The 140925-nt window shown below is 45.4% G+C and overlaps 4 protein-coding genes across 5 annotated transcripts; 3 read left to right on the plus strand and 1 right to left on the minus strand.

Annotated features, from left to right (window-relative positions):
• The first annotated feature begins 424 nt into the window (after positions 1-424).
• Positions 425-10304, plus strand: KMO (kynurenine 3-monooxygenase). Its single transcript, XM_033064690.1, has 15 exons — positions 425-1004; positions 2056-2125; positions 3551-3648; positions 4964-5053; positions 5247-5295; positions 5888-5975; positions 6771-6936; positions 7421-7492; positions 8182-8303; positions 8746-8893; positions 9306-9363; positions 9475-9557; positions 9727-9828; positions 9913-9972; positions 10137-10304. The coding sequence occupies exons 1-15, from the start codon at positions 951-953 to the stop codon at positions 10302-10304; spliced, it is 1428 nt and encodes a 475-aa protein (XP_032920581.1). The 5' UTR covers positions 425-950.
• Positions 10305-11145: 841 nt separating this feature from the next.
• Positions 11146-22873, minus strand: ITGB2 (integrin subunit beta 2). The gene is made up of 16 exons (XM_033065414.1): positions 22735-22873; positions 18605-18671; positions 18221-18309; positions 17724-17907; positions 17351-17521; positions 16902-17143; positions 16463-16618; positions 15549-15644; positions 15320-15409; positions 15002-15142; positions 14580-14764; positions 13648-13892; positions 13120-13342; positions 12756-12970; positions 12494-12660; positions 11146-12223 (listed from the first exon to the last, which is right to left on the minus strand). The coding sequence occupies exons 2-16, from the start codon at positions 18666-18668 to the stop codon at positions 12161-12163; spliced, it is 2331 nt and encodes a 776-aa protein (XP_032921305.1). The 5' UTR covers positions 18669-18671; positions 22735-22873; the 3' UTR covers positions 11146-12160.
• Positions 22874-27118: 4245 nt separating this feature from the next.
• SLX9 (SLX9 ribosome biogenesis factor) lies at positions 27119-66154 on the plus strand. The gene is made up of 6 exons (XM_033065330.1): positions 27119-27250; positions 29146-29254; positions 59229-59297; positions 61493-61646; positions 64095-64163; positions 65532-66154. Exons 1-6 carry the CDS (start codon positions 27119-27121, stop codon positions 65656-65658), a joined length of 660 nt encoding a protein of 219 aa, XP_032921221.1. The 3' UTR covers positions 65659-66154.
• A 9401-nt stretch (positions 66155-75555) lies between these two features.
• On the plus strand, positions 75556-133058 carry ADARB1 (adenosine deaminase RNA specific B1). 2 transcript variants are annotated; one of them, XM_033064490.2, is made up of 12 exons: positions 75556-75599; positions 93880-93916; positions 99482-99556; positions 103920-104024; positions 105225-106203; positions 113979-114093; positions 115882-116050; positions 116562-116710; positions 117325-117493; positions 125766-125947; positions 131120-131298; positions 131990-133058. In XM_033064490.2, exons 4-12 carry the CDS (start codon positions 104014-104016, stop codon positions 132164-132166), a joined length of 2130 nt encoding a protein of 709 aa, XP_032920381.1. In that variant the 5' UTR covers positions 75556-75599; positions 93880-93916; positions 99482-99556; positions 103920-104013; the 3' UTR covers positions 132167-133058. The 2 variants fall into 2 exon arrangements, with proteins under 2 accessions (XP_032920381.1, XP_032920382.1); XM_033064491.2 differs by lacking the exon at positions 103920-104024 and having other exon boundaries at positions 105272-106203.
• The last annotated feature ends 7867 nt before the right edge of the window (positions 133059-140925 follow it).

The raw sequence follows: 140925 nt of genomic DNA on the forward strand, positions 1-140925 counted from the left end.
GTTTTTGAGATTCTTATTGCTCTCACAACTTCTCACTTTTTACAACCACCTGAAAGAGGAAATGGCCTCAAGTTGTGCCACAGGAGTTTAGATTGAATTTTAGGAAGAAACTCTTAACTGAAAAAATTGTCAGACATTGGAAGAAGCTGCCTAGGGAAGCATTTGAGTCCTGGCCCATCCCTGCAGGTCTTTGATAGCCATACAGATGTGGAATTTGGGGTGACAGCTTAGGGGTGTGCTTGGCACTGCTGGGTTAAAGCTGGGACTGTTTTTAGAGGGCTTTTCCTACTTAACAAGTCTCTGAGCCAAATCTGCTGTGCCTGGCAGGTTTAGCAATAGATTCTACTCAGTGATATGAATGTCTGCAGTTTCACTGTGAAATAATGCCTTGTCCAAGTCCTGGAAAGCTTCTGCAAAGCAGGCATGGAGCATCTCCTAAGCATCACACCCCAAAATGCCTGAGCCACACACAGCTTCCTTGGATGAAAGATGTCCTTAAGGATGGGATGAGGCTCCTGGGCAAGTAGTGTGGCTCACATCCCACCCTCAGGAGAGGCTGTGAGGCTCCAGAAGTCACTCCCCATTGTCCCACCAATGCCTCTGCAGCTGCATCCCAGCGAAGCACCAGGAAAAGCCTGGCTGATGAAGTTCTCCTCCTGCTCTGTGTGTATTCCTTGGAGTCTACAGGATTGCTCTGCAATTTCCGAAAGAGGCCTTTGGATAGAGCCTGGCTGAATAACACCCTGCTGCCATCTCAACACCTCAGGCTCAGCCAGGCTGACTCCCTGACAGCCTCTGGGCTGGGAGTTAAACTTTAATATGGATTGGGGGAGAAGAGCCCAGGCGTGACTCAGCCACCCACATTCACTGCTGGCAAGGGCAGTGGGACTGGGGAGAAGCAGAGGGACCAGAGACACAGCAGGGATCAGAGACCCAGGGGCTGAGCTGGCATGGAGCCCTGTGACCCACGAGGGAAAAGAGTTGCTGTTGTTGGTGGTGGTCTGGTAGGAAATGCTGGGTAGGGTTTACTGGGGGGCTGGGGCTGTATAAACACTGCTTGAGTGTGGGGGTGAATGTTTTCCTTAACATCATTCCTTTGGCAGATGATGGGGTGCTGCTGAAGGGGTTGATTGAATTCCTGCTGTGGGAGGCTCCTGTCTTTTTCTGGGATGAAGGGGTTTGGTGGTGGGTGGAGCAGTGGGGCCCACTAAATAAACACTAAATAACAGTCCTTGTTTGGGCTGCCGGGTTCCCCTGTCCCTTGGCTGATTTTGGCTGTAACCAAATCTCTAAGGTGAAATCCTTTGCAAGAACTGAGAGTGGTAAATACCAGGCTGAGAGGAAATGCCTTCCTCTGCCCACTTTTGTTTGGGAATGGTTTTCATGCACTGCTGCTTGCAGAGAGGTGTGACACTAAAGGCCAGGCTGGATGGGGTAATCTGGTCTAGTGGAAGGTGTCCCTGCCCATGGCAGGGGCTCTTTAGCATCCTTTCCAACCCAAACCATTCTGTGAGTCTGATTCTATGACAGCTTGGGGCATTGCAGAACCTGCATCTCTCTCTTGACTTTTTGGACATTAACTTCTTGGAATAGAGTGATGAGAGAAGAGGCTGCAGTTCTGACAACAATTCCTAATGGAAATTAAGTTTAAAAGATTACTTAAATCACAATTTATATTGTTCTCCCTCACTATGTTCCTAAGGGAATGCTGCTGCACCCTGAATTCTAGTGAGGAAGGTAAACACAGTCCAGAGAGGAGCTGGGAGCTTGCCTACAGCAGCTCCTGCTGTCTCTGGCTGAAGAGGTGAGCTCACTTGCTGTGTGTAAAAGCCTGAGCTTGTTTATAAAGCTATGACTTTACAAAAATAGTTTTGCTGGGTGGCTTTTGTCTTAGAGGCTCTGCAAACACACAGGGCTGCCAGAGGTCTGCTCTTCAGTAAAAAATCCTTTCAGGTTCTTGCTAAAAGGACCTCCCTGTTTATGCTGAGCTGCATCCCCTGATCACTTCTTTCCTTTGATGCATCTCATGCACCATTCCTGGTCCTTGTCTTGTAGGTGGGTGCATTAAATGCCTGTTTCTTTGCTAGACGAGGTTTCCATGTTGACGTTTATGAAGCCAGAGAAGGTAAGGTCAGCCTAGTCACTACTGTGTGAACTCACTGAAACTGCAAGGAAATAATGAAATTTGAGAGTGGCAGTTTGGGGATATTCTTTTCTCTCTCCCCTTTAGCCCCTGTGGTGGGGAGGAGCTTTTATTTAAAGTTCATCTTGTGTGGAGGGAACCCACTCTTTAGCTACTAAAATGATGCCCTTTTTATATTCTTGGCTTAAACACTGATTCAAATCCTCACCTTTGAAGCCTGGTCTCTGCAGGAAGCATTACAGTACAGTGCTGGGTCAGAAGGAGAGATGGAGCCTCCAGATCCACAAGGCACCACAAAAGAGAAATTAGGATTTAGAGCCGAGCCACTGGCTCAAAGGCAGAGAAATTGTTCATCTTCAGTTTCTGTCAGCTGGCAGACAAAAGAAAACCTGGGCAGAGGTGGGAAGCCAGGTGGCAGGTGGGAATGATACTATGGAAAGTGAAATTACTCAGGTGTGCAGTGAGGGGAAGGAGGAGCTGTGCCTGACACTGCAGTAACTCTTCCTGCCCTGACAGACATCAGAGCAGGCAGTTCTGCTGCACAGCTTTCAGCTGCCAGAATTCCACAGCCTCAAAAAGCCTCTGATTGCCCTTTCCTGCCTTCTGAGTTGGATGGACCCTACTGCCCCACTCCAGCTTTTGGCCCATTGCTTACACTGGTGTAATGGGATGAGGAGGCTCTGCCCCATGCCCTGGCCAGACAACCCAGGGAGACTAAACGAGGCCGATGCCCAGACATTTCCATCTGACCTGCCATGAAAGAGGTGACCTGCCTGTGTCCCAAAAAGCATCAGTCTCAGCAGAACCTGGCAGGCATTCACTGCTCAGCCTTCTCTGTTTAGAGGGGAAATGGCTTTTAATGTTAATGGACCCTCTGGCACATGGGGTGCTGTCAGGATCCAGCGTTCCCTTTGCAGCACTTGGCTGCAGCTGCTCCTTCCAGGCTGGCTGGACTTGCCCCTACCCCACTGCTGTTGCTGCAGAGGGCTTGGGAAATGTTCCCCTCACCAGGCTCAAATAGACATTAAGTACATTATTCTTTCTTTACCTAATACTTTACATGTTTGGCAGGTTAGTACAGAGGACACACAGCAATTCCAAGAGCTTGCTAGTGGGATATTAGCAGACAAATTTGTGCCAAAGGCTCTCCAACCAAGTCATGTTGAACATACCTGTAATTTTAATATTTTATATGTTTTTTAAATTCAGATTTAAAGCATTATTTAAGGGTTTTGTGTTAACCCCTAACAACCCACTATCACCTTTTCCAATTTATTGCCAGGCAGGAACAAACGCAGAGCAGATTTTCTGCAAGCGCTTTATCCACCACGGCATAGATGGATTTCTGAAAGCCACGCTGTGACTGAGCCATCCCTGCCCCCATAACCAGCTGCTCTTCCTCTGCAGATATCCGAGTGTCCAGCTTTGCCCGTGGCAGGAGCATCAACCTGGCCCTGTCCCACCGGGGCTGCCAAGCCCTGCGCGCCGTGGGCATGGAGGAGCAGGTACCTGGCACAGCCTGGTGGGGAGAGTGCTTTGGGGTGGTTGTATTTTTAATTTATTTTTTTTAGTGTTGAATATTGAGTTTTGCAACTTTAAAACTGGTTTTAGGAATTAAGGAGAAGAGTTTGTTTATTATTATTATTATTATTATTATTATTATTATTATTATTATTATTATTATTTATTATTAGAGACTGTACTTGTACTTGCTCTTTTGCATTTTTTTACACAGACTGTGTTGTCTGTAGTAGCTGGAAAGAGCTTTCCTTTACTTTTAGTTCGTTTTTGTAACTAACTGAAGCAAAAAAAGTTTCCTGAACCATGTTTTTTCAAAACAGTTTACTATTGTTAATTTTTGTACAGGGAATTGCTTTGCCTGTAAAATAAACAGGTTTTTTTCCACTTCTCTCTGAAGAAACATTTTCCCCGAACCAGTTAAGAAATAAACTATTTAAATCTGCTTCCTAAAGAAACCCCATTCAAAGGTTTCCTCCCAAATTTACCCTAAACTAAGCCAGGGAGGTGTGTCTCTGTGCCCTCTTCTTTCCTGCCCTGTCCCAGCCAGACCTCTTCCACTGCATGCCTGCCTCTGGCTCTCCCCTGCTTTATCTGCCCCAGCTGGGCTCTGCTCCTGCCAGGGGGCACTTCCCTGGGACACCAAGCACCTTCCAGTGTTTACCTGCCTGCTGTGCTCCCCTCCCTCCTGGAGAAGAGGGCAAACAGGGCACGAGTTCCCAACAGAGCTGATGCAATAAAGCAGGATGCAATAAAGGCAGCTGGTTTCCCCACTGATGTGCCCAGATTTGTATTTTCCCAGAAAATCTTGATCTTTGGGCTGACCTCTGCAATCCATCCACAAAGCTTTCTGCCCAGCAGGCTTGGCTGGAGCCCAGCATTCTTCTGCAGGGTACTGACCACCATTTAACATCCAGCTGTTGGCAGTGGTGGGATCTCCTGCTCCCTGGATCTCTGCAGAGGAGCCCAGGCTTTGGCAACACACATCCCAGTCCCAGGATGTGATTTGGCTTTCATCCCCTGCCCTGTCCAGCACTCTGGGATTTTTCATGTCCTTTCTATCAAAAAACAATTTCCCTCTGATTTTTATGAGAATGAGCTTGTAAGTAATCTCAGTAAACTGTAGTAAATTAACATGACAGCCCTGCTAAAGTTTTCCCATGTGATTTGGAAATGTGTGAGGAAAGAGCTCCTCGTTCTTCCTCGAGTGCAGTGCTGGGGTGAGGGGATGATGCTTGGTAACTTGTACTAAAAACCCACAGTTTTGTCCAGAACTGTGGGTTATATTCCCTTCTGTTTCAGATTGTGGCCAAGGGCATTCCCATGCGGGCAAGGAGGATACACACACCTTCAGGGAAAAAGTACTCCATCCCTTATGGGAAGAAGAACCAGGTACTGGAGCTGCTTTGCAGAGCATGTTGTTAGCATTTGTGTCTCTGTGTCATGGACAGCGTGGGGCTCCTGGATGTGGGAGAGGCTGGAGAGAATGGGGGAAGGGGATTGCTGGGAAGGGAGGGTGTCCTGTCTGGCCATGCAGAGTGTCCTTCAGCAGAGCTTTCTGAACCCCTGTTTGTTTGCCTTGCAGTACATCCTCTCTGTGGACAGAGCAAACTTAAACAAAGAGCTGCTGACAGGTAGGCTGTCACTTCTGTTTGCAAATCCTTCAATTCTTCTAACACACTTTGTGCTGGGGATTTAGGGTTTGCCCCATGACTAGAAGACTTTGAGCCCCAAGCTCCCTTACCCAGATCTCAGAAAGTGCAAAGCTGAACTAGCAGAGGAAAACCTGTGCTGTCTCCCAGCTGAAGTAGGAGACACCTCCTCAGCCTTGTTGTGGCATTTTCACTGCTTGTACAGAGACAAATAGAAACTGGAGCTCTATGGCCAAATATGTAATAAGAGTGGACCAAATTTATGAAAATTCCCCTGCAGGTGACTGCAGGCACCTCATCCCATCCTGAACTTCAGTGGAGTGATGGTGGAAGGCAGTCAATGGCTCATGTCATTGTGGGAATTAAAAAAATCCTTGCAGGATTCCTTGCATTTTTCAAATAGTTTATGCCATAGCTGACCAGTCTCAGTGTGCCCTGCCTGCTGGCCCCCACACAACACAGCAAATTCTTTGCTGTAATAGCAAAAATCCCCATAATTTAGGGATTTCTTGGAAATATTTTTTTTGTGGTCACAGTAAAACCCTCTACATTTAGTTGTTTTTTCCTTTCACAGCTGCTGAGAAGTACTCCAACACTAAACTGTTCTTTGGACACAAGCTCCTCGGGTGCAATGCAGAGCTGGGGACATTATCCATAAAAAGGTAATTCCTGGGCAAGCGTGGGATCAAGCACTGTGGTCAGTTAGTTTCTGCTTAATCATTCATAAAACCTCAAACAGTTGAGCAATCTCAGTTTTGAAACTCCTGTGCAGGCACAGCCTTGTGCCAGCTTTGGAGGAGAGGCATCAAGGCAGCATTCCTGGGGAGACTGAGAAAGGTTTTAGCAACTCACTAACCCCCCCAGCCTGGCAGCAGGCACACACTTCTGATCTGTGCAGGGGATAAATGTACCAGTGTCCATAGCACTGGGCTCAGGGACAGACTGCTCATCAGGGAGGGTGGAGAACTGGTGATGCCCCATCCCTGGAAGTGTTCCAGGCCAGGCTGGATGAAGCTCTGAGAACCCTGCCCATAGAACAGGCTGAGCTTTAAGGTCCCTTCAAACCCAAAGCATTCTGTGGTTCCATGACCTTGTTTCCACTCTTTCACAGAAGTCCTGGCCCTACCCTCCATCCCTCCTGGCAGGTGCTGCAGATTCTGCAAAACAGCAGCATTATCCCAAAGGTGCCGACTGCATTGCTGAGTAGACCTGGCAGAGTTATGCCTGATAACCTACAGGATAATTCTTTATCCTAATGCTGTGCTTCCCAGGCAGTGAGAGCTGGTCTTCCCTCACCTAGAAGATTATTAACACATTTTGCAGAAGGCAGATCCTCTGGGCACAGTGGTGCTGAGCTGCCTGGAGTTGCAGGAGGGTTCACCACAGAATCATGGAATGGTTAAGCTGGGAAGGAATCTTAAAGATCAGATTGATCCAAGGTACTGCCTTGCTTTCAGATCTGACCAGCAGACCTTGGAAGTGACCTACGATCTCATAGTGGGGTGTGATGGAGCCTTCTCAACAGTGAGGAAACAGTTCATGAGGCAAACACGCTTCAACTACAGCCATGAGTACATTCCCCACGGCTACATGGAGCTGACCATCCCTCCCAAGGATGGAGATGTGAGTGTGCCTGGCCCAGGGGTTCCTACAACCTTCACAGCTTGGATATCCCACCCCCTTCTCACTGCTGCTCTGCTATACCAGCTTTGGAAGAACTAATTCCTCACCTGGGGTTCAGGCAAGGGGTTAAACCTTTCCAAAGAGAAGGCATGCATCTCTTCCTCTTCCAAAAGCAGGGCCAATGTTGGTACCTGCATGCAAAAATCCTAGAGAGCCTGTCCCAGAGTGGTGGGATTAACTCTCGCTCTGAGAGGTGGGAGCATGTCTATGGGGACATCAGCAATTGCAAAGCATCAGATTTTTGCCCTTATTTCTTACGCTTTCCTCTTTCCCTTGCCCTGTGTCTCCCTGAAGCAGAAAGGGGCCCTGTAGTTGTGTCTTCCCATGGGAACTGTTGTGCTGGTGTGGAGGGGAGCCAGAGCCTGGGCTGGGGGACCCGAGCAGGGCAGGTCCAGAATTCAAGGCAATTTTCTTTCTCTTTCAGTTTGCCATGGAACCCAACTACCTCCATATCTGGCCGAGAAACACCTTCATGATGATTGCACTGCCCAACATGGTGCTAACCCAGGGCCATGCTCTCTTGGGGCACAGGATGGGGCTGGTGGGGATGAACTGCTGTGGTGGCAGGGATTGGGAGGGCCAGGAGGCACAGAATTACCCAATCAATTAGATTGGAAAAGATCTCTGGATCACAGAGCCCAACCTATGAGCCAATACCATTGTAAACCACTGAGTGCCACATCCAGTCTTTCCTTAAAAGCCTGTTGGGACAGTGACTCCACCATCTCCCTGGGCAGCTTGTTCCAATGTCTAATCACCTTTTCTGTGAAGAAATTCTTCCTAATGTCCAGTCTTAACCTCCCATCCTGCAGCTTTAAGACTGTGTCCTCTCTTGTTTTGTCCCTTGTTAGGTGGGAGCAGAGCCTGATCCCCACCTGGGACATCCCCCTGTCAGAGTGTTGTAGAGAGTGATAAGGTCTCCAGAACCCCACAAACCATCACTCTGCAGCTGGATGTTATCAACTGCATACCAGGAGCGCCAGGACAGTGAGCCAGGCCCATGCTGCCCAGTCACACACTGTTTCTGCCTCCCCTGTGCCTGGCCACCATCAGGAAGGGGGTGGCCAGACATTCTCTTGCTGTGCCAGGGGGTCACTGTGATTGCCAGGTGGCAGGCTGGGCACTGAGCTGCTGCTTCAGGTGTTCTCTCTGCTCCTCTTACTGACCTTCTTTGCTGGCTGGCAGGACAAGTCCTTCACCTGCACACTCTTCATGCCCTTTGAGGAATTTGAGAAGCTGACAACAGGCGAGCAAGTGCTGGGTTTTTTCCAGACCTACTTCCCAGATGCCATTCCCCTCATTGGAGAGTAAGTGTTCCTGTCTCCCCTTTTCACTCATCAACACAATTATCTATTATGGGATGGGCTTTTTCTTGGATGGTATCAACAGTCTCAAGCATGTTAGGCAATTTCCCTTCCTCTTAAAATTAATTATCCCAGGACTTCATATTAACAGAGACACTCAGATATTCTCTGGTATGTTCTTCCTATATTGACCAACATCTGCTCACAGTAAGAGAATCTGATCAAGCTGTGTGCAGAACTTAAAACCTGCAGACAAAATATCTCATCCACAGGGAGGGAAGTTGGCTTCCACATTTTTCCCAGCACAAACAGCCCAGTGCACAGGCTCAGGGTTTGCATACCAAAGCTGGCAGTGTCTGTGGCCTGGCTTCCTGAGCTCGGATGTGGCACAGCTTGCTCTTCTCTCTTGTGTCCCACACAACAAACTCTGTTGTTTTACCTGAAGGCAAGAGCTGAAGCACGATTACTTTTTGCTGCCAGCCCAGGCCATGATCTCTGTGAAGTGCTCCTCCTACCACCTCTCCTCCCGGTGCCTGCTGATGGGAGATGCTGCACATGCTGTTGTGCCCTTCTATGGACAGGGCATGAATGCTGTAAGTAATTCATGGCTGGCCTGTCCCTGCTGGTGGGGATCCCATTCCTTTCACCTACAAACACCTGGTTTTAGTGTTTAACTCCATGGGCTGGCCTGTCCCACAGCCTGATGTCCTCTGCGTTGGCAGGGGTTGAGCTCCCATCAGGATGTCCTCCTGGGAAGGATAAGGGACAGGGTGATGGTGCCACCTTCCCATGGAGCAGAGGACTATGTGGGAGAGGGATCCAGGCAGCTGGGAAAGGCAATCCCCTCAATTTCTCTTAAGATCCTGTCAGAGGGGCCTGGAATAAAACTGCTCTGAAGCTGTGGTCAATGGGACTGAACAGCTACACTAGCTAGGCATCTATGAGAGCACTTCTGCTGAATGTATGGGTCCTTTATGCCTATTAACCCCCTAACATTCCTCCCAGGGCTTTGAAGATTGTCTGGTCTTTGATGAATTAATGGACCAGTTCCACAATGACCTAGGTAAGTGAGGTGGCTGGGGACGTGTGAGAGCAGAGGAACATCCCTCTGCACCTGAGGGCAGCTGGATACCCTGCAGGGAGCTGCCTGGGAACTGTTGCTTTCTTCTCCCAGGTGCCTGCCTCCCTGAGTTCTCCAGGCTGAGGGTGCCAGATGACCACGCAATTTCGGATTTAGCCATGTACAACTACATAGAGGTAGGTGAGCCCCGCACAGACCTGCGGTTCCATGGGCCACGCACACAGTGCAGCAGGGGCTGAGGAGGCACTGACCCCTGCATCACCAGGACAGTGGGACAGGTAGCAAAGCACAGGAGAGCTCTGACAAAACCCGTTGCAAAGGGGGGTGAGTGTTGCTCTGTTGCAGATGCGTGAGCACGTGAATTCCACGTGGTTCATCTTCCGGAAGCGTGTAGACAACTTTCTCCACGCCCTCATGCCTTCCACCATTGTCCCACTGTACACCATGGTAAGCCAGAGGGTCATTCCCCACTTCTGTGAGCTCCTCCTGCCAGGCTTTGGGGTGGTGACACTCTCCTGCCACCCCTCCCAGGTGACCTTCACCAGAATTCGCTACCACGAGGCCCTTCAACGCTGGAAATGGCAGACAAAGGTTGGCCAAGGGTGCTGCCCATCCTCCCCATGCCATGAGCCTTGGGAGCATCCTGCACCCCAGCACTGCTCAGCTCTGGGGGGCAGCTCTGGGGCTGGGATATTGCCAGCTGTGATGACTTTGATGACCTCTGATTATGCTGGGGTTTCTCTTTGTACTTGCAGGTGATTAATCGAGGGCTGTTCGTGGTGGGGGCAGCAGGACTGGGTGGCACCTACCTGCTGATAAAGCATCTGGCACGGAACTTGAACTTCTGCTTGGGAGACTTGTGGGGCTGGTCCCATTACCTGAAGAATATTGGAAATCTTCCCTTTGGCACACGAGTGGTTTGAATGTATGGGGAGATCCTTGTTGTAATAAAAATGAAGGCACGGACTGTTGGCCCAGCTGGGTGATTTTATTTCTCTTGGGATGTGGTTTGGAAGCTCCTGCAGCCCCTTGGAAGCAGTTTGGCCTCTCTCCCTTTCCCAGGTGAGGGAAGCCTGTCCTGCACAGTGTCCAGAAAGCCTTTGCCAGGTGTGTAACCTTGGCAGCCTGGTTTCAAGGGATGTGGTGTGTAGCTGTGGCACTTAGAGGTTATGGTTTAGTGTTGGACCTGACAGTGCTGGGTTAATGGTTGGATGGTCAATGATCTTAGAGTTTTCTCCCAACCTTAATCATCCTGTGATTGTGTGTCCCAGCCTGCAGACTGCTGCTCTTGGCAAAAACAAGCCAACATTTTGAGGGTCCTGAAGCCATAAATAGCTGCAGCCTGGGATAGTACTAGGAGGATTATCAGACACACTTTCCTTCTTCTTACATTGCCCTAGCCCCTCACAGTCACTGCTTAAGAACAATAAAATGACCCAAATTAACCCCTGATCTGATGTGGCACAGCCAATCTCATTTGAGGTGGTCCACATACAGCTGCCAGCACATGGGTAGGGACCAGAACTGCTCTGCACTATTCAGTGAGTCAGTTTTGGCTCCCAAGGGAGCACCATTCAGGGCACAGATAGCAAATTATGTAGAAAACAGTTTTTTCTCTAGCTGGGATGTTTCCCAGGCACTGTACCTATGGAAGATGATGGCAGCAATGACAAGGTGTGACTGTAGTTTCTCCACTGCTGCTGCCCTTGCACCTAATTCTTAGCAGGACAGATGTATTTACGTTATATATTAATCTTTATTCACATTAAACTTCTTCAGAGAGAAAATAAAGATGCAACACAATACAACTGTATGCAAATTAATCCCAAACTTAAAGCAAATAAGGAATTGCACCACTATTTCACAGGAATGACCCACAACATAAGAGCAACTGGCTGCTGTGTGTAGTTGGGATAAGTGCTGAGCTGGAGATGCTCTGGGTACTGCCAGGTGTTTTGCACAGCAGGCTCCTGGTGTGTCTGACACGCTTGCAAAGCAGGGAGATCATGCCCCAGGGGGTGGAAGAAGCTATGGCTGAACTCCAAGCTGCATTTTCCAGGTGCCCAGAGATCGTAGATCAAGTTTCATACATCCAACAGCAGTTCCTTACTTTGCAGAGGAGGTAAGCTAAGCATGCAGAAGCCCAGGCAGAACCTTGTCTGAGGTAGGTCTGAGCAGGGAGCGATGCCAGGAAGCAGTTGGTGATTTGGGAAAGAGATCCAGTGCATCTTCTCCAGCTACTCTTCATCACAAGGTACAGTGCTCACTATCCCTTAGGGGCTATCATATCACTGCAGCTTCTAGAGCAGTTGGACTCTTTATGTCCAACTCAGCAGTGAGGTCTCTGGAAAACATGGCATAGTGGTGGAGACCAGTGCAGCAGGGGAAGGCATGGAGCAGCCTGGAGGCAGATCCTGGTGGAGCAGAAGAGAGACGGCAGTGTTGAAATCCCAGCTCAAAATCAAAGCTGGAAGCACTCTGTGCTCTCAGCTGGCTTTGGGGCTCGGTGTCCAAGACTGCTGCCAGAAAGCAAAGGTAGCATCAGGAGATGGGACAGGAGCCACTGCATATTCCTGTGGTGTTCCCCTCTACAGCTCCACTAACACAACCATGGGCAGTGGGCCAGGAGACCGGCATGGGTGCAGTGCCTCAGCCAACACCTGACGTCATGGGGGCCTCTTGGAAGAAGGGATGAAACCATGAGGATAAAGAAGAGGGGGAAGGAGCCTTAGTTTAAGATTTCCCTAGTTTGAGCGTCCCAGTGCTGCCAGGTATTGCTTCATTCATTGAACCTGGGGTTGACGACAGTGGTGGTGGCACTCTTGAAGAGGGGATTATCAGCCTGGAGGGAGAGAAGTGAGAGGCTTCTGTTGGGCTGTGTTGGATTTCCAGCAGAGCATTACCCATCCCACCCATCCCAATGCCAGCAGCACAGACAGCACTGGAAGAAGAGTCCATAGGATATTTAAATGGCAAAGTCCAGCTGGGCTGTAAAACGAGCAGTGGGGAGGGCTCATGGCTGCCTCTGGAAAGGATGTCCCCTCCTACTGTCCCCTCCCCAGTGTGTCTGAGCACCCCAGAACACCCCACTGGCACAGAGGGGCTCTCTTACATCATTCCACTTGGCTTTGGTCTTCTCCTTCTCGAACCGGCGATATTCCCGACGGTCCAGCAGCTCCACCAAGAGCCGCCAGATGACCAGGACCAGAACACCAATGAGGAACACACCAGCGATGGTGCCACCCACAATCAGGGGGACGTTGGGGGGCTCTGGGCACTCTGTGGGACAGACAGACAGTGTTGGGCTGCAGCTCCTGGTGAAGCAGCGAGGCTGGCAGCCTGCCTGTGGCAGGGCAGGAGCAGGGAGGGGATACCTCTGTCAGGATTAACGATGACGGTGTATATATCCTTGCCATCCTCCTGGATCATACGGAAGGACATCCAGCAATTCTGGGAATCCTTTTCCCTGCATTTCCTCTCATTTGTTCTCACCTCTGTTGAGTTTGGGGACACCTTGATGTTGGGACAGGCCTGGGAGCAGTTCTTCTCAAAGGGGCCTGTGTTGAAGAACTTGCACTCCACACAGGAACTGCAAAACAAGCAGCCTCAGCCCACATCTGCAGGGGCAGAAACCCTCTCACCTGGCCTTGGCTACAGCTGGGCTCTGCCCAAGCACAGGCAGGGCCAGATCCCAGGGATCCCCGCTGCCCCCGTGCCCTCTCCAAGCACATCACTCACATGTGTTCACCGCAGGGTGAGGGGCAGGCTGGGCACTCCTGGCAGAAGGGGGGCTGGTACTTTCCCCAGCACTGGCAGCGGTTGCAGTGGCAAGTCCCACGGAGGCTGCACACAGGTCCCTGGCTGTGCAGGCGGCAGCCCTCTGTCGATTGCTGGCACTGGCAGGCGCTGCCCTCGTATCCAGGACGGCACTTGCACATCCCGCAGTCACACTGCCCGCGCGCTGCAGAGGAAAATCCTTCAGATCCTGCAGCCAGACAGGTGACCCTCCCTCTGCCCCTGCTTGGAGAGCATCACCCACCCTGTGCCCACCACACCACCCTCCCTGGGATGCTCAAGGAGGTGCTAGGAGAGCATCATCCACTCTGCTCCCACCACACCACCCTCCGTCGGATGCTCAAGATCCTACAGGCTGGTGCAGTGGGACCCAGCAGCCCCAAACCCTCCCACGGGGTTATGGCACAAAAAGTCTGTGTCTCCCAGGGCATTTAGTTCTTCTAAGCAGAGGAGCTGTCCTGGGTGCATCACCTGGGCCGCCGCAGGGGAAGCCGTTGAAGAACTCGCAGTTCACATTGTCACACTCGCAGTAGGTGCCATAGATGTACTTGCCAGGCGTGTCACTGGCGTGGCAGGCACAGCGCCCACACACGCAGTCCCCCTGGCCCGAGCACATCATCGAGCTGTTGTCCCTCCTGCAGCTGTGCTCCAGCTCCTTGCTGCTCTTCCCTTTGGTGTCGCACTCGCAGTTCTTCCCTGTGTATCTCGAATTGCAGCTGCCGCCGGGGAGAGGAGCAGGCTCGGGTCAGTGGCCATGGGGCATGGCCAGAGCCTGGACCTCTGCAGAAGTGGAGCAAATCTGGGACAGCCCCACCAAAGCCCAGTGACAGCATGCTGGTGCTAACTCATGCTGGAGCAGGTGGCTGACTAGGAGCAAACCTCAGAAATGCTGCTTTTCCACCAGTCAGGTTCACACCACCAAATAAATACTCAGAAATTATAGTTTTATTTATAATTTCCAAGCCTTTGCCAAGGAGATATATTTCTTGAGGAAATGCAGTCTTTTCCTCTCCTTGTCACTGAGAGGCCATGAAGCAACAATTATACTTAAAGACCTGTGTGAGCTGCAGCCAAGAAATGGGATTTTTAGAGATTTCTACAGAAATCTGTGTCAGCTCAGTAGGTAGATTAGTAGATGATTTGATACTGGGATGGATGGATGGATAGTTGGATGGATAGAAAAACAGCATAACCTCCACCAACAGAAGAGCCACCTCATTGTGTCCCCTGCCTCTGTGAACACAGGGGACATTTCCAAGGGGAATGCATGAATCCACCTCTCTGAACACAAAAATCTGTGCAAAGCTACAGAGCCCAGCTCTGGCTTGGCCCAACATCCCTCTCCCAGTAATTCCCCAGCTCTGGCAGCATTTGAAATTGTGTTTTGCATGCACAGCACGTACCTGCAGATCCCACACTCAGTGAAGCCTTGCCCATTGCAAGCAGCTGGGTTGGGCTGGTCATTGCAGTGGCAGTCACAGTTGCTGGCCACATGGACAGTGAGGGTGTCTGTGAAGCCTAGTGGCCGGATGGTGAAGGAATAGTTGGAAATGCACGCCTTGGCTGTGACCTTCACTTTGAAGGTGACCTAGAAAGTGCAAAGCAGGACAGAGAAGGGCCAGATACCCAGCTGTCAGAGTGTGGTATTGGCTCTAGGCTGAGGACATGCACATCCAGCACAATGGAGGATCTCCCACATCCCACAGCACTTTGGACACTCTGGGCATTAAGTTGATATAAACAGCAGCCAGGGCTCCTGCCATTAAACAGGATGGGTAACAGAAACTGTGCAGGTGTGGGGTGTTCCTGGTACAGCAGAGCATACCTCATCGTTGATCTTCACATTGTCACACTTGCCTCTTGCTTCATCCACTGAGTCCTTGTCATTTTTGCATTTGGAGTCATATTTGACATCCAGAGTGTCCAGCAAGGTGGAATGGTCCAAGATGATCCGTGAGGAGAGGTTCTTTGGAGAAATGATGGAGAAAGTGCCATCAGTCCAAGAGGAGACCAAACCAAGAGGGTATGGGGTTGCAGGTCAGGAAAAAGAGCCAGAGAGCACCACAGTCAGGATCTCAGGTGCCTGGGGTGGCTCTGGGAATGCAGGTGATGTCATTGGAGAGGTGGGAACTCCAGTACTTACATTGTAGGCCACTTGGATGAGTTCAATGATGTTGCTGGAGTCCTCGTTCAGCTCCCCCACTGCTGACTTTGGGATCATCTCACTGAGTTTCTGCCAGTGGAGAGCAAAGAGGTGAGCACTTCCTACCACATGGCAGCAGAGCAGGAGACAGCAGCAGGAGACAGACAGAGCTGTGTCTGTCCCCCTGGAGAGGGGATGGAGGCACCTGGACCATCTGACATAGTCTCACCTTGTAAACATCCACCACCCTACTGGTGACAGCAAAAATGGGCTGAATGTTGTTTTCGGCAAGTTTCTGGACCAGCTGGCCAACAGATGGGTAGTCCTGAATGGGGAGAGGGATATCACACTCAGCACAAGCTCCCCCACCAGCATGAGAGTAGATACCTTGGGTGTGGCAGCACAATTTATGGTGATTAAGGTGATGTTTTGGACAACAGGCTATTTTACATGACATTGTCATTTCTGCTTTGGGGAGTGTTGGAAGCCTGAACCCTGGGAGTTTTGAACTTTCTGTGTTTTCTGACACTAACCCTTCAAAGAGCACTGCTTTTGACTTAAGGCCTTAGAAAAGGTTTCCAAATTTGAGTAATAGAATTAGAATCATTAGTGTTTAATTAGAAGTGTGTGTATTTTCACATGGTGAAGGGGTTTGAATTTGGGGTTTTAGAATACAGTAATAGGTATGGAAACAAAAAGGACATTCTTAAGCATTGTCTCTTTCTTCCTTCTTGTTCCTTCTTCTTCATGATTTCAGGTAGTAGCTTTTGGATTGGATATTTAGTACCATAGTTTGGGTCACAGATGTTTGGTTATTAAGTTAAAAGTATAAATAATATAGATGTTAGCTCTTAATTGAATAGTTAGCCTGTAAAAGACCTTGTAACTAGCTAAATATACCTCCATTTTCTCACTTTTGGCTTGATAGCTAAAAGTGTTGCAAAACTCTCTACACTATAGATAAAATTTACTTAATAAACAGCCAGGTCCAAATGAGAAGTCCATCTCCTTCATGTTTTAATCCTGACTCTAAATGAAGGTAAAAAACCCGCAAACAAACCACTAATTAAGTAGTGCAACTAACCCATTACAGGGGAGTGAGGTGGGGGTGTTGGAGATGCTGAACAGCCCCCAAGTACTTACAAACTCATTGCTCCTTTTGTACATGTTGTCCTCCAAGTGGCACTGGCCATCGTTGGGGGTCAGGATGCCCCCAAGCTTGCCATCCCCAGCAAAGTGGAAGCCATCATCGGTGGCAAACACCAGCAAGCGGGTCACATTGCGCCAGCCTATCAGGTCCTGCAAGTGGCACAGAGAGTGGCCCCGGTCCCTCAGCAGGGCTGGCAGGACAGGGCCACTGGGTATGGCCCTTTCCAAAGTCTTGTGTCAGCCACAGCGTGGGGCAGGGGGCACGAGGAATAAGGGAGATCAGGGTTAGGAGCTCTGGGGTAAGATGATCTCTTGTACTCTCCGGAGTGACCTGCCCTGCTGCCAGATCAGAACTTAGGCAGGACGGGCTCCCAGAGCCCACCTGGAGAGGGGCAGAGCCATCTATGTGTGTGAGCACAGCCCCTGGACTCACCCCACACACTGCTGCCTGCATCATGGCATCCAGCCCCCCCTCTGGGGCATCCAGGTTCCCAGAGATTGACTGCTTCCCCACTTCGTTCTCAAACTGCTTGGCGTTGTCAGTCAGGGACAGGATGTGCTTGAAGGCAAAGGGAGGCTGGCACTTCTTGTCCTTGTTGGGGCAGGGGTTCTGCAGCTTCTCAGGGTGTGTGTTCACGAATGGCAGCACTGTCTTGTCCACAAAGGAGCCAAACCCTAGGGTAGCCAGACTACAATTTCAGGGGCAGGGCACAGGGCACAGGGCACAAGGCAAGGACAATCTGTGTACATTTACTGTGTCCCTTGCCCTGCCACACTCTTCAGCCTGGCAGAGGACACCTGCTGTCCCCTTCCTGCATCCCCCTCCAGCCCTCCAGCTCTTCCCAGCAGCAAACAGAAGTGCCAGGCCAAAGACAGGCTCACCAATGCGCCGAGAAGGGGTGGTGCTCTCCAGCGCCCTGAGCAGCTCCCCTCCCAGCTTCTTCACATTCTCCAGGTCATCCAGCATGGAGTAGGAGAGGTCCATGAGGTAGTAGAGATCGATGGGATACCCCGTGGCACGGCGGAACTTCACCTCAAACACAGCAGGCTGGCCTGAGGGACAGGGATGGCAGGATCAGCTGCCACGTTGTGCCAGCTTGTGCCATCACCCCACCCCTCCTCTCTCTTGGAGAAAAGGGATGGAAATGCAGGCTGCAACGTCTTGCTGTGTCTCAGGTGAGTCTGGGGATGAGTGGAAGGGCATTGCTGGCAGGCCACAAGAAGAAGGGTTTTGGGAATGCCAGGCAGAGCATACCTGTCCTCAGCTTCAGGTGCACCTCTTGTGGAGTCAGTTGTATGTCTTGGTTTAAGGAGCGGTCCTGTGTTCTTTTGATCTCATTGTCTGGAAACACAATCTCACTGTCTGGGCACCCCCTCTGCTTCAGCTGCTCAATGGTGTCACAGCGGACGGTGTCTGGCTCGCCAGCTTTGGTGAAATTCTGTGTGTGACAACATCAGCAGGAAAAAAAAATCAGAGGAGCAGGAGGTAAACAGGCACCTAACAGGATGACCTGGCCCCCAAACCAGGTCTCCAGAGCACTGATGAAGATAAGAAAATCTTTGATGGGCATTGATGGAGAAAATAAAACTTTGATGGTTATTGATGGAGAAAGATCATGGGTGTTGGATCCCTCCCAGCCCCATCCTCCACTCAGGACATGAAACACTCCCACAATGAAGCCAGGCAGGCAGGGTGACTGTCTTGATGCCTGTTAGCTGTCTGCTGGGGGCTGACAGCTACATGGAACCTACCAGCTTCTTGCACCAGGCGCAGCCAGGACCAGACTGAATGCAGTCCTTGCACGTCCCCACCTTGATCTTGGGGCACTCCATGGCAAAGGCTGGAAAGGCAAAAAGACAGAGTTGGTGTGGGGGGCAGTTGGGATGTTCAGACACTCAACATCAGGCACCCCTGCTGGCCTAAGCCTGCCCTGCCTCTCAAACCAATCCTGGGGGCCCTGGAAGGGTTTTCAGCTGCCTTGCAGCCTGCAGCTGGGTTGGCTCGTGTTAACTCCAGACCCCAGGAAGTGCAAGGACATGGCCTTTGCACACCTCTCAGTGCTGTGTTCCCACTGCTGTTGGGAAGCATTTTGGATCCCCCAGTGTCACTGCCCCAGGAAGGCAGGTCAGGCTCACCTGTTGTCACCAGCAGCAGCACCAAGGTCACTGCTGGCAGCTGGAAGCAGCAGTCACGAGGCATTTTCTGCAGAACAAAAAACATTCTTGTGACCACCTAGGATGTGCCCCAGGGACGGGGCAGCCACAGGTTCTCTGGGCAGCCTGTGATGAGATCACATTTGTTAACACTGTTGTGTGTCACACCTTTCCCCAGCAAGGCCCTGGAGGAAACCCTGACAGTCTAAAGGCCTTGCAACACGGATGAACATGGGGAAGTCCAAAAAGAGGAATTTGTTAAAAGAAGAAAAAGGAATAAGAAATTACAAAGGAACAACATTTCTCTTTTAAGCAATACTAGACACAGCGTAAACCAGGGGAATCAGGTCATCCGTTTCAAAATAACTCTGATAGCTGCCTTGAGTAAGAAAAGAACCACTCCTTGGCTTCTGACATCACCCATTCCTGTGAACTTGCCAAAACAACAGCTCAGAGTGATGTGGAAATGAGAAAAAATGGAAAATCATCAAAAGACACTGAGGCGGGTTATTACGTTAGGGCTGCTCAGATCCCCTTCTGAGGAATCAGGGTGTGCTGTCTCAGCTTGTCAGCCTCTGCAAGACACCACACCAGCTGAGGGTGATACTGGGCAGCCTTGAAAGGATGTCTGGTCTCCTCCCAAGGGCGGAGAGAAGGACTAGGCAGGACAGTTTTGCACAATGAGGTTTGGTGCCCAGCTGTGGTATAGATTTTGAGATGTGGCAGGACTTTAAGGGTAGTGGCCATCACTGAGTATGGCTGGGGCAATGTGGAAGCCCACCCTGCCCGGGTTCCAGTCCCCCTGGCAGAGCTCCACAAGCCAGCAAGAGGCACTGCTGTGGTCACCCAGCCAAACCCTGGGGGTGATGGCCTGGGAGTTAACTCTGCCACATCTGCACAAGACCATCCTTCTGCACAAAGAGCTCTGCAAGTTCCTCTCCACTACTATTGTTTCCAAGCATATAGCTCCTGCTGTCATGCTAAAGTGTGCAGTGGTGATGGAATACAGCTCTGTGAGCTCCTTGCTCTTGCTGGAGGTTGGAGCTCCCTGCTTACAGGCTCATCTCGTAAAATAGAGCAAGCCTAAAACTGGATTAAAAAAAGCTCCCAAACTCCAGAAATACAAAAAACTCTCAACACACCCCCAGTTCTAGCTGCTATCAAATATTGTAAAGTAGGCTTCATGTTGTGAGCTGCATTTGGATGCCTTTTTCACCCCCAGAATGGCTTCTTGCCCTTATCACAAGCAGGAAGTTCAACACTTCTCTTCAGCCATGGAGGGAAATTACATTGCGGTGTGTGGGCGGGTGAGTACACAGCTTTCAAAGAGAACTAATGGGGCTTCTGCCTTTGTTTGCCTCCCTACAGCCTTCAGGGGAGGGAAAAGCAGGTTTTCATCCTGGCTCTGCATGAGCAGGGCACTGACATAGGCCTCAGCAGCATTCCCTCCAACCCCCTTGACCCCTTCAGCTCATCCCAGACTTGAAGTCACCACCAGTCCTGGGTCTTGTCTCCGGCTTGTGCTCTCCCTGTGAAGTTGTTTTTCCCCCTTTTTCTGATAAATTGATGCAAGCAGAGGGGTGCACACAGTCCATGCTCCCGCCCTGGTGTGAAGGAGCAGAACTGCAGAGCTTTACAACCATCTTCATCCCGTGGTGGGGAGAGGGGTGCCAAGAGGGAGCAACCCAGCTAAGGGCAGGACAATTGCCACCAGGCTCTGCTTCCAGGCCAGGGCTGCATGGTGGCATCAGGAGGAGAAAGCTGCACCTCAGGACCAGGGTCCTGCTTGGTCCTGTGCTCTGATCATCTCACCACATGCCTTGGGTGGCTCGGGATCAAGCCTCTTCTTCAGCAAGAGCCTTTTGCAGAAGCCACCAGGATATTCCACCAATGAAGCATCTGCCTAAGGGTAAGATGCCCCACAAGGGTCTGTGAGCCAGAAGATGTGAAGGTGACCTCAGGGAAGTTAAATGCTGGGTGCTGTCCTTGCTGTTCTGCCTGTGGGCAGGGTGCAGAGCTGGGGCACTCTGGCACTCAGGATGTGCTGGGGGCCGCTGCTGGGATGGAGCTGGCTGCTGTGCCACGTGGAGGAACGAGCTGGGAGTTATAAATAAGGCTGAAGGGGAAGTGTTGATGCCAACAGTGATCTTGTTGCTATAAATAAAACAAGTGTTCAACAGCAGAGATGAGTCCTGAAGTCTGTTAGCCACAAGTTCCCATCAGGGCTTTGCTAAACTTCTGTTTTCCCACAAAAATGGAAGGTACACACTCATGCCCAGTGTCCTCAGGGGGCTCAGGTGGTGTTTGCACCATCCACCTGTAGTGGTGAGGTTCCACTGGTGCCAGTGCCCACGGCTGCTTCCTCCATGCTGCCAAGCATCCCTGGTGCTGGGTCATCATCATGCTGTGACAGAGATGCCAGGCATTGCACCCAGCAGAGCTGCTCCTCCCCACCCCTGCAACCTGGGCAGCTCCAGACCTCAAGGACAGAAGGGAAATGAGCAGAGTGAGGATGGGAGAGTGGATGTCACTTGACTTGGGGCTAATTCTTTTGTCACTCAGCTGTGTGATGCAGATAGATCCCACCCAGGTGGTCATACACAGGTATTTTCCAGCTCATGCAGAATATCACTCTCAGTGTGTGTGTATATATATATTTTTGTATATACTTTGTATATATAAATCACAGGAAAAATACAAAAAAGTAAATATATAAAAATGTATTTTTAATATAAAAATAATAAATATAATTAAAAAACCAAAAAGTATATATATACGTATGTACATACACATATATATATTTTCCCATGTCATGTTATAGGAAATATTAATATATTTTATATATATTTCCCTCCAGCAGCCTCCAGTGCCTGGGGGGTGAGTTCTCTCCCATGTGCACCAAGTCCCTGCCTAGTCTGTGGCATCCCTTAACTATAAACACCAAAATCCCTAAATACCTGTGGGACCCTTGGTCTGCCCTGGGAGGTAGGGAAGGAGGGGATTTGTTCTGCTGGGTCTGTCAGGGTCCGAGTCCTGCCCTGGGTAGTCTGGGGACATCCCACCCTCCAGCCTGACTGAGATAACTCAGAGCAGTGCTAAAAAAGTGCAAAACCACTGTGAAGCAGGATGTGACAGCTTTGACAGCTAGGACAGCAAAATGCACCATGTAGAGACTGCTCAGAACACGCAGTAGCCCTGTTCCAGTGCATGTGCTGGCCACCGGACACGATGTCACCGCGTGTGCTCACATCTTTGCTTCTCACCTGCCAGGAGGCTGTGAGCTTCGCTGTGACATTGGAAGAAGCATCAAAACCTGCTGCTTTCCCTGACACCTGGGGTGTGCCCACATTTCGTCTGCATCCAAGAGCCACTGAGATGTTGGGAAGAACCTGCTGTCCCTGGGGTCACATGCCTGCAGAGTATTTGATGTGTGCAGCACACAGAGAGATGGAGGAGAAGAGCAAGGCTCACAGGGGTGCAGGGACAGCCAGGAAGGTCTGTGCACAGGCACTCCAGATGGTGACACTGCTGATCCCTCTGGGCAGCCATCCCTGCCATCCTCATGCCATGCTGCCATGCCACTTCTCTCTTCCCTGCTGCAATCTGTGGCTGGCAGTGGCAGAGATCCCCTTAGGAAGAGAGAGGGTCATGGGAGGAGAACGTGGCAGCCACAGCCCTGGTGATGCAGGTGAGCACAGCCCTGCCCAGTGCCACCCTGCCCAGTGCCAAGTGTGAGGGCGTGGGAAGAACATGCTGCACCCTCCCTGCTCTGCTTTCTGAACCCTCGAGGTGGGGAGGAAAGGGAGTTTTGGAGGTCTGGCATCCTGCCCACAAAAACCACCCGCATTTCCAGGCTCAATGCTACCTCCAAAGGCAAAACTGTTAAAGACCAGGCAAGCTGCCTTTACGAAGGCTGCACAGGCTGCCTGCCTGTAGGAGGGACACCACGCCAAGCTCTCTGAAGCTCCCTGAACTCAAGTGGCCAGAGGTTAGATCAAGAATAATAAAAATATGCCATTGAAACACCAGAGCTACAAACTCGCTTTGCTGCCCGCCTACCTGCCCCCAAGAAAGGAGGAACAGAAGCATAAATATTGAGATGCTGTACTTGCCTGGCCTCCAGCCCTCGTCTCTGTCCTGTACTTGGGCTGGGATGAGGATGGTCTCAGCTTCTCAAGTTGGCTGGGAGAAACAGCTGGGAATCAGGAGCTCCGTGATGTACCCCAATCTTTCCTTCCTATTTCTGTCTCGCAGTTGCACGGGAAGAGGAAGTCAAAAGTGGTGCCTGAGGGAGGGCGTGTTTCCCCAAAACCCCAGCCAGCCCCACTCAACCTGGCCAAACTCACAGCACCCTTTCTTGTGGGACTGTGACTGGTCTCCTTGGGACACCCAGGGACTTGGGGCCCTCCCACTGCACCTAGGAAAGGGACCCACCCAAAACCTCGTGCTTTATGAGAACTTTTCACCTTTCACATCTCTGCTGGGGATCAGCACTGAGCTCAGTGCGCTAGTTCACATTGGCAGCCCTTGGGTGTGGAGAAGACGGGGAGCTGGTTCCTCTCAGACTGTGGGTAGGGCTCTGAAATGTTTGTGTCAGGGTAGCCAGGCCTCCTCACACGACAGAGGATGCAGGCGCTGTCCTCCGGCAAAGCTCAGGGCTGCGGGGGGAATTTTTTTTAAGCAGCCTTCTAGCGTTTTTGTGCTGGTTTCAATAACTCCTCCCAGCAGAAGCATTTCCCTGAGCAGAGGGGAACCAGCTCCTGGCAATTTCCTCTTAACCTCTTCAGGGCACTACAGTAAAAAAAAACCAAGTCATTTAGAAAACATACAGGAATGTAGGGTCTTTTTTAAAACTAATTAATGTGCATATTTATTATTTGCTTTGTAGGTTCTATTTCCAAGCAAGCAAGTCACTATTTTGCATTAACATGTAATCCCAAAAGAGTTTGTGTTGGAAAGGACATTACAGACCATCTTGTTCCAATTCTCTGCCATGGTCAGGGCAGCCTGAGGTATCATAAGACCCTGATTTTGTTTACTGTCTGCTGTGTTATAGTTATGGTTTTATTTTTGCAGCAAGAAAAGAGATTGCAGTATCAGCAGAAAATTTCCAAGCCTGGATGGATGCTCTGAGGATCGGTGCTTTTATTAAAGAAGACATCACAGTCCTGGCTTGGTTCCATCCCAGCCAGGTGCAGCAGGAAAGTATCACAGTAGTCCTGGCAGTGGGACAGGAGCATTGGAGCACCTGCTGCAGGATATGGTGGGGATGGCCCCTGAGAGAGAGCCAGCTGGAGCTGGGATGCTCACCCAGCCTGGCTGCTGCAGAGCACGGCCCCTGGAGTGGGAGAGCTGTGGTACATGAAGCTGGGAAGGTTGGTGGAGCTTCCTGCCAGTGGTGGGGGCTGCGGGTCTGGGGGAAGGAAGTGTGGTTGGATGAGACGAGCCACTGTAATTTGCCTTTTGTATGCATGAGGTCCTTCATGTGCCGGTCTTTTCTCCTCACTTATTTCACTTTGCTTCAACTGACTCAAGGCTGCAGGAATGGTGGGAGAGCTGTGAGCCCCCAGAATGGGAACAGTGGGAGCAGAGAGGGTGTGTTGGAACCTGAAGCCTGGGAGTTTTGACCTTTCTGTGCTTTCTGGCACTGCTTTTTACCTGAGACCTTGGAGAAGGCTTCCAAATTTGAGTGATGGAGTTAGAATCACTGGCGTAGTTTGAATAGAATTGTGTAATATCACATGGTGAAGGGTTTGGAATTTGGTGTTTTAGAATATAGTAATAGGTATGGGGAAAGATAGATGTTCTTGGGCATTGTCTTTTTCTTCCTTTTTGTTTCCTCTTCTTCTTGGTTTTAGGCAGTAGTTTTTGGTTGGATGTAAAGTACAGCAGTGCAAGTCACAGGTTTGGTCATCGGGTCAAAAGTATAAATAACAGAGATGTTAGCTTTTAATTGGATAGTTAGGCCTTAAAAGACCTTGCAACCAGCAAGATCCACCAACATTTTTTTGCTTTTAGCTTGTTAACTACAAGTGGTGTAGCACTCACTGTACTATAGATAAGAGTTAATAAACAACTGAGTCCAAACACAAAAATCCCTCTCTCATACATTCAATCCTGACTCTGACTGAAGGCAGAGGAAAAAAATAATAGCCACTAATAAGGATGTACCATGGGTCATTGCAACCAAAGCTGAATCTTGCCAGCATATCCCAGTCCCTTCCAGCCATTCCTCAGGCTCTGCTGCAGCTTTGGCCTTCAGTGCTGCAGGTGAAGGGGGTGAGGAACCTTTGGGGTATGCTTGGTCACAGCACATATGCTCCTCAGCCTGTTTTGTAAGCATTTTAAGCTGCTAAACATTCCTGTTTTAACTGCCTTTATTTTTATTGGTTCATTTTTTTATTTTTTACTAGCGTGGATTGTATTTCCCCCCCACCACTAACTGCAGGACTGCTGTGGTTTATGCAGGATGCACTTGAGCAGCTGGGGTAGGGAGCTGGGCATCCACCTGGGCACTGTGAAGAGTGTTTTTTTTCCCCAAGTCATTGATTTTGATCATCAGAGTTGTCATTTTGGGTCTTTGCTCCGAAATGATGCTCACCCAGCCTACAGCAGGGTAAGGGAAGTTCTCCTTGTTGTTATTTTCTATTCCTGATGAACATTAAATCTTGTGGATGCCCCATTTCTGGAAGTGTTCCACGTCAGGCTGGACTAGGCTTGGAGCACCCTGATCTAGAGGCAGGAGAATGATGATCTTTAAGGTTCCTTTCAACTCAAACAATGATGTGATTCTATGTCTTCAACATCCTTTCAAGGAGAAGACTGATGTCTTCACTCTTGTGACCAGTGACTTGAAATGACAGGGACATGCATCAGAGGAGATTTAGGTTGGATCTTCCAAGGTTCCTCCCCCAGAGGATGGTTGGGCACTGCTAGGCTGCCCAGGGAATGGTCACAGTCCCAGGGCTGCAAAAGCTCCAGGAGAGTTTAGACGCCACTCTGAGTCACAGGGTGAGATTGTTGGGGTGTTCTGTGCAGGACAGGAGTTGGACTCAACGATCCACATGGGTTCCTTCCAGCTCAGCATATTCCATGATTCTGTGATCTTTCCAAGTACCTTCCCAGAGGCCTCTCCCTGAATTTCCTCAGTATCCACAAGGACTGCACTTACAGCTGTGCACTTCTATGGTCCAATAATCATACCCTGGGAAACACAGCCTGGGGGGGAAAATTAAGAGGGCAGAGGATGTGGAAAACAAAGATGCATTAACCAGGGAGCACCTGTCAGGGCTTGTTAAGATCAAACATACTGTGGCTCCAGGTTTGAAGCTTTTTATTCATCTCGAAGCGAGGAGAAGCAGCTTTGCATTTCACGCCCTCCTGTGTGCGGAAAGGTGCAGCTGAGGCTTGGGTTGCTTTGTTGTGGTGTGCACCTGGGCCCATGGCTGCAGTGTGGGCCTCCCTAGGGGCTTGCTAGGTGTTTTCTACTATTTTAACCATAGAAGTAACTCTGGCAGGAAGTTTTAGAGTTGTTTTTTGCCCTACTGTGGTAGCCTGGTCTCTGGCTGGTGTTACTGTTACCAAGAAACCTCTGAAATCTTGAGATAAATAAGACTCCCTCTAAAACTCTTTTTGGTGTTAAGTGAGTAAGGCTTTATTCCTGGCCAGGAGGGGGTGTGTGTGCGGCTAAAAATGTTCCAGCCTCCACACTGACCGCAGTACAAAACTTTTTTCAATTATTTATACATTACATACATATATATAGAGATAGAGATAATACATTCTAGGAATTGATGTAATCATCTTCATTAATTAGTATTCCATCCTGCATTGCTTATTGATTTCTTGCCCTTCATGCTAATTTGATCCACGTTCTTTAGTCCTCTTATCATCTGTTTCTGGGACAGGGAATCCCCAACTTTCCAGGCCTTAATCTCCTCTGGTGTCTTCTGGTTACTCCAATGCCCTTGAAAGGCCTTAAATTTAAGATCCTAGATGTCCAATCTTCAACTCACTTTGGCTCTGCTCGGTGAAGCTTGTCAGGGTTAACCAACTGAAGGTTTGGGTGGTTTAATGATGGGAGCAACATTGTGAGTCTGCGGAGGAACTTACAAAGTGGGCGGTGCTTACATGCAATCGATCAACTAATTAAAATGAACTCAGGAAAGCTGTATCATTTCCAACGCTGCCAAGAGCTCTCAGCTCTTACAGAGAACACTTGACTTCAAACTGTGTTGCAGCGTTTGTGTTTAACCAAAGCACGCTGAACGCCCTCAGGCCTTTCGCAGGAACCAACGTGGGCGGGCTGCGATTGACGTGAGGGCAATTACACCCAAGGCTGCCATTGCACCTACCACCAACACACTCTAGAGTGCTCGGGCGAGGAGAAGGGCAAACCTCCGTGCCGGGGCGGCGGGCGCGGTGTGGCCGCAGCCGGAAGGCCCCGCCCGGGCCGGCCCTTTCCGCCCCGCCCGGCCCTTTCCGCGCCGCTCCGCCATGGTGGGCAAGGCCCGGCGCCCGCGGCTGCACCGCGCCGCCCCCCGCGCCGCCCCGGAGCCGCCGCCTCTGCCCGGGCCCGGGCCCGGGCCCGGCCCCGCCGCCGGCGGATGGAGCGCGGCGGCCGGGAAGGTACCGGGGCGGGGACACGCGGGGCGGCGGGCGGGGGCTGCGGCGGCAGTGAGCTCTCCGCCTTCCCCTGCGCAAAGGGCCGGTCCCGCACGCCCCCAGCGCCAGCGAGGCTGCTGTGGGCCTGTGCTGCTGCAGGGCCTGTGCTGGCTGTGCTGCTGCAGGGCCTGGGGGGTGCCAGCCGGATCCCTCTTGGCTGTGAAAGCCCTGTGGAACCCCTGCTGCTCCAGTGGCAGCACTGCTAGTCCGGGGCATGGGAGCGCCGTGGTGTCCCCAGCCCACCTGTGGTGGTGGCGCAGTGGCACACGTGTCGCAGCACTGCTCCTGCGGTCATGTGGGGTTAAATCTTTCCTGCTCTGGGTGCTAGCTTCGTCGGGTTATTTTTTTAAATGAGCAAGCAGTTAATGGTTGTTATAAAGCTGTTTATTACAAAGGCACGTTAGTTTCAAAAGCAAAGTCACGTTAAAAGTCCATGCCAAGTTTTGGTATAGTCTCAAATGGAAGTGGAAGCTGCTCTTGTTAAGGTTTCGGGAAGCTGATGTTGTTGCGGCAGTTCTTATCTTTTTCTTGGATGTTGATGATGGTGGTGAGCAAAGCAAAAGTAAATGGCAAATGCACCAGCTTTCCTCAATGTATGTTCTTATACAGAATTTTTCTAGCAAGCTAAGACAAATTCGGACTACTACTTTTTAGCTTATTAGAATTCTAGTTTCTAGTTCCAAGTTATGTATAAGCTAGCATAATGGTCTATCTTGTTCTATTTGAAAAATGTAAGCAATATTCTACTGTAGTTTTATTATGTTTAAAAGTGTGTTCTTGGAGCCTCCATGGAAAACACTACTATCTGAGACTATGTTTTCCAACTTTCGCTGGAACTCGTAGTTCTACTCTGGCATTTGAGACCTTTTACTTACTAAAAACACTTAAGCTCATTCTAAAACTTACTGACTTACTTATCCTAAAAGTTAAACTTACATCTCTGTGTGTGAGTGGCTTAACATACTTCAATCCATCCAAAGGCTTTAATCAATCCCTGCACTGTGATTTCTCTCTGAAGAATTCAGAGAGACCCCCAGCTCACTAACTCCAACAGGGTCACAGTGCCTGGGCTGCGTGTCCGTGGGCTAACCTGAGTGCAGCAAGGAAGGCAGTCTTGCAGTGCCTCTCTCCAATTTTTAGGACAGGTGGAGATGAGTTGTTTATACAGAATTATTTAGGATATTCTGTTTTTCCCAGCTGTGTTTTGGGTTCGTGGTTCAGGTGTCCCCCTAACACAAGCAAGGACACAACACCAGTAAATGTTTTTTTCCTTTTGAGGAATTGCCTGTGCCAAATACAGCAGGGATTTAAAGCACTGTGAAGTTGTGTTGGTGATGGCAGATACTGCTGGCTAAAGTAATAAATTCTAATCCAGCCAGAGTAGCTACTGCAGATCATGGGGAGGCATTGCATGCTTAAAGCATGATGCTGAAGATTTGGTGAGTTGTTAGTAGTTACTGAATCTGCTTAATGTCCATTGATTTAGGCTTTAATCCCCTAATCTCCTCATTTGTTGCTTATCTGTATTGTTCTGTACCTGTAATAAATCTGTCTGTTCCTAAGGATGCTGTTCACAGCTCTCCTGGGAGTGAATGCACTTGGGTGAGGCGAGGTTGAGTTGAGGCTGGAAACTTTTAGGAGCAGAACAGTCCAAAATGAGACTTTGTGAAACTTCCTTCTATGTGGAAGAGCTGGAGGATAGGTGAGGGGAGTAGGACAGTACCTTGTTCAAGAGAGATACCTGCTCACTACCACTGTTCCTATCTGAATGGTGCTGGATTTGATTTTGTAATTTTTTTAAACAAGTGTTGCCTGGTGGTGTATGTACTGATTCCTGCTTTATGTTTCTTTTCCTTAAGGACTGGGACTTCTCATCTCCTGGTGTATTTTCTGGGCTGAAAATTGACCCTGATACCCTAGTAAAGAAGCTTGACTTAGACTCCAGAAGCATCATTTCCTCCAGAACAGGTTTGTTGTATTTTGAATGAGTGCTGTGTTAGGTTGTAAGCAAAGACTCTGGGGACTGTATTTGGAGTGGTTTTTAGTGGCTGTCCCAGGAAGTTCAGGGAGCTACAATGCAAACATTGCTTTCTGTGTTGGCTTTTAGAAGAGGTTTGTTTTTGTTTGGGCTTCTGCATGGATATGCTTAGTGATCCCTAGGTGGGGGACAGGCTTCAGGCTCTCTGTGGGATATCCTTGTGTAGCCAAAGGCTGCCAGGGCTGAGAGCACTGATCTCTGGGATTGCTTTGTGGTTGCTTTTGCCTCACCAGTAGCCACCATTGGTAAAATATTGATAACCCAATACTTTGTCAGCAGGTTCTCATTTTGTACCAACAGTGCTTCACTCATAGCAGCCTGACTGCAGCAAGTTTTCTCCTGTCCTTTGCTGTTGTGGGGTCCATGGCTTGAGGATTTCTGGGCAGGAGAATCTTAACTCATAGGGAGTATGGAAAGTGAGAGGAGGAAGAGAGAGGATGTGATGGAGCCCACAGCCAGGAAATTCTATCTTTTCCCCCTGTGAGACAGAGCTGTGTATTTGAGACCAGTTTGCCCTTCTGAATGTCTGCAAGGTCTCAAAAAATCTCTCTTAAACCTGAATCCCAACCCTCCACAAATTGTATGTAAATGTTTCAAAAATACCCAAGGGAACAAACTGCCAGACAGAGCCTGGTAGCACAGCAGGCTGTCCTGATGCAGAAGATGCATGCGAATCCCAAATATCTTCTTTGCAAACTAAATTAACTTCTTTTCTTCATGTAGATAAATACTACAGTGACTTTGTTTTCCTGTGCTGGGCTATAAACAAATCAATCACGCAAGGGCAAGTGGTTGTCTGAGCAGTGGTGAGCTGCCCATCAGTGAAATTTGGGCACGGAGTGAGGAGGTGGGGAGGTTGTGTGAGGACGCCTTTGCCTGCTCTCTGCACGGAAACCTTGGTGAAACGTTGTTTTTGAAACACTGGGATCATTGTTGGAAGCTCTGCTGGGAAAAGGACACTTATGTGTGCATGTGCACGTTGCCATCTCTTTAATTAAAGCAGACAGCATGTTGTTGGGGGCTGGCAGCCTGCAGTGCCAGCCTTTCATTGCAGGCTCCAGCTGTCCATGTCTGGGTTATAAATAGAGCCGTGCTGCTGGTCCCTGTGCAGTGCTGATGATGCAGATGTGCAGTGCCTGGCTGTTTCTCTCCAGGCTGTGTGCTGGCTTCCTGCAGACAACCACGCTGACCCCGCCACTCTGTGCGCTTTCCAGATGATCTGCTGGAAATAACTGTTCATTTGGGGGCTCAAAACTGCAATTCAACAAGGCTAAATGTGATTTGATTATTGTTTTACATCTTCCCAAGCTGTTGTGTCCTTTCTTGTTGTCGCACTCTGTAGCCAGAGAGGCTTTTTCATTATGGAAATTTGTTCATTTTTTTGTGTTAATTCAGTGAACTGTAACTAGACTGGGCTTATAATGGCAGACACTGTAGGGTTAGAAAAGAGATTCTAGGCAAACATGCTTTGTCTCCTGGCATGTCTGGTCAGCTCAGAGTGTTCCCCAGGATGTTCAACTTGACTCTAACCCTCCCTCCCACCTCTTCTTCCCTTTCCCCCTCAGCTTAGTGCACAGGGCAGGAGGGTAGGATTCTCCTACACATTGCTATTTTAAGATTTAATAACGAGACAAAAGCATGCTTCCCTCCCACTTGCTTTTCAAGCTCTGAGAAGGTCAAATTGGCAGACTGTAGGTGGGCTCAGTATCTCCTGTGCTTTTCACAGCTAGAGAAGACTTTTTTTTTTCCTGCTAAGGCTGCTGTGTGGCAGTTGGGAAAACAGGTATTTGTCCTGTGTCTGTGTGTGTATCTCACATGATCCAAGATTTATTCACATTTTCAAGATTGCTGGTATCTGTGTTTTGTGTTTAGATCTGGCCTTATGCTGTGACTCTCTTCCAAATAAAAACTAGCCTGAGGAAGATCTTGGAATTGGGTTGGATTTTAGAAGATGTCAGCTTGGAGCTCAATAGTAGTCAAAATGCCAGTTGGATATTGGGAAGTGGAAGGAAAAGAGAACGTGGAGAGCATTGTTATGCTCTGTAAATAAACTCATTTTATAGGCAGCTTTTTGATGCTGTGTGTACCATCACAGGGGCTAACTAACCAACAGCAGAGCATGGTTACTTCCATGGGATAAAAGGCATTACCTGGAAGAGCTGTTTTGATGTATTAGAGCCAAAGGGCTGCAGTCCTGTAGGAAACCAATCTACCACTGTGCTGGGGCTTGAGAGCTGTTGCCTGTGGTTACCAAAAAGAGAGGACATCTCCTGCACAGTTTTTTCCTCATAGTTTTCCTCAATTTGTAAGTGACCAGCTTTTGCTGCTCTTTTGGCTGTGATGGTTTTGAGGGAACAGGGTGTGTAATGTTTACATGATGCGTAAATGGCAAAGTCCAGAGTATCTAGTGGAGTTATTCCACTTAACTGGAGTGCTTGTGAGGAGTGAGGCCCCTTTCTGTGGGAGGATAAACTGATGGTGTTGGTTCTTGTTAGCTGAAGGTCTGGTTTTTCTGTGAATTTCTGAGGATTGTTGGTGCATCTGGCTGAGGCAGGGTGCCCTGTGGAAGTATCTGCTGCTTGTGGTGGTGGTCTGTTGCTTCCTTTAGATACGAGGCTGATTCAGTGCGCTTGTGATTAGTGTGAGGTACCAGCACAGGCTGTTCTGGCATCAGTAATCCTTGTGGCATGAGAAGGAGAGGGTGGAACTGCAATGAAAAGTGTCACCAAAATGGAATTCATTGTAGGTGAGTCTTGCGTTGTGTGATATAAAAAGCCAGTGGTCTAAAAAGGAAAGTATTTTAATATGGTAGCTCTAAGCTGTGTCGTGCTGTGAAGCAGACCTGCTGCAACTGCTTTCCCCTGCTCTGCTTTTTGTCTTGAATCATTAGCTCAGCTTAGCACTGGATTCCAGATGATTTCCACACGTGTGTAGGTACAAAAGCCAGTGCCATCCCTGGGACTGCTGGAGTTCAGTCCGTGAGTTACTTTGTGCTCAGTGATTGCTTCCTGTCAGTATAGTTTACTTAGCCACTGACGTAATGTAAACCAAAGGCTTTGCCATAATCTAATCCACACCAGGACCTCTGTGACTCCAGTGAGTGGATAAATCTCATTTGGGTGAGCCTCTGTAGCGTGGGAATTAAATGTTTCCTACCAAGTCAGAAATAATGGCCTGTCATATCGGGGTTGCTGCTGCTCGTTTTTTGTTGTTTTCTTTAGCTTTCCTTTCACTGTTTGCTCCTTGAAGCAAGGGATCATTCAAGCTTGGCTCTGGCCATGCAGTTGCTTATGAATGTCTCTTTTTTTGGAGTGGATGATGAACCAGTTGTGGAATGATATAAGCAACTGGATTTGTAGTTTCCTGCTTTATTTTCAGCTACTCCCAGAAGGGAATGGTGACAGACTGTGTTGTTGAGAAAACAAAAGTGCAACAACAGCAAGTGTTCATAATTGTTTGCAAAACCTGGTGCAAAATCATCCTGATTTCTTAGGTAGGATTTGACATAAAGAAAGACTTCACATTTTACAGTGAGGGTGATGAGGCCCTGGCACAGGATGCCCATAGAAGCTGTGTCTGGCTCATTCCTGGAAATGTTCAAGGTCAGGTTGAATGGGGCTTGGAGCAACCTGGGATAAGGACAGATGAAAGAGGGGGTTTGAACAGATGCTCTCTGCAGTTTTTTCTAACCCAGGCCACTCTGTGGGTGTATGGTTCTATGCCAGAGTGTGAAGCATAGGGTGAGTAGGCCATGAGCCTGAGCAGAGGGTGTGCTCTGAAGATCAGGACTGTCTTGCAGCACAGGAGCCACTGTCAGTGGCACATGGACGTAGAGGAGGGAAATGACCAATCATCTGACAAAGAAGGAATTTCCTTTTCCTCCTGAAGAAATGCAGAGATAGGAGATGATAAAATCTCACTAAGCAGGCATTCACTGACAGCAGTGAATTTGTGGGGTCTGTAGGCTGTGTGCAGCCTTGCTTTCCTCCTCCTGAGGTTTTCTGTGAGTTTCTTTTGTTACCAAGCTTCCATTTGCAGAGTGACTGATAGATCCCTTCTGGTTTGCACCTCAGCCTCTGCTCTGCAGTTGCACATGTGCTGGGTCTGTCACCTTACCTGCTTCTGCTTGGGCTGTCTCTGCACCCACTTGTCCAATTCTGTTCTCCTTTTGTAGCCTCCAAGAAGAGCAGAAAAGCTGTGGTTGGCTGGTGTTGTTGTCCTGAATTAGCTTCATGCAATGTGATTTGCTGTCCAGTTTTGGGGTTTTTTTAATGGATGTTGTACCGGAATGTTAGAGTCCCTCTCCTCTGATAGCACTGCTGTTCCTGCTGTGTCTAGACTCATGGTTGCCCCTGCACTGGATCCATACCAGGGTGGAAAAAGTGCAGCCATGACCAGGTCTCCATTAATTCAGGAGCTCTTGTCAGGATGCCAATATTTGTTTCCTGTTGTTTATTCCTATGTGCTGGTTGGATTTCTGCATGTTTATTGCTTTTAAATATTAAGGTTCCTCCTCTTTTGTCCTCATCCCTCATCACCTTTCCTCTGTTTTGATTTTATGTTTTGGGTTTTTTCCACTCTTCTGGCATACTGGGGTGTTTAACAATTGAAGGATTAAAAAAATAAAAAATTAATTCTGTTTGCTTTAATGCATGTATCGGTTCTAAACCTCTGCTGCTTTTTCTTAATGCATGCTTGAGGATTTTGAAATCTGCTTGTGTTGGTCATTGACATCTCTGGTGTGGAAAGCTGCTGGATGCTCACAATTCTGCTGCTGTTGCTTTTCTTCAGCTTTTCATTCTGTGCTGGCAGTTGTCAGGCCTGTCTTGTGTTTGTTTTGTGCAGAACGCCTTCCTCAAGCTGTTCCCCACAGTAGCACTGCTCAGATGGGAAGCTGTTCCCCACGTTCCCAGTAACACTGCTCAGATGGGAAGGGCTGTAAACGGTGCTCCACACACTGAGGATGGCAGGGAGAGGCTGCAGCACCTCCAACGTGTTCGTGAAATTCCCCTGGGAAATGCCTGCGTGCTGTGCTAGACCCAAGTGGTGAGGTGTTCCTCCTCCATCTGTCTTTGTTATTAGCTGCCCAAGCTTTGGGCTGTGTGAATTTGGGGAGGGGTTAAATGCTCTCCCTCAGGCTGTCAGTGATGCCCTTGGTGGTGTAGCACTGAAACCACTTTAATGCCTTTGAAAATATCTGATGGGTGTGTGGGTGCTTCCTTGGAAGGAACAGCACCACCTTTGGAGTGGTGTTTGAGCTGAAAATTCTTGTTTAGCTCCCTCCCTCCACCCCATTTCTGCAATATGTCTGTGTCCTTTGTGTCCCCTGCACAGGTCCAGGATGTGTCCTGGGACTGAATGTGTAGTTCTCAGCTCAGAGGGGAAACATCCCTACATAAGCTGGTGTTGCTTCTGACATTGTGTGTGAAAGTGTTTGAAACCTCCAGTAACAAAATCTGCAAGAAAGGAAAAGTTCCCAGGGAAGGGAAAATGCTCTGTAGGGATTAAACTCTTTACCTCTCCCCCAGGCCCAAGACTGGTCACCCTCCTAGCTTGATAAAGTGACAGATGGCAGTTTACCTTATCTGGGTAAATTGCTTTAGGTAGCAAATTACCGAACATTCCTTCTTCCTTGGTGTTCGGTTGAAATTTATTTGGTTTTGTGACTGCATCATTAGGACATGCTTTTATCTTGACAATGCCAGATCACCTTTTAAGGGCAGGTTTGGTGTCTAAGAGTTTTGTAACAGGCTGCTAGAAAACTGCACTGTGTTGGAGAGGAGCTGAGATAGTGGTTTGTCAGCTGGGAAGCCTCTCCAGTGAGGTCAGATGACCTCAGCCTACAGGACACCTCAAACAGATTCTGTAGTTCCCAACAACTTGCCTCAAAGCTAGAGTTTTTCTGTTCCCTTGGTCCTAAGGATTAAAGTCCGTGGGATCTTACTTCAGGAGTCAGATTGACCAAGTTCTGTAACAGTGGTGAACAGCTGTAGGGATGGGTTGAAATGGAGAACAGAGACCTTCTGTGGTCTCTGGGGAACTGTGGAGTGGGGATCCTGCTGAATGCTAAAGACATGGGTGCCTAAAATAATAATTTTTAAAAAAAGGTTAAAAATCCATGCTGCTTAATGTTGCTTTAACAATTTGTCTGTGCAGTTTGGTGCTGGCTGTGAGAATAGCTGTGGGAAGCTCCACTTTAATTAAAGTAAATGCAATTAATTGAGAAGCAGTAAATGAGCGTCTGAAACTTGCACTGTTTTCAGTGCTTTTACTTCCCTTCTGCAAATAGAGCATTTCCATGTTGTGAGTGCCTTCTGCCAGATCACAGGAATCAGTTGTGTTAATATTTATGGAACTAATTAACTTTTTTGTTTTCTTTCCCTCCCTCTAGCTCTGGCTAAGTCTCTGTTCTTAAAATTAACATTAAAAACCCAAAAGACTCCAATTAGCTCGTGGTTGAGCACTACACAAACACAAACATTTTCCTGAGAGCCCAAACCTTCCAAAATGTTTTGCAGTCTGCTCCAAGGGAGGAGGCTGTCAGTGGGAAGAGCTTGAAATCAGTCCTAGGAGTTTGAAGGATGTGTCAGAACGCTCTAGTTTCTTATTATGGTTGGTTCCTTGGCTGTGCCTGCTGTGTAATGCTCACCAGTAGCACTGGTGGAAGGTAGGTGTCTGCCCTGGAGCAGCCTTTCCATGCTGCTGGGTGGATGGAGAGCAGGACATAGCTCAGAGAGGGATTGGAGACTTCTTTGGAGAAACTCCTGAGGTGCTGTGCTTTTGCAAAGCCTTCTTCCAGACTTTGTAAAAGTTGGGTGCTCAGACATGAGCTTTTTGGGTCAAACACATCAGTGCCTTGTGCCACTGAAGGGTTTGCTGAGTTTGAGGCCAGGGTGACCCCTTGCCTTCCTGGTCAGGAGTGGTGGGGCAGGGTAGTTGCATATCATGACCATGTCTTGCTCTGTGTGATCACAATTCCTGCAGCTTTAAAAAGACACTGATGTAGCCTGGTATTCTCCTGTGAAATGAATTTAAAATGGTTGGACGTCCTTACACAAAAATAGATCAGCGCTGCTTAGGAGAGTATTGAAACTGTGGTGTTACAAAAGAGGGTTATGTACTGAAATCCTTGTCTTTGCTGTACTAATGTTAAAACTTTAACATAATTAAGGTATAAAATTATAAATTCTGCAAAAAGAGAGGTGGAATGGCTCTGGACTGGTGCCAGAGGGGCCTCCCAGCACAAGTTCCAGTAATGCAAACCTCTCGTGGGGTGTGAGAGGGATGGCTCAACACTGCAGGAATTGAGAAACCAGATCTGAAGAGAGTTGAGGAAGCTCTTGTGGGAAAGGCAATTGTTAGCTCTGGAAGTCAGAGCCACTTCCTTGTCGCCAGCAGTGGTATGGTGTTGTGTCAAATTGTGCAATATCTCTGAAATACATGTCCTGGGAGTTTAATAGACACTCTATTTAAGAAATCAGTGGAGGCTGGTGAAGGGTGGAGGCAGGAGAGGTTCCCTCTTCTCAGTTGCCCCTTCTGACTTGTCTTGATATGTTTCTGAGATGCAGGAATAAGTGGTCCTTCTCCTTCTGCTAACCCCTCTGGGAAATGCCTATGTGAAAAACATTATTTTTTGCCTTTTTTTTTTCTTTCCTTGTTTTTGTTTTTCACAAACTTCTATGCTATATAAATCACATTTCTGATTTAACAAGAAATAAATCTCTGCCCTGCCAATGTGGGTCTTACTGAGTTACAGGCTGTGCTACAGGGAGATATCAGAAGTTCATGTCTGTCATTCAAACCTCGTGGGATCTATAGTGTTATTCTACTCTATGCAAGTTTTCCTTTATTCTGGTCTTTGTGAGCAATTTATGGACCAAGGTTGTCTTTATGCTTGGGTGGAAATGCATGTGTCAGCTGAAGATCTGTTTATCCCCTTCAGCATTTCAGAGTGGCACTACTGATGCTTATATGTGGCATAACTGGTAATAACATCTAATTTGGGCTTAGCTTTTTAGTCAAGTGGCTTGTTGAAAGGGATTTTTGCTATTTTTTTTTAACACCATAAATCTCAATGTACATTGTCTGAGCTAAATGTGGGAAACACAGCTATGCAAGGATTAAATGCAGAATATTCTGGGTTGTTCGAAATGATAATTTGGACAGATTTAGATTGAACTAGCAGTGCTGAAAATGTTCCATAAGGCAAACCACAGAAAATTCTGGAGAAAATCCTGCTGCAGAAGAATAGGCTATCCAAGCAGTTCTTCAAACAAGAAGGGACTGTGAGCTGGAAGGTATCTAGTGATAGTGATAACCAACTCCAACGAAATGTGGTATTTTACAGAGTCCCAAGCAGGAAATTTGAGGGAAAATGGGGCATACAAACTTGTTTCCTGACCCACCAGTATTGTGTTCTTGATTGCTTGGAGAACACACAGCGAATCAATAGATCTACTTATATAGAATTTTGACTTCTGTAAATGTGCACGTTCGTGCCTGGTGTGGCTGTGCACGTGCATACTCTGGGCTGATTTCTGTTGCATTTCCTAGCTCCATGGCTTTTAAACTTTGTTTTTGCTTGTGTCTATTTTCCTCTCCAAGGTTATTTGTAAATTCAGGTCACTGAGTGTTCTTATGTAACGGGAATGGGCTTCTTTAGCATGGAGAGGACATTTCCAGCTGCCGTGGGTACAGGCTGTGTCTATACATGCAGCAGTTATTTCACAATGTGCTTTGAGTTGAAATCACCAGGTGTGCCTGTGGACAGGGAGACATGGGAAGGCTTTTCCAGACTGCAGGAATTCTGTTGTCAGAAATCACAGTTTTAAATTGCTTTTTTCAGTGACACTTCCGTATTTTGCTCAGCAGAGCCTCTGGATATTGTTTTTGATTCATGCCTGTGATTTGTGACTGCAGGGCTGGGCTTGGGTAGGACTGGGCTTAGGTGTGCTCCTCTGCAGCTGCAGGGGTGGTTGTAGTTATAGTGCCTGTACCTGAGTGGGCTTTTATTTATGGAAGTAGCATGCAGATGTCTAGGTAGTGTTTATGTGGGATTATAACAACTTCTTCACGTATTTTCTTCCTCCCAAATAGAGGGCATTGGCCTGTTTACCTGTATTGGGTATAAGTGGCAGGGTTTCGGTAGCAGGACAGAAGGCAGAGCTGTCACACTCTGGGCACTGCCAGGTCCAAGGAGCTGAAGTGCACCCAGTGCAGCCACAGCTGGGGCTGTCAGGCACAGTGGTGCTGTATCTGGGAGAACATATGATTAAGAAGCAGTAGAGGAGAAGTGAGAAGGGACAGGAAAGGAGGTGCTACAGTCACCAGGACCCCAGTGGGTAAATGTGAGGAGGAAGGAGCAGCAGAGAGTGACTGTAATGCAATTAATTCCCTGGCCCCATGCACTGCTCAAGGGAGCTGGGAATGAAAAAGCCAGAATGGAGTGGAGCTGAGAAAGAGGTGGGTGGGGGGAAGGTGTAGTGTTTGCTTTTAATCATCTGATTCTGTTTTAATTGGCAGTGCATTACATTAATTTTCCCTGAGTCAAATCTGTTTTGCCTGTGATGATAATTGCCGAGTGATCTCCCTGTTGTTTGCCTCAGCCCACAAACTTTTCATCTTCTTTTTCTCCTCTGTTCTTTTGAGGAGGGAAGGAGCAGCTGGGTGGGCATCTGGCATCTGGCCAGGTCAGCACACAACATCACAGTAGCTCAGTAAAAACTCAGATCAAACTCAGTACCAGGTAGAACTTTCTCTGTGGTGGTTCCTCTGCCTTCCTCACTGTGTTTTTCAGCTGAATGTCTGCTGAGCATTGTGCAGATGCAGAGCTGCATGAGAGCTGAGTTCCTTTGCTTTTCATTGAGACTCACAGGTGTTGAAGCAAGTCATTCTTCCACATGTCTGTGGTACCTGTAACAACATTGTGGCCCTTGTGTGCTGAAGGTCAGAATTAGGAGCTGCTCCCCTCCCTCTGTTCAGGCAAAGAAAGGGAACAGAACAGGACAGAGCCATATACTCCAGTCTGAAATCAGGGAAGTACAGAACAGATCCTGGGGCCATCTGGGTGTTTCTTCTGCTTGTCTTTGCTGTGTGGGATGTGCTGCTCCAGCTGTGTCTGCATTGCTGACAGCTTTGTAGCACAAGAGGACGTACCTGTGCCAGAGCAGAACAGATTCCTTTTGAGCGTGTTCTTTTTCAGATGTTAGATGTGCTCATTAGAGGGCAGCAGAATAACTCTTCCTTTTTCTAGGTCAGGTCTATATTTTTGAATATTTTTCATCTCTGCAGGGCATAGAACAAAATTTTCCAGTTCCTCCTTCAGTTTTTTCCTGGTGCATTAAGTGTACAAAACAGCAATGCTCATATGAAAACCTTAGCCCGTATAAAGAAATATGGGGTATTTATAGTAAAACTTGCTTCTTTGAAGCTTAGGGGGGTTGCAGGCTCATATGAGAGAGAGCTTCTCTAAGATTAAACCACAAATGGTCAGCACAGTATGTGGAAAAACAGCCAAAAGAATATTTCACAGCTAACTTTTTTTTTTTCTCAACCTAATTCTTATTTGACCTATATGTCCATATGCATCTATGGATTTGTTTGCTGCACTCCAGCTGCTGCTGCCACCTTTTTCTGCTTGAAGAAAATATTAAAGAACCAGTCTTGCTTCATCCAAAAGTAATCTTTAAATGAGATCTGACAGTACACCCCCCACCATCCTCTGGAATGTAAATACTATAAATAGTTATGGCACTGTCTTTAAAGGCTAAGTGAGGCTGGGATTTGGAGTCCAGCATCACAATATTTAAAATGCATTATTTATTATGTAACATTCATAGAAGGTGGCTGTAGTACTGATTTTGTAACCAGTGTGTTTCTCAAAGAGCTGGGTACAGGTCCTGGCTAGCAGTGAACATCTCCCATGCACATCTTACTGGCAGTGTTTTGCATGCTGTTGACTATTGGAGGAGGTAAGCTGGTTCAAGACAGCCTTAATAGCAGGAAATTTTTTGGGTTTTTTTAGGTTTAGCAGTGTCAGCCGTTGGTTTCCAACAGCTGACTGATTTTGGAAGGTCCTCAGTGGGGACAAAGCTTCATTAATTAATCTTTGCTCCTTGGCCTGACATGGTGGACCAGGTGGGAGGACTGGCAGGGGGAGACATGACACCTTTCTCTCTTACCCACAGTGTGTTGTGTGTTTTGACATCCTGCAGGCTTCTTTATCTCCCTATTCTCTACCCAAAGGTGCAGGTCCCTCAGGGATTTGTGAGTGCCTTGTGTTCTTCACATACATGGGGGTTCTACCAAAGCAACATGCACTTGGCTGCTGCTTTCTGCCCTGAATTATTTTTAGGGCGGCAATATCCAAACCCACCAACTGCTGAAATGGAACAACCTTCTTGATACTGTCAAATGTTGTTCCTGGCACAGTGGCTTGGATCAGTCCTGCCTCCTGCAGAAGTCCAGATTGTGCTTTGCACTCCTGACTTGGGATCCACCGTGTAGCTGGCATTTCTTCACATCATGCTGTGACACCTCAGCAAAGTCAGGGCTAATGGGAAGCTCCTCATTGGGAAGGAAAGCTGAACAATGCCATAAAAATGTGAACAATGGCTCGTAGCTCTTGGCAGCTCTTGGGCCATTAGGTAAAATTAATATCCTGTCAGCGGGATAAAAAGATTAAACTCAGTCTTACACCAAGTGAGAAACATGACGAGGCTGTGGGCGTGTGGATTTAAATCCATTGGACTGTGATCCATATTAGGAAATCAGCAGGCATGGTGCTCATGCCATAGCCTTCTTCATGCAGAGAAACAGTCTTCCTGCCAGCATCTTCTGTGCAATGTGGGAAGGTTGCTGGCTTCCCTTATATAAGGAGAGTCTCTTCTGGGAACTAGCATGGTGTTTTGTTGGGGATACAGGTGTCTCCTCAGTAGGCTGGGTTTTTTGGGTGTGGTGAGCTTAAGTATTGCAGATAGTGCTTGGTAAGGGGTGTGTAGCTTTTTTTTTCCACAGAAAGGATGCCCATCCTTGCTGCTCTGTAAGCCTGGGGATACTGAAGGAGAGGTGAGGGGATGGATGGGCAATCTCAAGGCTGGCTGCTGCTGTCCCAGACCTGAGAAGATCAAGGCAGTGCCAAACGTCTGGCAGCTCTGGAAGCTGACAAGGAGTGTCAGGGAAGCACCTACTCCCGGTAGTTTGTTCCTTTGCCATCCCCTGTTATTTCTTTTAACATCATGGGTGTTCTCACCACAGCTCTGTGCTGGCAACTGCAGATCTCATGTCTGCATGGGCTGGATGGGGCTGGGCCCGTTTATGCTAGTGCAGACAGTGTAAATGAGACTTTATTGTTTGCCTGCTCTGCTGGCAGGGGAGAGCATCAAGTACAAAGTGGCAGAGCCCTCTTTTTTTTTTTTTTTTTTTTTTAATTTGGCTTGCTTTAAAATAGATTCTACCAGGAAAATGTCATTCCAAGATGGGTAATACTGAGCTGCAGGGTTAAAATAAAGTAAGGGTGAAGAGGTGATAGGCTGGAGAAAAAAAAACAAAAACAAACCAACAACAAAACAGCTTCTACCTCTTCTAGAGGGGCCCAGACCTTGATTTTCCTTTTTTAAAAGATTTCTGCATTTAAGTGAGTCAAATGGGTATATTGGAGTAGAGAGGCTTGCTCTAAGACCTTTTGAAAAACAAGTCTTGTGTGAGAGTTGTTGTGGGTCAGACAAAGAACTAGGGCAAGCCTAGCTTTGTCAGGAGATGGAGAATGCTGTAGGAGGTCTGCAGTGTGGGGATGGTCACAGGGGTCTCTCGAGGGGCTTAGTAATGGGATGGTCCCTGGAGCCAGAGGAGCAGCAGGAGGGGCTGTGGGTCTGTCCAGGGGGAGGATGCTGTGTGAGTGTCTGTGTTGTGTAAGATGACAGAGCTGCTGATCCTGTTGGTGCCTCAGGGCTTTTGGGAGCTCTGAATTGTCAGCTGAAGCAGAAGAGCAGTTGAGACAGCACGAAAGCAGCAGCCACCAGAAGTGGCAGTGGTAGCTGGAAGAGATGGTGAAGCAGTGTTTGGACCAGTTCTACTTCCAGGGCAGTCTGTGCTCCTAGGAGGAGGGAAGCAGACTTGACATGCTTGGGCACCACTTGAAATGAGTGTTGAATTGTTTAATCAACATCACCACCATGAAAAAAAACCCATCAAAACTGGTAATTCACTGTGTCATGTTTGAATGCTAAGACTAGTAAGACCCTTTCAAGGTTGAAGTGCCATTGTGATCACACAGAAGCTTCATGAAGACTTAGGATCACCTTGGTCTGTCCTTTAGGGGCTTCTGTTCTGCAGCTTCAGTCTGGACCTTGTGGTGAAACAGTTATTGGTGCTACTCAGCTGTACAGTGCTGTGGTAAAAAAGCCGTCTTGTTTCTGGTCTAGACATAAGCCCTTTGAGCAGGGAAGGCTGTGTGCTCATGTGGGGCAGGAGGAGGGGCCTGGCTTCAGCAGGTGCTAAACTGCCAGAGATGGTGAGACTGAGCTTGAGTTCCATCTCCAGCCCAATCACAGACCAGAAGAGCAAGGATTTTATGCCTTGTACTTTTCCAGGCGTTTATTTTTCCAGCTTTATTCTTCAAATACTTCACAATTTTGAGATCTCTCTATGTGCCTCTAAAAAAAGGGAAGAATGGAAAGTTTCTGCATTGCCAATCCTATGTGTCAGTTGTTGCCCAACTGAGTTGGAGGCTGGAGATCAAAAATTCACCTATCACAAGCTATTTGAGAAGCTTTCTTGGGTATTCTCACCCACCTTACTCTATGTTAGTGTTTTAGTCCTCTCTGTGTGCAGCAGTTTATAAAGCCACTTATGATGCAAGTGGTGTTTGAACTGACTGATCAGAATGTGACCAGATTGAGCTAATAATTCTTTATGTAAATAATGGAAGTCTGCTGGTGTTATACAGGCCGAGTTGTGGTGTTCTTTTCTATATCTAAATCTAAAATTACTTTGTATATATTGCTTTAACAGACTATCAGGTAAAAGAAATGAGTATGATTACATTTAATATGTGGTTGCTCGGTGGTAGGAGATGTGGCTGGACTTAATGTTTCCTCATTGCTCCCAAACTGCAGGTGTGTGGGTTTCCTGGAGTGTAGGAGCTCTGACAGCTGCAGATGGTGGGATTAACTCCTTGACGTATGGTTGTGCAATAGATAGGGCAGCACGGGGAGGGGGACCACACTACTCTAATCTGCCACACAGACAACAATCAAGGGCAAGCTCTGACAAGTGATTACTTTTTTCATTTCACTGTTGATGCATGGAGTGTTGTGAGTGGGGAAACTAACTCGTGCCAAAGGGAGCCTGAGACCAGGCACGTTAAAGAATCCAAGGAGGAGTGCCAGGAGAGGAAAATTAATCAACAGTTAAAATAACACAGTGGAAATTTTGCCGTGGTCCTAAAGCTCTGAGTAAGGTACAGAGTAATTACTTCATGAAACAAATTGACTGGAGCAGTCAGGAAGTGTCTCTAGAAACTCTCCTTTTGCTTTTCTTTCTGCTGGCATTGCCCAGGTCCTTGTGACTGTGAACGTGATGCCACGTTCAATGAGTTTCCTTAGCACAGGGGCAGGAAAAGCACGCATGCCTCACCTCAAAGGAGGTATAGCAGCTCACAGCAATGTCTGCAGTCACTGCTGTCCTTCTGAGCTTTCACATTTATCTGCAGATCAGGTTTTTGGCATAGATGGCCAAAAGTGTGGGATAAAGCAGTGACTCAATTGATCACAGCTCTTTTGCTTGGAAAAGATGACTGTGAGAAAAGAGGAGCTAATGAAGTTTAATTAAATAGGCTTCCTCCCGAAACTAAACTTGTTCCCAGTGTCTTTCAGTAAGATAAGTGGGGCAAAATCAAACCAGAAGATACTGGGCTCTAGGTCAGCAAAGATCCTTCAGTAAAATGGCAGTTAAGTTGCAGGACCCCCTTGCACGTAGTTGTTCTGAATTTCTGGTACCCACATGGATTCAAATCAGATCCTCCAAAATGAAAATTCATTGGAGTTACTGCATGCAGGCACTCTGCTTGGGCATTACACCAAGCTGTGGTCAGGCCTGGTATGTTCTTAGCTCAGTGGTGCTGTTTGCTGGTGGTAAAGCTGGACACCAGGGCTCCAGTTCGAGTCCTCAAATGCTTTCTGTTAATGCTTTGTGAGATGTTGGTGTGGAGCTTCTGCCTGTGGTTGGCCAGACAAGGTGAAAGACCAGGGGGCTGCCATGGGTGCTTCCAGTGGGTGTTCCCTCCAGACCAGTTTCAGTGGCTTTTTTTTCCTCTCCTGAAGCTGCAACTGGAGATGGGGCAGAGGGGCTGCCAATGGTACAACTATGCGGTGCCAAAGTGGAATTTTTTGTTCCTGCCCTGATCCCAGTCCCAAATAAGTTCATGCAGTCATTCTGTCCCTTGGCTATTTTATCATGAAGTTGACAGTACAGTATTTCTGTATTTAAAAACTGGAATGAAAGTGTTAAGAATCTGACCTTGTACATGCCTTTAATACAGTTCTGTGGCAGACCTGCTGGAATTGGCTGATTAAAATACTTACGGGGTCCAAGTTAAGCTTTGGGCTTTTTTTTGTCTATTCTGCCTGTAACGTTTTCGTAACTGCCAGAAAATTGGTATATCTTCCCTTTCTGTTTTACAGTCATTAGTCTGTACTTACTTTCTTGTTTCCTGTGCTTCCTGCTGTCCTTCAGATCCATCATGGAATTAATTTGTGGGGAAAAAGAGCTTTGTCTACTGTGAATGGCCAGAATTTGCACGCAATGCTATTTCAGGTGAAGTCCAGAATTGCAGGATGCCTTTTTGTAGGATATCAGGCATTTGCTCTGTTTCTTGCTTCAAAATAGGATTTGCAGGTTTTGTCTGGAAAATAAGGCCTATGGCCAAGACTTAAGAAATATTGGCTACTTAACATTAGGGAGGAGAGGAGAGATTACAGTTCAATAACCAAACAGGGCAGGAAGATGGTGAGCAATAGACATGCTGACTCTGCTGCCCTTAGAAAAGGGTAACTTGAGCCCAAGTGGTTGGGAAGGCACTGTTTGGAGGCCAGGAAAGAGCTACTGTTTGGAAAGCAGAGGCAGGGATCTGTTAGAAAGGTCAGGGACTGATTGGATTAACTAGGGCAGCACTGAAAGCTCATCAAAAAGAAAATAAGGTGGGGCAAGGCTTTTTTTGACTTCTCATTGGTCTTGCCTGGAATCAGGCACTGGGAGCTCCTTAGGAGAGGCTGGAACTTTGTCTCTGCCCCTTTGTCCCAGCAAAGGGTGTGTCTATGCTCCCAGCACTGTCCTTCCTGGAGCCTGGTCTGTGCACACTGCAGAGTCTTGGGTTGTGTGGCCTTCTCCCAAGCGTTCCTTCTCACCTCTTGCCCATTCATAAAGCAGGCAAGAGCATCCTAGATTTCTCTTCTAATTCTGTTTTCTTCTGTTTGTTTGCTTATGCTACAATTTAAGCTGTTCATTACTTGTAAAATTCCCACGTGTGCATCTGAAGGGAAGTTTCATGTTTTTGTCTTTAATTTAGAGGCACAAACACAGGGCAGAGGAGTGGCTGAGGGAGTAGCACTGGTTTTATGTGTATCCTGTGCTTTGGCATGTGCCTGGGACCAGTTAGGAATCTGCTGTTTGCAAACACAAAACATGTAACTTGTGGGACCATGGCAGTCAGGATACAGAGATGAGTGTCTCCAAATGTTATGCATATCTGCTATGTTATTTTATCTTTCCTGTGAGGGAAAGTCTAATGTCCAGACATCTCTGCCTGATTTTTTCAAGTCAGCAGCTCTCCAGGAGCCAGTTCAGGCACTTTCTTACTGGCTGTATATGTCTGAAAGCTGCTGCATCCTTGGTGGGCTTGCACAGCCTCTTGCCACCAGCTTCCAGTCTTGAGCTGACAGTTTTTTATCTTTTACCAAGATCTCCCTTCTGGGTTTTGAGCCAGAGGTGTTGACATCCCAGTACCCCTGAAGAGTGAGTAGGAAAGAAAGAGATGACTGTAGACATGGTGGAAGGCTTTATTCCTGGAACAGTTATGGGACCTCAGGAGGAGAGGGGAGGCACTTGTGCCACAACAGGCTAAACTATACAGCTGTAACTCAGTTGAAGAGAAGGAAAAGATGCTGTAGCAGAGTTCATTGTAACTGTTGAACAGACAGATGTGGGAGACACAGAATTCACCCCAAAAGCTTTTATTTCAGAGTGTGCATCCAGGCTTCTCTGTAGGAGTCCTCTGCCAGCTGGTCCCCTCCTTTACCTTCTGTCTAACAACAGGGGCTCTTCTGGAGTCCTGTGTCTGAGTGTGGCTGAGAAATCAGAAAAATCAAAGTTGTGGTGTTGTGCCAAGTCCTGCCTCTAGTCATCTCCCTTCTCCCATGGCACATGTTGCCTTTTTTCCCTAGTGGAGCTGTGGCCTCTGCACTTTGGCTGGTTGTTCTTCTAATTAGGTCCTTGGGAAGAGGCAGAACCCAGCTAAGAAATCTGTAACTAGGAGTACTAAAGGGAAAGGTGAAATAGGGGAGGAAGGAAGATTTTTCAGGCTGTTGATGAGCTGGTGTTAGAGCAGGTCAAAACCTGCTGTTTGATGTGGACTCCTGAGCTGTTTCTGGAGATCCTTCTATTTTTTGCTGACAGGCTGAAATCAGGGTGGGAATTGGTGCTGCAATGTTTGATCAGGGAATTTGTTTCTTCCTTCTGATGGTTACACATGTATTTCTCTGTGGTGGGAGAGCTGTGTTTGCAAGGTGAGGGTTGGGGTGGGTCAAACCAATGATTTTCATGTTTCTCTGGTTTCTCATGGCTTGGTTGGTACCCTCACTGCTGAATCTCTTAACTGTGACAAGATCATCCCCATCCGCCCACAAAGCTTGGCAAAGGAGCTGATGTGCTGTGTCAGAACAAAAAAGAGTATGCAAACTGGGCACTCCTATCTTCTGGCAGCAGCCAGCAGGGAAAACCTTGGGAGTGTGGCAGCATTTTCCTCAAAATGCTTAGCTGGGTACTTAAAACATCCAGTGCCTAATAACTGTTACAAAAAAAAAAAAAAGCCCAAACAAGTGAACTGCACCAGTAGAAAGCTGTAGGTACCACCAGTGCCAAATCAAGTGGGTGCCACTGTTCCTCCAGCCATGAGAGGTTCTGCAGTCATTCCCTCTGTCCTTGCTTTTGAACCTGTCCTGAGGCCTTGGGAGTGCTTGTGTACTCATTCGTGTCAGGCTGGAATAGGGCCTGCGTTTGGCCTGGAGATATGTTGCTCCTGATGAATTTTAACTTCTGTCTGAAATAGATTATGGGTACTTTAGACCTTGGGGCTGAAGTGTGAAAGATCAGTCCAGCTGTCTCACAGAGCTCCCTGTGCTTCTGACCACGCATCTCACTTGGTTTGGCTAAGTAAAGAAGCAGGAAGCTGACCTGGGTGCAGGGCAGTTGGGTTTGTGTGCAGGACCTGGGGGAAGCAGGGTGGAAGAACCGACAACAAATGCTTGGATAAGCTGAGCCAAGGCTGAGCTCTCATTTACCAGCACCCTGAGTCTGCTGGCTGCTGTCTCTGTGCCAAGTTTCCAAATGTCATGTGTTGATACTGCCCCTGGTATTGATACTGCTTCACATTCCATGTCGATCTTTCCAGGGGAAACAGCCCTGCCTCTGTGTCATTAACACAGAAGTCGATTACAGTTGATTATTTTTTTTTTCTTTAGTTCCATTAGAGCCAAGCAATCCAATACTGTGTTCAGTATTCCCTGGAGCAAGTCAGCACTTTGTAGACCTCTTCCCTGCTCCCCAAAGCACCCCCAAGCATCCTGCCAGCATCACTGCAGAATCGGAGAGTTTGTCTGCAGTCCCTTTAGCAGTAGGTGGGGCGTTGGCATACAGAGACCTTGGAGTGGTGTTCTGGAGATGCTGCCTGTACAGGCATGTGGTGGAACAGGCTGCCAGTTTGCCAGGAAAGCTGATTTACTGAACAAAGAGTTTATTAAATAGAATCGGGGCTCCTTCCCTGATGTTGCCCAGCCAAGGGTGAGGGCTGCCTCCCTTAGGTGTGGCTGAATACACTCAGGTTTTTTGACTGTTGCCTGACATGTTTTTGTGGAATGTGTTTTGGTGAAATCCCAGCTTGACTGTAAATGCTAAAGCACTATTTCTGGTTAATGGAACTTTTTTGAGGAGGTGGGGGGGAAGCAGAGGTGTGACATTTCAGCTTCCTTGTCCTTGAGCTATGCAGCCCTCTGAACAATGGTGTCAGGGTGGTCTTTCCTATTGATGCAGTATTCTCTCTGCTGAAAAGGCAGCCTGAGATAGCTACCTGCCAGTGTTAGAAGGATGCATTCAGGGCCATCCAGCAAATCCCTTTCCTCAGGCTTGAATTGCAGTACATCCTTTAGATGCTAATTTAGCAAATATCCCAAGAAGAATCAGGGAAACTGTTAGCTGGGGAAAATACTTCTGTGGATCTTCAAAGGTTTTTCTAGGATTTCTCATGATTTTGCACATGTGCTTTCATTGTATCCTTGTATTTCTGGACACATGTAAGGAAGGGAGGGCTTCAGGAATAAATTTTAGGCAGTCTTTTCCTACTTTGAGCAAGTCCAAGTCCCTCTTGCTGTTGGAATAGTTGTTGCCACAGGAGATGGAGGGGTGCAGTTATTTACTTTTGGATCAGCTGTCATGTTTGTAAAGTCAGATTGGGTTCAGATTTTTTGGAAAGCACTAATTGGCATAAGCACAATTGCTGCTCAAATGGAAGTTGCTGGAGTGAGGTACTTGATGCCCTTCTAGCAAACTAGACACTGAGGAAGTAATGTTAGGGGGGAATTCTCTACTTTCCCAGCTCTTCTCTGCCTTCTGCTGTGCTCCTGAATGCTTCTTCCTTCTCAACTGCGGGAAGGAGAAAATCTGTCCAGTCTGTGCCTTATGTGCCCTGTGGAGAAGAGGGCTTAGTGAGTAAGTGCTTCAGGTCACCAGGCTAGGAACAGAAATTATCTTCCCTGTCTGCCCAGATGGGCTTTCTGTGGCCTTTGGTTTTGCTGTGGCAGCTCCACACCTTTCTATTGTAGGACAAACCTCACTGAACATTTAATTGTGTCCAGCTTCCTTTAATATCCTTGTTTCTGTCCCTTCCCTTGCTGTTCCCATTTCTCCCCTTTTGTTCTCTGCAAGAGCTTCTTCCTTCTGCACCTGTCATTTGAAACTATGATTTCAGCCAGTTTTGACAGTCTTCCCTTGACCTTCATGGCTCAATTCTTCCTCCTTCACTGTGTAGACATTTGTGATGTGATCTTTTTTCTCCTCTCTGTGCTGCTGAAGCTCCTGTATGTAACTCCCACTTATTGCTGATCTTGTGATGGGTTTGTTTTTACCCTGGAGTTACATATCTGCAGAGTCTATTCAATGCAGTTTCTGTCTGGCATTGTTTCCTGGAAATATAATTAAGTATTGATCACTGGGCATTCAGCAGTCAAACAAGTTAATATATTAATTATGTGTAAGAGTATTTCATTCCAGTAATGTTTGTTACCTACTGGCAGACATAGTGTGTGTGTGTTGAGAGGAAGTGTGTAGATGGACCTTGGAGTGGTGTTTGTTTTCTTTTTTGCTTTTTAATGCTTGTGAGCCCCTTGCCCAGTGGTGGTCTGCACATTGCTATTCTGCTGGTGCTGTTGTTTCTTGCCTGTTCCTGCTTGTTGTTCTCTGCTGATCATAAATTTTCAGAAGCCTTACACTCCCTCAGTGGTTACTTCTGTTGGAAGCCAGGCTGGAGTAATCCCAGTCAACATTTTGCTTCCTGGGAAATAACAGTGCCTGCCTTACTCGCTGTCTGTCAGTGCTTGACCTGATTCAGGAGCTGAGTAGCTACTGGCTGGAAGATGTGTCTCTCTGCAAAGCCTTCACATCACAGAGAGTGCAAAAAAATCTACCTTGTCCCTCCTTTCTCCCTGGTGGTCTTCACTGCTCTGACTCCCATCCCTCCCTTGGACCTACAGAGGGGATCCATTGTGGATATGTGGCTTAATATGGAAAAAAATGCTTCTCTGCTCTGAAGTCTTGCTACCAGTTCACATTGGATTCTGTCCATTGAAATTCTTTGAAAACCTCTGGCCAAAGGCATCTTTTAATAGGACCTGTGTGATTAACCTGAAACAGTCCCTGCCAGCTTCCTCTGCCAAAACATTGCATAGCTTGACCTCAGTGTGGTGGGAGATTCTTCATGTGTACAGAGAAGGGTGGTGGATCTGGTGAAGAGTCTGGAGCAAAAGCCTGATGAGAAGAAGCTTGGGGGGGGCTCAGCCTGGAGAAAAGGAGGCTCAGGGGGGACCTTCTCACTCTCTACAACCCCCTGACAGCAGGGTACAGCCAGGTGGGGCTTGGGCTCTGCTCCCAGGGAACAAGGGACCAGAGGAAATGGCCTCATGCTGCAGCATGGGAGGTTTAGATTGGATACTGGGGAAAAGTTCTTCACTGAAAGGGTGGTTGGCATTGGAAGGTGCTACCCAGGACCGTGGTAGAGTCACATCCCTGGGAGTGTTCAGAAGGTGTCTGTGGTGCTTAGGGACATGGCCTAATGGTAAAAGATGTAGTGGTGGGTTAGTGATTGGATTTGATGATCTTTGAGGTCTTTTCCTGATATCCAGCCTAAACTTGCCCTAGCTCAGCTACTCTGCCCTTTCCTCGAGTCCCGTCACTGGTCATGAGAATGAAGAGATCAGTGTGTGCCCCTCTGCTTGCCCTTGGGAGCATGTTGAAGACCACAGTGAAGTCTCCCTTCAGTCTTGCCAGGCTGAACAAAGTGACCTAAGCCACTCCTCATAAGGCAGACCCTCCAGACCCTTTCCCATCCTTGTGGTCCCTCTTGGGAAACTCTCTATCATCTTGGTATCTTTTTTTTTCTTTTAAATTGTGGTTCCCAAAACTGCACACAGGACTTGAGGCGAGGCCGCAACAGTGCAAAGCAGAGTGGCACAATCCCTTGCTTTGAGCAGCAGGCAATGCTGTTTTATTTTATTTGTTTTATTAGTTTCTCTGCTTTCCCCAACACTTGCTGTCAAGTGACGTGTGTGCACTGTCTTTGCTTAGCAGGATGGAAGGGCTGAGCCCTAGGATTCCTCCTGCCTCTTGTTTTCCATCTCAGTCTGAGGAGAGGTCCAGCTGTAGCCCTTGCTACTGGCTGCATCCCTGCCTTGTCAGATGATTAAGGGAGTGGTTCCTGTGGGCACTTGATTCACCAAGCTGTGCAGTGAACACGGTCTGGTTGCCTGTCCTTCCTCATTTCAGTTAAAGAAATGATTCCAGATGATGCAATCTGTCTGAATCCCTCCTTGTCCTGTTTTTCCCAGGAAGATGGCTTTGAATGCTAAACCTGCCTCAAAAAAAAAAAGGGGGGGAGGAAAACTCAGTACTTCTACAAACAAACAAATAAATCCATGAAATGTATTGTGTGTAGGAGTGGGGGGAAGGTGGGGCTCTGCACATAACAGATTCTGGTATTTGCTGCAGTCCCTGAGAAACAGCAAACAGCTCCACAACTCGTTCTAGGTGATGGCTCATACCTCCTCCTGTGTGCAGCTGGTCTGCTGCCAGTGCTGCAGTGGCACCTGACAGTGACATATTTGTCTGTCTGCCTTGGAAGTCTGTCCCTCTGTCCTCTGAGCATCTTTAAATTCATGTTTTGTTTCCCTCTCCCTTCCTGTCTGCTCTCTCATCTTTCCGCAGCACCCCATCAGGCCACTGGTTTGGCTTTGAGGGGAAATGCAGCATAAAATGCTGCCTGAGGCAGGCATGGTTGGAACTAAATGATCTTTAAAGGCCCTTCCAACCCAAGCCATTCTGTGATTCTGTGGTAAAATGCAGTGTCTCCACCGAATCCATCCATTGGGAGTGTAATAACAAGTACAGCTGGGCAGAGCTGCTTCCCCTAAGGTGCTGAAAGAGCACATATAAAGGCATAGGTAAAAGAAATACCAGGTGCCAAAAACAGTATGAGAGGGGTTATAGGAACTAGTGGCTGGAGATAGAAAACTTCCCCAGGGAATGCAAATTTAATTGTCAACTAGCTAATATGCAGTTAAACCAAGGAAATTAAAGGTAGACTGTTCTTGCTTTTTGCATAAATTAGAAGCACCAGATAAAATCCAATAGTGTAACTATTTCAGATCTACATCTTTCACTGTGTAATACTGCAGAGATACTGAACTACTGATTTTTAAAGCTTCTCAAAGGACAGGATAGTCAAAGGTAATCTTATTAGCAGGAAAGGATATTTTGGGGGAAATCTCTCTTTTCAAATGCAGGCCTGCAAGGCATTGTCAAGAAGCATAGCAATATTTCAGTATTCTGCCTCCCTTAGTAAGCCCTAAGGAGAGAATTTACCCATTGGTAAACATGAATTACTCCTGGTCTCAGAATAAATCTTATTCCAGAGTTTTGTTGCTGTTCAAGCTTTTGTAGAAATGATGTTCTGTTCTTCTCACTGCCGTTTATTGAAACTGCAACATCCACACTAATAACTATGGTGCATGTATCTCTGTTGCTAAAATATAAATTTTTATCCTTTGTGAAAGGACTCTTGCCAGCTGTCCAAATTGTGCTGCAGAACTCACTGGAGTCTACTTTGGTAACTCAGATAAAGCAACCTGTTTAGGACTGTGTCTAGTCAAGTTTTGAGTATTTCCATGGATGGAGACCTGAGGGCTCCATAACCTCCTGACAGTTTAAACAATCATAAAAATTAACTCAAAAACAAGTGGTTCAATGTGTACTCCTTGTCTCTTGTTACTGGGCACCATTGGGAATAGTCTGTCTCCCTCCTCTTCTTCCTTTCCATCAGGTGTGATGCACATGTATAGGATTTCCAGCCACCTCAGCCTCTCCTCAAGTAAAACATATTCCAGTTTCTTAATAATTTTAGTGGCGATTATTAACTCCCCCAAGTGTGTATCTTCCTTGTCCTGGGGAGCCCAGAAGGGGACCCATCACTGCAGATGTGACCTCACCAGTGCTGAGCCCTGAGGAAGGATCTCCTTCCTTGACCTGCTGGCAGCACTCCCAAAGCATCCCAGGGCACCACTGGCTGCTGTTGGTGCAAGGGCACGTAGCTGGCACATGTTCAGCTTGGTTGCCCTGGGCTTTTTCTGCAAAGATGCTCTGCAGCTGGTGGAGGAGTGCTTCATAGCCCAAGCTGATGTGCTGCTTCCCAGAAATAGCATGAGTGCTGGCTGGAAGAGGACAAGTGACTCACTTGTGGTCTCCTCAGACAAAGCAGGGGATCAGCAGTGGGACAGAGGCACCACAGGTCCTGTCAGCCCAGCAGGAGCAAGGAGCATGTCTAGTGGGTGTCATCCCAAGGAGGGTCATGTGTTGCTTATCTGCTGGATGCTGCACCTTTGGGGAAGTGAGGATTGCCTGTGCTCCCAGGGAAGCTCTCCTTGAGAGTCTGATCTTGAGGAATATATATCCTTATATATATATTTGTGTATATATATATGTATTCCTGTATCTTTGCCTGTGCCTGAATTGCAGCAGGGGAAGCTGCTTTAACTGGATGGCAATGCTTAATGCTGCTGTACAAGCTCACCAACTTTTGTTCTTCAGGAATATCCTGAGCCAGCCAGTGTTGTTTGCTCTGAGTGAGGGAGAGGTCCATGCTTCCCTGGTGCTGCCTGAAGCAGCATTGGCCTCAGCTCCACTGTCTGCAGTTCTTGGAGATGTGACTCTTGGGCTTATATATGTGGTGGTGGAAGCAAAGAAAGCATGGTTGGTTCTCCTCTCTGAAGGTGCCCTCAGAAGCCTCTGGTGGGGTTTCTCTGCTCACAGTGTTAAGGCAGGATGTTGGAATGGTCTCGGGTTTCTTGGCTGAGTGTGGAAAATCCGAGGCTGCTGCAGACCTACAGCTCCTTGGAACAGCTTGGTTGCAAGAAGGCTTTGCCATTCATACAGTCATAGGGTCATTAAAGTCAGAAAAGCTCTGTGAGTCCCACCATTCCCCCTGCACTGCCAGGTGTACCCCATAGCCATGTCCCCAAGTGCCACAGCCACACACCTTTTGAATATTTCCAGGGATGGTGCACTGATGCTGTAGCCTCTGTTGCTCTTGTAGCTGAGGGACTGTTTGTAAGGCTGGAAGCTGCAGCAGATCTTGCTGAGAGTGCTGGGCATAAAATGAAATTCACTGTGATCACGGGTATTTAAATTGTTTATGGGCCTGCACAGAGAACAAATACATGCCAGAGACAGCAAGGAAAAAGTCAACTTTTTTGCCATGCCATTCCTTGACAAATAAGAATATTTACACTGTGTAATTTAGGATACTTCTGGAGAACTCTTTCATAGGAAGAAATGTACACCCCCTTGTTGCATGTACATGGAGAGGGATGGGGAGGAGGGTTAAATGGCTTTTCTTGTAAGCAGACTCATTCTCCCAAGGCTGGAAAACCCTGTTTCTGAAGATCACCCCTGGTCTTGGAAGGTCCCTGACATGGCATGTGTTTCCCAGTGCACCTGTCTGTGAGTGAGCCTTTCTGCATTTGTTTTGTGGGCTTTGGAGTTTTCCATCAAGGAGTACTGAGACTTGTCTTTTTTCTTTCTTCTTCTTTCTTTTTCTTTCTTCTTCTTCCTTTCTTCTTCTTCTTTCTTTCTTTTTCTTTCTTCACATCAGGGGTTTGTATTGAGTTAGTCTTTAAGGTCTCTAGTAGCCCAAACCATTCTATGATTTCTTTGATTCTCTGAGCCTGAAATAGCAATATCAAGCTCCTGTCTTAGACAAGGCATTCTGCAGTCCTTGTGGCATGCTTGGCTCAGAAATCTGGGTTCCCTGTGGCATTTCAGCCTTATAAAAATAACCTTCAGCTGCACAAGTGGCTTTAGGAACAGTGACACATGGGACCACCTTGAGCATCCTCTGTGTGCCTGTGGCTGGCTGCTGAGAACAAGTAAGAATAAGGACCTAAAATGGGAAAGGCCTTGGGCAGAGGAGATGCTTTTACCTTGTGGCAGGGGCTGTGTGTGCCAGCAGTGCTTCAGACACCGTGTGGAAGGACAGATTTTGTGTCTGAAGTCACCTTTCACAGCCTGCTGTGCAGATTGTGACTTCCCAGTGACCTCCTGAGGGGATGTGCCTCAAATGGAACATCACTTGTGTGATTCTGTGAGCTGAGTCTGAGCTCTGCTGCACTGGGAGCCCTTGCTGGGGCTGCTTGGAGCCTGGGGATGTTTACCAGGCTGACAGAGCCATGACCTTGGTGTGAGGACACGAGCTGCACTGCTGCTCTGGGTTTCGTGGCAAGCCAGACTTTGCTTCAAATAACCAGGGGACTTGAGGGGGCAGAGAATGCAGAGCCCACTTTTTGTAGGATGCCTTCCACATTGCCACAAGAGGAGCACTTGCATGCTGGTGTAATTATTAAGTGTGAACAAAAATAATGTAGATCATGTTTTAGATTATGAAAAGCAAATGCTATATATCCATGGAGAAACCTGCCCTGGCCCAGCAGGAGCTGGCACCTTTTCCTCCAGCACTGGTTCCCAAGTGTGCTCAGGGCGTGGCAGGGCTTGGACTGAGCAAAACCCAGCCATGTGCTTGCTGTGCCCACATGCAGGTACCAAGCTGTCCCTGGGGGCTCTCCTAATAGCAGGAGGACAGAGAGCTTGGATAAAACCCCCTGCCTTTGTCCTTGCCCCTCCAAGCCTTGGTCACACTAGTGACCCTTCTGCATCAGTGCTTTTGGGAGCAGTGCAGCTGGAGGTCACGGATTTGGGATTGGGAGCTGTTAGTGGGATGAGGGCAGGGAGCTGTGGAGCATCCTCTTTGCCAGAGGACATCTTGGCTGGCTTTTTGGCTGGCCCGTGTTGTCCCTCTGCCTCAACTCTGTTCTTAGAAGAACAAGAACACCTTCAGGGTTTGTGCACTGAGAGCTGCCAGGTCACAGCCCTGTTGCCTGTGCCCCAGGAGACTATCCTTGCCATTTCCCAGGCCCTTTCATTGGACACCAGTAGTGCACAATTTACAAGTGACACTATGTAATTTTAAGAAAACAACCCCAAACCACACCCAATATTCTGATTTTGGATGTAATCTGGCTTCCTTCATGAACTCATCCCACAGCTGTAGGCATATGCTCATTCTTGCTGTTATACAAGTGAGGCTAAAATTAAAACATCTGTTATTATTTAACTTCAGTTTGCCAAAATACTATGTTTTGAGCAGCAACAGCTTTACTGTTATGTATCATCAGGGTTTTGGAATAATAATTAATGTTGCATGTTGTTCCTTAGTGTCTCATAGCCCAGGTGGAGCTTTGCAGGGGGGAGCAAATGCCTGGTGCTGAAGGACCCTCCTCTGCCCATGTGGCAGTGCACAGGTTTATTGAATATTTCTGTTTATGGCCAAATGCTCCAAGTAATGTAGTTTCCTGGAACTGTCAAACCCTCTTGGTTGCAGAGCCAAAATTAAATAGTGGGATCTTGGGGCAGAGAAGGCTGTAGTGTTACAGCTTTAACTCAATCCAGCTTCTTTCTGAATGCCTAGAATGGATAAAATGGGGATTTCTAAGGTAGGATTTACAGATATATTTATTTTAAGGAGTTCTTGAGGAAAAATAGTCATATATGTGTGTATATAGATATATATATATTCAAATTTTATTTTTAGTCTGAGTCCTTTAACAAAAAACCCTCAAGACTCCTGAAATTAAGGAAGCTATTCTCAAAAATCTGCTTCTCTGTCATGAAAGCAGAATCCTAAGGACTGCCAGGAGTAGTACCAAATGCTTGATGTAGGCAGCAAAAAGCTATTGTGGTTTTTTTTAACCTGTTTGTATTTGGCATGTCTTGTACTGCACAGATCAGAGGGAAGAAAGAAAAGAACAAACAGGTTCTCGCTAAAAGGAATAATTGTCAAGTTTACAGGATGGAAATTACCCATAATGTAATGGGGTTTGCTCACCTTTCCTCCATGCATAGGGGTTCAAAGGCAAGTGCTGTTAAATTACCTGTGCAATGGGCTGAAGAGAGGGGGGTTCAAACCCTTCTGATTTCACAGGAAAATAATTAAAATGGAGCCGTGCTTTGGCTTGATCTCAGAGGTGCTTCTAGCTAAATAAAAATAAAAGACAACCTTGGGGACAGTCTGTGCTGTTAATTAACCAGCTAAATTCTGCCTTCACTATTCTCCAGTGGGTTTCCAGCGGTTTTGGCACTCGCTGTTGCAACTGGAAGCTGCCAAACACAACTTTGCACCTTCAAACAGCTGAACAGCCTTCTGAGGGCGGGCTAGGCTATGGAAATTGGAGTGTCTAGGAGCCAAGTGATGGAAAAGGGCAGGAGCTGGCTGCTGGCAGAGGAGGGAGGCAGCTCCTTTCCCTCAGGCACCCTCTGGTTATCTGTGGCCACCTTCCCCTGGCCAGCAACAAGGTTGGGTTCCTGCCAGGAAAACAGCTTTTGTGTTTCCTTAAATATTCCACTACTGTTCTGGGGGAAAAAACACCAACCCAAACTTGAATTGCTTTTATTACTAGACTTAGCCAGGTCAGCTGGGCTTTTTTATTTTCATTAACAATGCTGCCAGGTGATGTTTTTCCAGTGAAGTCATGAGTGTGTTTCCAGATGAGGGGCAGATCTTCCCAGCACTGCCATGGCTGAAATCTGGGCAGGCTGGAGCAGCTGTGGTGTTCTGTGCAGGCAGCTTTCTGGAGATCATTGGGGTGGGATAATAATTCCATAATAATAATAATAGTACATGTGTGATAATTGACTATAATGGATCCTTCTTTCCCCTGAAACCACAGAAGTGTGGGTTGATCAGCGGTGGGTGTAACTCAGAGTTGGCTGTTGGACCATGTAATTTGTTGTTTCAGCATCTGCTTTGATACCACAACAAACATGGAGGCTTTTTGGGGAATTTATTTTTCTGGGAAACAAGGCAGTGGAAGCTCCAGCTTCATTCTCCCTGTCCTAGAAACATGGTGGTGATTGTTAGTTTTATGGAAAGATCCCCTTAGCCCCAGCAGGTTTATTTTGTTCTTAAGAAATTACTAAAGGATGCTTTTGTTTAAATCATCCTAAAGGATCTGTAACCTTAGAGAAGTTATCCTTAGTGAGTTGTTTTCGTAATTGTATTGAATTCCTTTCTTCTCTTTCTTCTGGGAGGAAAAAGGGGGTACCTTTTCTTCCCCAGACTTAAGAATAATCTAAAGTGAATGGCGTGATCTTTGGGGAGCTTGTTACTCTGTTGGAATTCTGGTATTTCCAGCACATTTCAGGAGAAAATTTGGCTAAAGTCAATTTTGTTTTAAACATGTGAGATAAGATATAGTTTTGTAGCACTTGCAACAGATCTCCTGTAAAAATATTTGTGATGGTATTTTACTTTGTATTGGATATCAGTGCTCAGCAGCTGCTTTCCAAATACTGAATTTGGTAAATAGCAGGTACTAGTCTTCTTTACAAGTGCTGGTGACCAGCTGGTACCTAGGGCTGCCCTGGATATATTTCAGAAATTTCCTCTTGTGAGAGTGGGGAGGCCTTGGCACAGGGTGCCCAGAGAAGCTGTGACTGCCCCATCCCTGGAAGTGTTCAAGGCCAGGCTGGATGGGGCTAGGAGCAATCTGGGATAGTGGAAGGTGTCCCTGGATTTGAAATGGGATGAGCTTTGAGGTCCTTTCCAATCCATCCCATTCTGTGATCCTGTGCTGATGATCTGATCTACTTGTTTCTTGTTTTTTAACTTACAGCAAGGCAGATTTGATTTGTTTGGCTAAAAGTTGGGATGCAGGATCTGTCTGCAGCCTGCCTGCTGTGCCAGCAAGTTCAAAAGCATCAGGGTTGAACAGAATCTGTTATGTAGGAGCCAGGCTCCATCTCATGTCTCTTCTCTTCTAGGCTTGGAAGAAAAAACAGTTCTTTCCAAAAAAGAGAAGATGAAGCTGAGGAAGGAAAGATGGCTGCAGAGTGAGTATTCCTGTGACAGGGCATCAGAGAGCACGGTTCTGATGGATCTCTGTACTCTGGGTTTGGGTGGCAGTGCTGGAAGAAGCTGAATGCTTCTCAGAAATATTCATCCATGGATAAAGTTCCAGGTGTTGTTTCTCAGTGTTTCAGCACCAAGACTTAGTCATTGCCTCAGTTCTACTTTTGATTTTTTACCATGTGTAATATATGTGACTAGAGAAACCCTTTGTTCATCCAGAAGGGCACTGTGCCCATGTAACTTTAGCATATTTTCCTGTCTTTTAAAACTCTAGTACAGATGTGAGTAGCTGTCTAGTGGAGCTCCTCCTCACCCAGGAGCTGTGGGGGTGACAGGACAGGCTGGAGCTGAGCTCCATGCTGCCACCAGCTAATCCTAAACCTCTGTGGTGAGACCTCACAGTGAGCTCTCCTGCCCCCTCAGTAAGGGAGAACTCTGGACACTGCTGGTTGTGTTCCTGCTTTTTCCCACATGCTACAGGTCAGTGAACCCACTTACCAGACAGTCTGGCCTTTCTGGAGGCAGTGAAATATGAGCTAAACAAACCCAGCCCATGGCAGAAATGCTTCTCTTTCCTATTTTTGCTTTGAGTGTCTTGGCACAGTAGGGAATGCTGTGGATGGATGCTGATCTACCCAGTGTAGCAGAGGGATTCCTTGTGTCACCTGAAGCTGTTCTTGGGACTGGCTTTCCTCCTAACATCTTCTTGCCCAGTTGGGTGCAAACTGTGTTTGGGGCAGAGGGATGTGGCTTTCTGCTGCACCAAATGCTCTCTGTGCCTGAGCTCTGAGCCCAAGTTCATTAACCTTTGATTTCACCAGTTACACTGAAGGTGTGTCTGGCTCTTCTTAGATAAAAGGTATGAATTTAACACACATGAGTGTGAAGGAAACCTCCAAACAACCAGCCAACAGCTTCTGAGTGCCTTGACATGTTGCTTGAACACAAAACACAGATGGCTGTGCTAGTCAAGATCAACTGCTTTAGAAAAGCCTGGGAGCAGGATCCCTACATGGTCTTAATCCAGCCCTCCTTGATGCCTTTGTAGCATCAGTCCTTTCCCAAGATCATGTGTGCTATTTTGGTCCTGCTGTGGCCTCTTTCTCTTTCTTTTGGCTCTGAAATTACTAAGATGAGGGAATATGAGTGAAATGCAGAGGCTTTGCTTTGAGGAGAACACCAAGACAGTCAACTCCAGGCCAAATTATCTGTCTTAGGAGATACTAGAGGTTAGAAGTGTTTTACAGGCACTGAAGTACCTAAAATCTCTCTGCCAGCTCTTTTTGGAGCAAGAGCTTTCTGTCCCCCAGAAGAGAACCCAGCTTGGACAGCTGAAGTTATTGCTGCATCTCTGTTTTTCCTAAATCTGAGTTTGTTGTTTCTTCTCGTCCCAGGGCTGCTTTTGTGACACTGGATGCCAGGACCCTGGGAACGAAAGATCAGCCCAGTAGTGCAAATGCAAAACTTTCTTCCATTCCAATAAGTAATCTTAGGAGAGACTAGAGAGGGGAAAAAACTTGTGTAATGCTTCAGACATTAGAAGTATGCAATTTAAAAATACATATATTGCATGGCTCCTCAGATGAACAAGACTTCATAGGAAAAGAATTTGGGATGTTTGCGCAGAATCAGGTGTCTGAAAATTTTGAGCACATACTGTTTATGAAAGCACTGAAGTAGTCAGCTTCATAAAGCCAGACCAAAAAAAGAAGTAATGCAGAACAGAAAGCTGTGTTCTTGGCAGGGATTGCTGTGAGGAGAAGTGTTTCCAATCCTGATTTGTCACAAACATCCATGTGCAGCAGAACTGTAGTTTATGAAAAACTGTGGCTCTTCGACTCAGCTGCCTTGGAGAACAAGCAAGGCAAAGGCATTAAAGGAGCCAGCCACTGAATTTGAGGTCTGCTTCCTTGACTGTGGGAGCAGGATTAGACCCAGGATTGTGGTCTGTAAGTGGGACTGGCTACTTTTGTGCTCCCACCAGAAATACTTCTGGCTTCTGTGGCCATACTGCCTTGGGAGCTGTTTGCCCAGCTGCATTTTGTTCATTTTTTCCCTGGTTTAAATCACTTCTGGCCTGTTGAAAATGGTAAAACAATGTATGAATTTTATAGCTCAAGGGTTATCTCCTGCAGGTATTTCCCCTTCTTCCAGTAATGCCTTGTTTCTGATGCAGAAATAGAAAGTGTAAAGATGGCCAAGCAAAAGCAAAAAGCTGAAGCGAAGCGGAAAGCAACACCTGTGGTGGGAGACATGCAGCCCTTGATGGAAGCCCTGCCTGAGCTCTCTTTCCTGACCACAGGTGGCAGGGGAAGGAAGCCTCTCAAAAGGTATGTGCCATTTAGAGATGGGCTGTGTATTTCCCTTCCTCCTGCAGGGTGAGACATCCTTCAGCTCAGCTTATAGCTACGGGCAATGGTCAGGAGAGCAGGGTCTCATTCTCAACTCTACTCTAATCCTTTTCATGCTTCACTTGCCACAAGAAAAAAAGATGAAATGTGTCTTCTGAAGCTGAGAGGGGAACCATATTGCTTGGATGATGCTTGGCATGAGACAGGCTGGGAGCATCCAGATGTCCTGGGAGTTGCAGGAGTGGCATGTAGATGTCCTCATTGTAGTGCTGCTGAGCTCACCTGATAACCTTGTCTTGTGGTGTTGCAGCCTGACATTCCATCCTTCCAGACCTTCATGCAGCCTTTATCCTGAGGCATTTCAAGCCCTTTGAGCAGTGCCCTTTGTGCTCTGGCCAAAATCTTTGTTGTAGTGTGACTTTGGCCAAGAGCATGGCTGAGTTGGCTGTTCCCTGTGCACTGTCAGCTCCCTCTCTCCCTATCCCAGACCTTTGCCAGAAGTCTCTCCTTTTAGAAGCCCAAGTTGGCACAGTGGAAGTGGGAGTTGACATGGGCTGATGTCACCTGCACTGCCTGTGACCTGCTAACCCCAAACCAGCCCCATTTGGTGCTGGCATGGAGGAGCTACAGGCTCTTCTTCCCCTTGCTGGCTTCTGGCTTCCTGAATGTCTGTATAGAAGAAGCGTTTGAAATAATCAGAGGAGGCTTTTATAGGATTTGAATCATTACAGAAAGGAAGGGTAATACTCTGGTGATTTGTCAGCAGTATTAATAAAAGATTAGATTCTCCAGGAATTTGATCTCCTGCAGGGTAAAAGCGCATTACAGGGAGGTTTTTATTCTGTTTTATAATGAATGAAGGCAATGAAGTGTAATGAAGCTGAGCTGCTAACAGGGTCCAAGTGAACAGGCAGCGTGCTGGTGGTTTTGAGGGGAAATCCAGTGGGGAATGCACTCTAGAACTCTCCTTTAGGGTTTGTCACCCACTGAAGAGGTGCTCACCTCTGAAGGGACTGCCGTGGTGACCTGGTGGCACACACAGATTTGGCAAGCCCTGCTCTGGTCACCAAGGGCTGCCATCCAGCTTGAGAAAGGATTTTCCTGAGCTTCTGTGAGTGTTCCAGGCAAACTAGGACCAGAAATTGTTCCTGTGCGGAGCTGTTAAAAATGAGGAGAGGGAGGGGAGAGGAGAGGAAAATGAGCAGGAACTGATTGAATAGAGATGGGTGATGGAGATGAGTGACATGAAGGAATGTGAGGCAGGGGGAGTAAGAAGAAAGGAATAATGGGGGAAAAAAGGCAAAATAAGAGAATGGAGGATAGCATGCCAGAGAAGGAAATGGGAAGAGGAGGTTACTGCAACAAGAGACCAGATCCTGCTGTCTTGAAGAGAAGGTGAGAAATTGTTGTGTTTCCTGACTTTTGGAGCAGATCAGGTAAGGGCGGCCATAGCCCCCAGCACCCACCAGTATGGGATATTCCTCCTTGATCCCTGCTCCAACAGAGAGGTGGGATACAGGCCTTCTTTCTCTCCTTTGGCCCGTGTGCTGGGGCTCTGCTTCAGGGTGAATTGGGGAGGAGCTACCCCACAGAGGCAGAGCCCTTTCCCATCTCTTTGTCCTGTTGACTTCCTTATTTGTGTCATCCAGAAAAATGCAAACTACTTCTCCTTTCCTTAATGTCCAGTTCTACCAGCAACTCCCCTTGTGCAGCACAAGTCCCAAAAGCAATCTCTGTGTTTCCTGTGTGTCCCTTTCTTGGGCTTATGCTGGCTTTGTGGTAAATCTCTGCTGCTGCTTGGCATTGGGCATCACGAGGGATGGAATTACAGCTCTGGTCTCCTTGGACTTTGCCCAGGAATAGGGAATGCATAGAGAGATGGCAGATCTATTATCTTCTGCACACAGTGCATCATCCTGCATTACAGCATGTTATATCCCAGTGATCCTACTACAGGAGCCAAGGCAGGGCTGGCACCTCCCTCCTCTTACTGAGTATCCCTGTAAGGGATGGCTGGAGCTCCGTGGTGTCAGCAGGGAACCTGAGCTGTGCAGAGGTGACACGTGTAGTGGGGAGGGGAGGTTCCATGGAATCTTTTCTCTAAGCAACAGGATCAGTTTGACCTGGAGGTCAGTGATCAGCAGAAAGTGATCTGGGCATGGACAGCTAATAACCAGTTCTGGCACTGAGTGATCTGGTTTTCCTGTAATGCCTCCTGCTCTGTCAGCCTCGGGTGGAAAGAGTTTGCATTTCCCTGCAATGCCTGGCTATGGAAATAAATTGCTTTCAGGACAATTACCATGCAGGACAATTAATTACCTGTCCTTTTTGAAAAGGCAGATGCAGAATTCCTGGACTCCTTCCGTTCTTCAGCCATTGTTAAATTAATGTTCTAACACTCACTTGTTTTGTTTCTTCTCTCCACAGCCACATAAAAGCAAAGGCAGAACCAGCAGACTTCTGTCTGATGAAACAAGCTCAGAAACATCAGCTCCTGTAAGTACCAGCTATCAGTGTCCAGTTTCTGCTGAGCCTCTTGGAGTGGTTGAGACTGGAAGGGACCCATGGGGTTCACCTGGTCCAACCCTCATCAAGCAGGGTCACCTAAAACTGGCTGCTCAAGACCCAATTCCACATGGTTTTTGAATATCAACAAGGATGGAGGACTTAAATGTGTCCAAATAACTCCTGGACTTAGTCTGGCAACTCCTTATTCCCTATCTGTTAGATAGTTTATGCTGCCATCAAGAACTTAATTTTCCCTCAGCACAGCTCTCCTGGGGCTAGGCTCTGTGATCTGGCAGTGTTTGCTATCTTTTTTCCTGGATTTCTGTCAGTTTTGAGCCATTCAGCTTCAAACTGAGGCTAAACAGTCAGGCTACAGATCCAGCAGTGCTCTCCATGAATACCTTCTCTGTCAGAAACATGCCAGTGTTGGTGCTGGGATGCCTTTCTTGCTCAGTTCTGCCTTGCTTTAATTTTTGGTGGTCTGGCAAGTCTGCGCTTCTTGGGAGGGGAAAAAACTTGGAGAAAGGTTTTGAGGTTTCTTTCCCAAGGTATTAGTTTGGGTGAGAGGTTCCCTAAGCTTCACCTTATTACCCCAACCCAAGCTTCAGGAGCATTGGCTCCTCTCTGTTTCTCTGGCAGAAGCATTGAAGGGAAAGGCCATGCTTGGGAGAACAACAGCTGAATGCTACCAAGTGTTTGTCTGGTGAGGCTATGGAGAGCCTGGCAGTCTGAGGATGCTGTAGTGGATGTGGCTGTGTGAAAACTCACAGGGTTTTTTTTTTTTAATACTCCTGCTCTGTTCTTGTCCCTCCCTGCTTGCTTGCTTTTTAAGACAAGACCATTTCCCCAGGAAGCAGCTGTGACCAGGCATGCAGAAGTAATTCTGTCATGCTCTTCCCATGGTGTCCAGCTAGTGTTGCCTGTAGGATTACCACTGCTCAATGTTCAGCAATAAAGAGAGTCAGTAGATGAGCTCTCTAAAGAGAATCTGGTTTTGTGCTGTTGCAATCTGAAGTCATCTTCATTCCTGGTGATTCACCAGATCCACAGTCCCTTGTTTCTGGTTTACTAGGGAAAAGCTCTAAAAAAACACATTCCCATGTGATGCTGGACACTATTGTGATTGTTTGTGTGTCTGTGGCATGAGATCAAAGTCTGGTCCCATGAAGCTGGCAGCAATTTGAGCTTTGCCCTTGGCTAAATTAGGTTTATTCTTTCACTGTCTTTCTCTGAGATTTACACCCAGGATCACTCTGTCTCACCAGCAATCTGCTGCTTTACGAGTTGTTCCTTATCTGCTCAGTTCCTTTCACACGAGGCACTCCGAGAACTGGTGTGTTATTTTTCTCTCCTCAGAGACCAGGAAGTGGCTCGGTTTCACGAGGTTATCAGCGATCCCCAGTACAGAGCCAACCCCCTCCTGGCCATCAGCGAGCACCTCTCCAAGAGGCTGAGGCAGGGGGATGAAGGGGAACCCCTTTAGAGCTTCAGCTGGGCCCAGACATGCGCAGGCTGCGAGGGAACACATCCCTGGCACAACGTCCCAGCCTTTTTGGTGCTTGGAAGCAGTTCAGCAGATGATTAAAACCACCAGCCCTGCTTTCTGTCTGGAGGAATAATACAACTCTCTCCTGACAGGGGCAGCTGCTCCTTTACAGGCAGTCTGCACAGAGCAGGGTGTTCTGTGGGATTCTTGTGCAGGCATTAATTCCTGCAAAGTGTCTTCATACATTTGCTCTTCTTGTGAGCAGGTATGATTTCTGAAATTGTGCCAAATGGCCATCTGTTTTCTGTCATTCCCCCCACCTCTTCCTGACGACTCTGAGAAGAGGTTCTTGCTTGCTCTGTTGGGATGGTTCAGGACCCCAAGCCCTGGAGCCCAGGAGGCTTTTGGAGTTTGTCACGACCAGTGCTGGTGTACATAGACATGGTTTTCTGTGAGAAATTTAGCTTTGGAATAAACTTACTTTCATACAGCACTGAGTTTGTCTGGCTCTTATTTTGGTATATAGGAATTGAAATAAGAGTTTATTTCCTTCTCTGGAAAAATGACTTTAAATAATTATTCTTTCCATGTGTACAGTGAATCAGGAGACTGCTACAAGCAATGAGAAATGACTGCAGATCTTGTCTAACTCATGGACTTACCTTCCTCCTGCCCTAGGAGCATGTGCTTCCTGTGAGTGATGCTCATCCCTTTTAGCCTTTGTGCCCTGTTTGGCCTGCCCTGTAGGAGGCATCCCAAAGCATGTGCAGCCTCCAGGCTGTGAACTTCAGCCAGTTGTTTTTGGGATTGGGAACCTTTGGAGCAGGCTTCTCCTTTACCAAACACCAATGTTCATAAAACTCCAGTGAGTTTCATGGGGGACGGCTGAAGGCAGGGCCATTCTCTATTAGAGATGATCTTGATACCAGTGCTGTCTTTTGAACCATAAAAAAGGTTTACTGATGCTTCTTAACCTTGGGAAAGCAGCCTGCTGCAGTTGCCTCTGACCCAAGTGAGTGCCTGAAACCAGCTTCAATGGAGGTGCCTGGCACCTTGATCCTGCTTGTCTTGCCTCAGCAGTAATGCTGCTGCTGTTCTCTCTCAGGCTGGCACTGTTCAACAAAAGCTTTGTCTGGTGCCTCTTGGCTCGGGCAGTGCAGACACTGTTGCTGACTCTGCCTGTTAGAGAAATGCCACTCCTCTTCTCACAGAGTCGTACAAAGGAGGATGGAAAACTGGAAACAACGAGATAAGAAAATGAACAGTAATAGCAACAATATTAATAACAAAAAGGTATAAAATTAATGTACAAAAAAGCTTGCTCAGACCCTGAGACAGTGAATGATGGCAAACAATGCTGCTATGTTTTTCTTTGACTGCAAGCCAGAGAGTCCCTACTGCCCACCCTGATAATGACGTGAGTGGTATGGAAAAATCCCTGGGTCCTTGTCAAAACTTGGATATGCCTCTGCAGCTCCAGCTCCAAGCACTTTGGAGCCCCGAAAGGCATCTCTGTCATGAAGGGCTCTGTCTGTGTAGGTCTTTCTGGGGTGGCACCAATGCAAGGTCCCTACTCCTCAGGCTGTTTGTGGATTTCCCAGCACCATTAGGTGGCTACAGCCAGAGCTGTAAATTTGGAAATTTAGACGCCAGCAGTGGCATTGTCCAGCACTCTTTCCTTGCTCAGCCTCCTTGTTGGATCCCATTCTTTGCCTTCAAACCTCTGGGAACCAACAGAGCTGAAGCCTCGTTATCTGGGAAGCAAAGGGGTGCTGATCTGGTGGAGATGTTGAGCAGGGTGACTGCCCCTCTTTTTACTGCCTGGTAGCTGTCCCCACATGGAGCTGTTGGGCCAGTGCCCTCCCTGAGTTCCTCCTGTACCCAGGCTGGTGGCCCTTGATCTGCATGCACAGCATCATTGTTTAACACATCCCCACGGTTCCTTCACCTTGGATCCCACTCGGCTGTGTGTGTGTGTGTAGCTCTGAGCCCGCTGTTTGGAATTGTTGGTCCCCCAGGAATTTAGCAGCAGTTAAACATGTGAGTGTTTAGAGCTCCAGTTCACAGCCTGTTGCTGCAGGCTTCTCCTGCCCCCGCCATCCGAGCAGTTGAGCAAAGGACTTAAAATCTGCCAGGAAACAGGCGTCTGAGACACAGAGTCGCCTTCGCAGCTGGCATGTTTTCAGGATGATAAAAGCTTTCACGCCTTTTTTTTTTCTTTTTTAGATAGCAGGGTGGGAAAAAAATAGCTTCCAAGCTGTAAGGAGTAGTTGTGCCAGAGGGGTGGGTGGGGGCCCAACCCTGCAGCTCCACATTTGGCAAGAAATGAGTAAGCAGTGAATGCATCTCAACCCGGCACTGGAGAAATTTGGGGCTGCATTTTTGAGCTGTTCTCTTTCTTGTTGGGGATTTTGCCTTTGAAGGCTGTTCATAGAGCTGTGGGAGCCAGGGTATCCTGTCCATCTGGTGGTACCAGTGGATATTTTCAGCTACACACAGAGCAGTGGGTGGAAGGGGATTCTCCCTTCCCATCAGCTCACGGGTAGTGTTGGTGTGCAGGGATATTTTTTAATATCCTTGCTCTTACTCTTCCCACGTTTCATCGTGATACCTGTGATGGCCCATTGGTTGGTTCCTGTTGGAGCAGGGCTTGCATCAGGGCAGCAGCACAGCTCAGAAAGTGGGCTGTGAGTCACACAGACACAATCCCAGCCTTTCCTCTAACCTAGGAAATCCTTGGGTTGTGAGCACGTAGCCTGCCTCCTTCCTCCTTCCGTTTGCTGGCTTGTCTGCCTGGAAAGTTTTCCTTACAGACCTCACACAAGTCCCCTTTGCCTATGGAAAATGTGGCTTTTGCACACATAGAGCATTTTTGCTTACACTCTGTTTGAAGCCATGAGCTGCCTTAAGTGCCCATGGCTTTCTTTGATCCCCTGGAGCTAAGCATGTGGGATGGCTTTTGCCAGCCTGGCACTGAGGCACGTGCTGGTGCTGGGGGTATTGGGGTGGAGCTGGCTGCTTCCCAGGCTGCTAGGGAAACCTTGTGGCTCCTGGGGTCCAGATGGCTTGTCCCAAGTGCTGGCTGGGAGCAGTGGGGCTGGGGTCTGCCATGGCTCCTTGAGATGACTGCCAGATTCATCTCAAGCTGAGATGCAGGCCCCGGGTCATGCCACAGTCTGGTGCAACTCCAGCCCTCAGCTACACTTTTATGGTGTATTCAGGGTGCAAGTGGCAGCTGGTGAGGAGCAGTGGGAATACTGGGAGCACTGGGTTTCTGCTGCAGTATGGTTGCTGTCCTGTGCTGCCTGGCTAGGGCACAGCAGGACTGGCTGCTTTCCCATGCATTCTTCACCACAGCCACTGGTCAGTCTGACCTTTGAGCCTCCAGGGGTTGTTTGGGGACATATATCTGTGGGTTTGCTGTCTGGGGCTGAGGAGTTGTCTCCCAGCTCACAAAAATGGCCTGCACTCCTTACCCTTCCATGCGCCCCAGCCCACAGGAGACTCTGCTTGGAGCACCTGGCCAGGAGCACGGCTGCAGGTGCCAACAGACCCCTCCAGCCATGGTGACGGTCCCACCATGGGCAGTGTGGCTGACCCAGCACTCGGGGAGCTCCAGACAGTCAAAACTCTAGTGTCTCCTGCACCTTCTGGCCCAGAAAGTGGCTGGCAGAGCAGAGACTTGGCACTTCTGACCTTCTGCCACTCTTGCATGCTCCAGCATGTGCAGTGAGCACTTTTCCTGTGTGGGATTATTTCCTTCCACAGATGCCCTCTTCCCTGGGTGATCCTTACATTTCCCACACTTGTATCTGTTTCTTTTGCCCTTTATTTACCTCTGAAACCAGCTCAGGTGGGTTCTGGCAGGAGCAGCCTCAGGGAACCCAAGGAAATACAACTGCATGCAAATTTGAGCTGTTTGATGGTTTTGGAAGCAGATGAGATTGGCACCAGCAAATCTTTTCATTGCACAAGAGAGGGGCAGAGGTGAATCACCTGATCCAGCCTTTGCCTCAGAGCACAGCCCCACTTGTCCCTGCCCAGAAGCACAGGTTTCACCATGGCCTTTTTGCCTTTTTCTGTTGGCATCACTGCCCTTGGTGGCCATCCTGCACAGATGTGCTGTCACAGTGCCGTGTCCTGGCCTTTTCAGAGCACTCAGGTAGGATGCATCAGATCTTCCCTTGAGAGCTGCAGTTGTGTTCCTGCTCTTTGCTTCCTGACCTTTCACCAGTTACTAATCCCAGGAGGGCTCTACCTCTTATCCCATGGCAGCTCAGTTTCTTTAAGAGCTTTTGGGTATTCTTTAAGTGCTTAAGAGCATTGCCACATACCATTTTGAAATCCCCATAAAGTCCAGTTAATTGGATCACCCTTATCTCCATACTCACCATTTCCTTGCAAGGGAAAGCCATGCCCTGCATGCTGACTCTTCCCAGTAAGATAATTATCTGGGATCTGCTGATTGTGCTCTGAACCATGGTTACTTCATGTGAGTTGTTAAACCTGGCTTTGTGTTTTTAGTTTGATGAGCAATTTAATGCTGTTCAGGCTTTTTTTTTTTTTTTTCTGGGAGAGGCAGCTGGTGTGTGGCTCTGTGGTTTCTCTCTGTCTGGTCCTGATGCCTCCTTGGGTGCTCTGGCAACCCAAACTGGGATTGGCATCAGGAGTGGTGTTGCTCATAAGGGGACAAGAATTTTTGTGGTGGCTTTTTTTTTTTTTCCCTTAACTGATTCAAAATTCCTTATGAAATAAGTTAAATATGTGCAAACATATTTAAATAGTGCAAACAAAACACAGTGCCTTGCCAGCAGCATTTTTGAGATTTAGACCTTTGCATCTGGATTCTCTGAGATTTTCTGGATGCTTGATTACAAGTAGGATGCATAAAATACTATTTAAGGGTTTCTCTTTGCTTTAATGATGGGTGTTTTGTGCCAGATGGGGTGTGTTGGTGACCTTGTTTGAACTCAGTGTGATTTGTACACAAATCATACAGGTCTGCTTGTATCTGTTTCTTGTGGCTCATCATCCCCAAACATCTGGGGAGCCACAGCTGTGCCTGATGGTGCTACCCTAGGGCAATGAGGAGTGGGGTCTGGATCCATGCTCAGTGTCCCTAAATGGAGAATTTCTGTAGTTTAATGCTGTGCAGGTTCTCTTTGAGACTGAGTCAGCCATGACCAGGGGGTTTGCTGCTGGTCTGTCTGCTCAAGGAGTGTGTAAGATGCAGTTTGCTGTGGAGGATATTGATAGTGGTGTGTGACACTTTGTTTGCCTGATGCTCCCTGGACTTGGTTTCAGCAACACAAGTAGGAGAGGAAGCGTAGACAAAGAAGTGTCCCAAACAGGAAGGTGCTAGAAAGGGAACAAATGTCAGACCCCGAGCAGGTAAAAGCAGATGATGCCAGGATATCCTCCCAAGTGAAGAAGATGAAGGAAGAGATAATCACCCCGGTGCAGGCACCCTTTTGTTCCAGCTCAGCCAGCCTGGGGGAGGGGGGAGGATCACGAAAGGGGAAAGGCAAGAGTTGCTTCCCTGGGGGATGTTGCTGCTCCTGGTTCCCTGCTCTCTGCAGGCTGGGCAGGGAGGAAGGGGCTGCTCAGAGCCCTGATATGGGGCAGAGTCCTGAGGGCATCAGTGCCTCCAGCTGTGAGGACTGCAAGCCCAGGCAGCCTGATGGATTTCTGAACACAGCCACATCCCTGGTGGCACAGCCCGGAGCTGTGCCGGCTCCAGGCTGGCAGCAGTGCTGGTGCTCTGGGCAGAGGGGACGTGGCTGTGTTTACAGCTGTTTTGGATACACTGAATCTGAGTGCATTTACAGCTGTCCTGGGTACTGTAATCACTGCTCACCGCTGTGATGGTTCATCTAAACACCTTCCACTTCACTGGCAAAACAACCCCTGCCTGCCTCATGAACCCCTTTGTTTTGGGAGCAGGAGGTGTTACTATGGGAAGACATTTAACTCTTACAACTCTGTTGATGTTCCTCCACTCACCTGGCCCTCTGTGTAAAGGCAGAGCTTGTGCTGCTTGTTGTGCTCACAGTGCCTGATGTTGGTAGAGGGCTCCAAGTGAGCACTGGGACACTCATCATTGCTCAGGGTGCAATGCAGGTGCATCAGACAAGCAGTGGATGCTGCAGGCACCTGGGGTGAGCTCTGGATGCTGCTGCTGACTGTGACCAGTGTAAACAGAACTGGTGAACCAATTTGAGCAATCCTTTTCTGTGCATATTTCCAACTTCTCATATCTTGGGATTTTTGAGCCAGAGATGTTCTTGTATTTGAAGAGCACTTGGATCTTGCTTCCAGTTTTTCCTCCTCCTAATTCCCAATGTTAACTTTACTTTTTTTATTTTTTTGACCACTCCTTGTCACAATTCCACAAAAGGCCAGGTTGGTCTGTCTTGGTGCTAGGGCCTGGCAGCTGAGCAGTAACAGCCAACTTACACTGCACCTCATCTGCCATGACCAGAACCTCCCTAGATGCTCATGGTTTAAAAATTGGCCTTGTATTGGTTCATGACCTGTTGCTGGGCAGTGCTCAGATTGTCCCCAGGGTGGTTCTGCATTTTGATGCCTGGTCCTGCCTGCTCACTGTGACCCCAAGGGTGTATTTTGCCTTGGGTGGCACCACACAGCCCCATGCCTGTGGCTGCCCAGCTTGGGGCTGTGAGAGGATGAGAGGGAGCCAGAGTCTTCCTCTGCCCTGTTCTGCAGTGGAGTCCCTGCAGATGGGGCGGAAAGACCAGGGCCATTTGTGCTTGTGTGAAATTGCATTGGATGTCACTCTTCCTCCAACCCCAAGGATGGAACTCCCTGTGGATGGAGATCCCTGTCTTTAGAATGTGTTCCCAACCTGGTGTGGGGGCCTCTCTGTCTTCGGGCTCTTCCCTTGGATGACATCAGGCAGGGCACTCTGCTTGGCTGTCACCCTGTCTGTTTGCTCACAGGCAGTCTGGCATCACCATCCTGCCTGCAGACCCAGCTCAGGGCACCATGTAGGCATGAGGACACACCTTGGCATTGTTCAGGGGTCTACACAAGCAGGTCACTGCAAGAGAAGCTGCCAAACTGCCTTGAAGCATCTGCTGGCCTTCGAAATTCACATTGCAGATCATCTATGAAGCAGCTGAATCTTTGATTAGGTACCTACGCTCCCCAGTTGTCCTACAGCAGCAGCCACCACCCTGGTGAGGATGCCACTGTCCTTCCACAGGACTGCCAGTTTGCCACTCTACAAGGAATGGGTTAAACATCCTCCCTCCTTCTTATTGCAGCATGGATTTGGAAACAGGTTCCTCAGGCTTGGCAGCTGCCCCGCTGAGGATCATATGGCGACAGCAGGGAGAAACTACAAAGCTTGGATCTGCTGCCAGGGCTTTTCAGGGATGCAGCTTCTGTTGGGTTGGTGGCACAGAGTGGTGGAGGAGGTGCTGGGTCTGGCAGTGCATGCACCACATCCTCAGGTGAGGTTAAGGACTCTGAAAGTAGGTCTGTATGAGCTGGCACGCTGGATGCAAGGTGTGTCCCCAGCACGGTGGATATGGGATGGAGAATCCATATTGTGGAACTGTACACCAGCACACAGGGATATATTCAGCACGTGTGGGGACTCCAAGGAGCAAGAGCAGTTTGCAGATCATGTTTCCCTGAGGTGGAAAATCGCTCTCAGAGTGTGGAAACCGTGAAGCTGCATTTGACTTGTGTTTGAAATGTGCCACGCTCGCTTCTATGAGTGGCTGCCTAATATTTCCAATTTCCCAGGACTTTGATGAAAAAACAGTTGTTAAAGAGCCATTCATTTATTAAAGGATTTACAGAAAACAAACCAAGCCAAAAAAAACCCCAACCAATAAAAAAAACCCCACACACCAAGGTTTGAATTACAAGCTGTGTAATTCCCACCCCACTTTGTCCCTGCCACATTTCAGGGTCAGGTTGGAAGGGAGCACAATGGGTCACCTGGTCCAAGCTCCCAGCTCAGGCAGGGTTATCCCAGAGCTCATGGCACAGCATTGTGTCCGTCAGTGATTTTTCCAACATCCTGGTGGGATGCAATCACTTTGGTGACACAGAAGCAGAACTGAAGAAAGTGGTTTTGTTTCATGGCTTCACTGCTGATCCTAAGGCAGGGTAAAAATGCAGTAGTTAGTGTGTAAAATAGGATAAGAAAACAGACAGGCATTCCCAGAGGTGAAGGCATCAGCAGCCAGAAGCTGCCTGCCTTTGGTGCTGCTGCTCCTGAGCAGGGCAGAGGCAAAGGAAGGAAGTATAAAAATAGCTGCTTGTATCCAGCACTGGCTTTTGTGCTGCTCCTCTTTGCCCTCCCTGTGAACACCTGCGTGGATCTTTACCCCGTCAGGAACTGGGAGAGAAGGAAGAAGCCATGAGCCACTCAGTGCTGGGCACTGAAGGAACATGGTAATGTGGGTGTCAGCACCTGAACACTCTGGAGAAACAGGTGAGAAAGACACAGAGTTCTCAGCACGAAGTTTTAGTAATGCCAAGGTGATTGATGCAGTAACACATATCCAGGACTACAGGAAATGACATCAAGCTGGAGGTTTAGATTGTATATTAGGAAAAATTCCTTCACTGAAAAGGTGGTCAGGTAACCTCAAAGGGACAGAAAGCTGAGAAAGTTATGATTTCTCTGACCAGTTGATGTCTGTGGTCAGCTGTGGCCAGTAAAGAGATTTTGGGACACGATGAAAGTGCTCTGAAGGGCAGAGATGAGGAGTGGTATCAGGCTGAAAACCCTTGAGCCACAAAAACTGGGAAGAGCAAGGCCAGCACTGCATTCCTCTGTGTGCTGCAGCATCCCGTGGGCTGAGCTTGGTTCACGACCTGCAGGTGTCTTAAAACTGCAGTGACCTGCAGTGGTTTTAAACTGACAGTGAGGAGGTTTAGATTGGATATTGGGATGAAATTGGTGGCTGTGAGGGCGGTGAGGCCCTGGCACAGGCTGTCCAGAGAAGCTGTGATTGTCCCATCCCTGAAATGTTCCATGGCAGAGGGTGGAATGGGATGAGCTTTAAGGTCCCTTCCAACCTAATCCTTTCTGGGATTCTGGAGCAAAATGCAAGTCAGAAACGTGTTCCCTAGGTGACCACATGCCTTCCTTCTAAGCCTGCTGTCACAAATAGCCAAGGTTTAAAGCAGCTATTTAATCCTTTCTGGATCCCCTGTTCCGCAGGAGGCTGAAGCCCTAACACACATGAAGAGCCATACACGTGGTGGAAGCACTGATGAAGTTTACTGATGGTGTTTGGGTGGAGATCTCCCGCTGCTTTCTGGAAAACACTGTTTGGCCTTCTCATCTGTTGGCACGGTGCGATGCGCTCGGACACGGACACCGCGTCCAGGATGACGCTGGAATGGCAGGGGCTCGGTCCTTGGGCCCCGTGGGGGATGCTGGATGTCCTGGCAGTGGAGGCTGGTGCCGGGACCCCTCGGGGTGTGTGTGGGGTGCGGCTGTGGGTCCCGCCGCTCCGGGGGGGCCTGGCGGGGACGGGCTGAGGGCGCGGGGGGGAGGCGAGAGCGGCCCGATCACCGCGCGGCCCCGCCCCCGGATCGGCCCCGCCCACCCGCTCAGCCAATCAGCGCCGCTCCTCCCCGCGCCCGGCCACGCCCCTCGCCTCCCGTTGCCATCCCCGCCGCGCGCGGGCGCGCGAGCGCCCTGGGCCCCGCCCCCCGCTCGCTCTCAGCCTCGCCAATGGGAACGGACGGAGCCGCCCGCGGCCCCGCCCCCGCGCGCGCGGGGCTCGCGCCGCTGGCGGGCCCGGCGCGGCCTGCACGTCGGCGGCGGCGGCGGCGCGCGCACGGAGCCGCGGCGGCGGTGGCGGCGCAGCGGGGCCGCCGCGGGGCTCGGCCGGGACCGCGCATGGCGGAGCGGCGGCGGCGGGGCCCGGGCAGCGGCGCGGCCGGAGGTGAGCCCGGGCTGCGGCGGCGCGGGGAGCGCCCCGCGGGACCTGTCCAGGTCCTGACGCGGTGGCAGGTGCCGTTGCCGGTGGCGGCCGGCTCGGCCGCCCCGCACCTGTTGAGAGCGGCGGGGGCTGGGCGGGCCGGGCCGCGGTGGAGGTGCCGGTGCGGGGGCGCAGTGCGGCGCGGACCGGGGCCCGGCCGTTCCCGGCGGGGGCGGGCGCCCGGGAGGGCTCGCCGGGGCAGGGGCCGCGGCGGCGGCGCCGAGGCTGTTCTGGCAGAGTCGCGGTACCACGGGTACCACGGGACGTTTGGCCACGGCCGCCCGGCCGGTGGCAACTCCCCGCGGGACTCGGCCGCCCCTCCCGACGCCTGCCCGGGGCCGCGGGGAGCGGAGACCCCCTGTGCCCGGCACCCGCGGGCGCGGCTTGGCTGGCCTGCCCTTCTCCCGGTACCCCCGGCCGCCGCCGTGCTCCTCCGGCGGCGCCGGGTCCGGCCGCCCCCGGCACCGCCGCCCGCCCTCTGCAGTGGGGAGGCGGCGCGTCCTTGGAGAGCAGCTCGGGCGTGAAACGCGGCTGCACATCCCAGCGCCTTCCCTTCCCGGCTGGACAGCCCCACCAGGGCACTTTGCCATCTGTTGCGGTGGCCCCCGGTGGGTTTCCTCCTTCCTTTGGGGTTTGGTTGGGTTTGTGCTGTGCTGGAGCAAAACTGCAGTCGTGAGATCTGTGGTTGTGTTTTTAAAAGTCCGGTTTGCTTAAAATAGCAGAAATAACAGGCTTCTGACAGGCGCCTGTCTGGTGACCGAGGGGCACCGCTGGCCTGGGCCACTCTTGCTGTGTGCCCATCTTCACCTCTGCCTGTCAGGACTCAGGTGAGGGAAGTGCTGCTCATGGTACAGAGGCTCTACGGAGCATTCAGGACTCTGCACTCGGGCTGGTGAAACCACAGAATCCATGGTGGAGCCACCATCAGCCATGCTGGTCCTTGGCCTGGGCTTTTTTTCTTCTTTTTTAATTTTTCCTTTTAAAATTTTTATATACTTTTTCTGGTGGAGTATAAAGGAAAAACCAACTTCATGGGGTTCTTTTAGCATAAACAATATTAGGGTCTAACTTCTTAGTGCTTTTTATTTTATCCAAGTGGTGAGCTTATTGGAGCTGCTGGGATCTCCCAGGCACCCTGCTTGCTCTGTGAGTTATGCTGTCACTCCTGAGAGTGAAGTTGTAGCATTGTTCTCTGAGCTGTTTTATGCTGGAGAGTGGCAGCAGGCCAACCTTCCCGGATACACAAGATGTTTAGAATAATTAGTGATGGAATACCCTTTTAAAATAATTGTTTGGGTTTATCTAGCACTCACTTCTAGTGATATCTACCTCTAAAAATAGACAAGCCTCTGTGTAATGAGCCTTGTAGTATATACAAGTCATATCTTGAATGGCTGTTGTTACTTTTGGGATGTCCAAGATAGATGCCTTTGGGGGTTTTGCCAAATCTTCTGTCTTTTTTTTTTTTTCCTTCTGCAGTGAACTATGTTTCTTGGCCCTTACACTGTGTAGTTGTGTGCACTGATCAGAGCGAGGCTCGGTAACCCTTGCTCTTCAGGGCTGGCACAGCTGCACAGAAAAGCTTCCCACTACTCCTATGACTGTCCAAGGTTGAGCAGTGCTGGCTTTTCCATGAAATCCATACTCATATGGAGATAGCTAGCAGTAGGCTCTGCCAGGTGGCTGTACATCACCCCTGCTGTGCTCTGGGGCACTGTCCTCTGTGAATTCTGAATTTTTCTGTGCTCTGAGTCCACAGTTTTCCGTGAGACAGGGACAGAGCAGCTTGGATGTGATCCTGGTAGCACTGGTTCTTCCTGGGATGCCTTCCCCCAGTGTCCCAGGGTGCAACTGTGTGAGTGTTCTTCCTTTCAGGAGTGAGGAGTGAAGATGGCACAAGGAATTTTCTCACATTTCGCTGCGTGGTTTATCAGAGCGTGACACTTGAGCATTGTGCACATGCTTTTGGAGTTTGTTTTCAGCAGCCAGCGTGCTGGCTGAAGCTTCTTTGCGTTGCTGATGTTCAAAAGCACTGGCTCCTCAGCTCAAGAGAGAAAAAATAGCCAACTTTTTCAGCAGGAGTGCTGAAAAGTGCTCTATGAGCACTTGTTTTCTGAGAAGATACCAGAGAGGTCATTGTGCTCAGTGTTTGAAACAGGAGTGTCTCATAGCTTTGATCACGCTGTGCTCACAGACCCCAACCCACTTTGGTATTGCCCCCAGTTATCCAGATTGATCTGCTCAGGTGGAAGTTTAGTGCCCTTTTGTGGGAGGTATGTGTTTTAAGAATAGAAATGCAGCTCCAGCAAGCCTCTGGACACAAAGGTTTTCTGGAGAACTTTTATTATAACTAAATGGGACTTTTTTCTCTTTTAAAAGCCACCCATGTTTTGATTTAAGTGAGTAAAACCTGAATAGCTGGGCTTACTAGCTCAGTCTGGGACCAGGTGAGGCTCTGCTATTCCCTAGCAAAGTCATGCCTGCACTTGGCAAACCCAGACTGCTGCCTGTAGCTGTTCCCAGTCAGAGATTCTGCATGGCAACGAGGGCTTCCTGCTAAACAGGGAGATGAAAACACTGCTGTGAGACAGACTATGAGTGTAATGTGCCCTCCCAGCAGTCAGTGTTGTTGAGGTGTCACCTGGGACTTGAGGAGGTTTTGGGGACGGCAGTGGTGGTTGTGCTTCAAGTGGGGAATATTTCCCTCGCTGCAAGGGCTGGGTTGTGTTGTTTGGTGCCAGGGTGGTTTCAGGTGAGGCTGAAATGTTGTCTCCAGGTGCTTGCAGTGAGTGCCTTGTTAGGCTGATGCCTCTTGTGTTTGAAACCATGGTGGTGGAGGACCCTGGGGGTCTGTGCCTGGATGCCTGAGAATATCTGGTCTGATGGAGAGAGACCAGAACTCTTTCTGTTTCTGCAGCTTCCGAGACCAGTAGGTGCTTGGCACGTTTGAAACTGGTCATCCAGCTGGTGCAGTGGGGATTTCAGCTTATGTTTAAGTACTGAAGATTGAAGCTGTGTGTTTGGGCTGTATTTATCAGTGGATGCTGTTATTTATGTATCTTGGTTTTAAAGGAAATACCTTTATAGTAGAAATGCTGCATGACCAAAAAAAAAAAAAAACAAACCCTGGTGAAATGATTATGTAAGCAAGTGAAATGGCATTTTAAAGCAAAAGTTTCTTTCCTGTTTGGAGACAGTGTGGCTGGTTTTTTTTTCTCTTTCCTGCTGCTTAACATTTTTAAAATCTTTTCAGTGAATGTTTTTTGTATGGTAGGTATGAGAAATAGTTGTTTTTGCAATTTAAGTCCTTAAAGAGGTCATCAGCAGGCTCTGGGAGCTAGCAGGAGCCAGATGTGAGTATTTGGGGCTGTAGCTGACCGAAGCAGCAGCACATGTGTGCAGTTAAGTAATTAAGATTTTAAAAACCCCAAAGAAACCCATGTAACTGCTATTACTGTCAGAGCTCAGGGATGCTCAGTACAGTCATCCTCTTTAGAATGTTGGGTTGCAAAGGGATTCGGGATCTTTTTTTCTTCTCTGCCTCTGGGTCAGCTGTGGTGAGTGTCTGTCCCCAAGCCAAGGGAATCCATCACCTTCACAAACGCTGCCGGGGTTACCTTGAGCTTCTGTTCCCAGCAGGAGCACAGGGCTGAGTCAGTGCTGGCTGCCCAGGGCTGTGACTCAGTGCTGTCCCCTCGAATGCACAGCCGGGGTGTGCCTGTAACCTCATTCCAGAGCTGTCTTCTGTGAGTATCACCTGCTTAGAGGGGTTTAGGAGTGCCGGGCTGCTTTCCTTACTCGTGTGTGTTGGTGGAAGTTGGTAGTTACTGAGCCTTTTTTCTGTGTGAGTCTGAGCATCTGTGGAAGTGTCAGGGAGCTCTGAGGCAAGAAGCTTCTCCTGTGTATAGTATTGCAGTTTTGTCTTTGTGGGTTGTGTTCTTTCTTTACATTTTATTTTAACTTAGTTATTTTTTAAATTAATTTGTAAGATTTATGTATCTTGAAGAGGAAGGGTGCTTTGTTTTTCTTTTGGAGAAATGTCTTCCCTGAAGCTCCAGTGTTAGGTCTCTTTGTGGTTCTGTTTCATGAAGTGAGGAGAGCTGTCTGTACTTCTAACTCAGGACTGCTTCATAAAAAAATGTCTTTATTGGGAACTCTGGCCGTCTTCCTGTGCTTCTGAGCTCCATTTCCCTTTGCTTGGCATCACAGTGTCAGTGCCCTTGAACGAAATTGGTCAACACCTTGAAAAGGCCATCAGATTTGGCAAGAGAGTAGTTGTCACAGGTAAGTATTGAGAATTTGTGTGAGCTCAAGAATCTGTGAGGAAGGAGACCTCAGATGAGTGCTCCGCTGAAAGAAAAGCTGTTGCTGGGGTGCAGACATTATTGGACATCAGAAGAGCATTGTGGTAGTGAGACAAATGGGAAATCAAATTTTGTAAGTAGTTCCAGTAAAAGGTAGGTCTTTATTTTCCTAAGTAACCCTTGTTTTCCTTGGTGAAAGTAGAGATGAGTGATCTAAGGAGCACTCTTTCATCATAGGTGACAAAGAAAGGAAACAAAAGGTTTGGGTACAGTCCCTCACCCTGCCCCTGGGGGCTGAAGCACTAGGGAGACTAGCGAAGATTTTGAATTTCCCTATTAAGGCTCTTGCAGTTGTTTGGAATAATGTCCTTTTATAGGTGTAGGAAAGCACCGGGGTCAGAATTTTTCCATGCAGAGTGCTTTTGGCAGAGATGCAAAAGGAAGGACTGCTCAGCAGATTGCAGAGGAGTTTTTGGGTTTAGTTAATTTTCAAGAGATTTAAACAGAATGGAGTTCCTCGACCTAGGTAAGATGAAGAGTATCCTGAGTATCCTTATTTGGAGAAAACATGTGAGGAATATACCTCATTTTGAATTTAAAGTAGAAATCTTCCTCAGTTGGGGCTGAGTTTGGTGCTGCATGGCAGAAGGTACTTTCTGACTACTTTGCTGCCTGGTGCTTTTGTTATTTTGATATTTTTAAGTTGCATAAACAATTTTATGATGGACCTTGGGTAAAATTGTGTGAGTACTATACCAATGTCAATTTATCTTTTATACCAAACTCAGTTTACCAGTGGTTCCTCCTTTCTGCTATTAATTTGTCATGTCAACTCTGAAAAGAGATGAACAGTTTAAAATTTGACCAAAAAGAGAACAAACACGTATGCTAAACACTAGTTTCTTTCATTTGTTGCATGTAATGTGAATATGAAGTTTTTACATAGGAATTGTGAGGCAGCCTCAACTAGGAGTATTTTTTTCCCATTTAGTCTGTGTAGGTTTTGAGGTTTGAAGAGATAGCTAATACTTACCTTTACCATTCTGAAGGGCTTCTGCTGAAAGTGTTCAGTGTGTCTAAAATGAGGTTGGTTTTGATTTAGGTTGATTTACTCAGCTCTTCAACTTTATTAGCAAATGAGCCTTTTAAGTTTAAACTTTCACTGCCTTTTTCCTTGTTTACTTATGCTCTAATATTTCTGCATGGTCTGCTGGAAAACTATTAGAGGGGAAAAATACCTTTGACTCCTTTGTTTAGATGGAGTTTTTGTAAAACCCTGTTTACAGAGGCCATTCTGTATCAAAAGGCATTTCAATTTTTCACCTCAAATATTAAGCACAGATACTGAGCACTTAATAAAATAACTCTAAAACTCTTTAGATGGATCCCAGTAAGAGCATAGTAGGATCTTTAATTAAAATGCGTGATTAGCTCTATGTTTTCATTAATAAAATTTGCAGGTTAGGTGGAAAATAGGTGTGACTGCCTCTAGTGGAAGACTCCAGTTAGGGATAATACATACATCAAGGTCTGGACCATATATCATGAAATTAATGCAGCAGAAATTACCAGGGACTTGGGGAATGCTGAAGGTAAACACTTGTTGGAGTAGGCTTGGTTTGAGGGAAGAGTACAGCCCAATAGATGATGGAAACTTAGTGTAGTCCACAGGATAGGAAAAAAAAATCATTCTTTTCAAAACTGGACTAAGATAACATATTTTAATGCTGCTTTTGGCCTTAGGGTTGCCATGTTTTTCACAGCTAAAGACAAAGGATCAGTGCTGGTATATTTAAATATCTGAAAAATGAGAGGAATTAATGTAAGCCGATGGCTGAACTGTGCTTTGTTTGGGAGAGACTTGTAATAAAGCTGGCTCTGTGAGGGATCCAGGGTTATATCCCTCCTCCACTGCCCAGGTTTTAAAGCTTGGTCTTGACATGCGCAAGTAGCTCACACTGGGAGATCAAAGGAGGAGATAACTTCTTTTTTGTTGGATGCTTACTCACTTTTATAACCCTCATAGCCTTCAGTCAAGTTTACACCTGGAAAGCACTTTGTAGCACGGGTGTCTTCCACGGTATGGAAATTACCAGGGTGTATTAGGTAGGGAGAGATCTCCTTCATGATAGCTTCTGAATCTGAAAGACAAATGGTGTTTTTCTCCCTTAAATTTTGGTAGTTTTGGTAGCTAGAACTTGTCAGCTGATTGAACAGCACCTTTGGGATGCTGGCTCTGCAGGTTTGCAGCCCCTTGCACCTATTGCCTGTGGAGTCTGTACAAATTCTGGATGTTGTTCACGGGTGTGGAGCCACAGGCAACTGCAGAGTCATTATTCTGTGTTAAACCAGAGTCATCTTTTCTAGCTGGACTAGAGCATATTCCTGTTTTTTTTTTTTTTAACCTGTAAGCTTTTCAGAGCAACTGTGTGACATGATGCTTCTGTTTTCTCAGCCCTGGTTGCTTTGATGTCTTCTCTGGGGCTGGGACCCCATCTCTTGGTTAGAAGCACTTTTACAGCCAGCAAAGCTCTCCAGTGCCAAGTGGTGTTCTGCAGTTTGATGCAGATAGTGCAGTCATGTGATGCTGTGTTTTGATAACAAAAAGGAGCTGGAAATTAATGCTTAACTGAAACCAGGGATCCTGGCAGTTGTGGGTATGGTGTGTATGCCAGTGTTTTGATTGGAGTTGGGAACATGCTTCTGAGTCTACAAAAACATGTAGATGTGGCACATAGGGGACAGTTTAGTGATGGACCTGGTTAGACTCAGTGTCTTAGAGGTCTTTTCCAGACTGGATGCTTCCATGACAATCCTGCATGTCTCCAGCTCTGTGCTTGGGGTGGGAGAGCTTGCACAGGCTCTCTTTGGAGGAGGGTGAGTGCAGAGATGAGCTCTAAGGATGTCCACTGCCTCTTAAGTTTGTGATTGGATTGTGCTTCTGTCGCTAATGAGTGTTCAGAGATTGATTAATAAGAAGCTAAATCGGGACCCTCCACTGAATTAGCAGCTCTCAAGAACATGAGACAGAAAAGCACAGCTGATGCAAGCGAAAGCAGCAAGGTCTGGTTGGGAGTGTGTGCCTGTGCTTTTGGCCAAGTACTGCTAAAAGGGTGGAGTCTCCCAGGAAAAGCTTTTGTGAAAGTGGAGAGAATCCTGTCTTCACTCCATAATCTGCCATACATGCTCGAACTGGTGGGAGCTCAAGCCCGGTAGCCCTCCCTCTATTTCACAAGGACTGTCAGGTCCTTCCATCACACCCGCAAAATCTGTTTTTTTTCCTCTCATGTCTTTGAAACTCTTGCAAAAATCTGTTATGTTAAATACAACTCAGCTGTTTTCCATGAGGATGATAATGAGCTGGGAAAGCTTCCCAACTAGTGGAAAGGGTGTGTTAGTCTGGAAATGTTTGAGTAGTTGGTCCCTGTTTGATGCTTTTATATCGAAGTTGATAGTGAGTACTGCTGTAGCTCTGTCGGGTTGTTTTTTCCCTGGTGCAGCCTAGTTTATCTTCTCTTATCCCCTGAAAGCTATTCTTAGTAAGTGGTTGTTTTTCTTGAATTAAATGAGTGAATAATCACTATTTCATTCACTGTCCTTACATATGTTTAAATATAGTATTAACCTAATCTTCTTAAATGCTTTTCCTTCTGCTGCTCCTGAGTTCCTAAAGGAATCAGGTTCACTATTAGTATGGTCTATGAATGAACTTGCCTGAAAATGAAATACTTTTTTTGAGCTTTGGCATGTGTTTATTGCCAAGATAGTAATTTATTCATGTTTTTGGACAGCAGCATCATTTGTCATGTATGTAACTTCTGTGCTGTCAAGAGAACTTTTCCTGCAAACAAATTCCGCAGATGCAGTCTGTGAGATGTTTTGTTTGGTTTTTATTTTCCGGGTTGGAAAGGAAAAGGATTATTTGGTAGCAAACCTTTGGTTTTCCATTTGAGGAGGGAAGGAGGGAGGGAGCTCTCCGTGGTACCGAGCGGGGCCGGGACCGCCGGGCTGCGGGTGCTTGCTGCTGCCACCAGGGAGGGAGGGAGCCTGGTCCTGGCACTTCCCACTCGTAGAAAACACTACAGAAATTGTATTTTATAAATTTTTAAATATTACTATATATAATAGATATACATAAACTTCAGTAAATATGGCTTAAATAAATATAGCTAGTGTTCTGGAGCTCTGTACTTTTTTTCCTCTCATCGCTGTGTTTCAGATCATGATGGCTAGCTGGCTTTTTCTTTTTTTTGCAACCTAGATAATACCCAGCTCTGCTGGATAGTATTCCTAATCCCACTGCTTGTTTTCCATCTCCTTTGGCGTCCTTGTGGGCTTTTCCTCAGACAGAAGCTCTTCATGCAGGTTTTATTCAGCAGCTCAGCTAAAGGTGGACCATGACACTCTTGGGGCCAGTTTGCCCAGCCCGGGTATGAACACCCACAGCTTCTCTCAACATCTGTAATGCCCTTGCTGCTTTCAGCAGAAGCCTATTTCAAGTTTAGGGTTCACAGAATAGCCAGTGTTGGAAGGGACCAACAAGGATTATTGAGTCCAACTCCTGGCCCTGCACAGGACAATCCCAAAAAGAGCTGTGGCTTGTTCTCCTTTCAATATGTTCTTTCTTCAGTCTTTTGTTCAGTAGATTTGCTTTCTTTTAAAGTTTGCTTTTCAGACTTAAGGGGGGGGCTCCCCTTCAGCTGTGAGAACATTTTCTGAGTAACTGCTGTTGATGGCTTTCAGTGAATATGGAAGGAACTAGAAGTACAGCATTTGATTATTGTAATAAAAGCTCTGTTGAGGAATATGGCTATTGACTGTTACTCTCTTGCCAGAGTATCATCTGATCTGTAGGACAGCTTAGCTGAAGCAGGCTGCTTTTAAAGCTAAAGGAAAATAGCCAATATTTTGAAGGTCGTAGCTTTTAGAGTGCTGTGGTAGAAAGTAGGGAAAGGAATTTTTCTTCTGGTAGCTTTCAGTGTAGCAGAGCTCCTAAGCATTGTTTATGGCTTTGGCTTAGATATTTGTCCATCTCCTTGGGTCACAGACCTTACTTCTTCTAGTGTTCTCTTGCCTAGGTTCTGTATGTTGCTGTACTCCAATCTGGCATGAATTGTAAAAATACAAAATAATACAAAAATTGTATTAATGGGTATTTTTACATCCAGCAGTACTTAAAATGCATGCAAACGCCTCTTGCTCCTGCAATTGTCCTGGCAGATTGCTAGTGAATACTACTTTAATGCGTGTGCAGTGGGGTAGTTTTGAATAAATGACTTTTGGATCTATCTTGGGAGGCTGCTGATGTTCTTTTTGGAGGATTTCACCTCTCAGAGCTAAGTCTTGGTTTCTTGTACAGTGTATGTTCACAGTGCATAGGTTATCCTTGAGAGAACAGCCAACTCCTTATATTTCTGAATCAGTAGCTGCTTCTTTACTTCACAAAAAATGCATGCTGTATGTTCATATATTAAAAATGCATCCATATGTATTTTATCTTCAGTACTTTGTCCAGAATAAAAACTTCAGTCTAAAAATAACTACAGCAAAAGGTCACTAAAGTAGTTTCATAATCCAAATTCCACTCAACATGAGTTTTTTTGGCATGTGAACTGATGGACTCTACTTCTGTGGCTGAGATCTCTTAAGTATTCTTGATGACATTAAATGGCTCTTTCTGTCTGTGGTTTTGTTGTCCTGAACCTGAAGGAAATGTTATGTCTTGAGTTATTTGCTGCCCAGGGTTGGTGTGCCAGGGGAGCAGGGGTTTTCCATCTCCTTACCTGGAGCAGGTGCACCACAGTCTGTGTAGTAGCAGTGCTAGTAATCTGCTACTGTTCTTAAATCTTGGGGACCTGTTGTGGGGTCATCCTTGGACCTTGTGCCTGTGCTAGTACAGGTGTTGGGTGCAGCAGAAATAGAGGAAGGATGTGGTGATGGCCCAGGTATGTATGTGAGATGGGGAGGATGGCAGCAGGCATCTTGGGTGGCTCCACTTTTGCCTGGAGTGGGGATACAACTGAGCAGGGAGGGCACAACTGTCAGGTCTCCAGCAAAATCACAGGCAAGTGCCCCAGTCCCAGGTGAGGGCTGGTGTCTCTTGGATTTTTCATCCTTCCTCAGCAGCTCGTGGGTGCTGCCTGGCTGCTGCCTGCCTGTGGCACACATGGAAGGCTGGCAACTCTGCCTTCTCCTGGGATATGCTTTCTGGAAGGCTGTAGAAGAGTAGATGTGCTTGGGGCTAATCCAGTGTACTTGTTCTGCCAACATTTGCAGCATGTATCAATTCTGCCTGAAAAGCATAGACTGTTTCTTGCCTTTCATTCTGTACAGTGCTCCCTTCCAGGACTGATAATTGTTTCCTTTTTTCCCTTTCCCCTGTATTTGTACAGTCAGACTCTTCTAGACTTGAGCAACTCTTTTAAGGTACTTCTCTCAAGCTCCCTGTGCCTCCTCTGTTTGCCTTCTGCTCTGACATGTTGTTGATTTGCTGGAGGTAGCAAAGTTGGACTGGGTCATGTATGCACAGGTTGCTCAGAGAAGCTATGGCTGTCTCATCCCTGGACATGTTCAAGGCCAGGTTGGACAGGGCTTGGAGCTACCTGGGGTAGTTGAAGGTGACCCTGCCCATGTCAGGATTTGGAATGAATGCGCTTTAAGGTCTCTTTAAACCCAAACTAGTCTGGGATTCTGTGGTCTGGAACTTTCATCACTTACAAGTTCTTCCCCTCTAAGTAGTTTCAGCTTTTTTTTATTGCTGGGAGGTTGTTTGGGGCTACTTTGTAAATAATGTAGTAGATAAGATAGATGTAAGTATTTCAACTCCCATTTGTCTTGTTTTCTTTGGCTATCAGGAACAACTTTAATAATCAGCTTTTCAGATAACCCAATGTAATTTGTTATTTATCAATTTTTATCTTAACTCAAAAAGGCTAATGCAAATTAATGTGTCAGTTACCTTAAAACATCTCAGCCCCTGGGGGGAATGCATCAAAACTGTTTGATGTAGTGTTGACTCACTGTCGTGATACACTCACAAGTTTTGGACCAGTTGCCCTCTGATGTGGTTTTTGTTCAAGGGAGACCTTACTGCTCCCTACAACTCCCTCACAGTAGGTTGTATCCAGGTAGGGATAGCTCTCTTCTCTCAGACAGCAGGTGACAGAACCAGAGGAAATGGCCTCAAGCTGTGCCAGAGCACATTTAGATGGACTAGTAGGAAAAACTTCTTCATTGGAAGGGTGGCCAGACACTGGTGCAGGCTGCCCAGGGCAGTGCTGGAGTCACCATCCCTGGAAGATTTCAAAAGGCTTGTAGATGTGGCACCTGGGAAAATCCTTCAGTTGTGAACATGGAGGTCCTGTCTTAAGAGCTGGACTCTGATATTAGAGGTATTTTCCAACTTCAGTGATTCTCACAGAATCCATGCGCAAGTGATGTAGACCACAGGTCCTGACCTGTGCCTGGTCATACCACCATCTTCCCTCTCTCTTGCTCTCCTCCTGCCCTATCCAAAAAATCTTCTGGGTGTTTTCCTTGCTTGTCTTGTCAAACTCTGGGATGTATTACAGTTTCTTGAATATGAAGGTGGTAAGTCCTGTTTCTGCACAACGTGGCTGTAAAATGTCTAATATTCTGTGATGGCAAACACTCTGCCCACACACCCGAGTGGTGGTGGCACTCAGATTTTACACCATAAGTGTGGTTGCTGGTGGGTTTTGTTTTGTTTTTTTGTTTTTCCTTCAACACAGAATAACTTGATATTTGATAACTCAAGGAGCTGCTCTGGAAGGGGCAGTTTGAGTCAGTCTTTTGTTAGAGAGATCCCCGACACAGCCAGTTGCATGCCAGATCCTATGGAAGGCTCCCAGGATCTCAGAAGACTGGCAGGAAGTCTAGGTGCATCAAAAGTTAGCTTGAAGTTCTTCAAATCTGCTCATATTTTAGTAAGAGAAAAGCAGAAATGTGACTATAAAAGTGAAATGTAACACTTGCATAATTTTAGAAGTCCAGCAGCTTATTCTTCCTAAAACATTGCAGGGATGAGACAGATGTTAAAATCCTGGAAGTCACCGCTATGGAAATGCACACTGTCAGTGAGACTTGAGTGACAAACATGGGGTGCTTCTAGTTTAGCTTGCTGCTGCTGCCATGCTCCCTTTCTTGGACAGCCCCAGAGTGGGCCTCTGTGGAGAAGAAAACTCAGGTTAAGATGCAGCCAGTGGTTTTTTGCCTCCCTGCTGCCTTTTCCTTGTCTGATGTGGTGGAGTGAGAGACACCACGTGCCCAGAGTCCTTGCTTTCCCATCCCTGCATTGCTCCTCTGCAGTCTCCAGCTCTGCCCAGAGCACAAAATTAGTGTCCATAGAGAAGCAGCAAGAAAACAACTGACCTGGAAACGTGTTTTCCAGCTAGCCCAATCCTTTGTTGGGAAAACAGCGCGACTCAGATTTATTTCACAGTCGTTTAATGTCCCTGTGAATGGAGTTCCTGTAAGGTGCAACCTAAAGGAATAAAGAGCTCTAAAACTCTTCAATGTTACATACATAATGTGTATTTAAAAAACAATATCAGCCTGGTCAAAAGGCTGTTGGTGGGTGCCCTGGCTTGGGGTGCACTCATGCAATCCATGATTTTTCCCCCCGGTGTAGTTTGTGCTTTCTGGCATTTTATGCACAGTAGATGCAGTTTATGCTGTATCTCCCATGGGGGAAGCTATTGGTGAACTACAGGCTGATGAGAATGGTTGGTGTTGGGAGTCAAAGGATGAACCTGAAATTCCCCCTCTGCCCTCATGGCACTCCACCTGGAGTACTGAGTCCAGGTTTGGGATCCTCAGCACAAGAAAGACATGGGCCTGTTAGAGTGGGTCCAGGGGAGGCCTTGAAGATGCTCCAAGAGCTGGAGCCCCTCTGCTCTGGAGGCAGGCTGGGAGAGCTTGGAGTGATCACCTGGAGAAGAGAAGCATCCAGGGAGACCTTAGAGACCCTTCCAGTGCCTGAAGGGGCTCCAAGAGAGCTGGAGAGGGACTTCAGACTCGGACTTAAGTGAAGAAGGGATACTGAGAGGTAACACTTGGCCTCTCCCAGTGTTCTGCTTTTAAATGCAGGAATAAATCACATTGGTTCTTGAGGCTGTAGACATGGTCTGGAGCTCCCAGTGAAGGGTGTATCACAGCAGGCATGGCTTAGCATGCATGTTTCATCCCAACTTTGCTAATTCCCAGTGTGTCTCCCAGCTTTGTCAGCAGTCTCTTGTTACACCAGCAGGCTGGAGGCAGCGGCACAACCATCCCAGCATGTCTTTAAAAGCAGAGGTCTGGGAATGAAGTGCCTTGTTCAGGCACTCCTGAAACAATAAACTTTATTTAAGGACTGTGGAGAGTGACTTCCCATGGTAACAGCCAGAGAAGACACTCATACATCCTTAATGCACAACATAACCTTATGGGTTTGAACAGTTAAACTGAATGATAATTATTTGGCATCTTTTATTAAACATTGATTTCTGAGGCATTTTTCTGGAGACTAATGCAAAGTACAAAGTGTTCACATGCATCTAATCTTTGCCCTAGGGTGGGAGTAAGACTGAAAATAATCAAGTCTGCCTTGTTGTGGAGGCTGGAAAATATCACTGCTGTTCAAAGGAAGAAAGATTTGCATTCCTGTAGTAGGTGCTGCACGTATGTAGAACAAGCTTGAAGGAAGTTTTACAGGTATTTTTTGAATGTGTTAAGCTGAAAACCCTGGATGATCACTGTAGCATTAAGAGCTTTCAGCAGTTTTACCAGTTGGTGCAGCAGCATCTGCTCAAAGTGGGGCATCTTCAGTGTCAGAATTTGTCACTGTGGTGGGATGGGTGGGTTGTCCTGTCTCTGCTGCTCCTGTAGCCTAAATTCTTGTCCACAATTTGTCTGTAGTAAAAAATAACTTTTTAAAAAAAATTTTTAGCTGTTGTCTAAAAGCTTCTAATACTGAGCAAAGAAATTGCAACTGATTTTCTGAAATTTTCTTGCTTTATAAAAGCTGCTGCTTAGTCTGGATGTTGCACTGTTTCAGTTTGACTAATGTTTAAAGCAGCTAAATGAGTAATGTAAATATTTAAACAGTAGCAATAGTGAAATCATCAACAACAAGATTAAAGCCTTAGCTCCCCTGAACACATGTATAGTGATTTTGCTCATGTTAATAATTCCTTTGGCTTCAATCATGTTCTCTTTGAAGGTAACTGCTCTTATACATGGGATGAGCCTGTAGAAAGAGGAGTGGCATGAAAACCTTTGGTTTTGAAATAATGTTTCAGTATAAAAATTTTGTATTGTGGCTTCAGGATACCAAATGTGCCAGAACACCAGTGGATATAATTTTTCAATACAGGAGATGGCAAAATTAAAAATTAGGCGTGAAGTGTTTCTTGCTGATATACTATGCAAATATGTGAAACCATTTTTGGTGAGAGAATGTTTGAAAAAGACTGTGTTTCTTCCTTTACATTTTTTTGATAATTGTGTATTCTAGAATAAATAATGAACGTACGTTTGTCTATTCCTAAAGTAAAAGCTTGGATATTACTTGATGAAGTAGCATTCTCTTTATTTTATCCATGGATTCCTGTTGCTTAATAACTGCTGAATTTTCATAGCTTTTGAAGTGTCAGTGAACTTTGTTTCAGTGTCTTGTGTATAAAAAGTACCTGTTTGTAAGTTCAAAAGGAGTTTGTTTTATATCAAGAGAAAGAGAAGCATTTGACAGCTTGTATCCTATATAAACTGTACTTCTTTTTCTAGTTGAAAGATGTGTCCTTTCTTCCCTAAACTTTTTTTTTTTTCCATTGTGGTGCTCAGTTGCTAGTCTTTCTTAATTTACTTCAGAGTTTAAAATGAGCAGTTCAAAAGGGCTGTAAGGACTGTTGGTTGGATTTGGGCTATTTCTTTATTTCAGACTGATACACTGAAATAAGTACATTATAAATGTCAAACTGTTTCTTCATATTTAGATGGAAAATGTTTTCAGAGGAAAACCCAGTTCTGTAGTTGTGCTGTTGAACTGCATTTATAGTTTATGGCAGAGATTCAGGACTTGGTGTATGAAAAAAAACCATGTCATGTCCCAGTCACAGAATATCCTGGCTTGGAAGGGACCCACGAGGATCATGGAATCCAGTTCCTGGCCCTGCACAGGACATCCCCAAAAATCCCACTGTGTGCCTGAGAGCACTGTCTCTTAAACTCATCAGACTTTTACTGGAGCCTCACACTATTATTTTCTGGGATCAGGAGCAAAGTCTTGCTTGAAGGCATCTCTTTCTCCCATTCCCTGAGTGACTTTTACACAGGCAGATAGTGATGGGGCAAGGGGGAATGGTTTTAAACAAAGAGAAGAGAGATTTAGGTGAGGTATTAGGAAGGAATTCTTTGCTGTGAGAGTGGTGAGGCCCTGGTACAGGTTACCCCATCCCTGGAAATGTTCAAGGGCAGGTTGGGCACGGCTTGAAGTATCCTGGACTAGTGGAAGATGTTGTATTGAGATGAGCTGTAAGGACCCTTCCAACCCAAACTGTTTAACACTGGATTTAACATACCTGTGGTTTTTGTCATGCATCAGCAGTTGAGATACCTGAACATATGACTTTACAACACATGAGAAGTAAAAAAAATAGGAAAGTAAATACAGAAAAATTGGAAGTACTCGTGTTTTCTTCTGACTGTAGGACTGGTGCTGAGTGATGAGTGCCTCCACGTTGTTGTCTTGTGTTTGGGTGCTTTTTGCAGTTTATGTCTTGAGCTGGTACCTCAGATGGCTGTTCTGATTTTCATTGCCTTGAAATGGTTTCAGCTGATCTTTAGTATTTGAAGAGATTGCTAACTGGCCAACATGTTGTGTTCTTCAGATGATTTTCAAGTATCCTTTGCTACCCTGGGAGAAATCGTGGGTGTGTTTCTGACCTTTTTAGGGTAAATTAACTCACTAGTAAGGGACAGAGAATTGGTTGATTGAATTTTTTGCAAGGTAAGAATATGGAGATGCTTTGGCAAAGTGCTGAGCTCCCAGAGGAGCCCCTTCTGGCAGGTTCTCCCTGCAGAAGGTGTTGGGGAAGCATGTCATGACTTGAAAAAGCCCCACCATAGCCATTTGCCACTGGACTGAGCCAGGTAGGACATGCTGAAGATCAGAGCTTTGTTCCTGGCTTTTATAACATAGTGCTATTTCCTTGTCTTTGCTAGTTAGGGTTTTTACTGGTTTAAGGTGTTACAAGTCTCGATTTTTCCTCCATCTCTTTACTGCTCACAGTATTACAAAAAATTATTAAGGTAAACTTTTTTTTTTTTTTTTTTCCTAGTTCTTAACCCTGGCTGGTTCTTTTTCTGTAAAACTCATTGCAGATGTCAGTATGTAAGGACTTTTGGTACTCAGTGGTAGACTTGAAGTCTCAATTTTCATGAATTGTTTTTAGTTTGTTAGGGAATTACTGACTGGAGTAATGTTATGTATAAGGAAGATAGTGTGAGATCTAAATTAACTCAAGGATATGCTAATATAAAAACTAAGTTAAAACTATTAGCAGTGTGTTTTCTCAGAATTAATTGTAACTGTAAGCAATGCTCACATAGGAAGAGAATTATCAAAACCTTGTTTTAAAAACCCATTTTTGGTGGTTGTTGCCACAAATATGGGGCTTTTGCATCACACCTAATTTATAGCTCATATTCCAAGAGTTTGAAAGTTGTGATTGTGGATATGAGAACACCAGGTTGGGACTTTGAACTCAGTATTCTGGGCATTTGTCTTGCTAAGACCAATGTAGTATTCACATTAATCTTTTTATTTTTATTGGGAAATGCCACCATGAAGTGCTGGGAAATTGAAGTGTCTTAAAAAAAAAAACTGGGATCAAATGGATGCAATATGGTAGTTTATGGACTTTAAATATTGTGTCAGATTCTTTTCTTTTTTGACCAAACTAGTTTAAGGCCCGAGTTGAGCAGCCGTGGGGTTGGGTTGTGTAGCTGTGGTCTGTGTAACTTGAATTTAGTGAAGGCTTCTGCAGGGTACCAGCACCCTCTTGTGGGCTGTGAGATTGTGATTTTGGAGCAGTTTTAGAGTAGTTTTATCTTACCACTGGTAAGGCCCCATCAGTGTTTTTTTTAAAGCTAGGAGGTTGTATGCTAAATTAAAGCTGCCTGTTCCTGATCCAGCAGCTGGGCCTATTTGTGGAAATAAAATTGCTCACATCATCCCCATTATCCTTTATCCTCCTTAGAATCAGAATCACAAAATGGTTTGGGTTAGAAGAGACCTTAGAAATGGGAGTGTGTGTGTTTACCCTCCATCTGCCAGTTGTTTTCCACCCCACTGCTGGTGGTGGAGGGATTTTCCTCTTTTGCAGGAGAATGCAGTCTGATGTCACTGGGATCAAGAAAGTGGTTGTTGGAAAGGGGGTTGTTTTATATGGATTAAAACCAAGCCCTAAAAATAAAAACTGAAAATCTAAATTTAGAAAATATCTAACAAGATGAGAGCTCTGGATTTGCTTTCAGGATAAGCTGGCTATGATAGCACAGATGTTTATTTTGGTTTTAAAGCATTATTTACCACATTTCTGTTGACCCTCTCTCCTCTCCTAGAAGATGCAGAGATTGCAGATTGGGTTCTACTGCATAACTGCTTGTACCTTAGGAATGTTTCTTCTGACCTCCAGTATTAAGCACCTTGAGTCTTGATTTCTTTTTTTAAATTTATTTTCTTTTTCCAATCAACAATGTCCAGAATGATCTTTGCTAGGGTTACAAAAGACTTGGCTCTGGGACTGTGTATCTGTAGTATGGACTATTTATTTTTAGAGAATCAGAAATTTGTCCCTTTTAAGGTCAGGAGTTGCTATTTGTAATGCACAAATTTTTAAAGAACCAAGCAATTGACTGGATTTCCTCTTTTCTTGCAGGTTGCAGAATCAGCATGTGTCTCCAATAGCTAAAAAGGTAAGCACACTGTATTTGCAGACATGGAACTGGATTCTGCTTTCTGATTGATGCATTTGGCTTGGAGGAGGAGAGACTTCATCTTAATGTATTTGAACACTTATTTACTACTTTATTGTTTTATCTATAACTTTGTTTGGGCTCTAAATCCCTTCACAATGATGAGATCAGCAGTTTGAAAATATAGGGTATTGGTTATCAAGTTGATACTACAAAAACGTAGTTACCCTTCTTTGTGCAAATTTGTATACAAGACATACTGATAAATTAAACTGGCAGAGCTGGCATGTAGGACTCGAGAGCTTGCAGAGTGTTTGAGCAAAGCTTAGTGGCTGATTTTGGTGGGAAAAAATAAAGTCCAAATTGTAAGTCTGTCTCCTAGTCCCAACCATCAGCCTCTCTCTGTGATGTTTCTGCTTTTTATCACTTCAAGATATCTGAGTCTCTTTTAACCTCCTTTAAAGCTACTTTAGATTTTTCTTCCAATTAGGTATTATTTTCCTTAACAGTGGATAGCTGAATCAGTTGTCTTTTTAAATTATGTTGAAAATATTAATTTTACTTACTAGTCTATCTAGACTGCTCAGTTTTTGTCTCTGAATAACATCATAAATACATTTCTGACAGTTACAGGAACTTTGAGGAGTCCTTCAGAAAAAAAAATACATTAAAAAATTGGAGACAAAGGAATAAACCTGCAAGCATCTTAAGTTATTTCTAATTTGGAGCAGAGCTCTAAACTTCCTTGGTGGAGGGAACAATAGATGCAACCTCAATTATTTGTGTAACAGCAGATGGTGCTGTTGGAATGGATTTAATCACCTGAGGAATAGCCTCCAAAACTGACCAATAAACTCCAGTATGAGGTGTATATCAGAGCTAGTTGATGCCAATTTATATTCATTCTTGCTGAAGTACACAAAACTAACAGGAAAACTGCTGTTGGCTTGTAATATTGTCCTTGTGCTTGAAAAATCCCAACTTGCTTGTGGGAGCAAAAAATTAAAAAATCTTTAAATGTGCTTACAAAATGCAGTGTATGAGTATTTCTTTAAAGAGTATATAAAGTAAGCTGATAATAGGGGCCAAATCTATAAGCAAATGAGATTTTCAAGGATGTTTTGGTGACTGGAGATTTTCATGTGATATATATTTAAAAATTGATCATGATATGTGATGTATATAAATATATTTTATATATATATGTAAAATAAGGGCTGCATCATGGCCTTGAACCTTCTCCTGCTGAGGAATGTCCCTCCCTCCTGATGGAAAGGGATTAGAAATGCCACAGCTGCAGGGTCTCACAAATCCTTCATCACAAAACTCCATCTGTCATAAAACCATGGAAAAATAGACTGACTTTGTTCCACTGAACCAAGGTGGCAGAGGGGAGATTTGGGGAGATGCTGAAGTTTTCCATCAGTCTTGCTGTGTTGCTTCTGATCTCAGCCTGGGTTATTTTACCTCTGGGATTTGGGTGGGATGTGCTTGATTTGTTCAGTGTCTCTGCATTCCTGGTCCAGTGATGCAGGTGGAATGGGAGTATTGGAGATGGGTGGTCCCAAATTCCACCTGGGAGCTGCTTTTTCTTTGGAGAGAAGGCAGCCCGTTTTCTCCAGGATGCCTCAGTGGGTGTTGAATCTGTGAAATACAAAATGTGGGATTTACTGCTTCCAGCACACACATTAGCTCTGAATGTCATAGTTTTGTTCTGTGTGCAGGATTTACTTCCTTGCACTTGGTTTTCAACCTGCTTTTGTTGAATCATGTGGACATTATAATATATTTAAGGATATTGAGTATTTAACTTCATACACATTACAGATGGGTTATTACATGTTTGTTCAGCCTGGAGAAGAGAAGACAAGGCTCTGGGAGGCCTCATTGTTACCTTCCAGTACCTAAAGGGGGCTTACAAAAGAGGGAGAGTGACTTTTCATGTGGACAAATAGTGATAAAAGAAGAGGACATAGTTTTAAACTATAAGAGGAGAGATTTAGGTTAGAAGTTAAAATGAAATTGTTCTCTTGGGAGGATGGTGAGGCCCTGAGAAGCTGTGGCTGCCCTGTCACTGGAATTGTTCCAAGAGCAGGTTGAACAGGGCTTGGAGCAACCTGGTCTAGTGGAAGTGACCCTGGCCACGGGAAGGGCTGGAAAGAGGTGAGCTTGAAGATCCCTTCTGACTCAAACCACTAGTCTGTGATTTGGTTCTATGATATTTTTTATTTCCTGAAACTGTTAATGTTACACCTGCAGTGGGTCACCAGGTTTCTCCCCCAAGTGCACTGTGTATGTTCTTTAGACAACAGTCAGATTTTAGACACCTTTTTCTCTTCAGAGCTGTCATCTTTCAAGGCCTTGTCTTAGACCTCCGTCCTGAGTGTCATACCCCAGAGTCACTGCCTTGGGGAGCACAGGTTGGTAGAGTTAGGAGCTGCTTTGGGGAGGAGAGACACAAAGATGACCTGAAGGCTCTTTTTAGTCTTTACAACAAATTTTGTGCATCCAGTCTCTGATGGGGTAGAGCATTTAAAGTAATTATTAAAAGCAAAATCACTTTTGACTTCAGATTGCTGATGCAGCAACTCCTCCCCCAGAAGAAAGGAGAAGTGCACCTTGTTATGTATTTCTTTCTTGGCTGTGCTGGGAACAAGGTGGCAAAAATTTGAGCAGCTGAAGGAATTATGGTAAAGAGCTCAGTAGTTGTACAGGCTGCTCCTTGCTTCTACAAACTGTGCTGTTTTCTCAAAGGTGCTAAATGAATTCTCATCCCCCTAAGGGATGTTTTCTCCCTTTCTCTCTTTGTCAGTGTTGCTGTTCCTTCCAAGTTGTGTAGGCACAGCTCTAGTTTGGGAAGTTGCTCTTAGATGGGACTCATTTCCTCCTGAGCTTCTTGGTGGTGAGCATGTGACTGTGGCATGACTATTGCATTGATGGCTTGTTCCTCCATGGTTCTTCCTTCTAAATTGTGTCAACTGAGCTCAAATGATCCTGTTGCTCTTTATTCATTCTCAGAGAAGTTGTGTCTAATAACATGGACGCTGAAGTAGAACTTCAGCTCCTTTGAAGTGGGGAAGTTTGAAGCTTTTAAGTGCTTGGCTTCAGACAAAAGTAATTACAGTCACTCAGTCTCTGCTTTCCATTGCAGTCTGGAGATATAAAAGCTGTTGTCTCGGATCTGGGGAAGGAGTGCCAGCACGTAGAGCTCCTTGTTAGCACATCAACCCAGTTCCAGTGGTGAGCTCGAGCATGTTGGGTTTGGTTAGTGAAATACTGGTAAATTAAGATGCCAATGACCATCTTTTTCAAAAAATGTCAGCCTGGATAATTGTCAAAATATGGTGCATGTAAATCATCTACCAGACATCATCTAGTGTTCCTGATGTACTGAGAAATAAAGGTCTGAGAGCAGCTGGAGGTGACTGGTCAGAGAAGTCTCATCACTGGAGTAACAGACGGAAGAAACCTTGCCCCTGTAGGCATTCCCTGCTGGAAAGTGCTTTTTTGTCCTGTGAGGTTTAATCTGAGGGCAGGATTAAAGGACAGCTGCAACCCTCAGCCTGTGCTGATGATCTGTAGGATCTACAGGATCAGCAGATGTTTGTTGGTCACTCAGATGGGGAAACAGGATGATGCCACATTATCCCATAATGTCACATGTTACTCTTTAGTTTATGAAAAGGCTGGAAAATAACACAGGTAATGTCGACAGTGGGAGGGCCTCTTGGTCAGGCCTGATAGAAACCCTTGCATGGAAAATCTGTGACTAAAGTATATTTGAGATTGGCATATTTATGCATTCCTGTTATTTCCAAATATGTTCTTGTGCATTTTGAGGCAGTGTATGAAATGGCAACATGAGAAACAGTTGTAAAGGATGCTAAGAGTATCTTGTTTCATGCACTAGGCTGTATAAATATTTTCATTGCTGATGTCTCTGCTTGTTACTGAGCTACAAGACTGAAGAGTCTTTATTAATAACAAAATAAAATTAATTGTGCCTTTCCACACCTGGCAGTGAGGATGTCTTTGATTTAGTCCTTCAAAGAGAACTGTCCTTCCTTTCCCCTTCAGTGTGACAAAGAGTTAATTGTCACATGTGCCTCTGGCAGTGGCTAAGGGTGAGCTGCATCTTCACTCATCTTTGTTCACTGGACTGCATCAGTGCACTCCAGGGTTCCAGGGGCTGGGTACAGGAAGCACAGGGATAACCATCCTTTTGGGAATAGATTACTGCTGCTTTGGCAGGGGCTGAGGGGGTGGCACAGGTGGCACAGGGTGCATGGCATCACATCAAGCCATGGCTCTGGGCATGGGGAAGCTCTGCAGCATGGCTCGACTGCGCTGGAAACGCAGGAGGATGAAGAGATCTGAGAGGAAAGGTAGGGATGTAATTGCTGCATTTAAAGGCTGGAGCAAAGGAGTCAGTGGAGGGGTGGTGATGGGATTGTAAGAGTAGTTTTCAGGTGAGGTTTGAACCTCTTTGCTAAGTGTAATTTCAGTGTTTGCACTTGGGATTCATAAGAAATCCAGTTTGTCAGAAATACTTTGAGCAAGATTTGTTTCCCAGTGTTTTATTTCACTTGACTTTCAAAGTTTGGAAGAAGAGGACTTGTTAACAAATATAGAACTTCTCTAAAATTGCAGCTTTCTGACTTACACTGTTTCCTAATAGTTTTGTGTCATCTATCAGGTTAATGGGATTTTTTCCATATATGCCGTTTGCTGGATGTAAAGTATTGATAGCTGCTAAATTTCCCTTTCAAGACACATTTAGGTTTTCTCTCAGTAATAAGAATAAATCAAGGTAACTCTAGAGGTCTCTCACAACTGTTTTGCATGCAGTCAATATTCAAACAGAAGAAATGCAGGTTATCTCTAAGTCCTCATATGCTGTGTACTTGCTATAGCTAACATTTACCTAAAAATCTCTCAAGTAGTCTCTTGTGGAAATAAAGGAAAATTCTGTTGTGTTGGCTGCTGCATTTTAAAGATCTTCTGATGTTCTTCCTATCTTTGGAAATGCTCTATAGGAATGAAAGACTTTAAAACCAGGAGAGGATTAAAAGTGTTCTTTTTTCTGGCTCCCACTCTAAATTAGTGTCTTGGTTTGAAAGTGTCTGCTGAGGAAGGCAGGAGCCCATCTTGAAATGGAAAATGTAAACCCCCTCCTTTCAAACCTGGGGACAGGTTTGAGCACTACAATATAAAACAGGCATGGAACTATTAGAGATTGTCCAAAGGAGGTTATGAATGAAGTGAAGAGTGTGGAGGGGAAGGCAGAGAAGGAGCAGCTGAGAGCACTTGGCTTGTTCAGCCTGGAGGAGACTGTGGGGAGAGCTCACTGTGGTCTTCATCATCCCACTCTGGCCTTTTTCAGACTGGAGCTGCATCTTTCAGTCACTGATGAACATCTCAGTTTTAGGAGGGATCTTTAGTCAGGATTTACCCCACCAGCCCAGTGCCAAGCCAGGGCCCAGGCTGCTGCTTTTGAAGGATATTTTAAACTTTACCTAATAAGTTGGTGCCTTAATGCCTAAATACCCCTTCCCTGTTTTCCAGACAGAAACCGTCTCTGCCAGCCAAGAAACCAGCAAAGATATTTCACAATGGATGTAGACGATGAAGAAAACATGAGTAAGATGTGTTTATTTGCATAATAATAAACTCTGTAATAGTTTATGGAAGTAATTTTTTTCTCCCAAGCACAGGGGACTGCAAAGAAACTTCAGATGCAGAAATGAAAATACTTGAAAATGCAGTTAAGAAGAGTGAATTGGAGCTTTTGCATTAACAGTGTTTTAAATATGCTAATCTAGTTATTACCTTCTGTATTTTTACTTTATATTATTCTTACAGCAGGTGACTAATCAAAATATTTCCCTGTCTTGAACCAGTAGTGAAGAAGGGAGGGATAATATCAGTAGTGCCCATGCCAGGGGTAAAGTACCAGTAAGGCATGAGGGGTGAGATGAAAGGGATGGAGTTGAAGAGTATAATATAAAGGAGGGAGAAAAGAAGAAAGGAAGAAGCAAAGGAGGAACTGGAAAATCTCTGTACAGTTCTCACATGGGCTGATTATTCTCTTTAGATGCTGATTGTCCCAACCCTGAGCTACTGAATTATTAAAGTGATTTTAAAGCATAAAAAAAGTAAAAGTGATGATCTTGATGCGTACCTGATGCAGCCAAGTGTGGGACTGTTAACTATGGGATACAATTAAGATCCAATAACTTATGAGCAAAGTCTTCTCATTGAACCATTCTAAAATATTTTTACTGGTATTTACCTTTCAGCTATCTGTTGTGGGGTTTTTTTTGTGACTCAGAATTGTTCTATTGCTGCTTGTGCTGTGCCTGACTGTAAATAATTGTACATTATGTTATAACAAATGTGCTTCTTTTTCCCCCCAAGTGACAGTGTCTAAAGAGTGCAACTGGCAAAAGTGACAAAGCCCAGCAATGGCTTTGGAGCTGAAGAGTTGTAGCTCAGTCTGGAGGAGTTACAGAGCAATTTTAGAGGGTGATGAGGAAGTTAGATCACTGTGTTAAAGTAAACCAGTGAAACCCAAAACAATTATTCTCCCCCTCATGCTCCCCTACACCCCAAACCAAAACCAAAAAGAAAAATATTACCTGAAATAGAATTAATATTTTTCCTTAGTGAAACAGTAAACTCAACTGCAATATGCTTGGTATAATTTTCTTTTCTTTGATATATAAGAAGTTACTTCAAATTGGTATTTTAACTGTTTCTAAAGTGTAATTGGATAATGCTCATAATTTTTTTGATAAAACATCCCTTTTCTCAATAATGGTATAGCTGAGCATGAATAGAAGTTGCCTTTCTGAGCTGAAGAAAAACCATCTCTTTATAAGGGCATTCTTTAATTGTGTCATTAAGAAAAACACTGAATTTTTGTCTGTTTCTGGGTTTTTTTGTGTGTTAGTGCATTAATATGGGAAACCATTCAAGGAATTTGTTGTTTTGTCAGGAGCTTGGCTCAGTGGAGCTGTTTAGGGAATGCATTTGTATAACTTCAGTTTTGAGATGTCAGAACCTTTGCTGAGCCCAGTTCATAAAAAGTGCAGGATGACCTTCCTTTGTGTGCCCACACAAACATGATAAATTTGAAATGTTAAATCATCTGATTTTGGGGGGTGAGAAATCAAAGTTCAAATTCTTAAGTTCTTCACTTAGATTTGTGCAGAGGTATGCTTTTTAACCTTTTATCTCTTTACTTTGGTGTCTCTTATAATTAAGTGGCATATTACAAGTTGCCTATTAAATATTTTATTATTTTATGTAACTGCTTTTGGGGAAAGGTTCTTAAAGGAAAGGAAGGTGGGCTATGCAGTCTTTTAGCCTGTGGTTGCATAACAAGAATTCCTCTGCAGAAGCCAGAATTAAGATTTTTTTTTTTTTTTTTTTTTTGGTTCTGATGAAATATGAAGTAGAAGACAGTGATGATATTTTGCATTAATAAATTAAGATCCCTGAGAAAACAGTGTTTTCCTTCTTTATCCTTTGGTCAGAGGACACTCCAAGATATTTGGGGGAAAAGAAATGGTTATTTAAAATATTTCTATTTGTTTTCTATTGCTTTGCAAGGCTGCTGTGTCTGCAGTATTCTGAACACTTGGAACACAGGCATGTGACTCCTGACCTTTCTCTTTGATCTGTTTGCGCCTTTTTCTACAAGATGCTCTGAAGAGAGCATGTATTTTTTTCTGCTTGTTTTTAAATGAAAAAAATTACTTATTTGGAATTTCCCAGGCTGCTTGCTAAATGAGAGCAGCAGTGTAAGGGATAGCTAGAACCATGTTTTGGTCCAGCTACGAGTCATCTAAATTTAATTAATTGTGTTCCAGATCAGGCAGAGCAGGGGTGGTGTTGTCACTCAGCAGGCAGGTAATGGAAGGGTCCCCAATGGATAAAGCATCTTAATGGCAAACACTTCTTAAGTACAAGGAATAAACCCAAAAATAAACTAGGATATCCAGATGGAAGATTTGTTTCTTTACTGGCATGAAAAATTCCTTATGTCTTTTTCCTGCTTTGAGTGTTCTTGGGTTTGTGAGCACTCAAATCTGGGGGGCAGGACTGTCCTTCTGCTGAAGTTGTTGGTGTCAGCTATGATTTTATTAAGGTTGCCTCCACAGACATAAGTCAGCTATCCAGTTGAAGCTGCCAGCTATTTTTAATGACTAGAAAATACATCAATCTCATGAAAAACACCCAGTTTTTAAATCATGGGTTGTATAAGTGTTTAAGGAAACAGAATCTGAATCATCAAGTGTTTCTGCATATGTTAATGTTGTTCTAAAGCCTTGAATACACACCAGATGTGATGGACTGCAAAACTTTCCTTGAAAAATTGAATGTAAAGATTGGAAATATTAGAGATTTCTCTAAAATCATGCACAACATGGGATGTTTAATATTAGAATCATCAAATTTTAAAAATAGCAAATAAACCCCAGTAGATGTAGTAAGACTAGGAGGATCAAAGAGAACAATGGGAGATGTTTTCATGCCATTTGTAATGAAGTGGTGAAGCACCTTGCTCAAGACTTTGTGGATGCCATGGGTTTATGGGATCTTTAGAAGCTATTAGAAAACATTTTTGGGGGGGAAAATAGGATGTGGCTCCCTACTGTGATCTCTGGGAGAGCCCAGAGCTGCCCTGGAGAGGGTCACTGTGTCCTTGTGCTGGTATGATACCCTCTCCTGGGTTCTGGTGGTGGCCCTGTCACATGTGGGGAACTGGGCATGGTGAGGAAGAACCAGGAGGGCATTCCTAACTTCCCTGGGAGGGGTGGCATGCCTGGAAAAGGCTTCCAGGGAGAGGCTGGGCTGGAGGAGTTAGTCCAGGTCTGAACATGGACAAGATTAGAGGTGGCATCTCTGACTTGAACAGGTTATGTTTTGACTAACCTTCCCAAGCCCTCAGGTAATTAGAGGGCCTCAGCACTGCTGGGCTGGACAGGCTGACAGAAAGGACAAGGAGCAGAAGCACACCTTCACCCTTGGTCTGAGAGAGAGGGACCAGCAACTCTGGGTTGAAACAAGTAGAGGTCCTTTTTTGCACAGAAATCCTTCACTTTCCATCACACACTTGGATTTGGATCAGCTCCACAGTTACCTGCCTTCCTGGTCTCTTGGTTTGACTCGGGACCAGCTCCCTACATTCTTTATCTCCAAGTTTCTTCCACCCTGCAGACTCTCCAAAGCTAACAAAGCCTAGTAGCTCTCAGGCAAGGAGTAGTTTTCTTCCCTTCTCTCTTAATGAGACAAGGTAAGCCTGCAAGTTTATTTCCTGCTCCCCACAAGTCCCTCCTCTCTGTCAGGACATTGTTTCCCCTACCTGACAGAGGAGTTCCTCCAGCTTATATGCCATGCTTATATGCAAAAGTTTTTCTTTTTGATGTTTGGCTGGAGTCTATTCAACTCTGTTTTTCCTTCAGTGGTATCCCCACAGGCATTGATAGTGGTTTTCATATAAAAAGAAATGAAACCAGAGACTATTAATTAGTGTTAATGATTTCTGTTTATCCTGAAAGTCTTGGTGGGTAGTAACAAATACTGGTGCCACCAGTAAGGGCAGTGTTCCAGAAATGATGTTTTAATGAGATGTAAGAAACTCACTGTAAGGAAAGATTTAAAAATTTCCTACATTGTACTTAGATTCCTCCACCATAAACATATATTTTTATAAAGAATATATACATGAACACTGTGTATTGGCAGTTGAGGCCCTATAGCCTTCTTTTTCCAGGCAATATGTTTGTTGCTGAAAAAGAGATACTTAATTAAATCTAGCAGATTTCTAGCAATGAAATGCTTCGGAATTTCAATTCTTGACCGAATTTAATTGACTTAATTTCATGAACAGTACTGTACAATTCTTTGTTGTGCTGCTGTGATTTAATGAAATGTGTTCCTACTTTGGCTTTTTCTTTTGATTGTTTTTTTTTTCCTTCCCTTTTTTTTCTTTGAGCACCGAAAGGAGTAACCTATCGAGCTTTTGCTGGAGGATGTTATAAATGAAAATTTAGTCACCATTCCATCAGCTTTGTAACCTGGGCGAAGTGATGTGTGCATGGTAGGGGATTCTTAGGGAACATTGGAAGCATGACTGGAATTTGTCACTGTGAAAGAGAGCTTCTACCTGGTTTGCTGTAATTTCAATGACCATTTACCACCTTGGATCAGTGTGGGTGTAATACAGATACACTGAAGTTTTGGAACAGGAGAGTTAAAAATACTTGATCTATTACATTTGCCTTTTCACTCATAAATCCCAGTAAAAAGTGCAAATAGTTAATTTCCTTAGTTTCTTTATCAGGGTGAAAATGAGGACTTTGAACTTACAGCAAATTTAATTCCTTATATATAGCTCTGACATATCATTACCCCAATTTATATTTTGGAAAACAAAGCATTAAATTAATATTATATTTTCTTCCCTGCCCTCCCATTAAAATATTATCACCGTGAGTGTGCACCTTTTGTCACACTACTCTACATAGCCTTAGAGAGGATCTCTAGTGATTTTTGGGTTTCTAACTCCATGACAGCAGTTTTCTTGATAAGAAATTATGCATGTAAATGATGAATAAGAGGTTTTTTTTAATAGAAGACTGTGTGGAAATATATAGTCTTGTGGTCCTGCTGGCACAGTGGGCTGCTGTAGTTCCTGAGAAAATTGGGATGAGGTGAAATAAGTGTTTAGGAAAGGCACAAAAAAGCACTGAATTTGAAAAATATTGAATAGCTAAAGCAAAAAGCTTTCAAACACTTTCATGCTACCAAAGAGCTGTCTGATTTTTCATTGCTCTGAACAAAGGATTTTTAATGTAGTTTTTCAATTTAAGCAACTAAAATCACTGCAGGAAAAAAGTAACATGACTAAACTGATAATAAAATAGAATTAAATATCTGGCTCAGAGTTGTGCTCTTACACATCCATTTTTACTTTACTAATGATAGTTGTTTGTTTTGTGGGCATATGTTGCTATAGCTTATGTTGTTGATTTAAAGCATTTTCAAGGCTAAATATAACTTAAAAGTTTTGCTCCAGCAGAATTAAAATGAAAAGAAATAGTTGTAGTGATTTTTTTACTGTGCAGTTTTATCAAGTGTGTGGTTTGAAGATTGAGTGTGTTATTCCTTGAATTATTGAGAGGTTGTGTTACATTCTCATCATCCCCAGTTTTATCGCGAGAATATTTAACTTGTGAGCACACATCACTTAACCAGTTACAAAGAGAGATAAAGGAATCTATAAATTTTGCATTTACAAGATCCTGCACCGAAGGCATTGTAAGTTACTCTTTCTGGGCACCGCAGGTTCGAGCAGCACCGACATTAAAGAGAACCGCAATGTGGACAACGTTCCCCCCAAGGACAGCGCCGGGCAGGGGCCCGGGGAGGGGACCCCACTCTCCAACGGCGGGGGCAGCAGCAGCAGGAAGAGACCTCTGGAGGAGGGGAACAATGGCCATTCCAAATTTCGCCCCAAGAAGAGGAAGAAAACGCCCGGCCCCGTTCTGCCAAAGAACGCCCTGATGCAGCTTAACGAGATTAAACCCGGTTTACAATACAAACTGCTCTCCCAGACAGGGCCGGTGCACGCCCCCATGTTTGTGATGGCGGTGGAAGTCAACGGGCAGGTGTTTGAGGGGTCTGGCCCAACAAAAAAGAAAGCCAAGCTTCATGCTGCCGAGAAGGCTCTGCGCTCCTTCGTCCAGTTCCCAAACGCCTCGGAAGCCCACCTGGCCATGGGCAGGACTCTCTCTGTCAACACAGACTTCACGTCTGACCAAGCCGATTTCCCCGACACCCTTTTCAATGGGTTTGAGACGCCGGTCCCTTCCGACGCTTCCTTTTACCTGGGCTCCAACGGGGACGGCTCCTTTGGCTCCGGCGGGGACTACGGGTTGCCATCGTCCGCCGTAGCCAGCAGCCTTTCCCAGTCACCTCTGCCCCCACCCTCCCCCTACCCCACGGCCAGTGGGAAGAACCCCGTGATGATCCTCAACGAGCTGCGCCCCGGCCTCAAGTACGAGTTCCTCTCGGAGAGCGGCGAGAGCCACGCCAAAAACTTTGTCATGGCTGTGGCCGTGGACGGGCAGACTTTTGAAGGCTCGGGGAGGAATAAAAAGCTGGCAAAAGCTCGGGCTGCCCAGTCAGCCCTGGCATCCCTGTTTAACATGCAGCTAGACCAGACTCCATCTCGCCAGCCCATTCCCAGTGAGGGGCTCCAGTTACACTTGCCACAGGTGAGAAACCCTTGGGGTGCTGTTGGTGGCTTTGGGTAACGACCAAGCTAAGTTGAGTTGAGTGTGCATCAGTTTGAAAAGCATTTCTGCTTCTATAGATAAGTATATATATCTTGTGTATGTATATATGTATTAGGTGATTTGTACAGTTACAGCTTCTGACAATCTCTATTCTCTTGCACAGAGGAGAGGTTTTGTTTCTGATATTTTCAGCCTTGGTCATGTTGTGTAAGAGAGCACCAGTGCCAGCTTGAATTACAGTTTGTGCTGGGGCAGGATTGAATCACATCTTACTCATCCCAGGCAGCAAGCCTTAGATGCAGTTGAAGTCAGAACTACTGCTTTAGGTGAAGTTATTATTTGATACAGCAGTTTTTAGCAGAGAATAAAGTCATTCTCTCCTGCAAGCAGAAATTGTTGCAAGTCAAAGTCAGATTAAGTGAGGCTGTTGCAACTACCACTGATTTCCAGGGTGTGAGCACATTCTATGTTCATGAATCCAAGATGTGTGGTTAAATGGCTGTCATCTGAAGGGTTGTGCTCTAGGCAAATGAATTAAAATGCATATGGAAGTTACTTAGGCAAGTAAATCCGGCTGAGGAATAATTTAAATCAAAAGTAGGGGAAGTCTCCAACATACCAGACACACATCAGAAATTTGAAGTCACTAGAATGGAGTAATTTTGAGTTTTTTTAATGCAGAAAAATTCTCCCCTCTTTTCTTGTTTATATTTCTTCCCTGTCAAACTGTGCTAATAGTAGTTTGATTGCTGTCTTTCTACTGCATCTCTTGGGTCTTTATAATTATATTATATGCCCAACTAAATTAAAGTATTTGTCTGTGAATTCTTTTGTAACTTTCTATTTATTATGAGAATTTCAAAGCTTTGACCTTTTCTATCTCAAAACCATTGTTCTAGATTTCATTCAAATTCTAGCATACTGTTCTGATTTGATAATGTTGTGTCAAAGAGCACAAGAAAATTTAACTATTTTAAGTACAGTAATTTCACGATAAGCCACACCATTTTGACTAAAATTTTGGTCCGAACCCGAAGTGCAGCTTATAATCAGGTGCGGCTTATAGATGGACAAAGAACAAAAAGTTGCTGTTTTAGTTTGCAGGACAGGTGTCTGCTGAGAAAGGCAGGAGCTTCTCTTTGGAGAATGTAAACCCCCTCCCTCCAAATTATTACAATTTTGAAATCAAGGGGATTTCAGGCAAAGATATGGGAATTAGGAATAACAGTTCTTTACTAGGGAAATTAAAATAGAAATACAGTACTACAAAGAAACAAACTCCAAACCCTGACAAAGTCAGAGTACAACCTGACACCCCGTCAGGCTGGGTGTTGGTAGCAGTCCCATTAAATGGTGGCTGCATCCTCCTGCAGTGACAGATGTGATTCAGTTGGAGCAGTGCTCCTGTACAAGGTGCAGTTTCCCTCTGGAGGTCCAGTGGTGATGTGGAGAAATCCGGTTTTCCTCTGGAGTCCAGTGGAGAAAGGGGCTCCCTTAGTGTCCCAAATCCTCTGTTTTTATTTTGGTAAGAAATGTTGGGCTCTTCCCCCTGGCTGGAGCAACTTCCAATGGGATGCAGTAATTTTATCAGTCCCACAGTGGGACTCAATGGCCATGAGCAGAAAATGACTGGCTGGAGGAAGGATGGGTTGTGAAAAGATAAAGAACAACGCCCTGCCTGGTTTCAATGGATGGCCCATTAGCAGAATATCTGCCACGGAGATAAGGATCACTGCCCCCACCCTCAACAGATGGTGATAGAACAGATACCTTTTATCACACTCTGTATTGTAACACAAGACAATTGCTGACACCCTGAAGTGTGGCTTATAATCAGGTGCGGCTTATAATCGTGAAATTACTGTGCATTGTTTCTGCAAACTATATGGACATTATGCATATTTTAGAACTTTCTATATGGTTTCATTTTAATGTTGCACAATTATTGTGTTAGTGATAAATGTTTCCTTCTTTTTCAAATCCAGGATCATGCTTGGGTGGTTACAATTTCTTCAGTAGACTCAGTGATTTCAGACTGCATTCTCTGCTTTTAAAAGTAGATTTGACCCCAGACACCAAAAAAAATGGACTGCTAGTAATTCATGTATTAATAGTTCTTGCATCAGTAACATGGTGAAAACTGGAACTGGAAGAGGGAAGTGTGAAAAACCCAAGCTGAGCTGGGAACAATGTTACATGGATGCTGCCTCATTTAGACCCAATTTCAAGTAATTCTCTTATTCAGGGCCTTTTGATCAGCTTGTCATCAGGATGTCATCAAGCACTTAACTGTGTTGCTTTGCTTTGAATTATAATTAGCTGTTATTGGAATTACATTGGGTCTTTTATTAAAATTAGTGATTTTGGTCTGGTATGTATTTAATGATTTAAGCATTTCTGGTGTTTTCAGATCTTGATTTATCTTTTTTTAGAAGTCTGTGAGTGGTTTAATTATTTTAGGCATTGTTTACTGTGTAAAAAAGTGTTAAATTTAGAGTTAATCCTAAAGTGGGCGGAATCACAAAAACTGGAGATACTTATCTGTGCTAGGAAAGTGAGTTAATCTCAGGAACACACTCAACATGTGCCTCAGAGTGGGTAAAAATGTCCCACTGAAAAACTCAGCAGTTGTGCATTTAGCACCTTGGCAGTGGGTGTGTTTGTAGTTTACAGATTGTCACACTTGCATTTAGAGGTACTTGCCAAAAAAAAATTTTTATGGTTAGCTCTGCTTTGTGAAGTGATCAAAAAAATTATAAAATCACAAAATGGTTTGGGTTGGAGGAAACGTTGACCTTTCTCTTATTCCCACCCTGCCATGGGCAGGGACACCTTCCACTCTTCCAGGTTGCTCCAAGCCTTGTCCCAGCCTGCCCTTGAACATTTCCAAGGATGGGGCAACCACAGCTTCTCAGTGCAATGGCCTCACCACCCTCACAGTGAAGAATTTCTTCCCAATATCCCATCTAATGCTGCCCTTTGTCAGTAGGAAGCCACTCCTGTTCCTCCTTCACTCCAGGCCCTTGCCTGAAGTCCGTCTCCAGCTCTCCTGGAGCCTGTTCAGACACTGGAAGGGTCTCTGAGCTCTCCCTGGATGTTTTTCTCCCCCAAACTCTCCCAGCCTGTCTCCAGAGCAGAGGGGCTCCAGCCCTTGGAGCATCGTGGTGACCTTCTCTGGAGAGGTCTCACACCTCTGTCAAAGATGACATGGTGCTGTCCCTAAAAGAAGTTCTCAGGCCAGTACCAAATCCTCTGGAGTAAAACTGAGAGAAGAACATACTGGTAGCAGTAATTCCCCAGTGTATGCTTCAAACCTTCAGCAGTCCAGGAAAAGTTTTCCATCAGACAAGGGGTATCACCTCTTCAGGCCACTAATGGCTTATGTTAGAAAGCTGATATGGAGGTTTCCCTAATGTTATTTTTTCAAACTATTTACTTAAAAAGATAACTGCTTAGTCAAGGTGTGCAGAGAGCTGGAAACTGAAGTTGTCCACATTGAAGCTTAAATACAGTTACTTAAATTAGAAATCTTGACTGTTGTGAGAGAAAGCAAGTTGAGTTACACAAATGAGCAGTGTAGCTGCAAATGAGATCAGTTTGAAAAACATCACTTAGAGTATTTTTAATCATTCACCTAATTTAATTTATGCTTTCTGCTGTGAACAGACATTGAAACAAAACGCTGAACAGGAGAAATGGGGTGAGAACCAATACTGCAGTGCTGCTTGTACTTAATGTGCTGTTTTAGTCCTGGTTCAGCCTGGGGTGAGAGGAAGTATAAAAAGTTTTTAAATATATAAAAGATTCACAAATAATTATGGACATGATTGGAGATCTGGCAAAGCTGCTTCTGGAGAGGTACTGAGGAATTCCAGGCAGTTCATTGCAATGGTTTGCTTAGTGTATACAGGAGAATGTGATGGATTCAAACCTGGGAAAAAAGATAATCTTGAATATGTTTATGGGAATGTCATGAATTTTGTGTTGGAATCATTGCTGTGGAATTAGAAGAAATAGACAAGATACATCAACATAAGAAGTGAAAGACTCTACAGCTAGGCAGAAGTTTCTTTAAATAATTTCAGGAAACCTCTATGAATTGTGTGTGCTGGTCACTGTTAAAGGAGAGGATCTAGTTGACCCTAATTTTACTTGCAGTGGGAAATTCACATAAGCTATCAACTGTGAAGATAAGGGAAAAAAAAACCAAAGGAAAGAAAAAAAAAACCAAAAAAACCCCAAAAAAACCCAAACCAAGGGAGAACATTTCTGCTTGGGAAGGGTCCCTGGCGATCCAAGGAGAGCACAAAGGACCGAGACATCTTGGGTTAGTTCCTGTGAGAGCTGGGAGCTATTGCTGCTGCCTTTCCCACCATTCAGGGGATCACCTGCATTCATCTTGGGTGGTCTCCATGGCCTTTCAAGGTCTTCCTTCAGCTCCAGACTGATCTGAACTTCATTACCTTCAGAATATTTTCAAGTGTGAATGATCAGGGTGGTTCTGCTACAACATCTGTGCTTAGCCAAAACCGGCCTGTGTAGGAAAGGAGTGGATTCACTGTGACTTCATTAGTGAAGGGAACAGCACATCCAAAATAACTTGGAGCTCACATGCCTTACTGAACCAACTGTCAGCTATTTTAGGTCTTTCCCTTTTTGAATTACTCAACTTGGAATAATGACTTAATGCAGGAGCGGGGGTAGTGAAACTGTGTGAGATGTTAGGGCATTCACAGGGAAGGTGAGACATGAGTTCAATTTCTGTTCCAATTAATATTTATTTCAATGAAGGCAGAGTCAGAATGTGATGTGAAAGATGCCTACTCAGGCCAGTCAGTTGCCTGGGATTGCTGTGAAAACAGCTTCAAATCTGTGGTTTTGGGATAGGAACAGCAGGATGTAATTGCTGGCCAGTAAGTCTTGTTCTTGGTGCTGCCTTGTTGCCTTCTCTTCCATGCTCTTAACTATGCCAATGTAATGGTCTACCTGGGAGGTAGGGATTATTCTCCTAATTCCATGGAGGATTCTTATCAAAGACCAGAATCTTAGTGACTACATCTATAGACATTTAACAGTGTTTATTCTTCACTGCCCAGCTGTTGTCATGCAATAGTTTGTGTATCAAATAGAAGTAACAAGTCTTAATTATATCTGCCTGTTTTCTGGCAGTGATTTTTTTTTCCCCTCCTCTCCAGTTCATTCTGGATTGTTTGCATCTCCAAGGTTCATTTTGGCTGGCTTGAGTTCTGCTTAGTCCTTCTTATGAGTCCTCTCCAGTGTCTGGCTTGCATGCAAGTTTATCCAAGCATTTTTGGGTTTCCTTGCCAGCAGCTTAGTTCCAGGCTCTGTGAAATGCAACTCCATCCCATTCTGCTGTGCCAACTTGCATCTTCCTGGAGGAACTCACTGGGTGCTCCTTTGAATATCAGCACCACAGTTTGCTCAGCACTGCTTGCTATGTGAAGAAAAGGATCCTTGTGGAAAAAGCTAATGGATCCAGCCTGTGTGCAGGCTTGCTGTTCAGGGAGCCTTTTGTCTGTGGTATTAGCAGGCAAGGTGGCCATGGATTCCTTCCCAGAAACACATGGCAGTTTCACTTCCCAGTGTTGGGGAGGATTACTCCAGGTACCAGTCACACCCACCACCACTTCTTTCTTTTTTTTTTTTTTTTTCAGAAAAGGTGAATCACATTGTTTATTCCCTGAGTGCCAAACCTTTTCTAGCAGGTTTGAAGCGTCCGTTAAGCATAGAATCATAGCACAGTTTGGGTTAGAAGTGACCTGAAACATTTCCTGTCTGGAATAAATATTTTCTGTAGTATTTATATTCCATCACAGTGTCATTCAGCGTGATTTAATGATGTGCTGCACATGACAGTGTAGGATAGAGCAGAAAATATATGGATTACAGAAATGAGAGCATAAAATTTGCAGCTGGGAAACAAGTATCCATAACTATGTAGTGAGGCTAGGGATAAAAGACTGGAATGGGGACTCTCTGCCTTGGCATACACTGATCTGCCCTCATGGTTGCAGGGAGGTTAATAATTTAAGCCTGTTGTGTATTAATTTTCCATTTCTAAGACCAGCATGATTAAATAAACACTCCATTATTTGCCTCTGCTTTTGTGTATTTACCTTAAAGTTCAGCTTTCTGCATTAGGTAAGTACTAGGACAATTAAATGCAGATTTAGTGCTGTGTGGTTGTGGTGCTGGCAGAACATGGACTGGAACCCAATTTTGGGTCCAGCAACACAAAGACTGAAAATCAGTACCTGAGCAGACATGTTCGTGGCCTCTGAGCCAAAATGTGCTCCTGAAAAATACATGGAGTTTCTGAGTTGCAGTCCATTCAGATGTTTTGAGTGTCTTCTGATTCCACAGGTTGAGTGATTGCAATACATGGATGAAGCTGGTGCAGTTGAGACCTGACTGCTGGTCCCTGTTTTCTGTCAGGCTCTGCTCTGGTGAGAGCTGCCAAGCTCTGTAATCCTAACACCCAAGCTTTAGTTATTTCTTGGCTGCTAAAACTTTTCCAAAGGGAACTTAGCATTGAGAACATGTCCATAACATTTCTAGGCTGTTGGTAATCATGAGCCTTGTTAAAGAAATGGGGGTGAATGGGGCTGGTGGTCTTCAAACCTTTTTCTTTTTTTTTTTTTCCTGTTTTGTTTCTTTCCCCTTTCTCCCTTGGGCATCTAACACAGCTGTATCATGGAATGGTTTGGGGTTGGAAGGAACCTTAAAGCTCATCCAGTCCCACCCCCTGCTATGGGAAGGGACACTTTCCACTACACCATGTTGCTCCAAACCCTGTCCAATCTGGCCTGGTACACTTCCAGGAATGAGGCAACCACAGCTTCTCTGTTCCAGTGCTTCACTCAACATCTGAATGGCACTGGTGTGTGTGACACAATACCTGTGCATTTGTGGTGTATGGGCTGTGGGCCAGGTGTGCACACCTAGAGCATCTCAGATACTGCTGGTTATCAACACATGGTTGCCTTGGCTCCAGTTTCTTTTCAGGTGAAAATTCAAAAATTTGATCTTGACTCATTTTTTCTAGCAGCAGTTGCAGTGCTGAACTGGATTGTCTGTCATCAGGAGCAGGACTACTATTTTGAAGATTTATTTCATTTTAGAAGTTAGCCCCACTGATAGCCTGATTTAAAGTGAGTGTTCAAGTTTTCCTGAAAGACAGAAATCTTTCCTAATTCTGAGATAGCTTATTTGGGGTTATACACTGGTATTTTCTATTCCTGACTTTGTATAGGTCTTGTAAAAATAGGACATAGGAAGCAGGGTTGAAAACAAAATTGCCCTTTCTTATATAATAGTTAGATAAGGAATTAGCTTATTTTAAAAGGTTCATTTGAGGTTCATGGATTTTTGTTTCAATCTTATTGTCAGGTTCAATGCTGAGGATACTGAAATGATGTGTTTTGAGGTTTGAGCATGAGAGTATAAACTTATCTGTCTTTCCAGTTGTTCTCCCAAGCCTCAAATGTTCATCAGGATCATGGGCATTCAGTGCTTGAGTTAGCATTGTCTAACCTTGTTTTGGTAGACATGGAGCACTCATACCTCTGCTTCCACTTGCAAAGGACACCTCAATGTCAATTTTTAAAGTGAGCAATAAAAACTCACTTCATTTGCTTTGCCCAATCATGTAAAAGTGTAAATCTTTAATGCTCCTGTAATTTTTAAATTAATTTTTTTTTTTTTTTAATGTGCATTTCTATGTGGTCCTACAGGTGTTAGCTGATGCTGTTGCACGCTTGGTTGTAGATAAATTCAGTGATCTGACAGAAAATTTCTCATCTCCACATGCACGTCGAAAAGTCCTTGCTGGAATTGTCATGACAACAGGTAAATGTAAATAAAAGTGGTATTTTGAATGCTTAAATATGAGAGCTCTGATTGCATTTAGTAAACTAACTTTTCAGTCAACCAGTATTGAAATATATTTTTACTGTTTAATCTTGAAGGTGGACTAAATACAGTAATTCAATCTCAGGTATTTAGACCTGCAAATAGTTCTTTTTCCACAGAGTTCCTGTCCTCTGCCTGAGATATCTGAGTAGCTCACAAAATGTAGATTTTAAATTAAAGTTAACTGTGAAACTTGGAAAAAATAAATAAAATCCCCATCAGCATTCCTAGTTTGGGCTGTTATGTAAGAATTGCGCTTCTTTCCAAGGTTTTAAGATTTTGCACTTTGTTCTTCTTGCTACATTTTATTCTCAGTGGTCTGTGTCAGTCACTTTAGTAAAAATATCTGAAGAAAGCAGTTTATGTTCTGGCAGATGGCAGTGATGTGCAGGTGTCAGCAGTGGTGTCATGGCTCCCTCGGTGCTGACATAACATCTCTGCTTATCCAAATCACACCAAACAGTGAAGTTCTGCCCTAAACTAATCTGTGACCATGCTGCTACTGAGTTGTCCTCACATTAAGGTTTATCTTGGTCTTCAGTCCATGTGAGCCCTTGGTGGAATGTTCACTTTGAGGCTGTCCCAACTCTGTCCCTCCTGATTTCTTGCCCTCCCTCACACAGACTCTTGGGAGGTTTGAGTAGCCGTGGTGCTCCTCAAGCTCTGCTGAGAAACAGCGAGACCTCCATCTGGTTCTAACAATGTTTTAGCCCCACATACATGAGGAACATGCTGTAGTTTTGTTTGGTTTGTGGTGTTTGTGTTTTGTGATATTTAACAGGTTTTTGTGCTATTTACAGCCCCATATGCAGCCCAGAAGAATCATGTGCCAGAGAGTTAAGGCTTGACTAACATGGGAATACCTTTTGATTAACTGAAGAAATAGTTTTGCACAGAATAAGAAAATTTCTTGCCATGAATACATGTCTGGGGAATGCCTGGAATTAAATGACCCCACTGTGTTACAACTTGGTGCTTCTCCTCTAGCCCTGTGGGCAGTAGGGCTCACCTGGGCTCAGGTTCATTTTAACTTGTTGGACTTTTTTTACCCCTGAGTGTTTTGCTAAGTGCCATTTTGACCTGTCTTTCTTAGTCCTTCATTCAACTGGGTTTTTTGAGTGATAAAGGCAGTTCTATATATAGAAAACACCCACCCTATGTACTTCTTAAGTTCTATTGCATGGGATGGTTTAATACCAAGAACTACACATTATACTGGTAATCTTTACAGTGATTTAAGCATTTACATTTCTTACCTAGTCTTACCTTTCCTGTTGTTGGCTCAATACCCTTCCATCGCATTTCTTGCTTTAATGAACCAGTGCCTTTTAAATTTCTAAAGTGGCTGTGAATATCTGCATAGGTGGCCAGGAGATGCAACTCAAAGTTACTGGCTGCCGGAATCTCAGGGCAAAAAGCACATTGGGGCTCAGTCTTTAATAATTCTTCTTGAAGCAGCACTTTGCACCTGCAGGGTTTCAATTTTTAACTTGTCTGAGCTCCAACATGAAGAGAGTAGTTCTTGAAAGAACCACTGACAGTGCTGGTGCAGGGAGGTGTGGCTGAGTGAAGCTTTTGTTTTAAATAAATGATCAGTAGAAAAAACATTTTTTTAAAAGAAGCAAGCAAGAACAAAAAGAGCCTTGTTTGGGTTCTGCAAGAAGATCACTCAGTTCATTATTTGTGGTGTTAATTGTATTTCTTTCCTGAAATGTTGTTTTGCAGGTACAGATGTGAAAGATGCCTTGGTAATAAGTGTTTCTACAGGAACAAAATGCATCAATGGTGAATACATGAGTGATCGTGGTCTTGCATTAAATGATTGCCATGCAGAAATTATAGCTCGGCGGTGTCTGCTGAAATTTCTGTACACACAACTTGAGCTTTACCTAAGGTGAGCTGGAGGAAAAAACAAAAAGATGAGCTGATCCCACAGAGCTGAAAACATGTCTATGGAAAACATCTGTCTTCATTATTTCAGTGTAAAGCACATGTCCTATTGCATTAGGAGGTTGAATTTAGAACTCATGTCCTTTACCCTCAAGTTTGACCTGAACAAAACATTTATTCAGTGAGGTGTCAATCATGAGAGGGGAGGACGGGGAAGATAATTTGCAATCATTTTGTAAACTGTAGATGTATAAATCAAAGTAATATGAAGTGGGCTAAAGGTTGCTGATATGTTATTTAAGTGCTTGAAAGCTCTTGTCGTCTGGGATTGCCACAGGCTCTTTGTTTCCTGTCTCGATGGTCCTTTAATTTTGTTAATTGTCATAACTGTTAGATTTATGTTATAGAATTTTCAGCCATCCTGTGTTTGTTTTTAATGCCTGTTAAGTCTGCCCAGCTTCTGCCTATTTCCATGTTAATGTCAGTTTTGACTCCAGCTTTCTTCTCTGTTTCAGCAATAAAGAAGATCAGCAAAAATCCATTTTCATCAAATCAGAGCAAGGCGGGTTTAAGCTGAAGGAGAATGTGCAATTCCATCTGTATATCAGCACATCTCCTTGTGGTGATGCTCGGATTTTCTCACCCCATGAAGCAGCACAAGAGGGTATGACAGCAGTCCTCTGCCATCCAAGGGAGCTTAAATTATTCTTGGGGCATGTACAAGCAGCATGGTTAAAATTTAGGTGTCTTCTTTCCTTTTAGCATAGAAGTGTGTTAGAAAAAGATCTCTTCCCAAAAAATCTGAGCTGTTCTTCTTCTGTGGTAGAAGTTCAGTATAGAGTGATGAGCCCTGTGGTCTTGAAGAGGCTGATGCTAACTGAGATAAGCCAGTGAGTCAGCAAGTATTCCTACAGGACTAACCATCCCCTTTCCCTGTTTCCATCCTTTAACAGCAGTTCTCTGCCTGCTTCTTCCAAAGTCTGCCCATTAACTTCATTTTAACTCTGTAACACACAGAACAGAGCACAAGAGCTGCCTGCTTCCTACTGCTCCTTTGGTGAGAGCTTGGTTGAACTGCAGGTGTGTTTTGGAAGGCACTATTTGTGAGCAGTGTCTGAGGCTGCAGCTGAATTGCCAAGAGCAGTAGGAACTGTGATGCAAGCCAGCAGTAACTGCAGTAAAAGCAAATACCTCAACTCAGCCTTCCTTACTGTGATTCTAATGTGAAACCCTTTGAGAATGTTGCTCAGCTGATTGTCACTGTTTTTTGTCCTTCAGACCAAGGGGACAGACATCCAAACCGCAAAGCCAGGGGACAGCTCCGGACAAAGATCGAGTCTGGGGAAGGGACCATCCCTGTGCGCTCCACCACCACTATCCAGACCTGGGATGGGGTCTTGCAAGGAGAGAGGCTGCTGACCATGTCCTGCAGTGACAAGATAGCCAGGTGAGAAACTGCATGATTGCTTTGGCTGCTATTGATGTTTCTGCTGAAGGAGGGCATAGGACAAGGTGCAATGGCCCTAAGCTGAAGCAGGGATGGGTTAGATGGGATATTGGAAATTCTTCCTGTGAGGCTACTGGGGCCCTGGCACAGGGTGCCCAAAGAAGCTGTGGCTGCCCCATCCCTGGAGGTGTTCAAGGCTGAGGCTGGATGAGGCTGGGAGCAACCTGGACTAGTGGAAGGTATCCTGCCCATGGCAGGGGGTGGAATAAGCCTTTTTAAGGTGCTTCCAATCCAAAACCATCCTGTGATTCCTACCAGAGAGGAGGGGTGCATGGTACCCACAGTGCATGCGCAGGGAATCGATGGGCTTATCTCCCTGCTTCGACATAGTGTGAGGGTGGCTGTCACCCCTGTGACAAAGCTCTGATTCTTCACCTGCAGTTGGTGTCAGACCTTTTGCTGGCTTCAGAGGCAAGGTGTAGTCATTCTCTGTCACTCTAGCCACATCAAGTCATGACAGCTTTGTTTTCTGTTTCTGTCACTGGGGAATAGCAGAGCAATATTTTAGATTTCTTTCCTCTAAAGTAGTATAGAATTAGGAAAACAGTGCAATAAATCTATTGCATTACTTACATTTGGATAACTTCTTCTGGTGATACATCTTCTTGCTGCATCATTGGAAATGTTCAAAGTCAGGTTGGATGAGGCTTGGAGCAACCTGGTCTAGTTGAAAGTGTCCCTGCCCAGGGACAGGGTTGCGACAGGATAAACTTTAAAGTCCCTTCCAACCCAAACCATTCCATGATATCAAAGATCCCTACATTTACCATGCATAGTTTAGATTTTTATTATTTTTTAATGGTGAAAAATGTCCCTGTTAAAAAAAAAAACCTAATTGAGGGACACATCTAGGTTTTACTCTAGAATTTTTATTATAGTTTAAATATTTTATTGAAATTAAATATTTTGTTTCCCAAACAATATTTTAATTTATATTCTATCAAATTCCTTTTTTGTTGTTCTTTTTGAAAAGATTCAAAGATTGTTGTTGTTTGTTTTCAAAATCATAAATGGACAAAACCAATTCAGCAGTAGTATTCTTTAACAAGCATTGGAAGTATGGGAGAACATCAGAATTTTTTAAAATGAGTCTGCATGTTTGCAGCCTTTGTGCTCTTGCAAAGTAGATGAGAAATGCCAAGTTTTTTAGCTAATGATACTTCAGTTATTTTTAATGATATGTTATACATGTTGTAATTAAAAGAGCTCTGCTGTTGTTTCAAATCACCATTAGCCTGATGCAAAGTTTATTAGAAATATTAAGTTGGAGTTATTCTTGTGAACTGCATACGCCAAATGAAAAATAGAGGAGGAAGGTTATATAATGGCTTTGTTCCTTTAGTCTTGTCTCAAGTAATCAGCATCTCTACTGAAGGAAAACGTTTTTATTTTATTTTAAACACCCCTAACATAAATGAATAGAGCCTTTCAAGAAGCTAGGGCAGGCAGCTGGGGAAAAGTAAGTCTACAAAAATGACATTTCAGCTTCTTTTATAATATTTTCAGTAGAATTCACCAAATAAATTCCCCAGTTTCATGCCAGGGGCTTCTCCCAACCACCTGCCTTGGGATTCATGCCACATTCTTTTATCACATTGTCATTGCAAATATATAAGAAAAAGCCAGTTGTTGAGCTAGAACACATTTGACTCTTTTGTTGATTTTATGTGATGCAGAACAGAATCCATCTCTCGCTTCCATAGCTAGCTGTCACCTCTCCTTGGGGCTAATGGGAATAATTTTGTTTGTGCCAGTGAAGGAAGCAAATAGAACCCCTTGACACAGAACAAAGACTGTATGACGGGTAAGGAGGCCCAAATTTTCTTTTTTTTTTTTTTTTTTTTACATTGCCCTGATGTGTTTTATCCATTTACATCTGAAAGAATGCCTTGCTCCATAGTGTCCAGCATTCAATCCTCCAGTGTGCCTCAGGCCCCAGGAATTTCCCTTGAGCTTTCCCAAAGGCTTACAGTCACAGCCTGGGAAAGATGTGGATACATTTAGGGTGTGGGATTGCACTTGTATCTGAACTGCCTCATCTGTGTGGATTATCTGTATAATCCAAGTTGCTGTTTCTAGCCTTTGAGCACTTTGCTGCAATGTGCTGCCCTCCTAAATGTCCAAGAAAAGTCGTGAGAAATGTGTGAGTGTAATCCCACTTGGAGTGGAAGCATTGAAACAGGATTTTCCTGGTGAGGTAGAGCTCAGTGGCTTTGCAGAAAGGTGTTAGGGTGGTTTCTGACCAGAGTTAACGTTAATATACATGCATTTGTTTTAAATGTATCCTGGCCTGGTGCTGTGGTACTTCACAGTGTTGATTTTTTTGTCTTTCTTCTTTTGATGTGTTTTTCTGCCCATTTTTTGGTTTCAAATAATTACTTGCCTTCTCATTAAACATTCCAATTAATAGCTAGTGTCCTGCTGAGAAGCACAAAATTCTTACTCACATCATTTCTTAGAAAAGCTCTGGGAACTGAGAAAAACTTTCTAGGTTGAGTTGTTAAGAGAGAAGTCATTGGTGCTCTTCTGCTTGCAAGAAGAGAAAATATTTTTCTGATAAACTTTTGTGGGAAAGAACATCACATGCCCATTCACTGGCCTTGTTTTATGCTCAGAGTGGGAAATCCAAATGGACATTTGTAACTCAGTCTTTCTCTTTTTTTTTTTTTTTTTTTTTTTTCCCCAAAAGTGAGCATTTCTCCTTACCAGTTCTTAACCCAGTGACAGTAGCTGATGTGAATTGCAGTGGCCACTTTGATGCATGGTGGCAGTGTGGCACTTAGGTGAAATACTTGAGGGGAGGAGGTGAGAAATGACTACCCAAGGTGTGCCATTATGGAACCTCTCCCAAGTAAGCTCACATATGTTACAATCTGGTTTAAACCCGGAAGAGCAAAGAAAATAATGTGAATAAAATGGACAGAACTTTGAATGTTCAAAAAATACCCAAAAAGCATGGTTAAAACCAAGCAAGGTTAGATCTTGGTGCCAAAAAATTGGTAAATTTCATTTAATAGTAAAAGAGGCAAAGAGAAAGAAATAGAGGAAGAAGTGTGTGTGGTGGGGGGTAGGGGGACAGGGGTTAGGTGGAACACATCACCCTCCCAAGGGTCCCAAGGATGTTTTGTTGCTCCATCTGGTCCTTGTGGTGAGGGTCCCATGCCACAGCCATCCTATGCCACTCCAAAAAAATGTACAATCCAGTGGGTTAATACACATTTTGGGCAAGTGGGAATGCCCACGTACCTCCCTTGTAGGGAACCATTTTGACACAAGGCTCTGGATCTTGTTGCATCATGCTGCTGGTCTGGGGACCTCTTTAGGGGGGCCTTTGAGGGGCCATGACACCCCTCTGCTGTCCTTCACATGGATGCAGCTGTTCCTGGGGTGAAGGGGCCCCACAGCTGAGCTCTGCACAGCACAGGATGGGCGTTCACTGCCTCTGAGCAGAGGTTTTTTCACCACACATCCAAAGCCTCTCTCCCCAACCTTAGGTTCAAGGGTCTATGCCAGTCTCACAGCTGATAACCCCAGAGCTGTGGTCTCCACCCCCAAGGTGCTACCCCCAAGCTTGATCCCTCTGTGATGTATTCTTCTTCCCCAGCCCTGAATTGTTAGCCTGAATCAGTAGTGCCTCAATCAGACCTCTTCAGGGTGTAGTGCTCTTCTCTGCAGCTTTTGCAATACAATTTTGCTATAATAGGCAAAGGTCCTTCATGAAGATATTTAAGTCATAAACTATAACAATTTCAGTTTCCAACAACTTCTAGGCAGCAAATCCAGGCAATGCCAAAAAAGCTGGCACAAGTCAGAGCTGTGTGGTTGCCTGCCTCAGTGCAGCTACAAGGGGAAAACTTTGTCATGTCTGTAACTGCAAATCTAAAGTGGTTGTGAGAAGAGCTACTGAGCTACTGTCCAAGACCAGAGACTTCCTGCACTTATTTATAGTGTGGGCTGCTGACCCAGCCACTTGATTTAAAAGAAGCTCTCACTCCTTTTAAAGATACTGCTGCCTGTTTACAACTGTGGCTCTTGAAGAGGAGTGGTCATAGAGAATTAATCTCTTTAGGAAACAAAGAGAAATGGGGTTTAAAGTTGTGCCTTTGGCATGCCAGAAAGAAAAGTGCTTTCTGAGATAGTCCTACATCTTCCACAATGACACCTTCTCTCACTTGCCATCAGTTGCAAGTAAAAACTTGTGATAAACCAAGTGCCAACTAAGTAATTTTCACTTCTTGATAGTAATTGTTGTTTATGAATAATTTTGATACGAGAAGGTCATTGAGCTGTAAACACTTGTCAGGTTTTGCCCCGTTTGAGTAATTGCAGGATTCTCTTCTTTTCCTGAGATGAATTTTAACACCAGTTCCACGTGGACAGCACTGTGGGGGACACATAGTGACTCCCCTGCCCCATCCTGCTCTCTGCATAAGCATGATGCAGATCCTTATGAATAAATAAGGATGTTTGGTATTAACATCAAGTTTTATGACTTATATCTGTTAGGTCCCCCTCAATTCTGTGTTTTCTCTAAAATGTGAATACCAGAATTTTTGTACCTTTTGAGTTTGGAAAGTTCAGAGGAGGGTTTTTACCTGGCACATGTATTTTTAACTGGTTTTATTTTTGGCAAGAGGTGCTACCAGCAAGCTGTGAAAGTGTTGCTGAGAGTTAAATTTTTCTTACCTTCTCATGTGTCAAGAGCTGTGAAATCAGCTGCATTTCATGAAGAAATCCACAGACCTTTTAGGAATCCACTGTGACACCCCTGAGCCAGGTGGTGGTCCAAAGCAGAAATGTGACAACACAGCAAGGAGGAGAGGACTCCTCTTGATTTGGTGTCAGTCTCTGGTTTCTCCACCCTCTTTTTTTAGTGCAGTGTGCTTGAGAACAGCAGAAAGGTTGAGGAAGTGCATCCATCCTCCAGACTGTTAGGAGCAAGATCTAGAGCAGAGTATGTAGAATAAGAAAACCAATGAGTGTGATAAATTTATAAAGTGCAGATTTCCCACTGAGGTGCTCATCACTAAGACATCAGGTGAGCACAGTACACAGAGTGTCCTCTGTGTAAATTGACAGGAGTTGAACACAACTCATGTGCATTGATCTGCAAAGGCCAAGGTTGAGGTTGAGCTGTGAAGTGTTGGGATGCACTGGTTTGAAGGAGCTTTTCCCAACTCTATCCTTCTGTTCCAACACTGAAGGAAGCTCAAGGAATTTGAGCAGTACCCCAGCTCAAAGCAGGGCACCTGTGGTTAAGCATTAGCAGTTTGAATGTAAATCTTGGGGCTTTTCATACCAATCTAAGAGCTTGCACTTTAAATGTCAATTTTATTTGAAAGTAAAGTTTTTGAAGGTAGTCAGAGAAAATTCTTGTACTAACTTAAAACCAGAATGCTCAGAATATATTGAATACTGTTATAAGACCATTTTTTTTTCCTTACCTTAGACAAGCATTTCAGATGTTTCCACTGAGAAGGTTTACATAGGAAGAGTTTCCCTGCCTGCTTCCCTGGGTGTTCTTTCCAATCTGCAACTCTCTGCTTTTCATGCCTTACTTCAGGCATTTCAGTTTGTATTGATGTGCTGCAGCATTCCTGTGTTCTGCTCATGTTTGTTCTTTAGCACTCAGTTTTGGGTTTGTAAGCTAGATTTAAGTCACCTCGCTTACTTAACTCTTTTTTGATACTATTTTTAATGGGAAGAAAAAATAAAATCCATTGTTTAATTGCTCCGCTGGAAAGACAACACTGACTTGAAGTTTTCTGTAGTGCATTTTGCTTTTTCTGCTCTGCACTGCACGGTTTGTAATGAAAAACTTGGCCAGGCACTGGAACAGGCTGCACAGAGAGGTGGTGAGGTGTCCCTGGAAGTGTCCAAAAGGTGTGTGGATGTGGCACCTGGGAACAGTGGTGAGCAGGATGATGGACTTGATGACTTTAGAGGGCTTTTCCAACCTTAGTGATGATGTGATTCTTTTGGGTTTCGTGTTTATCTCTGCACTATAACCAGTTTCTGATCAAAGAATCCATTTCTGTAGGGAAGTATATGTCCTTTTATTATAACAATGAGATTTAAAGCTAGTTTTAGAACCTAACCACCACCCATCCTTGCCTAATGAATATTAAGAGTTTTGGTTGTGTGAGTGGTTTCTGCAGGCCCATTGCTCTGAGCCCAGCACAAGTGTGTGCTGCAGTGGCAAAGGGAATTCAGCACAACCCAGCAAAACAAGGGCTGTGCCCAGTGATACCAGTTCATACAGTCCTCTTTGCAGAGGCTTGCCCAGCTGTCCTCACTCCTTCTCCTCTTCTAATTGTTCAGAAGACAAATGTCAGCTTTCATTTTCTGCACCAGGGAAGGTCACCAAGTGTGGGAGGAAGCAGCAAAACACAACCTCTGGAAATACTGAAGTCAGAAGGAAGGAAAAGAGCCTGGCAGAGGATTTATTTAGGAAGTGAGGGGTGCCAGAGGAGTGCTTTGACCTATTTTAAAATGTTTATCATCACTTAAGCACTGATTATGTAATATAAATGTGATGTGCCTTGTCTGCAAACCTCAGTTTGCAATGCTCAGTCTTGAATTCCTTTCAGATGTTTCTTCCATAGTATTACCTGTGTCTGTGGCAGTCAGAAAGGCATATTGGTCCTGGGAAGCAACAACTTGATATCTTTACTCTGACACTTGGTTGGTGATTGTGTTTTCAGTCCTATAAAAAATACACCTTTATTCCATGTAAAATACGCCTCATATATTAGCACAGTATTTGTACTCACTTACTAGGACAGCTTTTTTAATGACAGGTGAGTAAATTAATACATATTGCCTCCATTTTCATCATCAGTAAAGATATGCCAAGAAATAGTTTCTTTGGATTATAATCTAGGTTTTACCATTTTTATATTAAAAAAAGAAACATGGTACAAGTCCTGAAGCCAGCCTGTGTAGTTCAGTTATTGCAGTAGTGAAACATTTGTGGTGAGGATGCTGATGTGTAGCCTGCCCAGCACAACCTGCAAGAAACACTGTTAGCAGCATCTGAATTCTCTGTTTTCCTAGGAGAACCTTGCAACCTGGTATAGCATGGGGTTTTAATAAGGACAACCATTCTATGGGAGCACAAGAACTTCTGATGTGCTCCTCTGTTTATCCAAGCACCAAAGGAAACTTTTCCTGCTGCTTGTGTCTGGCTGTTCCAACTGGACTCCAGCTCCAGGTTGGACAGGGCTTAGAACAGCCTGGGATAGTGGAAGGTGTCCATGTCCATGGCAGGGTTTGAAACTAGATTATGTGTAAGGTCCCTTCCAAACCAAACCATTCTGGGATTCCAACACTGAAATATGCTATTTTCCTAGTGCCTCAGTATTCCTCAGAACCAAGGCAGTGACAATCCTCTGCAGGATATGTTGGAGTTTTCCAAAGTATTTTGTTTGACAGTTACAGAGACATTGAGAGCCAAAACTTGATCAAATGAACACAATGTAAAAAAAAAAAAATCAAAATTAGGATTTTTGTTCCTAGGCATTCTATATCCCTGCCACCAGAGCTGGTCCAGTGTAAATCACAGTGCTCAGACAGGGATTTATGTTTGCAATCTGTGTAGCAGCTAATGGGAGCAAAGGCTGTATGCATTCTTTGTATGTTTAGTTTTCGTATTCAGTTTTGTCCCTGCCCATGGATATTGCAAGCCAGTGCATGTGCCCTTTCTGTCAGCAGGGTGTGGGCAGCTGGGCTAGGATGTGAAGGACAGGTCTTTCCTTGTGGTGGTGAGCTATGGAGGTCTTGCAGACAATCCTTCTTGTGCTCTGGGAAGGATGCTCCTCTCGCTGCTGTGTGTCTTCTGGAGGCATCAGCTGCTGTTTCTGGTGGAGAATCTCACAGTTTGGCTTTCTCCCAATGAATGATCCTGTCCATCTCTGGCATTAGAGTGCTGGAAAATGCATCACCAGACATGTTAGCAGGGGTACAAGTTACAGAGTCTGCTCCTGTCATTTTACTCAGGATTACACTGAGTAAACATCCCCTAAGCTAGTCTCCGAAATTCTGGCAGGTGTCACAGCTTATGCTACCATGGTCATGTGCTGGTCAGGAGGAAGGGTTGAAAGTCTGGTCCATTGTGATTAACTGCTGTTATGTCTGGCAGATGTTACTTGTTCCATTAAAAAGAAAGTGTTTTTTTGTTTTTTGTTTTGTTTTGTTTTTCCCTCCCTCTTAGGTGGAACGTATTGGGTATTCAAGGAGCCTTACTTAGCCTCTTTGTGGAGCCAATTTACTTCTCTAGCATCATCTTGGGGAGTTTATATCATGGGGATCATCTATCCAGAGCCGTATACCAGAGGATAGCAGAGATAGAAGATCTACCACCTCTTTATACACTCAACAGACCTTTACTTAGTGGCAAGTATCTAATGGAGAAGGCCGTGCCGGTAACTAAGTCTGTTCCAGTAGCGTTGTGATTTTGTAGTTCTCAAAACCTTGCAAACTGTGTGCTGTGAGTAAACTGCTTGCTGCTTGCCTTAGAGAAGTTGTGATTGCAACATAATACAGATACCTAGTCAGAAATACCATAGCAAGGATTTTAAAAGTTGGGAAGAACTGGGGGATGAAACTTTGGATGAGTTTTCACACCATTCCTGTCTGGAGCATGCCCTAGGTAGATGTGAGGAGAATTGAAGGCTTAGGGAAACCTCCTCCCACCTGTGGAATAGTGTGTTAGCACTCACTGTCACTTCTCTTGTGTTGCAGATTTTTGTTGAGTGGTCCCTTCTAGCAATATGCCAAGACAGACATGCTTGGTTCACAATTTTTAGGTCAATAATCAATTTAAAATGGATGGAGATAACACCTCACCTGTCTTAAATTCTAAAATGGCTTGTTACAGCAATGCTCTGAGAGCTTTGAAACTGAAATCTCATCCTCCCTCTCACTGTGTGTATTGCTTTGTTCTGTAGAGGTTAGCTTTTGGCATGTGTTTATTTTTCAGAGGTAAAAAAAGCTCATAATTTTCAAGCATGTTTAAAGTTTGACATGAATTTTTAAAAAGGATTTAGGGAGGGAGTAGAGAAAAGGGCGTTGTGAACAATGAGTATTTCTTTAGGTAAGATAGGTAATAAGATTCTCTGATGTATAAAAATGCTAAATAACATATTTGCCCTTATATATTAGCAAGTAAGAGATGCAGTATTCTGTACCAAGTATCTAAGAGTTTTATGAGCATAGTAGCTGATGCATGCACTGTTTCTGCCTGATTTTGGGGGATTTTTATCAGTATTTCAAGACAGCAGGTTTGCATCAGAGTGAGAAGTGTTTTTGTTATCCTTTTCACAGCATGTAACTGTAACTTGTCTTCTTGAAAATCATCTTTCTGCAATGGTGCTGTCATCTATTTCCCATGAAATAGAACCATCTGTTTAAACAGTTGAGCTAGGACTTTCTGTGCAGCAGAGAGAGTTTGGAAATGTTTGAGTTTTCACAAAAATGCACTTCTTAAAAATGTACAGAAAGGTTCTTTAGGAGGCTGGGCAGAGAACTATGTTGATGTATTTTCTTTTACTGGTTCAGTCTTCAAAGCTGATTATCTGGCCTCTGCTGTTAGATTCAGCTGGGGCATTTTTGTAGCTGTCCATGTGCTCTTGGATTCACATATTTTTTAGTGTATTCTCACCAAGAACAAGTGCAGCAGAAATACCTGTCTCCAGTTGTGTCCTTTGTTTTACCACACACACTCTGTGATTTAGTTCCACCAGGGGGATGAACTAGAACAGAAATACCAGTCTTGCCCTACTGTCCTGCCTGTTTAGCTGAGAAAGTATTGTAAAAACAGGTTTTTGTCCTCTAATAAGGCAAATTTTTCATCTGCTGGGCCACCTGCATTAAGTGTTTTAGTTTGAGATACTTTTTGTACTGCTAAAAATTGTAGTTTCATGATCTTTCTTTATAAGAGTGTTTTTTTCCAGCAGGTTAAATCATAGAATCATTAAGGTTGTGATAGACCCCCAAGATCCTCAAATCCAACCATTAGCCCAGCACTGCCCTGTCCACTACTAACACATCCCCATATTTTCAGTTCCAGTGGGAAAGACACATACCAGAGCAGGTGTTTTTCAGCTGAGGGAATGCATAAAATCTGTCTGTTCGTAGAAAACTCCCTCCTGTGCTGGCTCTTGGAAGCCTTGGTTGCAGGATTCAGCTTTTAAGGGTGCCTTTAGCACCCCAGCACTGAGGGCAGTTGAGCCTGACTGAGCCACCCCATTTGAAGAGAAGACACTGTAAATTTCTAGAATAATATGAAAAAAATTTATTTCTCAATCAGAGTGAGGGTGGTTGGATAAATCAGCCAATACCAAGTTACCCATTTGCAGGATGACCTGCACAGACTTTTTTTGAGGGAGAACCACTGTGTGGGAGGTGGGCATGCAGGAGAAACCCAAGTCAGGTACTGAGATCTTCATGTTTAGGAATCCTTAACACATCTTTGATTTGATCATTCCTGGTTCCATTTTTTGAAATGGTTTCAACATTTTGCTATCCACAGCCTCCTTGAGTAAGGAGGATTGTGGAATGTGCAAAGGTTTGTGCAAAGGAACTTCCTCAATTGGATGTTCCTCAGTGCTCTGTGAGACCCAGACCATAAGCAGTGGTCATGACACTCAGTTTTCTATACCTGAGATATTCCTACCTAAGTCCTATTTTTTAGCAAGCTGAAGTGTCTGAGTCTACTTTGTTTTTCCTGGCACATAGATACTTTCACACGAGGATCATTTTTGTGCTAGTGAGACCAGGGCAGTACCTGATATTCAGGGTAAAGCAGCAATACCAGTCTATGTAGTGGCATATATTCTGTTCCCTTCCTTGATCCTTCACTAATAATTCCTGACATTCACTTTGATTACTGTTGGTGATTGACCTGACCTTTTGGTAGAACTGAATATTAGAAACTAAAATCTCATTCCTGAGAGCTAATATCAGGCTCCAAGTCCAGCACTCCTTATGGAAGATTGCTTTGTTTTTTTTTCCTAAGATGTGTTGCTTTATGTTCATCTGTGAGGAGTTTTATCTACCTTTTCATTGCCTAGACACCCAGTATATGAGGTATTTTCTACTATTTTTTGCTATTGCTCCTCTTATTGCTGTTTCAAAATAATTCGGTATCATCAGTGATCTTACCTCAGTTTTTCCCCCACCCCACATACCAGGTCTGTCTCCAGCTGTTTTCACTCTTCCCAAAGAGACCATCTTTATCCAGGTGTTAATGAATTTGTTTTTAAAGTAGACAAAATAAATCCTTCAGCAGAACTTCTGGTGATTTTTTAATTTGGGTATTCCCTTGGTACCTTATCCTCCTGTTCACATTGGTGTTTTTCAGCTTTCTATGTCCTTTATAATGAAGCTTGTTTTAGCTCTCTCCTCAAAGAACTTTTAAACTTTATTATTTATATAAGCACTGGCACAAAGAGCAGTGACCTTTGCTTTTGTTTATTATATCCCTTTGTAATAATATTCAACAGTAAGTTCTGAGCAATGTTCTCTAAATTGCTTTAGTTCTATTAGTTTTCAAAAAAGAGTAAAATATTTGACTTTCTACCCTAAATTTCTTTTCTGTTTCTCATCTCAGCATATTGTGCTACATTCATGTGTAAATTTTGAGGGGGAAGGTACAACCCACCTAAAGTTTTATCAAATGCTTTGGTTTTGAGATGACCTTGATTCCCTGTCCATGCTACTTGTTACCCACCATCAGGGACTCCTTTGACATCTCTCCAGGGTTCTTGCATACAAATAAGCAGCTGAATGTGTTCTTATTAATTAAATCTGTTGAAATCCTAAATCTGGGTTGGTTTTGGGCTTTTTTTTTTTTTTTTACTTTGTATCTATTTAATTCATCAAAAACCAAGGAATGGAATTGAATAATTGCAGTGGAAATGTAGTACATACTGGATGTTCAACTGTCTCATCTTGATTTGATTTGCTTGTGGGACTGGTTGTGATATCACAAGTGTTTTGGAGTACTTGATTAATAGTACAATAATAATAGAAAGGTAATAGTATAGATGTCATTAAATTAAAAGAAAAAAAGGAAAGACCAAGAATTGTCATGTAGCATTAATTGCTCATCACTTTTGGTAAAACCAAGTTTTGTTCCAAGTCTCAATTTTTTCAGCTTATATTTTAAGAAAATGGGGAGTAGTAGGTTATTTTCTGTTATTATTCAGTTAATTATTTCTTATCAGTCATAGTGACAAGATTGATCCAAACCAAGGGTAAAAATGCAACAGCTTCACTGGTTTGTGTTTCAAAGGGTTTCTTTGTTTATTAAATGAGGAATTGATGATAGGAAGGAAACTGAATTTTGCAGAGTCATTCTGACCTTGCACATTCTCAGTGCTGGGCCCAGAGGTGCCATGAGACTGAGCCAGGTGAGCCAGTCCTGCTCCCAGGTGCCCAGCTTTATTAGACTGTGCTCCAGATATCAGCCAGAAATGCATCCTGCTGTGTTGCTTACGTTCAATTTTGATGAATTTTTCAGATTTTATTAAGTGTAGGACCTGACCTGCACTCTACAGTGGAGTAGACTTGAAATAGGTTCTCAGTGGGAGCTGCTTTAAAGTAAAATTGGGTTTTTATTTACTAGAAAGAACAAATTGCCCTGGTGCTTTGTTCTCTCCTGATGAGGTGACTGAGACATCTTCAGTAGAGTTTTGTTACCCCTGGAATGTCTGAGGAGTCACACATGCATGGCAGCAGCTGCTGTGACTTTCATTATGTGTAGTCTGTCTTTGAGCACCAGGGTATTTTTTTTTAATTTCAGTGGGGAATAAACTTATTCCAGTGGGGAATGAATCCTGCCCTGGGCAGGCAGCCAGGCTGGATTTGCACTTGGGTTAGAGTGTGGTGGCTTTGCTTCTCCATCCCTGGAGATAGAACCATAGTTGGAAGGTGAACACCTGAGCAAAGTGATTCGAGTCCTGTGGTTCCCTGTCTCCAGGCTCAGTGTGCAGCACTGGGTGTGTGAAGTGGGGAAGCAGCTAGAACCAAGTGGGTTTATGCTGGGAGACCCAAATGTCTGCCAGTTCTGGCTTTGTGCAGGGTGCTGAGGATGGGGCTCGCTTTCAGTGGAATCATGGGATGGTTTGTGTTGGAAGGGGCTGTAAAGCCCATCTCATTCCACCCCCTGCCATGGGAAAGGACAAGTTCCACTATCCCAGGTTGTTCCAAACCCTGTCCAGCCTGGCCATGAACGCTTCCGGGGTTTATAGTTCCACATCCATGTGGAGGTGAGATGAATCCCATGAACTGCTGCCACAGAACTCTCCCCGATCCCCTCTGCCAAGGAGGCTGCTTTGTCCAGCAGTGCACACCTGCCCTGCTGAGAAAGACAGAACTAGAGAACACTTTAGCCAGAATGAGAGAGAGATTGCCATGGTGCTACCTCTGCGAGCTGCTGAGAAATCTGCAGTAGGATGCCCCCAAAATAAAAGATCTGCTTCTAAGACTGTTTACCCCCCACCAAAAAAACAACAGTCAAGCACTTGTATTTGTCATCATCATTAAACATGGTGTTTTTTTCAGGTATCAGCAACGCTGAAGCCCGTCAGCCAGGGAAGGCCCCCAACTTCAGTGTGAACTGGACAGTAGGAGACTCTGGCCTGGAAGTCATTAATGCCACAACTGGCAAGGATGAGATGGGCCGCGCGTCGCGCCTCTGCAAGCACGCGTTCTACAGCCGCTGGATGCGCATCCACGCCAAGGTACAGCTTCCAGAGGGACCAGTCTGCCACTCAGTCTCACTGAAGTACCTGCATGTGCTTTCTGTACTCTTCCTCAGCCTCATGTTAGAGCCACAGAATCATTAAGGCTGGAAAAGTCGAGTCCAGCCATCAGTGCAGCCCCACCACCATGTTCACATTAAACCGTGTCCTCTAGCACCACATCCACACATTTAAGATTTCCAGGGATGGTGACCCCACTACTTCCCTGGGCAGTCTGTTCCAATGTTTTACAACCCTTTCAGTGAAATTTTGTTTTCTGATATCTAATCTAGACCTCCCTGGTGCAACTTGAGGCCAGGTAGCTGCTGCTCCATGCAGTAATGGAGAAGAGGAATGTGTTAACTCTGTTGCTTCATGTGATGGTGTTAGATCCAAATTGCATATTCCTTTGTTTATAGCTGAGTAAGCAAAGGTTGCTGTCTCCTTTGAGCTTGCCTTTGCATTTTAATTTATTTGGAAGGATAATCTCATTTTCACTGCTGAAGTTTCCCTCTTTATTCTCAGAAAGAAAGCTTCCAGGAAATATGTCTGTGACTTTCTGGCCTTAGCTTCTTGTTTGATAGATCCTTAGCTTGTTTTAATATTAGCTGTTTAAATAACTCAGTCACTCTGGCACTGTTTGGCTTTAATAGTCTTGTCTCTCTCCTTCTCTTGTCTCTCAACCCCACAGCTTTCCTCCAGCTTGCGCTCAAAGATCCTCAAGCCCAACCTGTACCACGACACCAAGCAAGGAGCCACAGAGTATCAAACTGCTAAAGAGTGTTTGTTTAAAGCATTCCTGAAGGCAGGACTTGGAGCCTGGGTGGAGAAGCCCATAGAACAGGATCAGTTTTCTCTCACAGTCTAATTCACAAACTACACATCACTTTGGAAAGGGAGTTGTTCTGGAGATTCCTGGTGTCCAGCATTGCTTTCTGGCATCTCCACAGCCGTCAAAACATCTTTCTGCTCTTTGGAGTTGGGTTTCTTTGGGTTTTTTTTGAAACTTCACAGTAGCTGTTTCTGTTTTGCCTAAGTATTGAAACTCAATGATGATCCAACACATAATTGTATATTTTGTTATAGGAAAGTAATTTCTGGTGTATTTCTAGAAATACTTTTACTGTAGAAAACTTGCAGTAAGGCTGCCCTTACTGTATACAATGACTCATTTTTTCTGGGTTAAAATAATTTCTTTTTTAATTCAATGTCATCAAGTGCATGAAGAAATTAATAGTTTCTCTAGGTTTTACACCACACTTTTAGGAAGTAGCTTAATTTTTAAAAAAGAAAATAGGTGACAAAGCTGATTCTACTCCTCTGCTAACTTGTTTTTCAACTGCAGATATTTTTAGTACATAGACCACAGAGCCAGAATGGAGTCTGGACAGCTAGTTTTTTCCCAATTCCTTGCTCTTTAAAACCAGCTGCTGAAAATTTCATGTCTTTGATGTATGTATTTATTAGTCTGTGAGCCAGTTTTTAACGTGCAGCTTTTTATTCTGTTTTTAAAAATACATTTACCTCCCATTTATACCCATTGTGAAGTCTTCATTTTTTACCATTGTAAACTGGAAACAGCAAAATAATTATTTGTAAGTTAAGAAGTTTAGTCTATAACATGCAAAAGCCTGTTTAGAAGTAGGTGATTTGTGTATCCCAGGAACTCATCTGAACACCATCTGAACTGTAAAAGCAATGTAACAGCTTTAAAAAAATCTGCTCATTTTAAGGGCACCAAGCCTGAGTTGCCAAAACCAGTCACTTGTTGAGTATTAATTGATCTCCTCTAGAAGCTCTTGTAACAGAGAAACCAATTCTTAAAACTTATTTCCTGTGAGTTATATCTGCTTTCAGCCAAATTGTTGTGTCTGAGATTCCCTTGCCTTTGGGCTTTACATGTGTGATGGGCATCATGAAGCTAATTAGGTAAGTTGCTCTCAAATGTGTGTCCATCTCTTTTGGCTATTCCTTTAAAAAGTGTTTTTCCTGAAGGTGTGGACACTTCTGCTTTATGTAAAAATGTGAGGTGGAAGCAAGATGTTGAGGTTTGATGAACTGCTGTGTAGAAGGAGCACCTCTGGGGTCAGCAAGTCCTTGGGGGGTGTTGAAGACTGATGTAAACCCACTTCTGGCCAATCCAGTCATGAAGCATAAGGCATTCCTGCTCCAGTAGGAACCTGTTCTCAGCTCCAGAACCTGATCAGACCTGAAAATCACTTGTGCATGAGTTGAAGTCTCTGGGTTCATGTCTTGGGAGGAAGACACTGAGGTGCAAAGAGTACGTTTGGGTGATACTGTGGATAACAACAAGCATTCCTCTGGGAAGGCAAGAGAGTCTGTGACCCAGGGGTCCCCTCAGGGAGTTGATGCTTCTGGAGGTTTCTGCCTTTTCCAGATGCTGGGGGAAGAAGCTGCAATGCTGGGTTCATTCACCTTTGTGGTGGCTTCTCATTAAAGCTGAGAGCACTCCCATGGCCTCTGCAGGCCAAGCAAGGCTCTTGGAGTCATCATCCAACTGGGGTGTAGACTGACATCTTCCAAAGCAAAAAGGAATTGAGTTGTACATGGTCAGACTTTGCAAGCACTGGGACACCAACCTTTGGGATTGGCCTTGTCTTGGGCACATTGCAGATGTGCTGTTTGAGGCTGTGGTTGGGTGTGTGAACATGTTTCTGCAGGGTTCAGGAGAAGGCGTTTCCTTGTGTGTATTTCCTTGGAGTCATTGCTGCTGTCAGGTGAAATGCACATTTTAAGGGACTCATTCAAAAGTTGGTGTCTCTCTGTTTTTTTTTTTTTTGAGGACTAAGAAAGTAGTAGCTCAAACTATTTTTTTTATGAAGTTAAAAATATGAAAAAATATTTAAATAGTATTATAGACATAGTTTTTTAGCTGTTGGAATGAACTATTAACTTTAAACTTCAACAGAAATACGTTCCATGCCAAAATCTTTTGATGAAGGAATGGTGTCAGGTTATTTATGACGAAGAGTTCTCTTGTTGGTAATTCTGGGATTTTAAAAAGAAGTTTTCCAGGGTTGTGTGCAATCCACTGTTTGTCTTCGGGAGTCAATAAAATACTGCTTGGCTTCCTTCAATCCCTTGTTCCTTTTTGTGCAGTTCACACGTGGAAGGAAGTAGGGAGAATTCCCTGGAAATGACTGTCACTGAGCAAGGAGGGATAGTGATGTCTATAATCTCAAGTGACTGCAAAAGTTAAGACAACTCAGCCTCTGGAGCTGCCAAATTTTGTAGGAGACCAGCTTTTGGAGGCTGAGGGCTCTGGAAAGCCTGGCCTGGATAGGTAAGAGCTGGCCTGCACAGCAAAGTTGTACTGCTGCTCTGGGAGCTGCTTCCATTCTTTTACTTATTTTTTTTCCCTTATATTTGATTGAATATTTATATAATTATTCTGATTGAATATTTGCATAATTATAATTGAGTATTGTCTCAGGATCTTCAAAGGACTTAGAGTAACAACTTTAATGTTGATGAATACTTGAAATTGAATTTAAGGTGTTTTTTTCTCCAGCTGGCAGTCTGGCTTGTAGTAAAGTTTTATAGGTTAGGTAAATAGATAATTTGAAATATAGATGTTTTAAATATATATGTATATATATATTTGTTCTGCAGGCCTAAAGGTTAACACTTGAAATCTTGTTTATGGCTGTACTCAGGACCTGGTAATGACTGTAGATTATTCTTATTGATTGTGTGAGTGTTATTGTGTAGGAGCTTGTTGGCAGTGGGGGTGTCCAGCTGGCTCTCCCCCTGGAACAGCTGGTGATAGCAACAGTGACTCTGCTGTTTTAGGGGTTTAGTGGGGTCTCTGTACAGCTGGCAATTCTCATTTTCTCCTTGGCTTGGAGAAATCTTTTCATGGCTGGTTACTGCACAGGAAACTGGAGTAGAAGGTTTTTGTGTGGTTGCTCTAAATCTAAAAGAACTGGCAGCTGAAAGGCTCAGGATGATGGAAGTTGAATTTCATCAGTTCTGGGGACAGGCTGCGAGAGCTGTTGCTGTTGATGTAAGAGAAGGCTCTGGGCAGACCTTAGAGCCCTTTCCAGTGCCTGGAGGGGCTCCAAGAGAGCTGGAGAGTCAGGACAAGAGGCACAGCTACAAACCAATGGAGATTAGATTTTGTCTGGCTATTGGGAAGAGTTTTTACCCTGTGGGGGTTGTGAGACCCTGGCACAGGGTGCCCAGAGAAGCTGTGGCTTCCTCATCCCTGGAAGTGTTCAAGGCCAGGTTGGATGGAGCTTGGAACAACCTGGGGTAGTGGAAGACATCCCTGTCCATGGCAGGGGCTGGAACTGGATGAGCTTTAAGGTCCTTCCAGCCCAAACAATTCCATGATTTTGTGATGTGCAAGAGTGCATGTAGCCAAAGGAGCCCCAAAACTCACTGTGCTCTCAGTGCAGATGTGCACAAGTTGAGGCTGTTGGTCAGAGTGTTTGGGAGCATGAGGCAGAGCCCGTGTCACGGAGTAGTGCTGCCTTTGGAAACCAAGATGTGGTTTAAAAAAAATTACCAGTCAGGAATTGAGAGAGAATGTGTTCTAAGAGCTGCTTAGTCATGGTCACCACATAATTAAAATCTTAGGTTTTTAAAATATCAGCAGTTTTCAAAATATTTTTATTTCCATTCCTTAAATTAATGTTTGGATTGCTTGTGCTTGCAGAGAATCTGCACTTTGAATTCTTTCCAATTTCATCGTCATTAACTGTCCACAGTGAAAATTATCCCAAAGTTTACTGGAAAGGAAGGAGAGTTGCAATTCAGGTATAGAGTCAGAACAAAAAATGTCTCATGTTATTTAAAACCTAAAACCCCACAGAAATAAAATGTATAAAATATAACTGTTCTGTCTCAGAATCACTGTGTGGTTTTTGTTGAGTTTCTTTATCCATTTATTTATTTATTTTCTCATACCAAGTGTTTCCAGTTGAGCTTAAATGTTTCCACCTTCACTTTGTGTGCTCCTGTTGGGAGAGGAGGTAATGTTTGTTCTGGGGCTAGTGCTAGCAGAGGCACAGAGGTTTTGATAAGAACACAAGGGGGGATTTTAGAGGGGATGCTGAAATTTGTGCCACAGGGCTGGAAGGGGGAAGTCTCCTGGGCTTGGTCCCTGTTCCTGTTGGATGGATTTGCTGCATCTTGTGCTGAGTCAGCATCTGATGGAAGCCGGAGGAGGAGACAGAAATGGAAATGTCTGGTTTCTAATGTAGAAATGATGGCATAGGAATGGGCATTTTGCTGGAGAGGCCCTTGGGCTGCAGGCACAGGGAGCATGGACCAAAGGAATTGCCCACCTGGCAGCAGGTGCTCCCAGCCACTGCTCCTTCCAGAAATGTCACAGCTCAGAAGTACCAGCTGTGTGTACATCTGAGGCTTTTGAGGTTCATGGGCTTGCTGCTCTTCCTTTATGCAAACACCTGGAGTATTTGCAGCAATTTTGGGTTGATTCCCCATGAGAGGAAGCTGTGTGGGTCTCTGGGCAGGCAGGCTTGGTGTTTGGAGCTGCAGGGTGGAGAGGTTCACCCCTAGGCAGGTGTTTGTCCCTAAAACACAGCTGGGGTGGGTGAACTCTGGCAGTTTTCACTCAATGCACCCACTAGCATTGTGTCCTCGAGCCCACAGGGTGCTTCCAATAAACCTGCTTTTCCCATAGCTTCTGTCTAGCTGGGAATGACACAAACCAGTCATCAGAGGGGCTGCAGGAGCTGGGCTGGGACTGGAATCCTGGACCTGGCAGGGCTGTGGGGACCAGGGAGAGCACAGGTTACTTATTAGATCATGTCAATGTACAGTGTTTTTCAGAACCTTTCACCAAAGGCCTGTCCCACTCCCCATTAATGAATGGGCAGTTAATTGCACCAACAATTGTGTCTGCAGGAATGAGTTTTGTGGGTAGCTGTGTTTTGTTTTCTTCAGTCATTCCAGAAAAGAGGAATTGAGAGCTATTGAGAGAGTTTGCAGCTGATAGAACAGTTTAAGTAATAATCTGTTCTCTGGAGTGCAAGATCCACAGTTGGTGTCACTGCTGTGTTTTTATGTTTTTAATACCTTCATCACTATCATACCAATGTAATTTTTGTTGCAGTTTGGCTGAGATGTCCTCAGTGAGTTTAAGATCCAGTGTGTGTGTGTGAATATGCATTTATACATACATATGTATAATACTGCTGTATATTATTTGCATTAAGCAGTTACTCCTCCCCTGTCTTCCTGTGTGATAGTGCAAATACATCAGTTTTACCTGCCTGGTGTGAGGTTATTAAAAAACACTCTCAGATACTGTCCTTGACACTTTTTCCATTCATAATCCCAAATTTGAAGAGGAGACATCATTATATCTCTGGTTTGTTGCTTTCCTTCCAGCTTTCTTGTCCTTCTCCTGATGTCACTGCTGAAGCACAACCCCTTGGTCGATTATTTTAAGCAATGACTGTTTTGCATACTACCTTGCTTTGTTTAAGTAATGTTTGTACAGAGATTTCAAAATATAAAGAGCTATATAATTGCTAAGTTTCATTATTATTTATTTTCCTATCAGTGTTGCTAGTGACAGCAAAACAAGAAGTGAAGTGTCACAAAATACTGTGCATGTCCTTAAGGTGGTGGTTTTGGTTACATCCTGAAGAGCTGGTAAGAGCATGGCAAAGGGGAGGGCAGGTGACAGGTCTGTGACTCCAGTGCAGACACATGGCCTGTGTCAGGGTCTGAGAAGGGCTGGGCCACCTCTGCTGTGTTTTAAAACTGGCATTTTGCCCTCAAATCCCAAGTGGCATCCCCAAAACCTGTTGGTGGCCACCAGGGTTACCACCCCAGCACGTGTCTGCCACTGGGTTTGGATCCTGCCCATGGTGGGAGCTGGTGAGCCCTTATGGGATGGAGAGCCCAAGGAGGGGACCCAGCTCCCCAGTGCTGGGACAGCAGGAGCCCAAACACCTGATGGTCACCTTTAACCAGCTTTAACCTGCCCCAACAAAACAGGAAGATCTGGTCCAAATGGGCTACTCTTGCATCCTTGCTCAAAGGATACCTCTGGAGAATCCTGTTCTCAGTTACCAGTCAGGAAAGCCAGCTCAGATCCAGGGCTGAGCAGGGCAGGGAGCCACCCACACCTGGCCCCTCTGGATCTGGTGCCCTGGAAGCAGGTGCACCAACTTAACTTGTTCACAAAGAGTCAGATCCAAGACAGTTCTGCTCCACAGCCTACTTGTGGGACTATTATGGATAGCAGCCTTCAGGCTGGTATTTATTGTCCCCATCATCCTGCTTACCAGATCAATTTCTGATTGGGAGCAGGAGTAAGATGGGTGATGCACCTGTTTTGGAAACACCTCTTGTAGGCTCCAGTGATCCTCGTGGGTCCCTTCCAACTTGGAATATTCTGTGGTTCTGTGACCTGTGGGTACAGTGGTAAGTTTAAATGGATTTTTTTCCCTCTCTCACCTGTCACAACTTCACGGAAAAGTTGGGCTCTGAATTTCAGTTCAAGCCTCAGTGCAGTTTGCCCCTGCCACAGCAATAACACAAGTGTGATCTGCTGGTGCTGCTGCTCTTCCCACTGAGAGATCAGCCCAGACATGAGTACTTTAGCTGCTGAAAATGCCTATTATTTCCCTCCCAGAGCCAGCACTGAAGTGGGGTCTGTAAACCAGGAAATTTGCATCAGGCCAAATGCAGTATTTATGAGGACATGGCCCAGTGATGTGATGTGTGATGGCCCAGCTCCTGCTTAGAGTTGTTCAAATAAAGATAATAAAGACAGTGCTGTGTAACAGCAGTGAACAGGCAGCTGTTTGAGATGCCACACAGCAATGATTGCATGTTTTGGAAAACAAACCAGTGTAGTCCCAGGCATGGGAGGCATCATCCCAAGCTTGACCAGTGTGCCAACATTTGAAGAAGACAAGTTGGCAGCATCACTGCTGCAGCTGCTGGGATTTCTGCCATGGGGGCAAACAGCCTTTGGAGCAGCTTTTTTGGAGATGGGAACCCATGAGCTGACCCTAGAAGGGATCCAAGGGATGTCTGTAAGAGGTAAATACTTTGAGGGGGGCTATGCCTACAGGAATCAAACTGCAGTGGTGACCCTTCACCTCTTTGAGACAGAGGACAGCAGAGAGTAAGGTCTGTTGCTGCACAGGCACCTCTGTATTAATTCACTGAGTCTACTCACATGGCCCCACACCACCAAGCCTTCCTAGAGCCCAGCAGGGTTGTACTCCTCTTCTTGCAGAAAAAAAATAAACAAGGATATTCATCCTCCTGTCTTCAATGGCTGGAAATGATTACATCTCTCATGAGCTGCAGAGGGATGAACCTCAAGAAGCATTCTCCTCCTTGGATGGCTGTGCAGTCAGCCAGGGTGCTGACAGCTTTTTAAGGTAAATGTGCTTTTTCCATGGCTGTATCAAACACTGCAATGGAAATAACGGGAATCTTCTGGCAGGGGTTGCTTCTGGATGTTTGTACTGCACAACAAAAGATGAACCATCCAAATAAGGTGGAGTTCAGCCTGTGTGGGAGCAGGAATTGGCTTCTACAGCCCAGGGAGAGGGGGAACTTGCACCACTTGGCCAGGACTGTTTTTGGTCTTACAAACCAGACCCTGATGAGAAGGACCAATTTGATTTTTTTATTTATGCCTCAACATATGTTATGAATCTATTTCCTGACATGGGGTGAAAAATTAAATTATAGGTGCTGTGCACAAAGCCCCAGCACATGCTATGTGTGTTTAAGAGGCAGTAAATGGAGGGGAGCCCTGTCCTGGGGAGGCTTCACTTCAGTTTCCACAATTTTCCCCCTTCTCTCTTTTTTATCCCCTCTTCTGCAGAGACATTTATCAGTAAACAGTTCTCAGATGTAACATTGGGCTTTATTTTCATCCAAGAAATATCAAAAAGAATCTTCCCTGATGTCTCTTGAGCAGTCAGGACACCTGATGAAAAGATAATCGTGATCTTATCAGCCTCTATTCCTTCTAAAAAAACCTAAACAAAGCCACCCACTCACACCTTATTTGCAAGTGTAGAATGAGGAACAGATGCTGCTCAGCAACAGTAAAATATTGTTCTCTTGTCAACACTGTTTTGTGCTCAAATCTGCAAAGCAGCACTGGAAAAAAAGGAACTCTTCCAGCCAAACCCAGTGCCGCTTCCACCTCCAAGCATGTTCCAGCTCTTGGTGAGGGACTTGTTCCCAGTTTGGACATACATCCAGAATTTCAGCATTCTAAGAGCAGAATCCAACATTAGATTGTTAGATTTCGTTTGGTTGGTGATTTCTTCAAGGGCACTTATCCATCAAAAGCTCTCTGTAATGGTCTCTATCCCCAGGGGAGTTAATTAATGGTTCCTTCTAATTTATTATAATTGGCCAACTGCCCCTAACACTGACTGGGTAGCAGAGCTGGGGATTGGCTGCCAGCTGAACGTTACCTGAATTTCCTGGAGCTGTTCTGAGTTTGTTGTATCATAATCCCAGTTAACAACTGGCAAGATGGAGTTATCTATAAAGGTAAGGATCCAGAGGTTAATTTTCCTTAATAACCTATGGAATAACACAGTGGTGCTTTTCTGAGGAAGAAGTTATTTTCATTGGTCCATACATATG

Source organism: Catharus ustulatus, chromosome 7 (genome assembly GCF_009819885.2).
Source record: "Catharus ustulatus isolate bCatUst1 chromosome 7, bCatUst1.pri.v2, whole genome shotgun sequence".
Lineage (NCBI taxonomy): Eukaryota > Metazoa > Chordata > Aves > Passeriformes > Turdidae > Catharus > Catharus ustulatus.

Bases quoted from the DNA above. Each gene is read 5' to 3' on its own strand.
- KMO (XM_033064690.1), top strand. From the start codon at position 951: ATGGAGCCCTGTGACCCACGAGGGAAAAGAGTTGCTGTTGTTGGTGGT. The intron at 5,054-5,246 runs GTACTGGAGCTG...TTTGCCTTGCAG, and splicing joins CTTATGGGAAGAAGAACCAG to TACATCCTCTCTGTGGACAG. The intron at 6,937-7,420 runs GTGAGTGTGCCT...TTTCTCTTTCAG, and splicing joins TCCCTCCCAAGGATGGAGAT to TTTGCCATGGAACCCAACTA.
- ITGB2 (XM_033065414.1), bottom strand. From the start codon at position 18,668: ATGCCTCGTGACTGCTGCTTCCAGCTGCCAGCAGTGACCTTGGTGCTG. The intron at 17,908-18,220 runs GTAGGTTCCATG...TGTCACACACAG, and splicing joins GCGCCTGGTGCAAGAAGCTG to AATTTCACCAAAGCTGGCGA. The intron at 17,522-17,723 runs GTATGCTCTGCC...CCTGTCCCTCAG, and splicing joins GCACCTGAAGCTGAGGACAG to GCCAGCCTGCTGTGTTTGAG.
- SLX9 (XM_033065330.1), top strand. From the start codon at position 27,119: ATGGTGGGCAAGGCCCGGCGCCCGCGGCTGCACCGCGCCGCCCCCCGC. The intron at 61,647-64,094 runs GTATGTGCCATT...TTCTCTCCACAG, and splicing joins GGAAGGAAGCCTCTCAAAAG to CCACATAAAAGCAAAGGCAG. The intron at 64,164-65,531 runs GTAAGTACCAGC...TTCTCTCCTCAG, and splicing joins GCTCAGAAACATCAGCTCCT to AGACCAGGAAGTGGCTCGGT.
- ADARB1 (XM_033064490.2), top strand. The intron at 114,094-115,881 runs GTAAATGTAAAT...GTTGTTTTGCAG, and splicing joins TGGAATTGTCATGACAACAG to GTACAGATGTGAAAGATGCC. The intron at 125,948-131,119 runs GCAAGTATCTAA...TGTTTTTTTCAG, and splicing joins CAACAGACCTTTACTTAGTG to GTATCAGCAACGCTGAAGCC.